Below are 144,179 nucleotides of genomic sequence, written 5' to 3' on the forward strand. Positions count from 1 at the left end.
ATACTGGAGTGGGTTACCATTTCCTTCTCCAGGGGATCTTCCCTACCCAGGGATCGAACCCACATCTCCTGCTTTACAGGCAGTCGCCTGCATTGCAGGCAGATTCTTTACTTCTGAGCCACCAGGGAAGCCTCTTCTTGGGGTTTAGTGTAGTGCAATTCACCAAGTTTTTTTCATTGCAACTATTGTTTTTGTTGATTGGAAAAATTTGGCCCTGGGTTTAAATCATAGCTCTGTAATATAATAACTGTGTGATGTTGGGCAATTGATTCCATATCTCCAAGCCTCCAGTTCCTCTCTGTAAACTGTGGATAGTATTTGAACCTACCTCATGAGATTATTTTGAATACTAAGTGAAGTATTTAAATATTTAAAGCATGATTTCTGCTACATAAAATAAATAAATGTTAGCTGATATAGTATTGTATTATTCTGTATAATACAAAGAGAGCCCTATTCAGAGATATTATTACTGACATATCATATATGAGAGGAAAGTGAAGATAAGTCAAAAAACGTGCCTCCCAGGCAGTTACATGGCCATTGAGTAGAACTTGGGTATGACGTCAGTATTAGACTCTATGATTGAGAACTGTACATGTGGAAGCAATCCATTGACTCAATAGGATGGTTGCTGTGATTGTTAGCCTCATATCACCTAGGATAATGTAAAACAAAACTTACATAGAAAGATTTTGAACATACTCAAAAATAGAAACATACAATGAACCTCTTTATACTACCATCCAGAGTGAACAATTGTCAAAGATTTCAATATGGCTTGCTTTGAAGTCTCTTCCTCTATGACAATGTATTTCTCCAAGGAAAAGATACTCACAATTTCTAAAATGATATGGGAGTTAAATATAACAAATTAAATACTAGTCATGTATTATTCAGCAGATATTTACTGGATTTCTTAGATGTACCAGGCATCATGCTAAGTGTTGGCATGAAATGGTAAAAAAGACAGACACCTCTCTGTCTAGAGAGATCTATTTGCATCATCACAACCAAATGTGTCTCAGAAAGCTGTAATTCTTTCATTTATGCAACTCATCAATTGTTCCATAGTTGCTGAGGGGAAACATGGAAAACAGTAAGAGCCCCTGACACCTAAACCTAAAACTGTATTATGAGAGCTGTTATTGCTAAACATTAATTCTGCCAGTTAACTAGTGCTGTCTTCCCTTTTGTGACTGCATTTTAAAAATCTCCAGTATTCATAACCTATTCTGCTTATATGTTAAAATCAAATCCAGTTAGACAGTTAAATCCAATCCAGTGATTCCAGATTTCCAAAAATCTATTCAGATTAACAGTCATATTGTTTGTTATCTTACTGAAACAAAATACATTTTGTTTTATTAGAGCACAGAAAATTGTAGTAACACTGCTACAATTAGAGAAGTGTCACATTCAATATATTTTATTTGTTTTTCTAATTATAGTTACTAAACTATCAGAGACCATTTCAAGCTAGAGATCCCTCCCACAGTTTCCCTGTTGTATTTGGAATTGCCATACTGTCTCCAGAGGAAAATTCTCTGACTTAATATTAGTGCCATATTGTCCATTGAGAAGTCAATGCTTTCTCTCTTCATCTTAGCTGTTCCTTGTGTTTCACAGAGTGGAAGCTTGAGAACTAGGTTTCTCAGATTTGTTGTCAAAGGAGTTCTAGATATGATTTTTCTAATGAGTGGGGAGAGGCAGTGGATGAAGCTTGAAAGGCGAAAAAGTAGACGCCACGTTATCATTCTGGCTACCATGGGACTCTGTGTGGGTTTGGGCAGGTGGCATATTTGCTGCAGCTTCCAGGTATTTTCTTTAGAATCAAAGCTTCATTGCTGAAGGGGATGGGGATGACTGCTGTAACTTTCTGGCAGTGTCTGGTACCCTCCTGCATTCTTGGAGTGGTACTGAGATTTAGTGGTAGCTCTTCCTTATCTATGTTTCTCAGCCCTTTCAATAGTTTGATAAATATTAATGTGCTGTATCAAATCCTTTTCTATTTAAGTCAAGTAGACAGAGAAGTTTCTGTTTCCTGACAGGGTCTGGTCAGAAATTATCTCTATCAGAGGAAATGGAAATTGAAAACTAAAATAGACCTACATTTTTTTAGAAGTATTTTTAGGACCGTGTTATATTCATGTTATGTTGCTCTTTCATTTAGGCAAGAAGTAGTGCACAATAAGCATTCCTGGAATCAATTTCAACTCACGAAACAAATATTTTTTGAATAAACTCAAATGTGGGAGAGAAAGGGCCCACAAAGCTATTAAGACTATCAAAAAAAGGACATATATTCATTTTGATTATTGTTGAAATAATAAAAGTTGATAAAAAGAGAAATACCATCAACTTACAAGTGAACTTCTTTTTATGTCTTTATATTTTATATTAAAAGTAGATTTGCTAATGTTGACATGTCTTCGTGGAATTTTTCAAAGATTTTTTTCCAAACTGTATACCAACTAAATAAATGAGAGAACGCCTAACTGCCACCCAGAATTGGAATATTATCAACTTAAAATAAGTTATTCATCTTGGTATACTGTTGTTTTATAAATTGAAAAAATTTGGTCTTGAGTATGATCAAATCTACAATATATGTTGTTTGCAGAGAAGTTTTATTAAAAGTATTCTTGCTCACCCTCCTGAATTAATAAAATATGGCTGACAGTCATCACAGTCTTACAGGGCACAGTTGTTATGAAAATATGGTTGCTAGGATACCATCATTATTTCATCGTCATGTTACACCAGTCTATCAATTAATAAAGAAACACTCAAGTTAATTCTCAGTCACATTTATACATATTCTTAGCATATGATTTGCCTTATCTCCATGTGGCATTTCTCCCTCTAGCATTCACCTTCTACTCCATAAAATATTAAACATGAGGTTATCACATCAGTGTACAAATTACAGCGATGATGCACGTCTTCTATTTAACCTTTCCCTTCACTTTGAAACATGGTGCAAGTTCTTATAGCAAATATATATGGGCAAGTAAATTATTTTTCTAACTTCTAAGCTTTATCAAGAAAATTGATGCTTGGGAAAAATACATGTATTGAATTGATATCTTTAGTCCTTTTTAGTTCTTTCTAAGGGAAAAAAAGCAGAGCAGGAAATCACTTGAAAGTTACTCCTGCATCTTTAGATATTCATAACTATTCCCAGGTTATTGCTTTGCATTTTAGGGTTAGATTCACAGACTATGTCTGAAGTGAGTCTCATAAATACATTTTTTATGACTATCACATTGAAGTCAGAATCACCACATGCTGACTTGAGTTGCCGCTTGACAGGGCATTATACAAATAAGAGTATCAAATGAAATGCTCTGATATGGTGAATTCATCTCTTTTATACCTGTTCATTTCAGTGCCTACTTAACTACAGTTCATGCTACCAAAATAAAATAAATTATTTTGATACTTATTTGTATTAAAAAGGCAAGAAAACTGTGTGTTCTGAAAATTGTCTAGCAAAAGAGAAAATACTGACTCTAATTATAGGTAATATAAAAACACCAAGGCTTCCTTGCTGGCTCAGCTGGTAAAGAATTGGCCTGCAATGCAGGAGACTTGGGTTCAATCCCTGGGTTGGGAAGAACCCCTGAAGAAGGAAATGACAATCCACTCCAGCATTCTTGCCCGTGGACAGAGAAGCCTGGTGGGCTACAGTCCATGGGGTCACAGGAGTCAGACATAACTTAGTAACTTAAGAAAAAAATATGGAAATAGTCTCAAGATTTCACTTGGTTTTTATATCTTCTTTAAAAGTTCCAGTAAATAAAAAGTTATTAATCTTGCTATACAAGGAAACTGAGTAATATATGGATTAAGTAATTTATAATGTATTATTTAGCAAATTCAACAGCCAAGGATAGAATTAAGATTTCCTAATGAAGGCTGAGCACCGAAGAATTGATGCTTTTGAACTGTGGTGTTGGAGAAGACGCTTGAGGGTCCCTTGGACTGCAAGGAGATCCACTAGTCCATCCTAAAGAAGATCAGTCCTGGGTGTTCATTGGAGGAACTGATGTTGAAGCTGAAACACCAATACCTTGGCTACCTGATGAGAAGAGCTGACTCATTTGAAAAGACCCTGATGCTGGGAAAGATTGAGGGCAGGAGGAGAAGGGGACGACAGAGGATGAGATGGTTGGATGGCATCACCGACTTGATGGACATGGGTTTGGGTGGACTCTGGGAGTTGGTGATGGACAGGGAGGCCTGGTGTGCTGTGGTTCATGGGGTCACAAAGAGTCGGACATGACTGAACTGAACTGAATGTTTACAATAATTTTATCACTGCTTCAAGTTTAATGTCTGCAATTGAATGGTCTTATTCATATTGTTTACCCAGGAGAGTTGCGCAAAAAAAAGGAGAAAAAAGAGGACACTGAATTCAAGGAGTGAATTGCTCAACTTTTAAAAATGTTTTTAAGCATTTCAACATATTTTTATATTTATACATTAAAAGTGATTTTATCAAAACCCAAACTGACCATGCAGATGTAATCTTTCAAAAACGTTTCCTGTGCCAAAGATTGTGCACAGCTGTTTCAATTCACTGAAGTATATGTGTGGTCCTCCTTTCAGGTCAAGAAAAAATATCTTTCTCTTTTTGAATTTCCATATGTGGTTTGGCAAATTATATAGTTAATGTAAGAATATATTCATGCAAAATGATATATATATTTTTTACTAATCTTGCTGTCCAGTGAAATGGGTAAAAACAATTTTCCAATAAAATTTACTGATGTATTTGATGCTTTATAAATGTCTTCCAAGAGTTATTTACATGTCTTTTGAGCATTATGCAACCATATTTTTTAAACTTTGAGAATCAGAAATTAAAGCAATTGTTAAGCATATACTAAAGTCAGAATTTTTGATGGAATGATTCAATTCAGAAATTTGTGGGTTTCATGTTGGTATCACTTTCCTTTTGAATCATAGATCACTCTTGATTTTTCCTTAGCAAAATATTATCAAACTTAGTTTCTCAAACAAAATGCCCTTTCGATTCATCTTCATCCACACTTTGTCAAGTTCAGTACATTTTCAAGAGTATCTTGCTGCTGGTGCTGCTAAGTTGCTTCAGTCATGTCCAACTCTGTGCGACCCCATAGACGGCAGCCCACCAGGCTCCACCATCCCTGGGATTCTCCAGGCAAGAACACTGGAGTGGGTTGCCATTTCTTTCTCCAATGCGTGAAAGTGAAAAGTGAAAGGGAAGTTGCTCAGTCGCGATCCCATGGACTGCAGCCCACCATGCTCCTCCATCCATGGGATTTTCCAGGCAAAAGTACTGGAGTGGGTTGCCATTGCCTTCTCCAAAAGAGTATCTTAGGGCATTATAAAAACATTTTCCCCTAAAAACCCAAACACAGCGCTGGGTGGTAACTATGCTTCTCTATAATTTTGGCAGGCTTAAGAAAATCTAAACACATTTTTATTTTCTTATAGGTTTCATTCTTTGTTTTAAATTTATCATGAAACTGAAAAATTATAGTGAGGAAAATTTAAAAATGACAAATTTATGTTTTCCTCTATACATTCCTTTGCATTTTTTAAATATAAAAAATTGAATTTAGGATCCAACAAATAATTGTTTTACAAGGTTATAACATGGACATAACTCTTCTCAATTTTTCACGTGGCTCCAAGTCTCATTCTCTCTAGGTGCTACAAGGCTAGCATTTTATGTTTGCTTTTTCTTTTTTTTTCCTTTCTTTTTTGTTTTAAATTTTATTTTATTTTTAAACTTTACATAATTGTATTAGTTTTGCCAAATATCAAAATGAATCCACCACAGGTATACATGTGTTCCCCATCCTGAACCTTCCTCCCTCCTCCCTCCCCATACCATCCCTCTGGGTCGTCCCAGTGCACTAGCCCCAAGCATCCAGTATCGTGCATCGAACCTGGATTGGCATCTCGTTTCATACGTATTTTACATGTTTCAATGCCATTCTCCCAAATCTTCCCACCCTCTCCCTCTCCCACAGAGTCCATAAGACTGTTCTATACATCACTGTCTCTTTTGCTGTCTCGTACACAGGGTTATTGTTATCATCTTTCTAAATTCCATATATATGCATTAGTATACTGTATTGGTGTTTTTCTTTCTGGCTTACTTCACTCTGTATAATAGGCTCCAGTTTCATCCACCTCATTAGAACTGATTCAAATGTATTCTTTTTAATGGCTGAGTAATACTCCATTGTGTATATGTACCACTGCTTTCTTATCCATTCATCTGCTGATGGACATCTAGGTTGCTTCCATGTCCTGGCTATTATAAACAGTGCTGCGATGAACATTGGGGTACACGTGTCTCTTTCCCTTCTGGTTTCCTCAGTGTGTATGCCCAGCGGTGGGATTGCTGGATCATAAGGCAGTTCTATTTCCAGTTTTTTAAGGAATCTCCACACTGTTCTCCATAGTGGCTGTACTAGTTTGCATTCCCACCAACAGTGTAAGAGGGTTCCCTTTTCTCCACACCCTCTCCAGCATTTATTATTTGTAGACTTTTGGATCGCAGCCATTCTGACTGGTGTGAAATGGTACCTCATAGTGGTTTTGATTTGCATGTCTCTGATAATGAGTGATGTTGAGCATCTTTTCATGTGTTTGTTAGCCCTCTGTATGTCTTCTTTGGAGAAATGTCTATTTAGTTCTTTGGCCCATTTTTTGATTGGGTCATTTATTTTTCTGGAGTTGAGCTGTAGGAGTTGCTTATATATTTTTGAGATTAGTTGTTTGTCAGTTGCTTCATTTGCTATTATGTTCTCCCATTCTGAAGGCTGTCTTTTCACCTTGCTAATAGTTTCCTTTGATGTGCAGAAGCTTACAGTTGACTTATAATCTTGTATTGGTTGTAGGCATACAACATAGGAATTTAATACATACATCGAAGTTATTATAATACTGTTGATTATATTCCCTGTGTTGAACATTATATCTCTGTAACTTATTTAATTTATATCCAGTAGTTTGTACCTCTTAATCCTCTTCACCTCTTTTACCCATCCCCCAACCCTCTATCCTCTGTCAACCACTAGTTTGTTTTATTTATGAATGTTTTCTATTTTGTTGTATTTGTTCACTTGTTTATTTTTTTAGATTCCACATGTTAGTGAAAAGAGCCAGTATTCACCCTCTCTGTCTGACGCATTTCACTTAGCATAATACCCGCCGGGTCCATCCGTGTTGTTGTAAACGGCGGAAATGTATTCTCTACTGGCTGATGTGCGTGCTTGTGCAGGTCACTTCCGTCAAGTCTGACTCCCTGAAGTCCTATGGACTGTAGCCCTCCAGGCTCTTCTGTCCATGGGATTCTCCAGGCAAGAATACTGAGTAGGTTGCCATTTCCTCCTCCAGGGCACCTTCCTGACCCAGGAACAGAACCCACGTCTCTTAAATCTCCTGTATTGGCAGGCGGGTTCTTTACCAGTAGCGCCACATGGGAAGCCCGATGGCTGGATGCCGAATGTGTGCGTGTGTGTGTGTGTGTGTGTGTGTGTGTGTATGTTAATTTATAAAGCAAACATAAAATGATAGCCTTGTAGCATCTATAGAGAATGACACTTGGAGCCACTTAAAATATGTATAGAGATAAATATATACATATCCTACATCTTTTTAAATTATTTATCTGTCCATAGACACAGATTGCTTATATATCTTGATTATTGTAAATCATGGCCTAAATAGGCTTGTTTCCAAAGAAAACATACAAATGGTAATTGTTCAGTCACTAAGTTGTGTCTGACTCTGAGACCCCATGAACTGCACCATGCCAGGCTTCCCTGTCCTTCACTATCTCAAGTAGTTTGCTCAAACTCATGTCCGTTGAGTCAGTGATGCCATCCAACCATCTCATCCCCTGTTGCTACCTTCTCCTCTTGTCCTCAGTCTTTCCCAGCATCGGGAAATTCCTTTCCAGTGAATCGGCTTTTCACATCAAGTAGTCAAAGTATTGGGGCTTCAGCTCAGATACAGATGGAACTCCAATAGAGATGGTCGTAGGCACACAGAAAGATGTTCAGCATCACTTATCTTCAGGGAAAGGCAAATCAAAACCACAGTAAGATATTACCTCACAACCATCAGAATGGCTATTATCAAAAGGACAAAAAACAGCAAGTTTTGGTGAGGATATGGAGAAAAGAGAACCCTCGTGTACTGTTGGTGGGAATGTAGATTTATCACTATGGAAAACGGTATGGAGAAGCCTCAAAAAATTAAAAATAAAACTGCAAAATGATTCAGCATTTCTACCCTTGTATATTTATCTGAAGAAAATTAAAACATTAGTTTATAAAGACATAAGCTGTGTCCTTTATGTTGAACAGTATATCCTTGAAAGTGAAAGAAAGTGTTAGTCGCTCAGTCGTGTCTTACTCTTTATGACCCCATGGACTGTAGCCTGCCAAGCTCCTCTGTCCATGGAATTCTCCAGGCAAGAATACTGAAGTGGATTGCCATTCCTTTCTCCAAGGGGGCTTTTCAACCCAGGGATTGAATATGGGTCTTTTGCATTGCAGACAGATTCTTTACTGTCTGACCCACCAGGGAATATTCTTACTAACTCAAACTATTAAATCTTCTTTTTCACCTATTTATTTTCCTAAACTCTTTTTTTGTCATAATTTTCAGCTCCTAGGGCAGAATTGATTCTCGTTCTGCTTATTTCATCTTGCCACACTCCTAGGCCAATAATTTCAAGTTGACATTACACGTGACATTTTTCCCGTTCAATTTTAACAAATATTTATTAGCAACCTACTATGTGTCATCTCCTGGAGGAGGGCATGGGAACCCACTGCAGTATTCTTGTCTGGAGAATCCCACAGACAGAAGAGCCTGGCAAGCCACAATCCATAGGGTCACAAAAAGTCAGCCATGACTGAAGAAATTTATCATGAATGCATGCATGTGACATAGACATTGATGGTAGGGGTACGCTGCTGTCCTACTCTAATTTAGGTACCATGGTTAAAATGATATGTTTGGCACTAAATCACCAATTCAGATTTAAGTTGATGGGATCAACATTGCTTTCACTTTAGGTAGTTGTGAAACAGAGAACAATCATTTAATCTCACTTTACTTTTCAATCACAAACGTCTCCCAAGTATTACCTCCAGTTTAACTCTCTGTGTCTCAGTGAATAAAGTCAAAGAAAAAAAAAAAAAAAAGAAATGCGGTAGACAATGGAAAGATGTCTTTATAATATGCTGAAAGTGTGTATGGTCTGTGGGAGAAGGGGATTATTGTCGCATGCAAGGATATAAAAATGTAAATGAGAAATAAGAGACTGGAGATCAAAAGGAGAGGTGAAAGAAATGTCAGGAAAATATTTGATTTATCTGTGTATTTTTATCTGATTTACAATTTTGATTTTCATAGTAGTAGTAAAATATTTTAGAGTTGTAATTCTAGAAATTATAAAATTCACATAGAGAGTCAGGGTGATAAGTAATTCTTATGGAGTCAGTGTGCTCAAAACCTTAAAGCAAGGATAAGGTACCTCTTTCTGTAGATTCATGACCGAAACATACATAGTACAACATGTAACAGCTTTGCCAGTGTTGTACTTATTTTAAAACATGGAATATAGAAGCCATATCTGAATATTCTGCTTGGAGATTCAGTATTCAAAGTCATGCTTGGTCTTCAAAGCTTCCCCCCGCCCACTCGTTGAATATTAATACTTGTGCTCTCATATGGCATTGTTTCCACATGGTCTCGAGATTCCCCTCACTTTTTTCTCAGTTTGTGTATCTACCAAGAGGTAGTATCAAAGTTTTAAATCTGTATTTCAGCATACTATTTCAAATAGATGACATTCTCATTCAGAGTCTGGGCTTAAAAGATGCTGAAAATCAACCAGACTTCAAGTAAAAAGAACCAAGACTTTATTTCTAATGCTATCTGGAGAAGCATAATCTTTTACAAGCAATAATTTACTCAGCACACAGGGAGTAAATAACCTTCCCCAAATATCTTTACTAAGCAACATGAGATTATAAGCGTAGCACAGCATCAGTTGCTCTTTTTTTCGGGAAGTAATACAATGAGTTCATTCGTCTAAAATCAGACTGTGGACCTGGCATGATACTCTCAATCCCACACTGAGGGATGGTAATTATTTTAGGAAATTTAGGGGACAGTTGTAAAAGTCAAGAACTAAAGCATGTAAATCTAAATTACTGACACTGTACAGCTCTCCATGTATTAATACAATTTTTGGTGTTTTAAAACCTCCCTGATTTACTTCTAGTGTTAGTCATTTGGTCGTGTCTGATTCTTTGCAACCCTGTGGACTAGCTGGTCAGGCTCCTCTGTCCATGGAAATTTACAGGTAGGAATAGTGGAGTGGGTTGCCATTCCCTTCTCTAGAGGATATTCCCAACCCAAGGATCAAACCTGGGTCTCCTGAATTGCAGGCAGAGTCTTTACTAGATGACCCACCAGGGAACCCTGATTCACTTCTAACATCATGTGAAATCTATGACAAAAGATATAGCTAGACGTATTCTGCTCCTTGAAAGTTCATGGTTTGTGGTTAAACAGATGGAAAAGTAAAGATACTTTAAAAACTGTACATTTTTATGCTAGAAATAAGTTTTATTATGCTAGAAAAATACTCTTTGGAAGGACTGATGCTGAAGTTGAAACCCCAGTATTTTAGTCATCTGATGTAAACAGTTGACTCATTGGAAAAGTCCCTGACCCAGGGAAAGATTGAGGCAGAAGGAGAAGAGGGCATCAGAGGATGAGATGGCTGGATGGCATCACTGATGCAATGCATGTGAACTTGGGCAAACTTGGGAGATGGCGAGGGACAGAGAGGCCTGGGGTACTGCAGTCCATAGGGTCGCAAAAGAGTTGGACGGGACTGGGCAGCTGAACAAAAATAACAACAATAGTAGAAAAAATGCTGATAGTACCAATTCCACAATTATTTCTTTGTTTATAATTTCACAGCAGAGACTAAAGCCCTTTAGAGTATTTCAAGACTTCTGCTGATGTCTTCTCATCAAGAAAGAAATCCTCTTAGAACTGCTTTTGCTGAATTCCTTAGGTTTTGGGTCATTGTGTTTTCATTGTCATTTGTTTCTAGGAATCTTTTGGTTTCCCTTCCTATTTCTCCAGTAACCTCTTCATTATTTAGTAATGCATTGTTTAATCTCTATTTAATTTATTATTTAATATCTATTTTTTATTTATTTAATCATTATTTAATCATCTATTTCTGTTTTATTGACTATGCCAAAGCCTTTGACTGTGTGGATCACAATCAACTGTGGAAAATTCTTCAAGAGATGGGAATACCAGACCACCTGATCTGCCTCTTGAGAAATTTGTATGCAGGTCAGGAAGCAACAGTTAGAACTGGACATGGAACAACAGACTGGTTCCAAATAGGAAAAGGAGTTCGTCAAGGCTATATATTGTCACCCTGCTTATTTAACTTATATGCAGAGTACATCAGGAGAAACACTGGGCTGGAAGAAGCACAAGCTGGAATCAAGATTGCCGGGAGAAATACCAATAACCTCAGATATGCAGATGACACCACCCTTATGGCAGAAAGTGAAGAGGAACTCAAAAGCCTCTTGATGAAAGTGAAAGTGGAGAGTGAAAAAGTTGGCTTAAAGCTCAACATTCAGAAAACGAAGATCATGGCATCCGGTCCCACCACTTCATGGGAAATAGATGGGGAAACAGTGGAAACAGTGTCAGACTTTATTTTGGAGGGCTCCAAAATCACTACAGATGGTGACTGCAGCCATGAAATTAAAAGACGCTTACTCCTTGGAAGGAAAGTTATGACCAACCTTAATAGCATATTCAAAAGCAGAGACATTACTTTGCGAACAAAGGTCCATCTAGTCAAGGCTATGGTTTTTCCAGTGGTCATGTATGGATGTGAGAGTTGGACTGTGAAGAAGGCTGAGTGCCGAAGAATTGATGCTTTTGAACTGTGGTGTTGGAGAAGACTCTTGAGAGTCCCTTGGACTGCAGGGAGATCCAACCAGTCCATTCTGAAGGAGATCAGCCCTGGGATTTCTTTGGAAGGAATGCTGCTAAAGCTGAAACTCCAGTACTTTGGCCACCTCATGCAAAGAGTTGACCCATTGGAAAAGACTCTGATGCTGGGAGGGATTGGGGGCAGGAGGAGAAGGGGACGACAGAGGATGAGATGGCTGGATGGCATCACTGACTCGATGGACGTGAGTCTGAGTGAACTCTGGGAGTTGGTGATGGACAGGGAGGCCTGGTGTGCTGCGATTCATGGGGTTGCAAAGAGTCGGACACGACGGAGTGACTGATCTGATCTGATCTGTTAATCTCCATAAGTTTGTGTTTTCTGAATTTTCCCCCTGTAGTTGATGTCTGTCTCATAGCATTGTGGTTAGAGAAGATACTTAGTATGATTTAAATGTTCTTAAATTTACTGAGGTTTGATTTGTGGCCCAAGGTGTGGACTATCCTGGAAAATGTTCCATGTGCACTTGAGAAGAAAGTGTATTCTTCTGCATTTGGATGGAAAGTCCTGAAGATATCAATTAGGCCCAGTTCATTTAATGTTTAATTTAAGGTTTGTGTTTCCTTATTGCTTCTTTGTTTTGATGATCTGTCCATGGGAATAAGTTAGGTGTTAAGGTCCCCTACTATTATTGCATGACTGTCATTCCCCTCATATGCCTGTTAGAGTTTGCCTTATGTTGGTGCTCCTATTTGAGTGCATAAATATTTACAATTGTTATATCTTCTTCTTGGATTGATCTCTTGATCATTATGTAGTATCCTTCTTTGTCTCTTATAATATTCTTTATTTTTAAAGTCTATTTTGTCTGAAATAAAGATTGCCACTCTGGCTTTCTTTTGGTTTCCATTTTCATGAAGTATCTTTTTCCATCCTTTTACTTTCTGTTTGTATGTGTCTCTAGGTCTGAAGTGGGTCTCTTGTAGGCAGCATATATATGAGTCTTATTTTTATATCCATTCAGTCAGTCTGTATCTTTTGGTTGGTGTATTTAATCCATTAACATTTAAGGTAATTATTGATACATGTGTTCCTATTGGCATTTTCTTGATGGTTTTGGTTTGTTTTTAGAGATCTTTCCTTTCTCTTGTGTTTATTGGCTATGTAAGTTCCTTAAGTATTTGCTGTAAGGCTGGTTTAGTGGTGCTAAATTCTCTCAACTTTTGCTTGTCTATAAAGCTTTTTATTTCTCCATCAATTTTGAATGATATCATTGCCAGATCTAGTAATCTTGGTTGTAGATTTTGCTCTTTCAGTACTTTAAAAATATCCTGCCATTCCCTTCTGGCCTGCAGAGTTTTTCCTGAAAGACCTGCTGTTAATCATATGGATTTTCCCTTGTGTGTTACTTGTTGATTTTCCCTTGTTGGTTTTAACATTCTTTCTTTGTGCTTAATCTCTGTTACCCTGATTAATGTGTCTCAAGGTGTTTCTCTTTGAGTTTACTCTTTAAGGGACTCTCTGTCAAATTTGGAAAACTCAGCAGTGGCCACAGGACTGAAAAAGGTCAGTTTTCATTCCAGTCCCAAAGAAAGGCAATGCCGAAGAATGTTCAAACTACCACACAATTGAACTCATCTCACATGCTGGTAAAGTAATGCTCAAAATTCTCCAAGCCAGGCTTCAGCAATATGTGAACCTTGAACTTCCTGATGTGCAAGCTGGTTTTAAAAAAGGCAGAGGAACCAGAGATCAAATTGCCAACATCTGCTGGATCATGGAAAAAGCAAGGGAGTTCCAGAAAAACATCTATTTCTGCTTTATTGACTATGCCAAAGCCTTTGACTGTGTGGATCACAATCAACTGTGGAAAATTCTTCAAGAGATGGGAATACCAGACCACCTGATCTGCCTCTTGAGAAATTTGTATGCAGGTCAGGAAGCAACAGTTAGAACTGGACATGGAACAACAGACTGGTTCCAAATAGGAAAAGGAGTTCGTCAAGGCTGTATATTGTCACCCTGCTTATTTAACTTATATGCAGAGTACATCATGAGAAACGCTGGACTGGAAGAAACACAAGCTGGAAGCAAGATTGCCCGGAGAAATATCAATAACCTCAGATATGCAGATGACACCACCCTTATGGCAGAAAGTGAAGAGGAACTCAAAAGCCTCTTGATGAAAGTGAAAGTGGAGAGTGAAAAAGTTGGCTTAAAGCTCAACATTCAGAAAGCGAAGATCATGGCATCTGGTCCCATCACTTCATGGGAAATAGATGGGGAAACAGTGGAAACAGTGTCAGACTTTATTTTGGAGGGCTCCAAAATCACTACAGATGGTGACTGCAGCCATGAAATTAAAAGACGCTTACTCCTTGGAAGGAAAGTTATGACCAACCTTAATAGCATATTCAAAAGCAGAGACATTACTTTGCCAACAAAGGTCCGTCTAGTCAAGGCTCTGGTTTTTCCTGTGGTCATGTATGGATGTGAGAGTTGGACTGTGAAGAAGGCTGAGTGCCGAAGAATTGATGCTTTTGAACTGTGGTGTTGGAGAAGACTCTTGAGAGTCCCTTGGACTGCAGGGAGATCCAACCAGTCCATTCTGAAGGAGATCAGCCCTGGGATTTCTTTGGAAGGAATGCTGCTAAAGCTGAAACTCCAGTACTTTGGCCACCTCATGCAAAGAGTTGACCCATTGGAAAAGACTCTGATGCTGGGAGGGATTGGGGGCAGGAGGAGAAGGGGACGACAGAGGATGAGATGGCTGGATGGCATCACTGACTCGATGGACGTGAGTCTGAGTGAACTCTGGGAGTTGGTGATGGACAGGGAGGCCTGGTGTGCTGCAATTCATGGGGTATCAAAGAGTCGGACACGACTGAGCGACTGAACTGAACTGTCCTTCTAGGTCTTGATTGACAAACAATCATACATCAAGGAACAGGAAAAGCATCGAATAGACACTTAACTCTACATCTAGAGCAGCTGGAAAAAGAACAAAAACCCCCCAAAATCAGCAGAAGGAAAGAAGTCATAGAGATTAGAGAAGAAATAAATGAAAAAGAAATTAAGGAAATGATAGCAAAGATTAATAAAATTTAAAGCTGATTCTTTGAGAAGATAAACAAAATTGACAGATTGCTAGCCAGACTCATCAAGAAAAAAAGGGAAAAATCAAATCAACAAAATTATAAACGATAAAGGAGAGGTTACAACAGACAACACAGAAATACAAAGGATAATAAGAGGATAGTATGAGCAACTATATGCTAATAAAGTGGACAACCTAAAGAAAATGGACAGATTCTTAGAAAAGTTCAACCTCCCAAGACTGAACCAAGAAGAAATAGAAATTAAGAACAAGCCAATTACAAACACAGAAATTGAAACTCTGATCAAAAACCTCCCCAAAATCAAAAGCCTAGGGCCAGATGGTGTCACAGGGAAATTCTATCAAACACTTAGAGCAAAGTTAATGCCTAGCTTTTTGAAACTCTTCCAAAAACTTGCAGAGGAACACTTCCAAACTCATTCTATGAGGCCACAATTACCCTGATACCAAAACCGGGCAAAGACGACACATACAAAATAAGAAAATTACAGGCTAATATCACTGATGAATACAGATGCAAAAATCCTCAACAAAATTCTAGCAAACAGAATTAAAAAACACATTTAAAAACTTATACACCGTGACCATGTTGGGTTTATTCCAGGGATGCGAGGATTCTTCAAAATATACAAATCAGTCAATGTGATACACCATATTAACACAATGAAAGATAAAAGCTATATGATCATCTCAATAGATGCAGAAAAACCCTTTGACAAAGTTCAGCACCTTATATGATAAAAACACATTAAAAAATGGGCATAGAAGGAACCTACCTCAACATATTAAAGGCCATACATGATGCGCCCATAGTAAACATTATGCTCAATGGTGAAAAATTAAAAGCATTCCTTCTAAGATCAGGAACAAAACAAGGGTGTCTACTCTCACCACTAGCATTCAACACAGTTTTGGAAGTCCTAGTTATGGCTATTAGAGAAGAAAAAGAAATAAAAGCAATCCAGATTAGAAAAGAAGAAGCAATATTCTCACTGTTTGCAGATGACATTATACTCTACATAGAAAACCCAAAAGAAACTATCTGAAAATTTCCCTTCTGGTTTCCTCAGTGTGTATGCCCAGCGGTGGGATTGCTGGATCATAAGGCAGTTCTATTTCCAGTTTTTTAAGGAATCTCCACACTGTTCTCCATAGTGGCTGTACTAGTTTGCATTCCCACCAACAGTGTAAGAGGGTTCCCTTTTCTCCACACCCTCTCCAGCGTTTATTATTTGTAGACTTTTGGATCGCAGCCATTCTGACTGGTGTGAAATGGTACCTCATAGTGGTCTTGATTTGCATTTCTCTGATAATGAGTGATGTTGAGCATCTTTTCATGTGTTTGTTAGCCATCTGTATGTCTTCTTTGGAGAAATGTCTATTTAGTTCTTTGGCCCATTTTTTGATTGGGTCATTTATTTTTCTGGAGTTGAGCTGCAGGAGTTGCTTGTATATTTTTGAGATTAGTTGTTTGTCAGTTGCTTCATTTGCTATTATTTTCTCCCATTCTAGAGCTAATCAGTGAAGTCAGCAAAGTCATGGGATACAAGGTCAATAGACAGAAATCACTTGCATTCTTATATAATAACAATAAAAATCAGAAAGAGAAAGTAAGGAATTAATCCCATTCGCTATTACAACAAAAAGAATAAACTAGGAACAAACCTACCTTGGGAGACAAAAGAACTGTATATGGAAAATTATAAGATACTGATGAAATAAATCAAAGATGATATAAACAGATGGAGAGATACCCCATGTTCCTGGGTAGGAAGAATCAATATTTTGAAATGACTATACTACCAAATGCAATCTACAGATTCAATGTGATCTCTCTCAAATCACAAATGGCATTTTTTTTTTTTACAGATCTAGAACAAAAAAGTCACAATTCATATGGAAACACAAAAGACCCTGAACAGACAAAGCAATGTTGAGAAAGAAGAACGGAGCTGGAGGAATCAATCTTCCTGACTTCAGACTGCACTACAAAGCTGCAGTCATCAAACATTATGGTACAGGCACAAAAACAGAAATAAAGACCACTGGAGGAAGATAGAGAGCCCAGAAATAAACCCACAAACTTATGGGTACCTTATTTTTTACAAAGGAGGGAAGAATATACAAAGAGGCAAAGATAGCCTCTTCAATAAGTGGTGCTGAGAAAACCAGACATTTACATACAAAAGAATGAAATTAGAACATACAAAAAGATAAATTCAAAATGGATTAAAGGCCTAAATGTAAGACCAGAAACTATAAGACTCTTAGAGTAAAACAGGCAGAGCACTTGATGACATAAATCAAAGTAGGATCTTCTGTGACTCACCTACCAGAGTAATGGAAATAAGAACAAAATAAACAAGTGGGACCTAATTAAACTTAAAAGCTTTTGCACAGCAAAGGAAGCTACAAACAAGATGAAAAGACAACCCTCAGAATGGGAGAAAATATAGCAAAGGAAACAACTGACAAAGATTTAATTTCCAAAATACACAAGCAGCTCATACAACTCAAAACCAGAAAAACAAACAACCCAATAAAAAAGCGGGAGTAAGACCTAAACAGACATTTCTCCAAATAAGACATATTTATGGCTAACGAACACATGCAAAGATCCTCAACATCACTCATTATTAGAGAAATGCAAATCAAAACTACAATGAGATACCACCTCACACTAGTCAGAATGGCCATCAACAAAAAGTCTGCAGACAATAAATGTTGGAGAGGGTGTGAAGAAAAGGGAACACTCTTGCATTGCTGGTAGGGATGTATATTGATATAGCCATTATGTAAGATGGTATGGAGATTCCTTAAAAAACTAGGAATAAAACCACCACATGACCCAGCAATCCCACTCCTAGGCATATACCCTGAGGAAACCAAAATTGAAAAAGACACATGTATACCAATGTTCATTGCAGCACTATTTACAATAGCTAGAACATGGAAGCAACCTAGATGTCCATCAACAGATGAAAGGATAAAGAAGCTGTGGTAGATATACACAATGGAATATTGCTCAGCCATACAGAGGAATGCATTTGAGTCAGTTCTAATGAGGTAGACAAACGTAGAGCCTATTATATAGAGTGAAGTAAGTTAGAAAGAGAAATACAAACATTGTATGTTGACGCATATATATGGAATCCAGAAAGATAATACTGATGAATTTTAGTATTAGTATTTATTTTAGTATTTTAGTATTAGTATTTATTTCAGTATTTAGGGCAGCAATGGAGAAACAGACATAAAGAACAGACCTATTTAGGGGGGCAGGGGAGGAGGGAGAGGGGGAGATGTATGGAGAGAGTAACACGGAAATTTACCTACCGCATGTAAAATAGATAGTCAATGGGAATTTGCTGTATGACTCAAGGAACTCAAATAGGGGCTCTGTGACAATCTAGAAGGGTGGGATGGGGAGGGAGATGGGAGGGAGGTTTGGGAGGGAAAGGACACGGGTGTACCTATGGCTGATTCTTGTTGATGTTTGACAGAAAACAACAAAATTCTGTAGAGCAATTATCCTTCAATTAAAAAAATTATAAAGTGGCAAAGAAAGAGAAAGAAATCCTCAATACTAAGTCTTTAAAACTTTCAAAAGTATTTTAGCCTTGAATTGAGCCTTCCATTGTTAAGATGAATAAAAAATATAGAAATTTTATTCATCTTTTATGTTTACTTATTTAGCAGTACAGTCAGAGCTAAGAAAACACCTTGGTTTACCTGACATTGCACATTTTTAAATTCTGTAACTTACACTAGACTCAACAGAATTTTTAAAGTGTAATTATTTTTTCCTTATCCTTTTCTGCCAACACTTGAAGTGAATTCAACTGCAATTCCATTAGTACTGCGGACCTGGTGATAGCATACAGAAGTATGAAATTCAAGAAAAGTAGAGGAATTGTATATATATATATATACATATATATATATATATATATGTATATATATATATATAAAATTTGCTGATCTGCAGGATTTGGCCATGTCAGAAGCCCATACCTATGAGAATAATTTCTGTTGCCTTAAAAAAAGTATTTCTCAAGTCATAAATAAGCATGGTTTAAAAAAAGTTCTATGTGTCAATCAACTCAGAAATAAATATAAATATTCACTTGTCAGTCTTCTGAAACCCTGAACTTTTGGACTTGGTATAGCTCAAGGTTTATTGTTTTGCAACATGTTTGTGAGAACATAATGGAAAGGAAATTATTCATCTGATTTGGGAGCCATGGCTGCCACATTTTGGTGTGGCATGTGGCCTTTTTATGTACACAGTGGTGCCCTGCCATGTACCAGCTTTTCAGCACTGGCATGTCACCTGGCCTGTGGCATCTCACATTCTCGTGTTCTCACACTTGTGTTATGGCCCAACCAACTTGTTTAAGCCAAAGCCAAAAGGCAGGTGGGGCACATGCTTGACAGAGACCGGAATGGCGGCCACATGCTCTCCAAGTGCTGTAAACACCAGTGTTTGTTTGGAAATTTCATCTCCTGGTTACAATAAACAAGAACTTGATGGAGCATCCCACAGAGAAGTGGCATGCTCTTTTCTACAAAAAGAAACTTTCAGGAAATAATACAAGCTATTAGTGAAGTACTGAACAATTTTTCTTTTTTTTTTTAAATTTTATTTAATTTTTAAACTTTACATAATTGTATTAGTTTTGCCAAATATCAAAATGAATCCACCACAGGTATACATGTGTTCCCATCCTGAACCTCCTCCTCCCTCCTCCTCCCATACCATCCCTCTGGGTCGTCCCAGTGCACTAGCCCCAAGCATCCAGTATCGTGCATCGAACCTGGACTGGCATCTCGTTTCATACATGATATTTTACATGTTTCAATGCCATTCTCCCAAATCTTCCCACCCTCTCCCTCTCCCACAGAGTCCATAAGACTGTTCTATACATCACTGTCTCTTTTGCTATCTCGTACACCGGGTTATTGTTACCATCTTTCTAAATTCCATATATATGCATTAGTATACTGTATTGGTGTTTTTCCTTCTGGCTTACTTCACTCTGTATAATAGGCTCCTGTTTTATCCACCTCATTAGAACTGATTCAAATGTATTCTTTTTAATGGCTGAGTAATACTCCATTGTGTATATGTACCACTGCTTTCTTATCCATTCATCTGCTGATGGACATCTAGTTTGCTTCCATGTCCTGGCTATTATAAACAGTGCTGCGATGAACATTGGGGTACACGTGTCTCTTTCCCTTCTGGTTTCCTCAGTGTGTATGCCCAGCGGTGGGATTGCTGGATCATAAGGCAGTTCTATTTCCAGTTTTTTAAGGAATCTCCACACTGTTCTCCATAGTGGCTGTACTAGTTTGCATTCCCACCAACAGTGTAAGAGGGTTCCCTTTTCTCCACACCCTCTCCAGCATTTATTATTTGTAGACTTTTGGATCGCAGCCATTCTGACTGGTGTGAAATGGTACCTCATAGTGGTCTTGATTTGCATTTCTCTGATAATGAGTGATGTTGAGCATCTTTTCATGTGTTTGTTAGCCCTCTGTGTGTCTTCTTTGGAGAAATGTCTATTTAGTTCTTTGGCCCATTTTTTGATTGGGTCATTTATTTTTCTGGAGTTGAGCTGTAGGAGTTGCTTGTATATTTTTGAGATTAGTTGTTTGTCAGTTGCTTCATTTGCTATTATTTTCTCCCATTCTGAAAACCACCTATTTACTGTAGAACTCTATTTAAATATAATGCAATACGAGGCAATCTAATAGCTTATGATATAACATGTAAAATGGCATGATATGAACAATCATTTATATTGATTAAGTTCAACGAGCAAGCCTTGGAAGGTAAATTAATATTAATTGCATATGAAAGAACACAGCTCTTAAGTTTTGTGGAATAACTTTTTAAGAGAAGATATATACATTTTTGTAGAAGAGATTAAAGTACAGCATACATAATGATTACCTTTTATCCGATCCTAACAACAATTATTATCTGTTCTAAATTTAGAGAAAATAGTTCTTTACTGTAAAAAAATAAAATCTAACCAAGTGCATAAAAATGAGAGAATGCCCAGTAGTATCAAAGGTTTCACCATTGTACAAAGACTCTAGTAACTATTGATGAACTTAGATATGATACAGAAGCTTGATTTCCACACTTAAAAGGTTGGAATAAAATTCTGGACTAATTAGCTCATAATTATGATTAAAATTCTGTTCCTCTAAATTGGATTATATACTCTTTAAATATTTTGGGGGGAGGAATTCTCTTCTCATCCCTGAATATTACAAAAATATATTTTCAGCTCATTTATATTGGTCCATTGATACTAATTGATCATGTGATAATTTTGTTTTCATGTAGGACACATTAAGAAAGCACACTTATATGTAGAATATGTTTAGATTTATTACACACACACACATACAGACTTTCATATACCAAGACTTTAATTTGGAAGTGAGTAGTCAGTTAGACTCTAAACCCCAGCTCTGCCTTATAGGTTACTTTTAACTAAGCATCAGGTTATACTGTGATGAATAGAAAAATTTTACAAAGATTTGTCCTTCCACAATTATGGTGTTAACCAAGTTCTAAATGAACTGCTGATGCCAGTTCAGAATTATCAGTTCTCAAAGTTGTAATATGCAGTACAATTGTCTTGAGGATACTTCAGGAGTTTTCATGTTCAATGTGGAAGATCCTCTCTGGTTTCTATTAATGAGGTTCCCATCCTTACTGCTGACAGCATAGATTAGATGACAGAGATAAATGAAACTTTGATTGAAGGCAGCAGAAAGAACAGGAATGATGTCATTCCCTTCTGTTTTCTTTGAAATCGACACACATTTCCTGTGAATTCCAATTATAATGTTAACAGGAGTTCCGAAGTAGGGGTGAGAAGTCCTTTAAAGCTTTTTTAAAGGTGAATAGTTAAGAATGGAAAGATTTTTCTCTTTTGATTTTTCCCCCTTAGATTTGCTGCTAGATCTTTTGTGTATCTACCTCTCAAACTTTTACTAACTTCCATGTATAAAATATTATATAAATAAAGTTTTGCACATTAGGCCTTTTTCTTAGATAGAAAAAAAGTCAGATAGCTATAATACCTGCCAAATCTCAGTAATTCCAATAACAGCCAGCAGGTATTAAAAGTGATAAAGAAAGAGCATATCTTGATGGGGAAAGCTTTACTTTATAAAGCTTCATGAAGGAGACACTTCAATGTCAGTGGAAATTCGACAGAGAGAGCATGTGGAGAATATTTTAGGCAAAGGGAACAGTTTGAGGGGAGATATAAATGCCCAATATGTGCTTGAGAGTCATCAAGAGCTGTTTGTCCCTTGAAAATAGCAGGAAAGCAGGGTGAAATAATATCACCTGGCCTGGTTGGCCCAGATCATGGACAGTCCAGAGACCAGGATGAGGAATGTACATAATAGGCAAAGGGGAAAACACTGAGGATCGTTTGGGATTGGAAAGTGAGGTTCTTGAAGATTTAGTTCATCTCTGTTCAATGGAGGATTTGATTTAAATGTGGAAAACAGTAACATAGTATTGTAACCTCAGTCAAGTCTAGAGGGGTAACAATCAGATCTCAGGTCAACTTGGGCTTTGCAAGAAAGTAGTTATGTAACTTGGGCCAGAAAATTAACCTTTTTTGGCCTTAGTTTCCTGATGTACATGGCCCTCAAGTTTCTTCCAAGAAACAAACATTCTACAATTCAAGGTAGTAATAAAGCCTGGACAAGTACAACAGAAGTAGGAATATAGAACAGAAAATGGGCATGATGTTTCACTGGGGCCTCCACTGATATCTGGGCTCCAGAATTCTTCAATGTGAAAGATTAGCAATCTCCCAGCATCGAGATATTTCTGCATCTGTCTCCCACCCACTAAATTTGAGAACATCTTCCAGTCATTATGACAATTTTCCAAATTTAGAGGATTAGGATCTCTGGGACACCCCCATTCACCAGTCCACACATAATAACCATTGTGAGTCTATTTTAAGTAATATTTGAACATATTTGGAGTAATATTTGAATATTTAGAGAACTCAGACTATTGGTGTCATGAAGGGTCATGGAGAATTTATGAAGAAAAAGTCGTGTTGGAAAAGATTACATTTCATACTGAACACACTGAATTTGTGGGGCCAATAGGATATTCAGATGCCCATTTGTACTTTAGCAGTATGGAGATAGGGAAAAAATAGCAATAGCAATTCAATAATTTGTCTATTCAGCTTTAACAGAAGGAGGATGTGGTTCTTATTCAGATATTTAAATATTTTATTAAATGAAAGGTAGTATTTTTGCTTTGCTAGGTAGTATCTGCCTACTTACTGTACTCAGATTTAAGTTTACTTCAGAACTATCTTTTGAACTTTCAAGGGAGTAAAAGAAAATGACCATCTCCTGGGAACCTACATGCGTCAGATGTTCACCAGGCATTTTGCATATATATTTTTCATTATCTAGGAGATGTTGAATACTTTACTCAAGAGGATACTAACAGTTAAGTAGTAGAAAAGTTTCAAATCCAGTTCTGTCCAGTTATAGAAGCTGAGTTCCTTTCACCACAGCAATGTGACAGCTGATTTGAATTTCAAAAACCCACGCTGACACGCAAATTGGTATTCACGTATTACTCCTCCAAGGCATTCTGAGGCACACTGCTTAAGGCAGAGTGACTGGTGGGAATCTCAGGCACCATGCTAGGTGGGGGAGTTGCAAACCATTTTGTATGTGAATCCATCAGGGAACACAACTCCAGTTTGATCAAGGATAGGATTATTTAAACTTGTTCATTTCATTTACAATACCTTCCCAATGATGGAAATAGGTCCTTTTTTGAATCTTGTAATAAAAATCTAAGATCAAAGTCCATTCCTCAGCATTATGGGGGACTGTTTTTCCTACACTTACTCTTAACACAGTATCCACCAGTGTGTCTGCTTGTTTCTCTAAGGATGGCTTTAATCTACACATTTTCTATTTGACTACACATATTGTTGGGCTTCCCTTGTGGCTCAGCTGGTAAAGAATCCATCTGCAATGCAGGAGACCTGGGTTTGATCCCTGGGTTGGGAAGATTCCCTGGAGACGGCAAAGGCTGCCCACTCCAGTATTCTGGCCTGGAGAATTTCACGGACTGTATAGTCCATGGCGTCGCAAAGAGTCAGACATGACGGAGTGACTTTCACTTTGACTTTCACTATGCATATTGTTAATGTGATTCCTGCATCTGCTTTGGAGATGCAAGGGCTCCATGAGTTTTGCAATTGTTGTCCATGGCCCTAGTTTCATCTATGTTTTGAAATCACCTCCACTTCCCTCAACTTACATTTCCATTGTATTTTTTTCTTTCTAGCTCTCCTTTAGCTATTATCATTTTCTTTTTTATTCATGGCATAATGTAGAACACAGAAAAAGTTGTGTTTCAAAACTCTTGGTTTTGATGTTGCCTCTCATTCTGTCCTGTCACCTGAAGCAGTGAATTAATTTGTTTTCTATCTGTAAAATTGGTAGTCATCATTTTTTTCCCTTCCAATTTAATAGGCCATAATCTTTGGATTGTAGTTCATTGGTGGATAAGAAGGGGTATTTGGTAAAAATAAATAAATGTGACTGACTTAAATCACCCCTATATATGCCCGTTGATGGTTAAAATTAAAATTTACTTTCAATGATTACATAATAATACTTTGAGTGCAATAACATAAAGAAGGAATTATATAATTCAATGCATTTATGAACATGTAGGGGTGACAAGATGACCAGATTGAGTTCAATTGGTTGTTAATTTCCCTTCTGTTATGTATTATGGTAAACTGAGAAAAGGTACATTTAAAACTGCTCCCACATTAAGCTCCAGGAAGAAAAATCTGTCTTGTGGTATTCTCCGGTGTCTTGTAGTAAATCATTCAAGGAATGCTTGTTTCTTAAATGATATGAAGTGGACTTTTAAAAACACGTGGTCCAGGTGAAATGAAAGAAGAAAAAGCTGCTTTTGTCACATGAATTAGTTCCACTGAAGACTTGAAGGTGGAAGAAAGAAAACCAAAATATAAGTTTTCTCACTTTGAGAAGTTACCATGAAACGTGTGCTGTGCTGGGTTCTAAGTCACTTCAGCTGTGTCCAACTTTGTGCAACAATATGGACTGCAACCCACCAGGCTCCTCTGTTGTTGGATTCTCCAGGCAAAAATACTGGAGTGGGTTGCCATTCCCTTCTCCAGGGATCTTCCCAATCCAGGGATCAAACCCGCATCTCTTAATCTGAATGGACAGGCGGGTTTTTTAACACCGGTGCCACCTAGGTGCAGTCAAGCCCTAGGAAATCCAGTGAGGTTATAAATGACCGTTTCCGAAAAGGTCCTTGTTCCTAAAAGCAAGTAGAATTCTAAATGAAAGCTGAAACAGAGCTAGTCCTATCCTTAGAGAAAAGTAGCCAAAAATGATTTTCAACTGAAAGAAGTTCAACATAGCTCCTTCTACCTGTTCTGGGCAATGCCCGATCGGGATAGATGTATTAGTTAAATCTGCATATACATGCATATACTTTATATATATGCACTTTTAATCATTTGGATTTTGACTTATTTTCTGCCAAAGAATGATTCATCTTTATGTTTTATTGCAAGAAACATTTGTAACTTCTCACTGTTAATGCAAAATTAATCTAACTGAAATATTTAATGAATTCAGGCGTATATTTTCAATCAATAATTTCTGACATTTTACACATGGTCATGAGATTCTGGAAAAATCAGTATTTTGTTTCAGATATGTATTTATGTAGGAAAGACAATGTAGCAAATGATTTAAAATGTGTAAGATCAGAAGTTAACTCTGAATGTCAAACTCCTAGGATTGTAATATAAGCACAGCAGCAAATAGTCAACACATATATATTTCATTATTTTCATTGATAAGTTATTTTCTATGTATCTTTGTCATGGATTTCCCTGGTGGCTCAGAGGTAAGGAAGTTGCCAGCAATGTAGGAGACCCAGTTTTAATCTCTCGGTCAGGACCATACCCTGCAGAAGGATGTGGCAACCCACTCCAGTATTCTTAGCTGGAAAACCCATGGATAGAGGAGCCTGAAAGGCTACAGTCCATGGGGTTGTAAAAAGACATGACTTAGTAACTAAACAACAATCTGTGCCATATATAATCTGAAATACTAGCTTCTGGCTGACATAAGGCATTCAATATTTTGAATTGCCTCACCCATTGAGACTTAAGTAAAATTTTTTTCTCAAAATCCTGCTCCTAATATCTGCTGAGATTCATAGTGTGGGGGTTGATCATACTGCATTTTACCTAGACACTGCTATACTGTATTTCTCCTAAATCTTTAATTGCTTTCATGTCTTACAGCTTTCAGCTACTCTGGTCTTTCTCCCCTGGGTAACCCAGTTATAAAACAAAATCCCTCTACTTGATTACTTTCATATACCACAGAAAGAATTGTGAATCTACATGCAAAGAAAGTCTGAAGCTTTCATCTAAGTGTTGCATGCATTTAGAGCATTTTCCTGGTGAGTATTAGACATCCCAACTGCCATTCTTATGATGGGACTTATCCCATCAGCCTGTTCTTTGGCATCCTTGACAACTCCACATTATGGAGCATCCCTGAATCCGTCCCCAAAGGCCAGCCTTTCTTCATTTCTGGGTCCCTTCTCCACTTTCTCTTGGCTAGCTTTGTAAATGGAAAATCACTTCTGCCATGAGATTTTGCCTCATTTTGTATAACTCTTACTGAATTCTATCAATGTTCTGAGGAATATCACTGCAGAAACAGTATAGACCCTTATGTTATTTTGAGAAACAAAATAAAATGATATTTTTCTAAAATAATTCTGATGCCATCTTTAAACTAATTGGTTTTTCTCCTCAGATTAGACGTGCATTATCCAAGGTTGCACATGCATATAAACAAAATATCTACACATATATATTTCATTTTTCATCACATTTGTATTCCACTCTTTAGCATTTTATCCCTTTATACTTGTTGTTCAGTCAATAAGTTGTCATGTCCAACTCTTCGTGACTCCAAAGACTGCAGCACCCAGATTTCCCTGTCCTTCACTATATCCTGGAGTTTGCTCAAATTCATGTCCATTGAATCAGTGATGCCATCCAAGCAACTCATTTCCTCTTGCTCCCTTTTCCTCCTGCCTTCAATCTTTCCCAGCATCAGAGTCTTTTCTAATAAATCAGTTCTTTGCATCAGGTGGCCAAAATATTGGAGTTTCAGCTTCAGCATCAGTCCTTCCAATGAATATTCAGGACTGATCTCCTTTAGAATGGACTGGTTGGATCTCTTTGCTGTCCAAGGGACTCTCAAGAGTCTTCTTCAACACCACGGTTCAAAACTATCAATTCTTCGGCACTCAGCCTGCTGTGTGGTCCAGCTCTCACATCCATACATGACTACTGGAAAAACCATAGTTTTTCCATATGGACTTTTGTTGGCAATGTCATGTGTCTGCCTTTTAATACACTGGCTATGTTTGTCATAGGTTTCCTTCCAAGGAGCAAGTGTCTTTTAACTTCACAGGTGCAGTCACTGTCTGCAGTGGTTTTGGAGCCCAAGAAAATAAAAATCTGTCACTGTTTGCATTTTTTCCCATCTACTTGCCATGGAGTGATGGGACCAGATGCCATGATCTTAGCTTTTTGAATGTTGAGTTTTAAGCCAGATTTTTCACTCTCCTCTTTCACCCTCATCAAGAGGCTCCTTAGTTCCTCTTTGCTTTCTGCCATCAGAGTGGTATTATCTGCATATCTGAGGTTATTATTTCTCACGGTAATCTTGATTCCAGCTTGTGAGTCTTCCAGCCTGGCATTTCCCATGATGTACTCTGCATTTAATTCCTGCTAAAAAATGTAAAAATGTTCAGATTTCTCTAAGCTTAATTTAAATTACTAACTTGGTGACGCTAACACTCACTACTACAACCAGCCTGTTTTCTCCTTGCATTTAAGGATTGATCACTTAGCTGCCACTTTTCCTCACCAGTCTGTCTTTCTAATCCTCTTGACTTGGCTTCTATTGCTACTGCTCTGCAGAAGGGATTTACCAGTTCTATTGTACAAAAATTGTTTTTGCTTTTTTGTCTGTAGGACAATTCTTTTCTTTTCGAACTGTGATTTCTCTAGCATTTGGCAGTGGTAGTTACCCCATCCTTGATTTCAAGTGCTCAATATTTCACCATCCCATGTTTTCTCCTCCCAATTCCTGTGCTTGTGTTCGCTAACATTCTCCTACTTCTATTCTTGCTCATAAATAACTCACCCATGTGTTTTGGTCCAAGCACCACCTCTAGGAAGGCAATTCCCAAGTCTGTAACCCCAGTCACAACAGCTCACCATCATTTCAACACCACATCTCAACTCACTACATTCTGCCACTCCATGTATCAAAACATGGAACTCCTTGTTCCCTCACACAAATCTATATTTTCTCACTCATTTCTTGTCACTATTCTTGTCTGATAAGTTTATTCACAATGTCCTTATTATATCTAATTGATCAAATCTATGGACTGTTCCTTTAATGACTTAACACACCACTTAAGTTTCCTTCCTCTCCGTTTCACCAAAGCTGGTCCCTAATCACTTTACACTTCAGTCTTTGTATCTTCTTCATTTGGAGCATCATTCCTCACACTAACCTGTATTCAAAAATTGCCGCTCAACTTTGATTTAATACATGCTTACCTGCAGCATCTTCTCACTCCTCTCTAAGCAGCATCCGCTTACCTGTATGTATCTTCTCAAGTGCAGTTTTCGTCACACTACTCTCTGGACCTGGTGTTACATTTCCATTGCCGTGTTGCTCTGTTGGCCTCCTGCAAACACTTCCGGGTCTTCTGTCAACAACTCCTCTTTCTCAGCAGGAAAACTATTCTTAATAGTTCTTGCACATGTCCACTGCCTACTGCCTCTCCATGAAGTAGCTCAGTCGTGTCCAACTCTTTGTGACCCCATGGACTGTAGCCCACCAGGCTCCTTCATCCGTGGGATTTTTTAGGCAAGAATACTGGAGTGGGTTGCCATTTTCTTCTCCTACTGCCTCTAGTCATGGTATTTCCCCCATGATGATCCTTCTTCCTTCCATGTTTCTCACTCACACTGACCACTTCACTGAAGACTTTTCTCAACATTTATTTATCCCAAGCACCCTATTCTGGAAAATTATATTTTAAGATGACCATCCTCTGTCTTTAGCATGTCAAATGATTACAACATATCAGATAGGATCTTTACAAAGAATAATCCTTCTAGATTCCAAACTTCAAGGGACAAGTAGTATGTCTTCTTCATACTTTCTAAACCTCATTATATCAACTACAGTGACGTGTACCCAACAGGTGTTAGACGATCGGTCCATTACAGAACTAGGCAAGAATATATTTCACATGGTGAGTCATTAAGAAAGACACAGCCTTTCTGCCTATAACTTCTGCCTTCCCTGCAACATACCCCCACTTTTTAAAGCTTAATTATTAATGTGAGATAAATTAACAGTCAAGGTAGAGGAAATATGAAAAACTTGCATTCATTTTGAAGCCCACCCAAGCTGAGCAACGGAGGGGTGACACTCTGCAGCAGCCGGCATCTCTTTAATTTCTCTCCGCTCCAGCTCCCATTATCTCTCCACTGCCACAGCTGCATAGTGCTATTGTCAGTGGTAAAGATGAGACATCTCTAATTAGAGGGCAGGGTAAATTGCTTTTATCTACTTTTAACATGCTTTTACATGGCACCTGGTACACAAGCCTTAGCTAGGCAGCCATAATTTGAAAAGCAAATGAGTGCTCAGAGAAATACGATATGTTTTTAAAAGAAAATTAAATATATAGAGCAGCAAAATCAACATGCTGGAGACTGCAGAATTTTAGAGCTGTCAGAGTCTTGTACCCTTCTGTATCATATTGAACTAAAATGAGCACTCAGGGCCCATATACATTGCTGACTCCAGTGGTCTTGTCTTCCTTCTTCTGTTCGGAACACATGGAGAAATCTAAAGTCTAGAAAAATTATTGGTGTAAGAATCAGACTGATGTTATTCCCTTAGTTGAGAAAAGGAGATTTTTAGGTGAAAGGAAAACACTAACAGTCTTTCTTGATTTATATACCTCTAATGAGCTTTATAATAAATAAAGCCATCATGTATGAATTTTTCTCTTTTTACAGTTTTATTTCTTTAGCGGTCCAGAATATTTTCAACAACCAAGAAAGTTACCAGTTTTTGAAAAATTAAAAAGAGAATTCAACCACAATTAGATCTATGGTGTATTGGACTACAATACCATTCAAAAGAAGTATCTGACATTTATTTTTCTCAGAATACAGATCCTATAGCTTGGAGAGTCTGAGTCATATGCGAACTCTACAAGCTCCTCTCCTTCTGATAATTATCTGCAAAAAATCACCCAGTGTTACTCTCCAGCAGTATCACAGGAGATCACATTCTCTCTGCTCTGTGCTATCATGATAGCCTTTTCTCATTCACTATTCTCCAAACTTTGACTACTTATTTCCTTGGAGATTATCTGATTACTGACTATAACTTTCAGGCTGTAAAAACTGGCAGCTCTAAATAGCAACTGGACTCCACTGTTTGTTTATTGCTACTTTGGAACAGAGAACCAACTGGAGGGCTTTGGTGCAGTGGGTAGAAAGGATTTTCAACTATAAGAAACTGGCACTGTAAACTCAGCGGTCCTGTCAGGGGAACTACCTGATTAGAGAGCTCTAGTTTCTTTAATTGGAGAAGGAAAAGGCAACCCACTCCAGTGTTCTTGCCTGGAGAATCCCAGGGATGGGGGAGCCTGGTGGGCTGCCGTCTACGGGGTCGCACAGAGTCGGACACGACTGAAGCGACTTAGCAGCAGCGGCAGTTTCTTTAGTTCCCGTATTCAGGCCTCTGTCATCACTCAGAGCTTGCAAATTTCTCTTGTTGTCAGTATACCATGAGGGTATAATTTAAGGGGCTAAAAGTAAGGAGCATATTTTAAAAGTATATCTAATTTAACTATTTGAGTCTTATGCAAGATTAGAACATGTGCTTCATGGCATTAAACACTACTTAGAATGTACTGATCCCTAGTTTGGCATTCGAAGTAGTCATTAGCATCGTTGCTTCGAGTTCTCTGCTTTCCATGCAAAGGAGAGGATTGCATTTTCTGGCCCTCATGTGCTTAGATGAGCCCATGTGACCAGGACCAAAGATTCATGAGCAGAAATTACATTTACATCTGGTGTGAGAGCTTCCAGAACTCCCTCCCTGCCTAGGCAACCAATGATGTCCAAGGTGGTGGATAATCCATCAGTTTGAAGGGAAAGCAATGTGAAGAATTCACAATTTCTGTGTTGACCATATAGCATGAGCAAGAAATAAAGCTTGCTGTTTTAAAACACTGAGATTTTGGTGCTATTTGTTATTGGAAATCTAGTCCACCCTAACTACTAAATTATCATTACTCACTTCACATTATTATCATGGTTCCATGTACTGTACTTGTTAACTTAGCTCCCTCAGCACACTTTGATCATAGTACTAACTACCTAAGCTATATTTACATTTTCTCTCTCCTCTATTAGTCTATAATTTTCCTGAGGACAGAGACATTTCACTCATGATTATCTTTTCAGCCCTTAATATATTACCTTTATATAGTAGACACTCAACACTGTTGAATTGAACTGAATTTATTTTACCTCATATCAATGTTTCAGCTCCGTGTTCAAATAGTGAATGAGCTAGAATGATGATTAATCATAAGCAGACTTTTTGGAATATGTACCTCTCCTAAAGTTAAAAAAAGCAAAAATGAAGTGAGTTTGATACAGTAGCATGCATATTAGATTTACAGGTTTGGGTATAACTTCTGATTCTAGGTGTGTAAAATTTGGTAATTCATTTTTTAAAATATTTATTGATTGTCCATTTAGACTATGCCAGACAATATTCTAGACTTTGAGAATACTGAATAATAAGTGTTCTGGTAGGACAAATGAATCACATATGGAGTTAGATTTTCATCCTCTGACAAATGAGACCTTTTGCAAAGAAACCTTTAAAATATTTTAAATCTTTAATATATTTATTATAAGCAAATCTTTAAAATATTTAAAAGAAATAACATATGTGTAAGGGTTCTATAAATTTCAAAGTATTTTACAATTAAACATATAAGACATTTTTGCTTTAAAAATTTTGAATCATATATTCATTTCATATGACTAATTGGGGTTCACAAATAAATAACTTTTTAGCAATCATTATAAAATTTTAGATCAGTCCTTTAGTTTGGAGGAGGATGTGTGTGTTAAAAAACAATAGCAACGAGAACAACCTTAGTTAGACTGAACAAAAGTCCTAATTTCTAAGTTAAAAAAAAAAAACAACAACTTTTCCTTGAAATATAATAAATCTAGTAGAGAAGGGAAAATACAATGATTGTGCCTGTCAGAGACACAAGTTATTGAAATACCTTGTTATAAGATGATTGATCCAAATGGGAATGATTCTTTCAAAGAAGAAACACTGAGTATAGAGAATCAATATATATTCAAAGATAAATCTATGCTGAATGAGCTAATGTATATAGCTAATGTATATAAACGCTGCCTCAAAACTATCTAAAGTTTCCCAGGCAGCAGATTTAATGAAGTATTCCCTAAACAGTGGTTTATTTCATAATATCTCATGGCAGGAATGAGGCCTCTTCATATGCTCCTAGAAAAATTTACACAATCACTTTGATATATCAAATATATCCATTTATTTATAATGATTTAAGATATGGCACCTTGGCTTCCATCCACTTATTCACTCAATTGTGTGATTGAGTGTTCTGTTCCAGATATTGCCCTTGTTGATTTTGTTCAGTCACTCAGTCATGTCTGAATCTTTGTGACCCGATGGACTGCAGCACACCAGGCATCCCTATCCAACATCTCCCCAAACTAGCCATCCAACCATTTCATTCTCTGTCATTCCCTCTCTTCCTGCCTTCTATATTTCCCACCATCAGGGTCTTTTCCAATGAATTGGCTCTTTGCATCATGTGGCCAAAGTATTGGAGTTTTAGTATGTCCTTCCAATAAATATTCAGGCTTGATTTTCTTGAGGATTGACTGGTTGGATCTCCTTGCAGTCCAAGGGACTCGCAAGAGTCTCTCCAACACCACAGTTCAGAAGCATCAATTTTTCAGTGCTCAGCCTTCTTTATGGTTCAACTCCCACTTCCATACATGACTACTGGAAAAACCATAGCTTTGATTATATGGACCTTTGTTGGCAAAAGAAAGCCTTTGCTTTCTAATACACTGTTTAACTTTCTAGAAGAGACCTCTGGTCTTTCCCATTATATTCTTTTTCTCTATTTCTTTGCATTGTTCACTTAGAAAGGCTTTCTTATCTCTCCTTGCTATTCTTTGGAACTCTATATTCAGATGGGTATATCTTTCCTTTCCTCCTTTGTCTTTTGCTTCTCTGCTTTTCTCAGCTATTTTTAAGGCCTTCTTAGACAACCATTTTGCCTTTTTTTTCTTAGATGTGCTTTTGATCACTGCCTCCTGTAAATGTTACGAACCTCCACCCATAGTTCTTCAGGTACTCTATCTATCAGACCTAATCCTTTTAATTTATTTGTCATTTCCACTATGTAATCATAAAGGATTTGATTTAGGTCATACCAGAACGGCCTAGTGGTTTCCCCTACTTTCTTCAATTTAAGTCTGAATTTGGCAAAAGGAGTTCATAATCTGAGCCACAGTCAGCTTCCAGTGTTTTTTTTTTTTTTTCTTGCTGACTGTAAAGAGCTTCTTCCTCTTTGGCTGCAAAGAATATAATCTGATTTTGGTACTGACTATCTGGTGATGTCCATGTGTAGACTCTTCTCTTGTGTTGTTGGAAAAGGGTGTTTGCTATGACCAGTGTGTTCTCTTGGCAAAACTCTGTTAGCCTTTTCCCTGCTGCCTTTTGTACTCCAAGGCCAAACTTCTCTGTTACTCCAGGTATCTCTTGACTTCCTACTTTTGCTTTTCAGTCCCTTATGGGTGTTTTTGGTGTTAGTTCTAGAAGGTATGTGGGTCTTCATAGAACCACCCAACTTCAGTTTCTTTGGCATTAATGGTTGGAGTATAGATTTGGATTATTGTAATACTGAATGGTTTGCCTTGGAAAGGAACAGAGATCATTCTGTTGTTTTTGAGATTGCACCCAAGTGCTGCATTTCGGGCTCTTTTGTTGACTATGAGGGTTACTCCAGTTCTTCTAAGGGATTCTTGCCCACAGTAGTAGATATAATGGCCATCTGAATTAAATTCACCCATTCTGGTCCATGTTAGTTCACTGATTCTTACAATGTTGATGTTCACTCTTGCCATCTCCTGTTTGACCACTTCCAATTTGCCTTGATTACATGGATCTAACATTCCCAGTTCCTATGCAATATTGTTCTTTATTAACATCAGACTTTACTTTCACCACCAGACATGTACACAATTGGGAGTCCTTTCTGCTTTGGCTTAGCCTCTTCATTCCTTCTGGAGCTATTTATCCACTCTCCTCCAGTAGCATCTTGGGCACCTACTGACCCGAGAAGTTCATCTTTCAGTGTCATATGTTTTGCCTTTTCATACTGTTCATGGGGTTCTCAAGGCAAGAATACTGAAGTGGTTTGCCACATTGGACTGTAGCCTGCCAAGCTCCTCTGTCCATGGAATTCTCCAGGCAAGAATACTGGATTGGGTAGCCATTCCCTTCTCCAGGGGATCTTTCTGACTCTGGGATCGAACCTAGGTGTCCTGCATTGCAGGCAGATTCTTTACCATCTCAGCTACCAGGAACCTCACTAGGATTGCTCTTGGCCTTGTAAATACAAAGATATGTTTCCCATAGTTTCTACCCTCAAAGAGCTCATGATGTTTTGCAAATATTTATTGCTTAGTACAAAGAAATACATTAGGTTGAACTTCATGAAACTCCAATCATGACAAAAAAAATTAAGATGAAGACTTTGCTCTTAAGAAGCCTAAAAATCTAGCTGGATGTAAATGAAACAACTAGATATATAGTGTGACTTCTCCATACTTCACAAATCTGATAAGGAGTAGTAAATTGACCTCTGATATATAGTGAGACCAATCTGTCAGAGCATATAAAATGGCTTCCAAAAACATGAGATATCTCCAATAACACATGAAGTTCACATGAAACTTTGGAAAACTTTATAGTACCTTATATTAACATTTAAACAATCTTCCTTTTCTCTGAGACAGAGATCCAGCAGTACAGATTAGCCTAAACTCCATAAATAGAATAAACCACTTAGGACTTGGTGGTGACAGTGTGAAGTGACTCTTTGGCAATGTGGAGCCTGGTTTGGGGCTGACAGGGAGCCAGACATCGGCTGCCTTGCAGTAATGGGACACCAGGACAAGTGTGGGGGAAGGGGAATTGCCTTCCATCTTATTCTCTCTCCATCCTTGTAGATGAAAGGGGTTTGATCATCCCCTAGTTCTCGGCATGAGTCCTGATTGGACTTAACGCTGCAGGTGGCCTCCCTTTGTCAAAGTTCTTGATTTAGGAACAGGCTTCTAAGTCTGGCCTGAATCAATCAGTCATAGTCTCCGGGTTATAGAGTTTGGCTCAGAGAAGGACATACAATCTGAGTAAATCTAATCAGATAAATGCAAAGGACTCCAGTGTTTTGAGAAAGAGAAGCTATCTATTTTTTACTTAGGTATGAATCAGAAAGCACACATCTCTGGAATCTATCAGAAACCACCTGTGATATGAGAGAAGTCATTTCTGGATAGTGGGCATCATGTGGAGGAGGGTAGAGGGTGGAGAATAACAAGGAAACAGAGTATTAGACAGCAATATTGTGAACTCTGTTTCTTTTCCGCCATCTTTAAATATCAATTAAGTCCTCTTAAGTCAGTAGCACTGTGAGAGGATCAGAGACAGACCTAATTGGATATGTGATGGAGGGGGATGTGTCCCTTCCCCAACAGCTGCTATCATCAGCAAAGAATAATTACCCTCATCAGGAAGGTCATTAGCTGTAGAGAGAGCTACCTGGGAAGGCAGCAGGCGGAAAGAAGCAGACTTCACCCAGCATACAAGTAGAAGAACCCTGGGGCACCCTCAGAAATAGCTGGGGAACACTTGGCAACAAAGCTAGTGGGGACTTGCCATCATATATCGGGCTACTCAAGATATTACTACAGAGAGAAGGTTGATTTCCAATGTACTGTCTCAGGTGTGCAATGATGTGTACTCTGTACTTCCTGTAACTCTGCCTTGCATCTTACTCAAAAGCTTAATGTAGCTAATTTCAAATTTCCTTATTATTTTAAGTTACTTAAGGATTTCCCCTCATATAAATCCTTCATCGGTAGATGTTAGAATTTATTTATGCTAATTTTACTTTATGATATTTTATAATATTTTCCTTAAGATAACCTTATAATACTTAGCAACTTTTAAAAATTTATTTATTTTAATTGGAGGATAATTATTTTACAATATTGTGGTGATTTTTGCCATACATCAACATGAATACATACTTAGCAACTCTTTACACAGCATTGTGGAGTTTAGAGCACAGGGATCATAGACTTGGGTCCACTGAGATCCTTGGGTACAGCCTTCCCCTAGAGCTGGATTCTGGTGCTAGGGCTGCCCTCTGCAAGCCCTCTCCTCTCAGTGACACCCACACTCTGTCCTTTTGGCCATGGTTCTCAGGCCCCAGACACTGTCTTTCAGCTTTGCCTTCTAAGCTATGCTTCTCTCCTTCTGCTCTCTGACTTTCTCTCCAAGTCCAGTGGGAATGGCATTTAGTTTTGCTTCTTTTCTGCTCTGTGCCATAGGAAAAATAAATTAGAAAAGGCTTTTTCCCAAATCTATGCTTTACCAGGCAAGGTAGACTTTCTGTCTTAGAAAGATAAAAATGTACCTCATTTGTTTTCGCTTATATTTGGCTTCTCTATGACCCTAAAGTCCAAGGTCTAGTTTGAGAGAATGTGTGTGTCCATTTGTATGTGTGTTTGGAATGGAGGCAAACAAAGGTGTTAGAGGGATTAATAAATATTTTTGGTAAAAATTATACCACTGTAATTTATATGTAGTGGTACAATATTTTAAAAATACACTTCAGTGCTTAAACGTGTATCGTGTGGTAAGTCGCTTCAGTCATGTCCAACTCTTTGCAACCCTATGGACTATAGTCCACCAGGCTTCTCTGTCCATGGGCTTTTCCAGGCAGGAATACTGGAGTGGGTTGCCATTTCCTTCTCCAGGGGATCTTCCCAACCCAAGGATAAAAGCTCATCACTTATGTCTCCAGCATTGACAGGCAGGTTCTTTACCATGAGTGCCACCTGAGAAGCCCTACTTTATAGAATATTTATCTCTAAACATGTGGCATAGAGATAAATATTCTAAACTGCAATGGAGAAGGAGGAATTCAGTGAGAGCCAGGGAATTAGGGGCATTTTCAAAAAGGACATCGGAATACTGTGAGATAAACATAAACCCAGATAGTAGGTAAGGGGATTCTGAGCCAGGAGAGCAAAAGAAGCATAGATACAGATGAGGGAATAAACGTGTGCCCTTGGAAAAGTGAGAAAGTTCACACAAGTCTCCTGTGATATTTGATGAAATGTGGGAGGAGGCGTATGTGTGGTTGAGATGGATTATGAAAGATCCTGAAAATGAGGCATTTTGCTCTGTATTTCATGAGGTGGAAAATAAGGATGCATTTGAAAGGGGTACCATATAATAGTAGCTCTTTTTTAAAGGATGAGTGCATATTGTTTGGGGCTTCCCTAGTGGCTTAGACAGTAAAGAATCAGCCTGCAATGCAGAAAACCCAGGTTCAATCCCTGGGTCAGGAAGATCCCCTGGAGAAGAGAATGGCTACCCACTCCAGTATTCCTGCCTGGAGAATTCCATGGACAGAGGACCTACACTCCGTAGGGCTACACTCCGTAGGGTCACAAAACAGTCAGACACAACTGAGTGACTAACACACTCACTCACACTCACATATCGTTTAGTGACCTGCCTGCCCTTCAGTGAGTACGTTTTTAAAGCAAAGAGTTAAAGAAATGGCAGGAGTCTGTGAGAAAGGCATCCAATCCTCTTTAACAGATATAACTCATTCCAGCTCCTGGTCAATAAGAACTAAAATGAACTTGATACCTGTGTGTTTTGTGGCAGTATCATATCATTACAATTAGACTCTAACTCTTCTTTAGATTGGTCATCCAATGCCAAAAGTTAGACATGGTTCCCAAAGGTTTTTCAGTGGACCAAGCAAATGCTTATAATAGGGGCAGTCTATGCATCCACGCCTGTACAGCCATAAGTAGCTGTCCCTCCAAAAGCCTGAGGTGTTCGGTATTCTTCAGTTCAGTTCAGTCACTCAGTCATGTCTGACTCTGAAACCCCGTGGACTGTGGCATGCCAGGCTTCCCTGTCCATCACCAATTCCCAGAACCTGCTTAAACTCATGTCCATCAAGTCAATGATGCCATCCAACCATCTCATTCTCTTCTGTTCCCTTCTCCTCCTGCCTTCAATCTTTTCCAGCATCAGGGTCTTTTCCAGTGAGTCACTTCTTCGCATCAGGTGGCCAAAGTATTGGAGCTTCAGCTTCAGCATCAGTCCTTCCAATAAATATTCAGGGTTGATTTCCTTTAGGATTGACTGGTTTGATCTCCTTTCAGTACAATGGACTCAGAGTCTTCTCCAACATCACAGTTCAAAAGCATCAGTTCTTCAGCGCTCAGCCTTCTGTGTGGTTCAGCTTCTCACATCCATACATGACCACTGGGAAAAACAGCCTATGGTTTTTTTCAGTTTGGTATTCTTAACAGGTGACTTTTATATACAAAAATTATTCACTAACTACTTCAGTTTTTTAAATTAATATTGAACTTATTAAAGATATGTGTTCTTAAACATAGTTTTCCCTTAGTCTATTCGGTTCAACTCAAATCTTAATCACTGTTAACATGGCTTTTAATAATTCACCTTAAACATTTTGAGCTGCCTTTATAAAGTCAAAAAATTTAATTTCATTGTTAAGTAGTTCACATTTTTTTTGATTAACAAAGAATACTTACCAGAGAAAACATTTGCAGAGCTAATATGTTTAATTTATGGATAAGATGAGTCTTAAGTTATATTAAGTGTTAAGTACTCTTTAATACATCAGATGCTCATAAATTTTAAATAAAAACATCAAGACAAATTCATTACTCAATCACATGGTTTAAATTGAAATATATTAGATAACTCACTAAATTCTCATAAATATTACAAGTTCTCAAGTTATCAAAATGTATATATCATTTTTCACATCAAAAATATTTATTTTATGAGTTTGATTTTGTTCATCTCCATTTAAGTTTTTTTTAATTTTTTTATTTTATTTTTAAACTTTACAATATTTTATTAGTTTTGCCAAATATTTTTCCCAAGTTTAAAAAATCCACTTAAGAAACCAATTAGGCCATTTCAAATAATTTGGAGTTTCTTTTCCAGTCAAGTTCTTCAAATTGCCTTCTCAAGTAGTCAGGTTCATTTCTCAGGGACATTATCCTCAAGATCAGAAAAGACAAGCTTCACATGAAGTGGTCTATGGTTTTGGACCAACAGTATAGTCACACCTCATTAAATTCTCCTTTTCATTTAAAGAAGTTGGCAACCCAACTTCCTCTGGCAACCCTAACTTTCTTCACACTGCAGTCAGATTCCCACCCCCAAACTTTGGTTCTTTTAAGATATTAAGTGGTCTCAGATTTGACTCAGCATTTTTCTTTTCCTATTCTGGCTCCATATATACTTTTTAAGATCATGTTAACATTCAAATGACAATACCAAGTGGTAAAATGTTGTCTAAACAAAGTGTTAGAGAAAAATCTGCCCTTATTTTGTATTCCTTTATATGTCAATAAATGTGTTATACATTATGCTGTGTTGAAATTCAATGTATCTTAAAAATATCATCATGAACAAAACACAGTTCCTGTCCTTAAGGAATGTTAAGTCAAGTTAGGAAAACAGACAAGCAAAAAAAAATTTGCAAAGCTCTGTGTAAGTGCTGACTCCAGAACTAATGGGAGAGGAGGCAAGGTTTTCTTGGAATAATCAAAGAATTCTTTCTTGAGGAAACACTTGATTGTTGCATTAACTCTTCAAATCACTTTATTAGAGTATGCTGAATCTTAGTTTTCAGAGGGCAATCCTGGGCTGGGATTGCATTAGCATCTTCTGAAAACTTGTTAAAACTTAAAAATACCAACCCATCACGTCAGACCTACTAAAACAGAAACTCTGTGTGAGACACTGTAATCTATATTAGTAAATCCCTTAAGTGATTCTGATGCTTGTTGAAGTTTAAGAATCACTGCAATAGAATAAAACTGAGCTAGGTAAGGATTATCTCAAAATTATATGCATTTGAAAAATATCAGCTGTAAATTTTGAAGAGTTTTATAGATTTCTGATTCCTTGATAAAGATAACTAATTCTGTTTTTGCATACTGACCTCCGCTATGAGCTAATGTTTGGGAAAAAAAATGGTACCACATCTCAACTGGTCAAATATTGCATTTAAATGTCTTTAAGTGATTCTGAGCCTGCATGCTCTACATGATTTGTTGCAGGACCATCAGTAAAAGTTGAAAAAGTAATGAACAAAGACCTTTGCTGCTGCTGATGCTGCTGCTGCTAAGTCACTTCAGTCGTGTCCGACTCTGTGTGACCCTGTAGACTGCAGCCCACCAGGCTCCGCTGTCCCTGGGATTCTCCAGGCAAGAACACTGGAGTGGGTTGCCATTTCCTTCTCCAATGCATGAAAGTGAAAAGTGAAAGTGAAGTAACTGAGTTGTGACCAACTCTCAGCAACCCCACAGACTGCAGCCTACCAGGCTCCTCAGTCCATGGGATTTTCCAGGCAAGAGTACTGGAGTGGGGTGTCATTGCCTTCTCCGAAAGACCTTTGAGTTATGCACATTATAGTGAGTTTATTTGCTAAGCAAAGAGTTAAAAGTAAATAACAACAAAAAAATCCTACAGTTTACTAGATGATTTTCTGTTGGAGAAAAATAAATACAGGTTAAATGAGTAGGTTTCTGACAGATTAGTAATTTTTTTAGTGCAAAATCACTCTAGGCTAATCCAATTTTAAATCACTAAAATGCACTACATGAATTAAAGCACTAAAGGAATTAAAAAGAAAGCAAAACACAAAATTCTGACCCTGAGCACATTCTAACATTTTTAACAAATTCCAAGCCCATAAGGATCTTTGATATAGAGTGTTCTCTGTCCCTTCCTCCATTCTCAAAATCAAGGAGAACAATAGCTCCAAGATGTAGCATGAGAGATCAGGTTAAATGAAAGAAATAACTTGCCTCCTCCCCTCAAATAGATCCAAGATTGTCACTTAAAGCCCCAAGGAATCCCCCTAAATAATGCCCCAGCCGTAAAGATAAGACAGAAATTTGGCAATCAACTATTCCTACTTAACTCTGTATTCACTAGGTGAGGAACTCCATCAAACGCTATTAGAATTAATCAACCAATTCAGTGAAATTGCAGGATACAAAATTAGCATATAAAAATCAGTTACATTTCTATACACTAACAATAAAGTATCAAAAAGATAAACAGAGAATATAATCCCAATACAAGAACATAAAATATAATAGGAATGCATTTACAAGGAGATAAAAGATCAATACATTGAAAACACATTAAGAAAAGAAATTGAAGAAGACACAAATAAATTGACACATATTCTGAACTCACAAATTAGAAGAATTAATATTCTTAGAAAATCCACACAACCCAAGACATCTATAGATTCAATATATGCCAGCAAAATTTCCATAATATTTCCCACAAAAATATAAAAAACAGTTTATAATTTGTATGGATCCACAAAAGACCCTGAGAGAAGAACCAAGTTGGAGACATCACAATTCCTGATTTCAAACTTTATTACAAAGCTTTAATTATCAAAATATTTTGTACTGGCATAAAAACAGACACACAAGATGAATGGAACAGAATCAGCAGCCCAGAAGTATACAATCAGCTAATATTTATCAAAGAGTCAAGAATATTCATTGGGTACTCACTGGATAGTTTCTATGAAAAACAATGTTGGAAAAACTGGACATCAATATGGTAGAGAATAAGGTCATTATACTAAGTGAAATAAGTCAGAAACAGAAAGAGAAATACTGTATATTTTCACCAATATACTGAAAATATAAAGACAAAAACCTAAGATCATGGCACCCGGTCCCAACACTTCATGGCAAATAGGTGGGGAAACAATGGAAACAGTGACAGCCTTAATTTGGGGCTCCAAAATCACTACAGACAGTGACTGCAACCATGAAATTAAAAGACGCTTGCTGTTTGGAAGAAAAGCTATGACAAACCTAGACAGCATATTAAAAAGCAGAGACATTACTTTGCTGACCAAGGTCTATTGGTATGATGAAAGCTATGGTTTTTCCAGTAGTCTTGTATGGATGTAAGAGTTGGACCATGAAAAAGGCTGAGTGTCAAAGAATTGATACTTTTGAACTGGTGCTAGAGAAGACTCTTGAGAGTCCCTTGGACTGCAAGGAAATCAAACAAGTCAATCATAAAAGAAATCAATCCTGAATATTCATTGGAAGGACTGATGCTGAAGTTGAAGCTTCAATATTTTGGCCACCTGATGCAAAGAGCTGACTTATTGGAAAAGACCTTGGTGCTGGGAAAGATTGAAGGCAGGAGGAGGATAAGGGGATGACAGAGGATGAGAAGGTTGGATGGCATCACCCACTCGATGGACATGAGTTTGAGCAAGCTCTGGGAGATGGTGAAGAACAGGGAAGGCTGGTGTGCTGCAGTCCATGGGGTCTCAAAGAGTTGGTCACGACTAAGCAACTGAACGACTGAACAACATAAAGACAGAACTCACAGAAACAGAGGAGAATGGTGATGGCCAGAGGTAGGGTAGGGAAATGGGAAGATGTTGGTTAAAGGGTTCGAACTTCCAGCTGTAAGATGATTAAATTTCTGGATCTAATGTAGAGCAAGGTAATTATCATTAACAATACCTTAGAACTTGATATTCATTTTGCAGTTTTTGCAAAGTGTGGGACCAACTTTGGGTTTTTTTCATCTAGGGCTATGTCAGAGGGATAAGAAAAGAATTGAGTAAAATTTTGTTTCAGTCTTGAAAGTACAATGTAAGTGGCTTTATAAATCTTGCTTATCAACCTTGCCTAGATTGCAGCTAAATAATTGTTTTCCAATCTAGTTGTGGCACATAGGCACATCCAAGGTTAAAAGAGGAGATTTTTTACCTATAAACAGGAAAATCACTTCTATATGGTGAACAGGAAATTTTCCACTTCGTGTGATCAGTCTTCAGAGAAATGTATTAGATAAACGTAACATATTAATATTTAACATAGAACATATAGTAGGTTATTGCATGTTCTAATCTACGCACAAAAGATTATGACACGAACTATAGGAACCAAAGAAATCAGTCTATAATAATAAACAGTATCACTATTTAAATTATAGCTAAGTCAAGGCAATGAATTAGCTCCCTGATGGACAGTAAACAATGAAACTTGCTGTTGCTCCTGTAGTGATAGTTTAATAAACACCATAAGGGCAGACGTCCAAACTAAAGAATTTTGTGTGAAAAAGTTATTGAATGACGTCTTATTTAAACCTGTTTGGGGCAAGATGGAAAATATGCCAGATTTCTTCACACGCGTCTCTCATATGGGATCATTTCCCATAGGAAACTGCCACTCCCAGAGTAAAACACTCCCTTGCCAGTTGGTCCCGTTTCTGGACTGTCAAGGCTACTTCACATCTTATCAGACCCTAAATAGTGGATCCCTGTAGCTTGCACAAATAAATTCCCCGTGCAGCCCGAGTTCCCCGCTCTTCACATCCATAAGCTGAAAATTAACAGCAATTTTTCATTATGACACTGGGACTCCAACGGTGTTCATAAGTGTTTCAGAAAAAATACAGCATGATATGATTTTCATATATATATACATATATATGTTTCAAGTACAGCATTTTTGAGACTCACTTATGTAAATACAATGATACTCTAATAGAGGGAAATTATCATTATATTTCATTTTAAATGTATTTTTAAAAAAAATCTCATGGAACAAATTTGAACTAGCACGTTGTTTTCTTGATTTACAGCATTTGAAGAGATACTGAATGAATAGCCCTCCCTAAAGCAATATTTCATGTATTTTCTGTAGATCTGTGAAATTTCTATAATGCAGCAAAATAAGCCTTGCCTCAGGTTGAACGCCTTCTGTTTATTACCAGAATACCACGCACCTGCTCAAGACACCTGCACACTTTAACTTAGCATTTTAAACCAAATTCAATCAAGGCTGCATTAGCACACTGACTCACCTTCTAGTACATTAAGGACTTAGGGTTCAATTCATGAATTGCTTAGCAAGATGGATGTCCCCTCTCCCCTGCCTCCTTGTTGCTTCTCCAGTCCCACCACCCCATGCAGGGGATTATCTATCACAGCAGAACAGCAGCTTTATCCTTACTGTCAAGTGGAATTAGGAGGTTATTTAACTCTTGGAAGCAAATCCATAAGACTCATGGTCTGTTGTTCATGAGACAACAGGAATTTTATTTGTGATTATAAATAGGCATACTTTCCAAAGGAAATGTCCATCAATCACGAGAACACGAACCTTGTGCATGAAAATTTTTCCTTTCATTTGTAACAGCAGCTGCCAAATCTGTTTCCTATAGGTAGCAGAAAAAACCGAAAGCCCTTTCTGCTTCTTCTATCTAGGGTTGAGTTTATTGTTGCTGTGTGCTTTCTCAAAATATGTGTATTTATTTTTCAAATAGTGTGACACATTAATTAAATATTTTATTTATTTGGATATATTCTCTCACTTCCCTTCCTACATCTGTGACCAGTCATTCTTGGTTCTATTAACTAGCTTCTGCTTTTCAGCCCACCTTTTGTATTTATTTATTGTTTTTTTTTTTTTTCTTAGCTTTTACTATGTTCCCAGTACACGTTGTACATGCTGGTAAACAGCATCAACAACATAGAAAATGCTCATTACCCTTGTATAACTTACAGTCTAGTGGTGGCGGGGTGTGGGGGAGGGGGCGGGGGTGCAGGGGTGCGCAGGGTACGGGGCAGTGGGGCTTCCCCAGTGGCTCAGTGGTAAAGAATCTGCCTGCCAATGCAGGAGACTCGGGTTCGATCCCCAGGTCAGGAAGATCCTCTGGAGAAAGAAAGGACAACCCACTCTAGTATTCTTGCCTGTGAAATCCCATGGACAGAGCAACCTAGGGGGCTAAACGATGAGGTCACAAAAAAGTCAGATATGACTTAGTGACTTAAAAACAACAAAAAACAAGTGATGGTGGAGGGGGGAGGTAGATAACAGATGAGTGAATAAACGAAAACAGAATGTAGTTTAATGTAATGGTAAGTGATATGAAATAAACAAGTGGGGCAATACAATAGGGGGACACTAGTTTCAGTGGATTTCCCAATTGTTCTTTTTAATCTGATTTAATCGATCTTTGTACTTCCCTGGTGGCTCAGATGGTAAAGCGTCTGCCTGCAATGTGGGAGACCCAGGTTTGATTTCTGGATCTGGAAGATCCCCTGGAGAAGGAAATGGCAATCCACTCCAGCGCTCTTGCCTGGAAAATCCCATGGAAGAAGGAGCCTGATAGGCTACAGTCCATGGGGTCGCAAAGAGTCAGACACAACTGAGCGACTTCACTTTCACTTTTCACTTTCATGCATTGGAGAAGGAAATGGCAACCCACTCCAGTGTTCTTGCCTGGAGACTCCCAGGGACGGGGGAGCCTGGTGGGCTGCCGTCTCTGGGGTCACACAGAGTTGGACACGACTGAAGCGGCTTAGCAGCAGCAGCAGCAGCAACAGTCAATCTTTATTTTATATACTAATTTTGAACCAGGTTCTGTTTGATAATAAAACTACACAGATGAGCAGATTTTACTAGTAACTTAGCAGAAAAAAAATGGTGTCAGTGAGGAAACGATGTAGGAAGTGCAGGCAAGAATCACAGGGCCTGAACTAAGATAGTGGCTCAGTGTAACATTTTTAGGTGAAAAATAACTTTTTGAGGTGAAAAACAATGAATGAATGCCTAAATTAAGGAAGGACAGATAACAAGAGTGATTTGGGAATGAAAATGGCTTACAGATGAGTAAACTTAATAATGGATTACTGTCCTAATGAACTCTTGAGCTGAAGTATTAGTGGGTGAACATCGCCCAATTCCCAGTCCATGTGTTCAATAGTAGCAGTTTTCAACTAGGAGTGACTGCACCCTTCAGGGAACTTTTGGCAATTTGTGGAGACAATTTTGGTTTTCTCAACCTAGAGGCATAGAGAGATGCTACAGGAATCCCATGGGTAGAGGTCAGGGATGCTGCTGAGCATTCTACAATGCATAGAATGTCACAGGCAACAAAAAATTATCCAGACCAAAATGTTAGTAGTGCCAAGACTGATAAACAGTGGTCCAGGAGAATAATCTTGACAGGTGTGGCTAAGCCTACTCAGTATAAAACCCAAGGAGCAGAAACCACTGCACCGAGGTTGCTGTCTAGGAGAAGAAGCCTTGCTCAAGATATAAAAGGGTTTTAGCTCTGCTTCCACAACCTCTGTTTGGGTTTGTCAAGTGACGAGGCTGTTCCTTCATCTCTGCTTTTCCTTTCTATGCCTTCCAAAAAAAAAAACCCACAGTTAAAGAAGGTATTTGTTGGACACAGTTTGGTTGACATTTACTTCTTTGCAAAATGCACACATATTGCTGTTGGTCATGATACAATGCAGGAATTTTCTAAACACTTTGAGAGAGAAAAGCAGGAAGGTGTTACATACTTGATAAACTCACACATCCAGCTTCCCGAACTTGTGTATGAAAGGTATGATGAAATTACCAGAGAGAGGATCAAGAACAGACCGGAATATGAGAGGTTAGTCTCAGCTGATGATGATAACAGCTCATGTTTATTGAGTGCCTACTAGTATGTCCTTTGACGAGTTTACATTCTTTGTCTCACGTAATCCTTAAACATCCACCTGTATGGGGAAGAAAGAATAATTACTGGCATTTCACAGACAGGGAAACCAAAGCACAGTTATGGGAGCGGGGAGGTCATTGACTTGGCAAAGTCCCATGACTAGTGGGTCTTGGAATCACTGGAACCAGTACTCACATCCATGACACTGACTTTGGAGCCAGGCTTGGACTCACTGCTTTGCTGCCTTTTGGATTACTCACTCTAATTACTGTAATCTCACCCTGTTTTCCACTTAGACAAAAAATGTCTGACCTTTCCTAGAAATGTGAGATGTAGACATGCAATGGCGCCACAGTGTTTTCCTGGTAGTATTTGTTGAAACTTCATATTCGGCAAGTAGAACTGAGATTGAGGGTGCGTCATCCTCCCCCAGATCGTGCACACTGCTCAAGAATGGGTTACCTGTTAATTAATACCTGTTAATTCCTTTAAAATTTTTGGAAAACTTTCTAAAAACTTCAACATTTAACAAACTCCTACTGTGTGCAAGACTCTATGTCAGGTGCAGTGAATTTTTTAAATTATTTTGAAATTGTGATTTCAACTGGTCTTAAATCGAGGTGACAGCTACTCTTTATTTAAATTGAATAGGAAAATACTTACCTGTGGGTAAGCTTGAAATAAAGAAAAACGGGAGCAGTTTCTTTAAAATTAAAAAATAGCATCAACCCATGAAAGTATTTTGTAGCTTCTTTGTTTTGTTGTGGTAAACCTTTTGAAAATGAGAATACATCTAGTGATGAAGAAAAATCCATATAGGAATTAAGTCTTGTTGGAACCTTACACAGCTTGCAGTAAGTAAATTCTGTATTGATTCTATCTGTATAAGTGAGTAGAGAGACAAAGTAAATAATGCATTTATAAATGAGGTCCCTGATGTATAAAACTCTTGGCAGCAGTAATCCTGAAAAACATTTAAAAATTTTTTGGTCAAATTAATAAGATTGTAATAGAATTTGGTCTTCTGTTTTTGTTTTTCAAATTGTGCTTCAATGGTTTGTTTCCAAAAAAGAAAGAAATTTGTAGCAGCCTTTAAATATGTATTGTTTGTCCCCCAGAAATACAAAAAACACTGAAGTATTTTGACAGAAGGCGGACAATTACAAAATCATTTTAAAAATTCACTGCACCTGACATAGAGTCTTGCACACAGTAGGAGTTTGTTAAATGTTGAAGTTTTTAGAAAGTTTTCCAAAAACTTTAAAGGAATTAACAGGTAAGGTCTAATTAAACATAAATAGAATAAGTCTGAGAACGATGAAGAAGAACCCAAGAAATGTATAAGTTCTTTGATTAATTTGCCTAAACATTAAACGGCAAACCTGAGAGGCCAGTGTCTCCAGAAGTAACTCGAACTCGTGTGTGCAGACTTGGAGGGTGCCCTTTGTAATGATATTTCAAATAACTCCTCGTAAAGCATATTCACTCACACTATTTACCACATACTTCTAGTGTTCTTAAGAAGACGGTGTTATATGCCCCCGTTTTACCGACTCGGAAAGATTCAATCACCCTCCTAATACCAAAATGGGGTCTGAACCTTGCTCCTCACACAGTTAAGCCAGAATATTTTTCTACCTTTCGGTTTTTAAGCCTAACCTCTGTCTTTCCGCTGCCTGGGGTCTGTTTCACCCTCTCTCAAGTGAGACAGCAGCCACTTTACCTTTGCTTGAGCATCTCCCTCTCACGTGTGGGAAGCAGCCCAGACTCATGAAAGCAAAGGGACTCGAATGACTGTTCGTAGTCCCCTTCCAATCCCTCTAAACAGTTCTATCAGCAATCCTAGCTTTAATGATCTCGGAAACCAGACTTTCAGATTCGCGATCGCATCTGTGGATAGCTATCTTTTTCCAGTTTCCGAGCGTGTGGGCTTTCTCTGATCCCTCGCACCTGAGTGGTAGATTGAGGTACCACTTGCTCTGACTCGCCCCGCTGCCGGGGCTTCCGTCTTTGGAGCTGGACCTAGAGAGACGGGCCTGTGTGTATACGTGTCTTCTGGGGCACCCATGAGATGTCCAATTGCCCAAAGCTTGTGTGGTTACTCTCCGGCATCTTCTGCAAGCAGGCTCGGCCAGCCACTCACACAGTCGATTGGAAAAGCCCTTGTGGGCTTAGGGCACTCGGTGGGTGGTGGTATAACGTGAATGTGAGTGCTTTTCCCTGCTTCCTGCCCAGGAACTCATCATATACCACCCCCTCCCTTGTACTGAAGGAGAGGGAGTCTGCTCCTTCACTGGAGAGGTTTTCAATCCTTTAATAACTTTTCCAGGACCAGTGAGTAGTACTTTTCTCTTTTTCTCTTTAGTGTTATTTTTTTTTTTTTTTTAGTTTACTCTACTTGAGAATAGGAAAAACAGACAAAATTGCCAACAAAATATATGTGCACAGTAAAAATTATGACAAGAATGCTCTCCAAGATAAACAAGCCATGGTTCCATTTCCTCTGAGAATTCAGCTCTTGCTGTCGTATGCTGGTAACTCAGGCTTACTTTTTTGAATGATTCATGAATCAATGGCTTAAACTGTAACTGATTTAAGAAACCAAATGGCAAATTTCCACTACAGAAATTCAGCATGAATGTTTAAAAATATAAATTAAATTCTGAACCAAAGTGTATAGAAACTGTTCCACAGAGAAACCTTTTTTTTTTTTTTAACCAAGTAGGTATTTAGATAATTTGTTTATTTTCAAGTCTGTACTTCTAAGAAAAAAAAAACAAAACTGAATTTTTCTAGTTGGGCAATCTGCATTATTAACTGCCAACTAAAAATAACACAGAATAAGAAGCTCACAGGGGACAAGTCAAGACAAAATGGAAACAAGAAAGATGACAATTCTCTTCAGTTTCTCTCTTTAAGAGTAATAGAATTTTGCAGTGAATAGTCACTATAGGTGGGGGCACAATACTTTTCCTCTCTTAAATCTGATGATTTTTAGTCAGCAAACACTCTTAAGCCTTTTGCAGGGCTTCCTTCGAATAAATGATTGGAATTGCTCTCCTTCACCTAACAATGGGGAAAGACTTAAGGAGGATCAAATGTTCCTTTTGCTTAAACTGTGCTCAGACTCCTCCATTGTTAAATCAAAAGAGTGAGTCCCTGGAACTTTACACTTAATTCCTGCTTCTGCAGGCCACTTTCTGAAATATGGCAGCTGAAACTCACACACTGGAATTTGCTCACTGTGAATTTAATTCATAGCTAGCTTTGCAGAGCTGGGCAAGGAGTTAGGAAATCCATGATTTGAAGGAATTTGTGATTTTTTAATTTGTGTGTTGTGGGCATAGTAGAACTTACTTTCTCTATCACTAGTATTAGAAGGCTTAAATAAACCTTAAAGGCCAATCATATATGAAAGATTTTCATTTTGGAATGGCTACGTTTCAAGGAAACAGATTTTAAAAATTCACTCGATCCCAAGGCTAAGTCCCAAATTTAGCTTTCCTCTCTCTAAGCCTGGGTTGTACCTGTGTCTACGTCTAGCTTGGTGTTGACAAGACAAATCCACAAACACTCCAGGGTCTTTGATTTATAGAAGCTAAACATCCAATCATATTATTTAAAGTCAAATATCAATTCAAACCATAAGGATCAGACAAAGTCTTCTCAAATAACCTGTCTCTAAATATTTAGCACTTTAAAAACATTTAATTTAGATTAACATTTTGAATTTTCAGAAAAATTTGATTAAAGTGATTCTTAAAATGCTCTATACATAGGATTAAATACAGCATAAAGTATTATATATTTTCTGAAAGTGTTTCAAAGACTTTTAAAGTATAGTTTAGGAAGACTAAAAGATAATTAGATTTATGCATTCTTTTTTCATTTTTGATGTGAAAGGAGTTTCAAAATTTTAAGGGCAAATCCCAGGAAAAGATCCCTGATTCACTACTAGGACAGAGAGGCCACATACTTGAACCTCAGGAGGTTAGGACCCATATTCAACCACGCTGTGAACTTTTATGACTTCTGACCTTTCCATGCATGCTAGTGCTTCTAATGGAATACTATGTCCACTGTACACAATCCCTCTCTCCAGAATCCATCTGGTCAAACGTTAAACCACAAACCAACTGTTATTTTCTGCACAAAGGTGACTCCAGGCTGCCTTAGGTTAGGACTGTTTGCTGGATTCTCATCTGAGCTACCAAGACAAATCTTAATAGAATGTGTCTTTTTGATCCTACCACTAGACTATGAACTTTTTAACGACAGTGAACCAGGTTGAACCTAAATTTGTATATCCATCATCCTGGTGGTTCAGATGGTAAAGAATCCACCTGCAATGCAAGAGACCTGGGTTTGATCCCTGGGTCAGGAAGATCCCCTGAAGAAGGAAATGATGACCCACTCCAGTATTGTTGCCTGAAGAATCCCCTGGCCAGAGGATCCTGGTGGGCTACAGTCCATGGGGTTACAAAGAATTGGATACAACTGAGCGACTAATACTTTCACTTTTTCAACCCAATGCAACTGCATGGCACCTAGTTGATTCTAAATAAATGCATGAATGAATGGGAACATTTCCAGGGTACTTTGTTTTGCTTGAAGGTGTATCCCAAGATCTTTTGTCTTGGAGTATTTGATCTTCATGTAGGAAGAATGAATCATCTCAAATATTTCTAAAATGAAATCCAATTTCAAAAATGTAAGATTTAAAGATGACCTAAGGCTAGGCATGACCAAAACATGTAGCATACCTGTTCACTACGTAGTGACCTAAAGATCGTTACCTATTGGTGGTGAGAATGAATGGGTAGAGCTTTCTGGAAAGCAACTTGGTAAAAAATGATTTTTTGGTTTCCCAGGTGGTGCTAGTGGTAAAGCACCTGCCTGCCAATGCAGTAGATGTAAGAGACATGGGTTCAATCCCTGGGTAAGGAAGATTCCCCAGAGGAGGGCATGGCAACTTGCTCCAGTATTCTTGCCAGAGAATCCCATGGACAGAGGAGCCTGGGAGGCTATAGTCCATAGAACTGCAAAGAGTCAGACACGACTGAAGTGACTTGACTTAGCACGCATGCGTGCATAGGTAGAAAGCTCTATGCATAAGGTGTTCAGTGTGGTGTTACTGTAATGTGCAAAGTTGCAGGCTCCTACACTCCCAATTCACCTAAAATAACTCTATTCTTATCTATTTTTTAATCTATTATTTACTTATTTATATATTTGTGTAAAATATATTGTTTAAAATATGGTTATTAAAATGAAACTAGTATGAAAACCACAGATTGGGCACAATTTTATTTTATTTTATTTATTTATTTTTTAATTTTATTTTATTTTTAAACTTTACATAATTGTATTAGTTTTGCCAAATATCAAAATGAATCCGCCACAGGTATACATGTGTTCCCCATCCACAATTTTTTTTAAGTTACAGGGGAAGACATTGAGGCTTTGAAAGGCTAAGTGATCCAGGGTTGAAGATTAATAGAAGTGGTTTAGGAAAATTTTTAGGCCTCTTAATTGTTTCCATTACATTTAGACCACAGTATTCTTTCCATTGCATTTAAAGACATGCTTCTCCATGAACTACCATACCAGCCTCCTATGTGAACCGTATATTACTTTGTGCTGGGAAAAAAAGACTATATCAATTTAAGCCTAGAGTCTTAAGTCAGGACCTGTTTTCTTGATTAACTCACCTCAACGCATTTAACATATGGAAAGTTTCCCTTCAAAGAGCAAACTCACTCTTGAGTACAACCCAACAATCTCAACAAATTTGAGAACTCCTCTTGTATAGGGAAATGTGATTTTGCAAATATTCAACAAATTAAAATGAAGGAAGAAAACTGAGGTTACTTATGTAAAATATCACTTCTATTTTCAAACAACAAAATACTATCATCATGAAATATCAACATACATGATATTTCTGATACGTAGGCTTTTTTTAAAAAATCACCTTTATTGAGGTATAATTTGCATACTATGAAATACATCCATTTTAATTGAACAATCTGGTGAAATTTGGTAAAAGTGTACACTTGTGTAACCACTCTCACAATGAAGATAGAGCCCATTTCCATTACCTCCAAAACTTCCACATGCCTCTTTTCAGTTAAATTCATCCTCATCCCAGATCTTAAGCAAACACTGACCTCCTTTTTGTTACCAAAGATTTTCTCTTTTTTTTTGTTTTTTGTCTTTTTAATACTTAGTTCTTATTGAGACTGTTTCCATGTTGTTCTAAAGGCACCAGTATAATAGTATGTTGCATAGACTATACCATCATCATGAAATCACAGTTAGGCAATAGCTGGCATTTGCCATTCAGGGATGAGCCACATAAGATGCCAAACATGTCTGAACATCAGTCAGCCCAGTTACAGAACTGTGGCCTCTGTCTCTAACGTGGGAATGAGTTGGCTCCAATAACAGAATCCTCATTTTTCCCTAAGCAGCATTTTACATGGTCTCCTATTAGAGAAGATTGCTTTTTATCTTTTAGTACAAAATGTATTTTAAAATGTGATCCTACTTTTAAAATAATCATAGATTCTGTCTGTATCATATCAAGAAAAGGAAATTTGTAATCAGATACGAAATGACTCTACCTCCCTCCCCACTTCTTATATTAAAATATTGTCAATTGGTTTTCAAGATTTTCTCCTCCTGCAACAACTTAAAAATAATTTGGATATCAATTTTTTTGCTTACTGTTGTGTTGTGATTCTTTCCTCTGTTGCCACAAGTATGAATATCAGGTAATGGGCACCATTCATTTTTGTGCTTAGTAGTTTTCCTGGGGTGCCAGTGACAGGAGAAATGTATGCATTAAAACAAGCGTGATGAAAAGCGGCTCTCTTTATAATTTCAGCCCAGCTGCTGTATTGATGGATACAATCTCTAGCACATGCTCCAGGTGGCTTCTAATGCCTGACTCCCTGCAGAAGCCTCTATTTGCACATCTTAAACCACTTATTGGATTTGAACAGGATTTTTCAGCCTGAGTGCAATAACAGTGTTCACTTGTGTAATATTTGTAAATCCTGGCTTTACATTTCACTCACCAAACCATCGTCAGAAGACATTCAGCGGTGCCTTTGTGGATCCCTGATTCTCTTCTTTGGATTAGATGGTGTCCATTTTGTGTGACTAAAAAGCGTATTGATACATATTTCCAATACTGTTGGCCCGCACGATGTAAAGCAGTTTAATTAATCAGTCTTCTCAAATGTTCTATTTCTTTGTCTCTCAAATTCATATAACACTCATTTAGAAGACCTTGTATTCAAATTTCACAAAGTTGAACCTTTTTTATTTCAAAATATGTATTTCAGAAGGCCCTGCTCAACTCATGAGCTGTTGTTTAAAACTCTACTTACTGCTGTATCAGTTGCTCTAAATTATTATGCTAAAGACTTTTGTTTAATGCTGACGACATTTTAGTATGACAGCCTGTAGCCTACACAATTCAAGGCTTTACAGTTATGGATGGGAACTAGAGATCACTGAAGCAAATGCCTCCTTCTCCTTTGAAACATGATACAGCACAGCAACATCCAGGCAGATATTTTGCTCTGTTCTTTTTATGTAAATAGTACAAATTTCAGGAGCTCCTAAATATAACTGATACCTCTGCTCACAAATCTAGATCATATAACATTTAAGAGACTTGGTAATAGATCAGTTCACCAATTAGCAAGAACAAGAAGTGCTTGTGATTTACAGGTAATGCCCCACATGTGACTATGTTGCTGAACCATAAAGAAATCTTATTTATTAACTATATGACACTAGAACTAATTGTATATTAACATATTTGTAGTTCTGAGCCTCTGGTTTTATTGTAATGATTCTTATATCTCAAAAGTTCAGCTTCCATCTGAAGAAGGTCTTTCACTAGCAAATACTATTGGTATTCAGAAACACTGCATGTCACTTGGGCTGAACTGTGGAATCTCTCGACCCTCTGTACAGGATACTCTCCTGCTGAGTGATGCCTGTGAGTTAGCATTCCAAAGAAGTTGACTTGAATTGGGAGCTGAATTCACTTATGTGTATGTGCAGTGTGGATTCTTACAAGATACTCCGAAAAGTGCTGGGGAGATAGAGAAACAAGAGTTGTGACCTAATGATTGCGTTTAGCTTTGCAGTGGGCTTCCATCAGTGTTCTTTATTGAACTCTGCAACACACAAAGGCTAAGCATGCCTGAGCTGCAATGGACTGGATGTAATAAACTAAGGAACCATTATGCATCTCGTGGGTCAATAATTCTTGTGCTAAGAGGGGTTTGAATTCTAAGAGGACCTATTCCTCTGCCAGTAGTACTGTCTTCCAGGTTCAAAGTCTACTTTCTACTTTCTGTAAGTCCACTATGAAAACATAGTCTCTTGTGCTAATTTTATATCTTCACAGTTATCAAAGTGTTCATTCAGTACATAAACCCAAGATAATTTCAAATATGTTTTAGGACCTTTGGGGCTTTGGTGGGGAAACCAACAAATAAGGCAGAAGGTAAAAATATCAAATAAAATGTGAAAAAGTAAGCATGGCACTTTTTAGTTACTCAAAGTCCTCACATTTTATATCACGAGCTAAGTGCACATGGATATACTTACACTATATAACTTACATGATCTTTATAGTAACAGTTTTAATGGATGTGTGGGACTTTAAAAAAATAAAATGAAATGAAAGCATAGCCTTCAAAGTTATTTGTGTGGGACTATAAAGTATGTCAAACTGCACAGCTAGGCATTTATGTCTGGCTCTCCATATTCTAAACTGAGTATTTGTGACTAGTTTTACTGCCGTATCCTGCTTTCTCCTCAGCTACTATTGGCCTGAATTTATCAATTATATTATAATTCCCAAGCCACACAATTTGGCAAAATGAAGTCACACATCAAGGGTGAGAATTCACAATGAACAAATTGAGCTATTAAGGACTTCACATTTGTTTCTTCTGAGTCTCATTTGCATCAAAGATAAACTTCAAATAAGAATTCTATTTTCTCGGGCTGATGGGTATGACCACGCTGAGAGGGACTAGCTTCAATCTAACCCATTTTTTTTTTCCCATTTCGAAAATTCAAAATATACTTCTCTTTTTAAACCAGAGCCATTAAACAGTGATGCTCTTACCTATCAGCTGTGCCATACCTCTCGGAGGATGAGCTGGCACTTCTATCACATCCCTTCCTCACATGGCAGTCACTTGAGAGAACCCTCCACATCCCACCGTTCATCCTCGGCATTTGTGTATTTTTAGTCACTCATAGATATTGCCTTACCCTACTTTCTCCACAGTCTCGTGCTGGTGACTGTTAAACTCATCAAACGTCCAACATCAGGTCCACACCTCTTTCCAAGGGGAGCACACTCATCACCTCATTAACATTCAGCAAAGCAGAGGAGAAGAATCGCTTCTCATTTAGAGTAGCCTAGACAAATGGCTGTGAAGTTTTCTCACGAAAGGCCAGTGGACAAAAATGGGAGGATAGGTCATGTAACTACTCCAGTGTCACAAGCCCAGATAACCACAACTTTCAGTTCAGTTCAGTCGCTCAGTCGTGTTCGACTCTTTGACACCCCATGGACTGCAGCAGGTCAGTCAGCATTACAGACAAAATAACACAAGGGGAGAGTCACCGCATGTTGAGATGTACTTTGGAGGAGCTATTTAACTGCTACTGTGACCAAACTGGTTGTTTGTAAAGATTCTTATAAAACACATTTACCACTGTGTGCCAATAACTTGAAAGTTGATTTAGTTATGGGTTTTTCATAATCAATTCACCCCCAAAACACACACACACATCAAGCAAAACCATGCAGAGGAAGAACTAAGTATTTACAAGAATACTAGATTCTAAGCATTCATCTGGGATTTCTACTCTATGTGAGACAATACTTTGCTTCACTTTAGCCTTGCAGCCTTTGTAAAACAACTTTCAATCCACAGAAATCTGTTTCTGTTCAGCATATAGAGACAGACCCATTCTCATGCAAGGTATGATAGAAAGTCAGAAAAACACAAACAGCAATCTGTCAGGAGAACGGCCCCCTAGGTTACCATCTTAGAATAAGCCTGCACTTTCCCATCATGCTGCCTGGAATTTCAGTTTTCATTCAATCAGTATACCTGTAATGTGAACCCTTCTTCAAAGTATGCTTTAGTTTTAAAACAAAAAAAACAAAAAAAAACACCTCGTTATGACCTGAAAGAGAAAATTAATTTTGGAGGAAATGGTGCACGTTTATATACTGAAAGCTGTGGAAACATGGTAGAATATAACAATTACAGCAAGCCATAGAGAAAGAGGTGCTTCCCTGATAGTTCAGTATGTAAGGAATCTGCCTGCAATGCAGGAGACGCAGGTCCAATTCCTGGAGTTGGGAAGATCCCCTGGAGAAGGAAATGGCAACCAACTCCAGTATTCTTTCCTGAAAAATCTCATGGCCAGAGGAGCCTGGCAGGCTACAGTTCAAAGGATCACAAAGAGTCAGATGTTTGTGTGTGCTAAGTCGCTTCAGTTGTATCTGACTCTTTGTAATCCCATGGACTGTAGCCGGTCAGGCTCCTCTGTCTGTGGAATTCTCCAGGCAAGAATACTGGAGTGCGTTGTCATGCCCTTCTCCAGAAGATCTTCCCAACCCAGGGATTAAACCCACATCTCTTAGGTCTCCTGCATTGACAGGCGGGTTCTTTGCTGGTAGTGCCGCAAAGAGTCAGACATAACCAAGCAACTAAACAGACACACTCAGAAAAGAGTGACAGACACAAATACAAGTCAATTAAAATAGAGTTAACAATTATAAAAAAAAAATTAAATATAGGTATATTTAGAACTTAGCAGCCTAGAAGAAGTCATAGCACAAATGCAATAAATGCTAAATTTTCAAAATAAAAAAGTTTGTAGGCACTGCATACGGGTTGGGAAAATAAACGCATTTGCAGAATTATCCAATTACAGATTGACCTCTCATAGCCCAATCTCCCTTGTGGTACTTCTATTTAATTCTGTGGATAAAATCCTAGTACGTGATCGGGTATAGTGGTCATTGACATTATCTTCTGGGTACAGTTTAGTTTCCTGGTCTCCTTTTGTTCGGGGCCAGATATCAAGTGCTGGCCAATGAGATGTGAGTGGAAAAGCTCAAAGGCTGCAGCATTTAGTTATCCATCCAGAAACCTCCACAGGACATTCCTTCTCCCTCAACTAGGAGGATTAGCAACATTCAGGATGGTGGCTGTTCCATCAGCCAAGGTGATTCAAATGGTCAAAGTAACCATGCTAATCCTTGATGGATATAGAGCATGAATGATATTGTTTGGAGCCTATGAACTTTGGTATTGTTATTGCAGCATTAGCTCATTTTTCCTGATAAATACAATAACTTCTGCTAAGAAAAATATTAAGAAATCCTATTCTATTTTGGGATTTAATTTTTACCCTTCTTAGATCTGTCTTCCTATAGCAACCCATCATTAAACTAATTTTACCTCTGGAGATTATAAAATGCAAAACTATTTTGCCTTTCAGAAGCTTGCCTACCATATTTGTTTAGCTGTCTATTAAGCAAACATTATTGATCATTTATTGCTAAGTCACTTCAGTCGTGTCCGACTCTGTTTGACCCCATAGATGGCAGCCCACCAGGCTCCCCCCTCCTTGGGATTCTCCAGGCAAGAACCCTGGAGTGGGTTGCCATTTCCTTCTCCAATGCATGAGAGTGAAAAGTGAAAGTGAAGTTGCTTAGTCATGTCTGACTCTTAGCGATCCCATGGACTGCAGCCTACCAGGCTCCTCTGTCCATAGGATTTTCCAGGCAAGAGTACTGGAGTGGGGTGCCATTGCCTTCTCCAATTGATCATTTATTAGTGCCTGACAATTAGATGAGCAGAACCAAGGATTCATAAAATACATTACCCCCTTTAGAGGAGCTGTTATTCTAGTAGACGTATTCCTAGTTCTATATGTGAAATCATGGAGACAGTGGGCACTATTGGCTACAGTAATTCAAAGATGTCTATTGTCTCACCCAGAGCCAGACATCCTGGAATGAGAAGTCAAGTGGGCCTTAGGAAGCATCACTAAAAACAAAGCTAGTAGAAGTGATAGAATTCCAGTTGAGCTATTTCAAATCCTAAAAGATGATGCTGTTAAAGTGCTGCACTCAATATGCCAGCAAATTTGGAAAACTCAGCAATGGCCACAGGACTGGAAAAGGTCACTTTTCATTTCAATCCCAAAGGCAATGCCAAAGAATGTGCAAATTATTGCACAGTTCAGTTCAGTTCAGTCGCTCAGTCGTGTCCGGCTCTTTACGACCCCATGAAGCACAGCACGCCAGGCCTCCCTATCCATCAACACATTTCACTCATTTCATATGCTAGCAAAGTAATGCTCAAAATTTTCCAAGCTAGACTTCATCACTACATGAAATGAGAACTTCCAGATGTTCAGGCTGGATTTAGAAAAGGCAGAGAAACCAGAGATCAAATTGCCAACATCTGTTGGATAACAGAAAGAGCAAGAAATTCCAAAGAAAACATCTACTTCTGCTTCATTGACTACTTTAATGCCTTTGACTGTGGATCACAACAAACTGTGGAAAATTCTTAAAGAGATGAGAATACCAGACTGCCTTACCTGCCTCCTGAGAAACCTGTATGCAGGTCTAGATATAACAGTTAGAACTGGACATGGAACAACAGACTGGTTCCAAATTTGGAAAGGAGTAAATCAAGGCTGTATGTTATCACCCTGCTTGTTTAACTTACATGCAGAGTACATCCTGAGAAATGCTGGGCTGGATGAAGCACAAGCTGGAATCAAGATTGAAGGGAGAAATATCAGTAACCTCAGATAAGTAGATGATACCACCCTTATGGCAGAAAGTGAAGAAGAACAAAAACCTCTTGATGAAAGTGAAAGAGGAGAGTGAAAAAGCTGGCTTAAAACTCAACATTCAAAAAACTAAGATCATCTAGTTCCATCACTTCATGGCAAATAAATGGGGAAACCATGGAAACAGTGACAGACTTTGTTTTTTGGGCTCCAAAAAACTGATGGTGACTGCAGCCATGAAATTAAAAGATTTTTGCTCCTTGGAAGAAGAGCTATGACAAACCTAGAGAGCGTATTTAAAAGCAGAGACATTACTTTGCCAACAAAGGTCTGTATAGTTAAAACTATGGTTTTTCAGTAGTCATGTATGGATGTGAGAGTTGGACCACAAAGAAGGCTGAGAGCCAAGGAATTGATGCTTTTAACTGTGGTGCTAAAGAAGACCCTTGAGAGTCCCTTGGACTGCAAGGAGATCCAACCAGTCCATCCTAAAGGAGATCAGTCCTGGGTGTTCATTGGAAGGACTGATGTTGGAGCTGAAGTGCCAATACCTCGGCCACCTGATGTGATGAACTGATGCATTAGAAAAGCCTGATGCTGGGACAGATTGAAGGCAGGAGGAGAAAGGGACAGCAGATGAGATGGTTGGATGGCATTACCAACTGAATGGACATGAGTTTGAGCAAGCTCTAGGAGATGATGAAGGACAGGGAAGCCTGGCGTGCTGCAGTCTATGGGGTCACAAAGAGTTGGACACAACTGAGCGACTGAACAACAACAACAAATTCAAAGAATCATGCTTGTTCTGGCTAGTGCTTTCAGATTGATACAAATGCCATGGCAAACACACTATTATATTATTATTATTATTGATAGCCTTCAAAATCCTGTAAATTAGGAGGTTGGAAAGCTAACTTTATGATTAAAAATGTGACTTATAGACCAAAAATTACAGTCAAACTGATTAAGAGATTTGTTCATATTCTCACATACAGTAACTTTTGAAGTCCAGGCTTACACCTAAGATCTAGCTCCAAAGAATATACCCTCCAGGATCCAATCTTATTTACTCATCAAGCTCTCTGAGTGTCTCCCCATAATGGAATGCCAGCCGGCAGAAGGTGGGACCCACAACACTTCTAAACGAGCATGTCCCATGGACAGCTGTGGAAAGGGCCAAGCTTACTTTGTCTCCCAGAAACTGTAAAGAATCTTAAATGTGCTATAGGGTACTCTTGCAACTTTAATTTTGTCTGTTTTCTTTTATTTTTGTTGTCTGCTCTTTACTAAATGCCCCTCTGTCATATCTTGATAACGGGACTTTTAAAACAAGGAACAAGTAGGTAAATATCCTAAATCGTTGAATGGTGAGAAGGTTTCAAGCCAAAAGAAAGGTTTTCATGAAGGTTATTACAGCCTTCATTCACCGGCATCATCGTTGACAAAAAGCTTGTGTTACCTTATGACTGCAGAGCATCTTCCCGGAACAGTACAGCTGGTGCAATGCGCATGCTAGGATGTTTTGTCTCACCTGACTCTTCCCTGCTTGCCACCCCTTCTCTCTCGGAACAGTTGGTGTGCTTCTTCACATAAAAATTAATGTTGCCATTTCAACTAACTCATTGGGCAAGCACTGGCTTGTAAGCCAAAGCAAATATGGAAGAAAAGAAAGAAAGCACAAACAAGAGTGGTGGAGAGGGCGTTTGGAGGTTTTTATAAAATTGGTACCACTATTATAGAATTTACTACAACTCTTTTTCAAACTGGCATCGAATTGATGCAAAGCAGTTCACAATAGCAAAATAATAAAGCAGGAATAAACAAAGGCCAATAAATCAGAGGCAAGAAATAAACTCCAAATTTAAATTGCAAGGACATATATAATACAACTTGGAGTTTTCTGTTAGAGGTATATGTTTTCATCAGATATTTTACCTATAATGTTACCAGTCTATTGATTGTTTCAATCCTTGTTCATTATGACCACCACACAGTATCAATTCTAAAACCTTCTTAAGTACAGACCTCAACTAAAATGCAGTTTAAGTTAAAACTGCTAACTCTCCTTACTATCATTTCCTTTGCCCTGAAAAGATTCATATCTGTCAATAGTTATGCCTCAGGAGCATGCTGTGGGCCTTCAGCTACACAAAGAAAACTCGGTGGGTGGTTTGCTTATATAATAACAGGAGACTAGGCTATAGCAGTGTGGGTCATTAAATAATAGATATGTAAAGTATAATTTTAACAGTTTATGTAAGATGATTTTAAAATACAAGGATAGTAAACAATCTAGAATTAAAAGATTATTTGCATTTGGACTCTGTGTAGTTCCTGCTGCATTTAACATTTAGCTGAATATCTAGTAACAATAGCTAATTATTAGGGCTGCAACTACAGGAAAATAATATTTAAAATCACCTTTGTGTATGTTAAATGGAGGGGAAGTGGATTACATAATTAGCAAGCTAAAACTATTTTAGTTTCAAAAATTAAAAATGAAGACCTCGTGAAGAAATTCTTGGTGATGTAGATAGAATGTAAATAAACTATTAGACTCCTCTGACCTGGGTTAATCCCAAACATTAACACATCACCCTAACCCAGTGTAGTGTTATCCTAGGTCATAGAAATAAGGTGTATTTTTCTCCAAAAAAAAAAAAAATAGATGAGAATGTGTATTTCTCCCCTGTCATATCCTGTTCTCTTAAGAAACCAAAGCAAAATATACAGAAGAACTAATGCAAGGCCAAAGTTTTTATCCCTGTGTATGTCAGTCTGTAACTACAACAGTAAAACTTTCAAAATCAAATGACCCTTTTACTTTTATTTGCCTTATATTCCAATCACAAAGAAAGTCTATAAAATAGTTGCACTCTGTAACTTGGATATTCAATTCAAGTTGTCAAAATAATGAAATAACAGCTGTAGCTTGAAAATAGATAGTCTGTGACCTTAATTAGAGTAGGTAAAAGAATTTCATATTGAAAGAAATGTGGATTACATATTCATGGATCACAGTCTTGTCATTGCAAAGGGGCTTGGGGAATTCAATAAAGCTATGAGCATGCCATGCAGGGCTACCCAAGATGGATAGGTCACACTGAAGAGTTCAGACAAAACGGGGCCCACTGGAGGAGGAAATGGCAACCCACTTCAGGATTCTTGCCATGAGAACCCCGTGGTGGTGGTGGTGGTTTAGTCACCAAGTCATGTCTGACTTTGTGACCCCATGGACTGTAACCTGCCAGGCTCCTCTGTCCATGGGATTCTCCAGGTAAGAACACTGGAGTGGGTTGTCATTTCCTTCTCCAGATGATCTTTCCAACCGAGGAATCGAACACACCTCTCCTGTGGCTCTTGCATTGCAGGCGAGTTTTTTACCACTGAGCCACTAGGGAAGCCCCTGAGAACTCCATGGACAGTATGAAAAAGCAGAAAGGTGTGACACCGGAAGATGAGCCCACCCGGTCAGAAAGTGTCCATCATGCTACTGGGAAAAGCAGTGGAGGGCAATTACTTACAGCTCCAGAAAGAATGAAGCGGCTGGGCTAAAGTGGAAGTGATGCTCAGCTGTGGATGTGTCTGATGGTGAAAGAAAACTCTGATACTTAAAGAACAATATTACATAGGAAACTGGAATGTTAGGTCCATGACTCACAGTGGTCAAGCAGGAGATGGCAAGACTGAACATTGACATCTTAGGAATCGGTGAACTAAAATAGATGGGAATAGGCGAATTTAATTCAAATGATCACTATTTTTACTACTATGGGCAAGAATCCCTTAGCAGAAATGGAGTGGCCCTCATAATCAGCAAAAGTCTGAAATGCAATACTTCAGTGAAATCTCAAAAAAAAAACCAAAAAACAAAAACAAAAATAGACTCATTTCAATTCATTTCTAAGGTAAACTATTCAACATCACAGTAATCCAAGTCTATATCCCCAACATTAATGCCAAAGAAGTTGAAGTTGACATGTTCTGTGAAGATCTACAACACCTTCTAGAATTAACACCAAAAAACGTGTCTTTTTCATCACAGGAGATGTTTCACAGAAATCAACACAATTCTGTAAAGCAATTATCCTTCAATTACAAATAAATAAATTTATTTAAAATAAACATACCCAAAGTAACAGGCAATTTTGTTCTTGGAGTAGAAAATGAAGCAGAGCAAAGTTAACAGGATTTTGATAAGAGACCATGCCAGTCATAACAAACACCCTTTTGCAACAACTTAAGAGATGACTCTATGCATGGACATCACCAGATTGTCAATACTGAAATCAGATTGATTGTGTTCTTTGCAGTCAAATATGGAGAAGCTCAATACAGTCAGTAAAAACAAAACCTAGAGATGATGATCATGAGCTCTTTATTGCAAAATTCAGGCTTCAATTGAAGAAAGTAGGGAAAACCGCTAGGCCATTCAGGTATGACCTAAAGCAAATCTCTTATGATTATATAGTGGAGGTGACAAATAGTTTCAAGGGATTAGATCTGGCAGATAGAGTGCCAGAAAACTATGGATGGAACTTCATAACTTTACTGGAGGCACTGATCATAATCATCCCAAAGAAATAGAAATGCAAGAAAGCCAAGTGGTTGGCTGAGGAGGCTTTACAATAGCTGAGGAAAGAAATGAAGTGAAAGGCAAAGGAGAAAGGGAAAGATACAGCCAACTGAATGTAGAGTTCCAGAGAATAGCAAGGACAGATGAGAAGAACAGTGTTCTAAGAAGAATTCTTAAAAGAACAGTGCAAAGAAATAGAGGAAAACAATAGAATGAGAAAGACTAGAGAGCTTTTCAAGCAAATTGGAGATATGAAGGGAACATTTCATGCAAAGATGAACACAATAAAGGACAGAAATGATAAGGACTTAACAGAAGCAGAAGAGATTAAGAAGAGGTGGCAAGAATACTCAGAAGAACTAAACAAAAAAAAGGTCTTAATGACCTGGATAACCATGATGGTGTGGTCACTCACCCAGAGCCAGACATTCTGGAGTGTGAGGTCATATGGGCCTTAGGAATCATTACTACTAACAAACGTAGTGGAGGAGACAGAATTCCAGCTGGGCTATTTAAAATACTAAAAGATAATGCTGTTAATTGCTGCATTCAACGTGGCAGCAAATTTGGAAAACTTAGAATTGGTCGAACTACCATACCGTTGTGTTTATTTCACATGCTACCAGGTTATGTTCAAAATCCTTCAAGCTAGTCTTCAGTAGTACGTGAACTGAGAACTTCCAGATTTTCAAGCTGGATTTAGAAAAGGCAGAGGAACCAGAGATCAAATTATCAACATCTGTTGGATCATAGAAAAAGCAAGAAAATTCCAGAAAATATCTACTCTGCTCCATTGACTATGCTCTGTCGATCGCAACAAACTGCAAAGTTCTTAAAGAGATGGAAATACCAGATAACCTTATCTGGCTCCTGAGAAACCTGTATGCAGGTCAAGAAGCAACAGTTAGAACGGACATGGAACAACAGACTGGTTCAAATTGGGTAAGAAGTATGACAAGGCTGTATACAGTCACCCTGCTTATTTAACTTATATGCAAAGTTCAGTTCAGTTGCTCAGTCATGTCTGAATCTTTGTGACCCCATGCATGCAGCACACCAGGCTTCCCTGTCCATCACCAACTCCCAGAGCTTATTCAAACTCATGTCCATTGAGTCAGTGATGCCATCCAACCATCTCATCCTCTATTTTCCCTTTGTCTTCCTGCCTTCAATCTTTCCCAGCATCAGGGTCATTTCCAATGAGTCAGTCTTCACATCAGGTGGCCCAAGTATTGGAATTTCAGCTTCAGCACCAGTTCTTCCAGTGAATATTCAGGACTGATGTCTTTTAGGATGAACTGGTTGGATCTCCTTGTAATCCAAGGGACTCTCAAGAGTCTTCTCCAACACGACTGTTCAAAAGCATCAGTTCTTCAGCGGTCAGCTTTCTTTATGATCCAACTCTCACATCCATACATGCTGCTGCTGCTACTAAGTCGCTTCAGTCGTATCCGACTCTGTGTGACCCCATAGACGGCTGCCCACCAGGCTCCCCCATCCCTGGGATTCTCCAGGCAAGAAGACTGGAGTGGGTTGCCATTTCCTTCTCCAATGCAGGAAAGTGAAAAGTGAAAGTGAAGTCGCTCAGTCGTGTCCGACTCTTAGTGACCCCATGGACTGCAGCCCATCAGGCTCCTCTGTCCATGGGATTTTCCAGGCAAGAGTACTGGAGTGGGGTGCCATTGCCTTCTCCCATCCATACATGACTACTGGGAAAACCATAGCTTTGACTAGACAGACCTTTGTCAACAAAGTAATGTCTCTTCTTTTTAATATGCTTCTCTAGGTTTGTCATAGCATATGCAGAGTACATCATGCAAAATGCCATGCTGAATAAATCACAAGCTCGGAATCAAGATTGCCAGGATAAATATCAATTGCTTCAGATATGCAGATGATACTACTCTTGATAAAGGTGAAAGAGGAGTGAAAAAACTGGCTTGAAACTCAACATTCAAAAAACTAAGGTCATGGCATCTTGTTCCATCACTTCATGGAAAATTAAGGGGAAAAAGTGGAGCAGTGACAGATTTGTTTTTCCTTGGGCTCCAAAATCACTGTGACAGTGACTGCAGCCTTGAAATTAAAAAGCAATTATTCATTTGAAGGCAAGCTATTAACAAACCTAGACAGCATATTAAAAAATAAAGACATCACTTCGCTGACCATGGCCTGTATACTCAAGGCTATGGTTTTTTCCAGTAGTCATGTAGAATGTGAAAGTTGGCCCATTAAAAAAAAAAAAAAGGAAGAAGGCTGAACACTGAAGATTTGATGCTGTCAAATTTTTGTGCCGGAGAAGACTCTTGAGAGTCCCTTGGGCTGCAAGGAGATCAAACTAGTCAGTTCTAAAGGAAATCAACCTTGAATATTCATTGGAAGGTCTGATGCTAAAGCTGAAGCTCTAATACTTTGGCCAGTTGATGGGAAGAGCTAACTCATTGGAAAAGACCTTGATGTTGGTAAAGATAGAAGGGAAAAGAGAAGGAGATGGCAGAAGATGAGATGGTTAAATAGCATTGCCAACTCAATGGACATGAATTTGAGAAAACTCTGGGAGTTACTGGAGGCCAGATGAGTCTGGTGTGCTGCAGTCCATGGCATCACAAAGAGTCAGACACAACTTAGTGACTGAACAACAACATTGAAAGAAATTATTAGTGAAATTTATCTGGACTTAATTTCTAGGCAGTGAAAAGCAGAATTCAAGACATTCTATTTTGCACAAATTGCCTTCTAATTAAGTGTTTTCCAAGATTTTAAAGTCAAAGATTAATGTATGCAATTAATTTTAAAAATCTTCATTACTCTATATCTTATTTTAAAGTTCTCTTTTAATATTTCTATAATTGTTAAGAGATAAATGAGCGGAAAATGCTCCATTTAATTTTAATATCTGAGCAACTGACTACACTATGATAAGTAAATTAACACAATTAGGAACGTGTCAATAGAATACAGTGTTGTGAGCAAATAAAACCCACGCAAATTAGTGTGCAGCACATATAACCAACAAAGAAAACCACAGCTACACTGCATGATACTTAGTCATAAAAAGTATGCAATTTATAATGTTTTCTCAAATTCAGATTATTTTACATATCAAAGAACACATTTGCACTTTTTCTTCTCAGATTTCCCCAGAGAGTTTTGTTTGTGTTTGCTTTCTTTGATTATTTATTGGCCTGGGATACAGTAGTTCTGACCTCTTGACTCAGCTCTGCCACAAATGTTCTTTCTGAGCCTCTTTTTTTTTTTTTTTTTTTTTTTTTTTTTTAATTGGGAGAAAATTGCTTTGCAATGTTTTGTTAATGTCTGCTGCACAACAACACAAACCAGCCAAAATTATACATATTTCACGTCCTGCTTGAGCTTCTTCCCCTTCTCCTATCCCTCCCCTCTAGGTCATCACAGAACACCAAGCTGGGCTCCCTGTCTTGTAGAGCACCTTCTCTTCTCACCAGCTACCTATTTTACACGTTAGTGTAAATATGTCAATTCTACTTTCTCCATTCGTCTCTTTCCTTCCCCCACTGTGTCCAGAAGTCCATTCTCTATATCTGCATCTCTGTTCCTTCCCTAGCTAGGACACGGAAGCCACGTAGATGTCAACAGATGAATGGATAAAGATGTGATACAAATACACGATGAGATATTACTCAGCCATAAAAAAGAATGAATTTGAGTCAGTTCTAGTGAAGTGGATGAACCTAGAACCCATTATACAGAGTGAAGTAATTCAGAAAGAGAAAAACAAACGTTTTATATTAATGCACATATATGGATTCTAGAAAAATGGTATCAATGATCCTCTCTTTTCTTATCTGTGAATTAAGTGGTTGAATTAGCTAATCCCTAAAGCCACCTCTTGCCTGGAGAAACCCATGGACAGAAGAGCCTGGCGGGCTATAGTACATGGGGTTGAAAAGAGTCAGACATGACTGAAGTGACTTAGCACACACAAAGCTACTTCTAGATCTATGACTTAAGACCACTTGAGTTAGATATAATCTCTTGATCTTTCCAAGCTTCCCTGGTGGCTCACACTATTAAGAATCTGCCCACAATGTGAGAGACCTGGGTTTGATTGCTGGGTTGTGAAGATCCCCTGGAGAAGGGAACGGCTACCCAGTCCAGTACTCTGGCCTGGAGAGTTTCATGAACAAAGGAGACTGGAGGGCTACTGTCAATGGGGTCACAAACAGACGGACACAACTGAGTGACTTTCACACACACACACACAGACACACACTTGATCTTTCCAGCTATAAAATGTTGCATTTGTAAGACCTCATGCTCCTTGTTCCTTACAGCAGTTATAGCACAACAACTTAGGTAGTCCACAATTTATCTTTTAGGAAAGCGTGGGTGTTCGGAGGGTAACTGGCCTCCAAGATGCTACCCAATGATGCACACCTCCACTGTCCATAACCTGTGTTTTGGTCCTCTCTCAAAACTAATCAGCACTGACTCGAAGAGATCAATAGAACAAAGCAGAGCGGACAGGGTGTGATTCTAAGGCTAGGTCAAAAAAGGCACTGCAGCACACACTTCGGCTTCTTGCACACATGCTTTGGAGGAAGCCAAACGCCATTTTGCAAAGCCACCCTAGCAACCCTATGCATATGCATCACACATTCACCCAAGAACCCCAGGAACATGGATCCTCAGGCCCAGTCAAGCCTGCAGGTAACAGCAGCCCTCTGACTGTACCCACATAACCCCAGGGAGGACTACCCTATCAAGTCCTCCCTGAATACCCGTCCTAAGAAATCTGCATGCAAAATAAAGAATTTTTTTATATCACTAAGTTTGGAACAATTTGTTACATAAGTATGGTGATTGGAATGCACAAAATCAGGAGACTGTTTCTTCAGATGGTGGCAGCAAAAGAGGAAATTATGATGAAGACAAATTATCCTCCAACATTATTGATTGTATGTTAGATTTTCTTAAGGCAATTCCTATAAGTAGGTAAATACAATACACGGTAAAAGACACACCTGTCACCTCAGATTCTAATATTACTGTATTTTGAGATCTGGGTTTGTACAGAGAAATCGAAATCAGTAAGACATCACTGTTCTGAAGGAGCTCAAGCTGAAATGGGAGAGGCAGGATTCTGTATGATTGTTCCCACATCTCCCTTCTCCGTTATGACTAGGAGCAAGTCCTATGCACTAAAGGAGCTGTGTCTCCTTGACATTTCCAGTCTTCTAAACAAGTGTTATTTTTTTCCTTTGGGATTTTCAAATTGCAAAATCAGGAGGAAAGAAGATGGATGAGAAGGATAAAGATCAAGTAAGGCTGGATGTGTGGGAGAATCTCCAGGGAGTTTGGAAGAGAAAGGAACTCTGGTAGGTGGGCGTGAGAAAACGGGAGAGAAGGAATTGGGAGGAGGGTGCTATGTACTGCAGCTGCCTTTAATGTTCCCAACAGATAGAAATGAAAAATGGACTTCTTTTTTTTTCGTCCAGATGTACTGTGCATTTTTAATGCCATTATTCCAGCGCTACATGCAGCATAAATTCTCATAAAAGTAAGGAAAGGTTCAATGTAGTTTAGGCAGAGTGTTTTGGAAAATGCTAGAAACAGAGCTACCAACTTTTGCAAAGTAGTTACCATGAATCACAAAGGGGAGATGACTACTGGGCCAAGAGTGAAGCAGCTACAAGGTGTGGACGTAGGAACTCCAATCGGAGGGGCATGGGTATGTGGGAGTGGAGAGAGACAAGCAAGGACTAATCCTGGAAGGGCTGGTGTACCTTGACTTTTCCTTCTGGCTGCCGCTGCTGCTAAGTCACTTTAGTCGTGTCCGACTCTGTGTGACCCCATAGATGGTAGCCCACCAGGCTCCCCCGTCTCTGGGATTCTCCAACAAGAAGACTGGAGTGGGTTGCCATTTCCTTCTCCAATGCAGGAAAGTGAAAAGTGAAAGTGAAGTTGCTCAGTCATGTCCGACTCTTAGCTGGTGGCTCTCAAACACTGGCCATGGAGTGACTTCATCAAAATCCCTGGGGCTAAACCTTGAGCCCATCAAAACTATACTGAACCAACAACCTCGGAGACAAGGAGCTCAGTTGGATGAGTCTTATAGGCAATGAAGCTTGGAACCTCCACTGAGGCATGCTATCCTGTTAGACTTTTGAGTCTGAAAGTAGCATTGTCAGAGCTCTCATTTGGAAAGTTGCAATGCAGATAATGGGATACAGGGGAAGAAGGGACAAGCTGGGAAGCAAAGGAGACTTCAGTAGTTCTGGTGGTAAGGGATGAAAACCTGAACGACAGCAGTGGTCCTGGGGGTAGACAAAGAAATGATATGGAGTCAATAGATGTTTGAGACTGAAAAAATGAGGAGCATGTAGTTTATAGTATATTAACTCTTCTGGGGTCCCTTTGCTCCTCCCTTAAATCTTTTATTTGTCAAGCCCTAACTAAACATTTTTTAAAGGGAAGAATGCTTTCATTTTATCATTATGGAAAAAGTCTTAAAAATCTTTACATGCATGGTTGAAGAGACACAGTAGAAATTATTTACAAACATACAAAGTTAATTAAAGTACGAACTAAAAAGTGTTGTAAGCTCATATTAGATTATTTCTTCTCTAAGTGAGAAGGGCCATTACAAAGGAGGAAGATTATGGGAATGATGAACATGAATTTCAATGACTTCATTATTTTGTCTATAAGAATAAAGAGAAGGTATATTTACTTAAAGGGATCTTGATCATCATATGACCTTGTGATAAATTTCATGTTTCTGAGCTTGTAACCTAAAGTCTCATTTAAATTAAAAGCTTATTTTCTGAATGTTAGGCATTGCTGGGCTAGAAGAATATCTGAGTATTTTGAGCACATTGGGAACAGAGATATTGCTTCATTCTGTTCTTTGCACTGGGAAATTGATCATCTACATATCTTTATGTATCTACCTATTGATTAAATATTCATAAGACACAAAGTACCCAATATTGCTCTAAATCTGTAATAAATATAGTACATTCATCAAAAAACTTTATTAGTATTTGTAGCTGCTTCATTTTATAGAGGAGGACACTGAGACACTGAAATGTTAAATGTGTCCCATATCACACAGCTGTCAAGAGGTAGAACCAGTTTGAACCCAGGAAATCTACCTCCAGAATCTGAGTTCTTAGCCACTTCCATAGCTCATGCTCCGTCAATAATACTGAATGAAAGAAAGCATGAATGGATGATTCACTGCCTGGTTCATTGTTGCTGTTTTTTAGTCGATAGGTTGTGTCCAACTCTTTTGCTGCCTCGCACACTGTACCCCCAGGCTCCTCCTTCCATGGGATTTCCCAGGCAAGGATCACTGGAGTGGGTTTCCATTCCCTTCTCCAGGGAATCTTCCCGACTCAGGCTTCGAACCCACGTCTCCTGCACTGCAGACAACTTCTTTCCATTGAGCTATCAGGGAAGGCTTACCTGGTGCATCAGTCCCATTAAACAAATATTTTGAGCTCCTACTTTGTGCCAAGAACCATATTCTATCTTAGGATGCAATATGATCATATCTTAAGCAAAGCAAAAATACACATTAATGATGATACTAGCTGGAGAGCAGGATTTGGCTGAGCTAAATCCATGAGACCATTTTTTTCAGTTTCAGGGTCCATGGAAATGCAATCTTGAGGAATTATCTTATATTTCATTAACTTGAGGGCAAATTACTGCGCTTTTTGGATAAATTTAAAAAAAATTTTTTAATTGAAGGAAAATTGCTTTACGGAATTGTGTTCATTTCTACCAAGCATCAGCATGAATCAGCCAAAGGTATACATGCGTCGCCTCCCACATAAGCCTCCCTCCCATCTTCCTCCCCATTCCACCCCTCTAGGTTGTCACAGAGCTCCGGTTTGAGTTCCCTGTGTCTGGATGTATTTTTAAAGCACCCATTTTGAATTTTTGGTCATAAATATTCAAAATTAGTACTGAAAAAAGATAAATATAAAATCCACAATCTGTTTTGCTGTAAGAAAAGTTGCTAGGCTCTTGCCTTCCAGTTAATCCATAGAGCTCTTCACTTACTTTTCAGAACCATTTTTACCAACTCTTGTGTGTATTAACAATAAATAGTAGATTTTAAATGTATTGAGAAGAGAGTACTCAGCAATATATTATAGATAGCCTAGAAGGCAATGTCATCATATGCATTGTAAATAAAATTATGCTTTGATACCCTCTCCTTGTGATTACAACTTTCAGTGCAATCTCCCATTGGGGATTTTTTTTTTTTAACCATTGCCTCGCTAAAACTGCTCAGTTGAAGGAGCAGAACATACTTCTTTTATTTCCTTGGAATATATTGAGTTACCTGTTTATCCAGAGAAATTTGAAACAGATTATCTTGCCACAATGAATATGAAGTAGCAATTTAGTACGTGGTCTATAACAAGAATTATTTATAACAACATTGCATAATGTATAAGTTTTGACTGTGGAAACAGTAAGATGTCTTTGGATAGCAAAGATGATGGAGCATTATTATAGAACACCTTAGAAGCTTGTGAAAGAAATGTCATTCTAACAGAGTCATAAGTTAGTTATCTGAATAGAAGGAAGTTCTAAGTGGCTCCAATGTTAGAGAGGCCCTGTTATGTGGGTGGTTTTATTCTTTCCCGTCTTCACTCTGTTATTGAAATGCTGAAAGGAAATTGGTATTTCTTTTACACTTTACATTAGTAAAGTTTGATTATTTTTTCCATCCATAAACTTAGATGAGCCTAAGGATTTTGATAACAACAAACGGGTCCATAAAGCTCCATCATTTCTAGTGTTGCTGCTTACATTTTTTTGAACTTTATTTTTCCCTTAGTGGTTTCATGATTTTGGGAAACAGGTTTTCTCTCTTTTTTTTTAACCTGGATTTACCACTGAGAAAAATATAGCTGTGGCTCATGCAATTCAGAATTGGTAGTTAATTAATATTTAATATAAATAATTAATAACATTTTAATAATGTAAAATTATTTTAATGTGTTTAATACTTTAACATTAATACTTAATAATACCTTTAATATTAAGAAGTCATTATGATATTTAATTAAAGGCTTCAAAACAGACAGCTGACTTCCAGAGTATACCTAGAACTAATGGAATTTGGATTGCCTTCCCAATCAGACGGCAAACCTTTCTCTTGCATATTCTGAGGATGGTACCGGTGTTACTGGCTGCTCACTGTCTCTGTCTGTTGACTGTCTACAGAGTTCAAAACAAGAGTAAACTATTGCATTTCCAGGCTATTGTTTCTGTTCATAACTAGAGGTATGCTGCTAGTTTTTCTTCGTTCTCACTCCAAGTTCTTTTGAGCAGAATTTGGAAGCACTCCCTACTTTTTTTTCCTTATCACTGTCTCTTCTCTGGGTATTTTTCTGAAAAGAAAAGACTATACTGCCACAAAACTTCTAAGTCGTTACAGTCTATGAAAAAGAAAAATACCAACCCAATTTCAATGGGAAAAAAAGTCAGTATGACCATGTTACAAGCCAGATTTGTGGGATGAAAAGTTGATGCCATTTTAGACACTTAATCCACCCTCTTAATGATGATTTCTTTCACCTCTAGAATGCTGATGCGGGGCTTGATACAGTATCATTAAAAGTTAATTCAAAATCAATAAATGGTGATACTCTAAGCCAGGCCTTATATACACTTTGAATCAAAAGGCTTGGTTACCAAGCTAACCACCTCCGAGTGCAGCTCCACGGCAGGCTTTCATTTCACACCCAGGGAGCAGACATGAAAATCCCAAATGGAGGAGCTATACAAACAGGTTTCAGTATGCACACTCTGCTACCCTGGGGCTGGGTGTGTTGCGTATTTGTATACACAGTGTATGAATGTGTGCAGAGCAAGTGGGGATTACAGCTGAAATACAGCACCACTAAACACGCGGCCATAGAAAAACTGTATGAGACAAACCAAAGGTGAGGAGCACCTTCTAGAGTGTGCTTCTGTGCGAAATGCCACCATGTTTTCATTACAAAGTGAAAATACTTAGAATAAATAGAAGCAAGCTCATTTTCCTCTCTGATTCCCCCTTACCGTATACAGGCTACAGATAATAGCCTTTTTCTGGTGTCACTATTTAGCAACTTTGGGCCAGGTTTCAGCAGTCCACCCCCTTCCATTATATGACGCTATAAATTGCAGCACAATTCAGCACATCCGTGTGTGACTTCCCCAAAGGTTTTCTAAAAATCATTAATATAAAACATTAATGTAGAGGGCCTGTAGGCCTTTTTTTTTTGTTAAGAGTTTAAATCTATTGACTTGTAACTGGCTTTTAAAATGACATTTTTCCTTGCTGCCTTCAATTCAGTCCAAATTTAAAAAAATAAAATAAAATAAAAAGATGCCAGATGTCATGAGGCCAATAAGCAGGTGGGCTGAAGCTTCTGTACCAATTCAAACTGGCACCGCATCAAACCTGGTGGGTATAACCTTTAATTCACTGCTTCCCTGGCACCAGATCCAGTGCCATCTGCTCAGCCTTGCTAAGCTGTGCTTGTTTCTGTGCAGGGACGGTGCCAACAATGCAAACTGTCTCCTACATGTGCAGGGAATCATCAGTGCAACTAGTTTTTCGAGACCCATATGGTGGCATCTGCGAATGCACACTGTCAGCATCGCTGCCTGTACCACCCTTCGAGTTTTAAGAATGGGAAGAGATAATGCCAGCTTGTAATTCACGATGGAGAGCCAGGAGGAAACTTTTTCCTTCCTTCTGAATGCTTTCATTGGGGGTCTTTTGAAGTGACCACACGGCATGGAAGAGGCTTGACTTTAGCTCAGGGGCTAAGAACTCTGGGAAGAAGCCTCCATGGATATCATACCCAGATTCATGGCCCTTGTGTATCTACTACATAAGCCTTCATCATCAGAACCCAGTGTCCTCTACCATTCATGCACCAATACTCCAGGAGTCTATCTTTGAAGAATTCTTTCTTGTTTTCATTAAGACTTGGAATACTAAGGAAGGTGGGCAGCGTATCTTGTTTATCCAGGGAATAAGTAAAGGTGGGGAAACAGATTTACATTAGCACTATCTGCATTCAGCATGCCTTGGAGTTGCTGAGCATCTTGGCCGATGGGACTTTATAAAGAAAGGCCCTTAACCTATTTATTTCATTTTATATTATTTGCTGAGCACTGATGAGATGATTTGAAGGAAATGCACACATTCGTTCTGCTCTGTGGAATGGTGGAGAAGACAGAAGTTGCACGTGTGCAGTGAATTACCTTAGAATACAGGGCTCCCAAGTGAAACAGTGAAATTGCTAGAATCATGCCTACTGATAATTCCCCACTGATAATGTCCCAGGACAATTGCTCTGAGCCTGGCTCCCACTGGACTTAAGCAGGAATCCCTGATTAGCACCGTGCTGCTAAATAAACAAATAAATGTGGATTTTTCAGTTTGCTTATTTACTAATCATTTCTCATACTGACTAAAATATCTATGTAAGAAGAAGATCTTGTTTAGCTTACTGTTCTAAACCTGGCTTCTAGCAAGGTATACAGCACATGCTGCTGCTGCTGGTGCTAAGGCGCTTCAGTCGTGTCCCACTCTGTGCGACCCCAGAGACGGCAGCCCACCAGGCTCCCCGTCCCTGGGATTCTCCAGGCAAGAACACTGGAGTGGGCTGCCATTTCCTTCTCCAGTGCATGAAAGTGAAAAGTGAAAGTGAAGTTGCTCAGTCGTGTCCGACTCTTAACGACCCCATGGACTGCAGCCTACCGGGCTCCTTCGTCCATGGGATTTTCTAGGCAAGAGTACTGGAGTGGGGTGCCATTGCCTTCTCCAAATACAGCACATAGCAGTCATTAAATAAGTAATTAATTTATAAATATATTTATAAACACTGAAAATTCTGCTTTTGGATAGTATGAGAAAAAAATTCATATGTGACAGAAATAAAAGACTATAAAATATAGAATCTATAACACAGAATATATAAGATATATAATATATAATAAAGAATATGTGATATATAACATATAAGAAAAGCTATGACCAACCTAGACAGCATATTAAAAAGCAGAGACATGACTTTGTCAACAAAGGTCCATCTAGTCAAAGCTATGGTTTTTCCAGTAGTCATGTATGGATGTGAGAGTTGGACTATAAAGAAAGCTTAGTGCAGAAGAATTGATGCTTTTGATCTGTGATGTTGGAGAAGACTCTTAAGAGTCCCTTGGACTGCAAGGAGATCCAACCAGTCCATCCTAAAGGAGATCAGTCCTGAATATTCATTGGAAGGACTGATGCTAAAGCTGAAACGCCAATACTATGGCCACTTGATGCAAAGAACTGACTCATTGGAAAAGACCCTGATGCTGGGAAAGATTGAAGGCAGGAGAAGAAGGGAACAGTGGAGGATGAGATAGTTGGATGGCGTCACCAACTCAATGGACACAAGTTCGAATAAACTCCGGGAGTTGGTGGACAGGGAAGCCTGGTTTGCTGCAGTCCATGGGGTTGCAAAGAGTCAGACACAACTGAGCGACTGAACTGAACTGATAAAAAGTGAAGTCGCTGAGTCGTGTCCGACTCTTTGTGGCCCCATGGACTGTAGCTTGCCAGGCTCCTCTGTCCATGGGGTTTTCCAGGCAAGAATACTGGAGTAGGTTGCCATTTCCTTCTCCAGAACTGATATAAGATATGCCAAATATTCACTTACACAACTGAATTAATGATTGTTAGCAAGTAACAATATACAGGTAGCACTATTTACTGAGCATTGACTTTATAATAACTGTGCTAAGCAGTTCACATTCTTTATCTTATTTTATAATTTTAGAAACCCTTTTAGTCACTAATTTGGTTCCCATTGTACAGATGAGAAAACTGGGTCTGGAAAATTTAGCTAGTAAGCACCAGAATCAAGAATCAAATCCAGCTCTATCCAACTCCATTCTAAGCACAATATTAAATGGCCTCTTCTCTATCAAAATATTTGGAAAATTCAGTAAATCAAATTTTAAAAGTATCAGACAAATAGGTTTATGTTTCTACCTTATGTTAGGTATTATTTCAAAAATTTCATGTCTATTAAACCATCATTATTATTATTGTGACATTAATAATTTGGAATAGGTATGTATGTAGATGTTTAGTTGTTTAAAAGACATTCATATCCTATAATATACAAAACATATGTGTCTCACTAAGAATCCTAAAATTCTCAAGTATAAAAATATAATTCTCTGTAAATACCCATCTCTGATGGTTACATTTCTGCATATATGGGAAGTCCTGATTGCTGTATTAGTGACCTCAGTACCATATGCATAATAAAGATCTTGAAATACAAGGCAAGATCTTTTAGGAAAAAGATCATGAAATTTCACTGCAATATTTATTATGCATATGTTTAAGAACATTAACTCAACTGATAAACAATTAAAACTAGGAAGAGAATACATGTCCTAAACATAAAATTATAAAATTACTAAAAAATTATTATTTATCTCTGATTTTAGGTGTCACTGTATACCATGAAATAGTTTAAGTAGCACAAGCAGAGCCTAAGAACATTTTCCCGTCAAAAGAAATATATCCCACAAAATCAGACTTACTATAAATTCATATCTATGTAGATAACTGCCTTTAACCTCCAAAGGATCTTTTTTGAAACTTTATGATGCTCTTCACTTTGATCAATTCAACTTATCATCTTTCCCCTTTACTCCTGCCTTTCTCCAGGCCACACACATACACTCTTTTTTTTAAAGCAACAACAACAGAAAAAAAGAATGGAGTAAAGAAGGAAGGAAGGAAGGAAGGAGGTAGGATGAAGAACAAGCAAACATATTTGACACCTCTCACAGGGAGTATTTCTAGCAGAAATTCAGCCAAGACCGTCTCAAATATGCATTTCTTTTCAGCAATTATTTTTACTAATGCTAGAGAGACATTAGAATAAGATGTAAAGGGTCAGAGGAGATGGAGATTTTAAAAGGGAAATGGATTATAAAAAAGCAAAAATGCATATGCTATGCAAACAGAAGGGCAATCATTGTATATGCAAGCTTAGGAATACACACTCAAATTAATGCTAGCAACCGTGAGTCCTTTAAGAATATGCCTAATCCCAGGCTGCAGTAATTTGTCTAGTTCACTGAATTGCTTCAAGGATCAAATACGATAATGGATATGACACTGTGTTGTTCAGTGTGGCATGAGACACAAACGTAAGGTGACTTTTCATAAGCGCTATTATCCTTCCATATTGCAGTCATGGCCCAAACACTTTTGTCAACAGGAAATGGGTGAGCAAGACGCTCATCAACAGCAAAGTCTCACTCCAAACGGCAGATGCCTGGAAAACGACCACTTTGCACATTTAGGTTCCACCTCATCTCACACCGAAGCTGCCAGGTCAACTGACTGGAGCTTCATAAACCTAAATCAGCACATTTTGATTCTAAGTGACCACTGTCCTCATTTGCATTCAGGTAGGTCTCGCATCTTGGAATCTGTTCAGAGTTTAAACCTCAGTGAAAAATCCCCTTGGCTGAGAGTCATTGGAGGAAGTTAAGCATCACCTCAGGGAAGCTTCCAGAGATGGCAGGACTGAAGACATGATCAAATCCTCTCTCACTCCAGCCCTGCCTCCCAGGATAGACCGTGCAGGCTTCGTGCTCAGGAGTATGGAAGAAACGAACAAGAGCTTGCTTTCCTCTTTCCTCCAGGAGTGGCTGCATTCTCTGTACCTTCTTTGAGCCTCCAGGGACTACTCTTTTCCATTCTTTTATCTCTTCATGAAACTTTAAGTTTCATGTTTAAGTGTGTTGTGACACCAGTTCTGCCCAGCAACAACACAGCATAAAAGCACTTGCTTATACATCAAAACATAGTAATGCAAACACAGTAGAAACCTTGTTTACAAAGATCTGTGGTCTAAGCCCTTCATTTTAATCACCCCCAAAACCCCTTTTGATAGATGGGAACACTAAGGCTTGGGGAGGTAAAGAGGTTTGCTTAGGTTATGCAAATATAAGTGTAAGAGACGGACTCCAAACCAGAGTGTATATGACATCCATATCTGAGTTCTTGAACCCAGGGCTAGAGCTATGCAGACAGGGGCATGGTGGTGTGCTGGCGGGGGGGCAAGAAGCCTTGAAGTTATCATGGCTCCCTTACTTAAAGACTGCTTTGTGCAAAAAAATATTTTATATTAAACCAGTCAGGATCTCTTATGTAGTAGAAAGCTATGAGGACATTCATTTTAAATTTTAAAAATGTAAGAATTCAAGTAATTGCAAGTGTGTTGTGACTTGTCATGGGAGTAGCCCAGTGAGGGACAGCACACTGTGAATACCACATGGGGCTCTGTTGTTTTTCAGCTGCTAAGTCATGTCTGACTCTTTGCGACCCATGAACTACAGCACACAAGGTTTCCCTGTCTTTCACTATCTCCCTGAGTTTGGTCAAACTCAAGTCCATTGAGTCAGTTATGCCATCCAACCATCTTATTCTCTGTTGTCCCCTTCTCCTCTTGTCTTCAATCTTTCCCAGCATCAGGGTCTTTTCCAATGAGTGGGCTCTTTGCAACAGGTGGCCAAAGTATTGGAGCTTCAGCTTCAGCATCAGTCCTTCCAATGAATATTCAGGGTTGACTTCCTTTAAGATTGACTGGTTTGATTTTCTTGCAGTCCAAGGACTCTCAAGAATCTTCTCCAGCAGCACAGTTTGAAAGCATCAGTTCTTCAGTGCTCTGCCTTCTTTATGGTCCAACACTCACATCCATATGTGACTACTGGAAAAGTCAAAGCTTTGACTATATGGACCTTTGTCAGCAAAGTAATGTCTCTGCTTTTTAATATGCTGTCTAGGTTTGTCACAACTTTTCTTCCAAGGAGCAAGAGTCTTTTAATTTTGTAGTTGCAATCACCATCGGCAGTGATTTTGGAGCCCACGAAAATAAAGTCTCTCACTATTTCCATTGTTTCCCCCAACTATTTGCCATGAAGTGATGGAACGAGATGCCAGGATCTTAGTTTTTTGAGTGTTGAGTTTTAAGCCAGCTTTTTCACTCTCGTCTTTCACTTTCATCAAGAGGCTCTTTAGTTCTTCTTCACTTTCTGCCATAAGGGTGATGTCATCTGCATATCTCAGGTTATTGATATTTCTCCCAGCAATCTTGATTCCAGCTTGTGCTTCTTCCAGCCCAGTGTTTCTCATGATGTACTCTGCACATAAGTTAAATAAGCAGGGTGACAATATACAGTCTTGACATACTCCTTTCCCAATTTTACATACCTCTAATAACTTCCTCTATAAACCAGTGGTTCCCAAATCTGCCCACATATTAATATTGTCAGGAATGCTTTTTTAAAGTACCCATGTATAGGCTATACCAACAAACATTTTGATTTAACTGATATGGAGTGTGCCCTAAAAGCTCCCTAGGGTTGACAGTGACTTCCCAAACAAAAAGCACATATAATACTGTCATTTAGGTAAACATGATTTAAAATGTTTCTTTTCATTCACTTAAATACACACTTACTGTACGCCATCCTGAGCAGGCCACTTTGCTGGGCACAATGATACTTTAACAAACATAGTAATTCAGGTCTGAAATATATTGCCTTCAAGCCTGAAAGACTGTAAATTAATTAAACCACTTCCTAACTTTCCACTGTCTCATTTCTGCCCTCAGGTAGATTACTATCAAGAGTAGTTTGAGGAAACTCTTTTGCTTAGCTGGTGGCAAATAAAATGATAGAGGAAAGAAAGTGATAGTTTCACCATAATGTTACCAAGAGGCAAAGTTCTTAGAGGACCAGTTCTAGACAAAAGTGAAGTAGAGACAGGCAAAAGAGTGAAAACATGACAGAAAGGAATATGGGTCACCTGCTGAGAACATACCTCACTGAATTTTGAATTTCTCCAGATCAGGTGTTGAAAGATTGCTAAGCCATGTTAAAATGAAAGATGCTGATTTTAAGCATATAAGACATTTCCACCAAACGAGTTATTGCAACAGCGACACCCGAGATTGAAGGAGACAGTGAGAGAAAGGGAGGGAGAGAGGGACAGAGAAAGACTGAGAGAGGAGAGAGACGGACAGAGGAAATAAAGACTCCAGCAAAGGAATTATCAGATCAAATCAGATCAGATCAGTCGCTCAGTCGTGTCTGACTCTTTGCGACCCCATGAATCACAGCACGCCAGGCCTCCATGTCCATCACCAACTCCCGGACTTCACTCAGACTCACGTCCATCGAGTCAGTGATGCCATCCAGCCATCTCATCCTCTGTCGTCCCCTTCTTCTCTTGCCCCCAATCCTTCCCAGTATCAGAGTCTTTTCCAATGAGTCAACTTTTCGCATGAGGTGGCCAAAGTACTGGAGTTTCAGCTTGAGCATCATTCCTTCCAAAGAAAACCCAGGACTGATCTCCTTCAGAATAGACTGGTTGGATCTCCTTGCAGTCCAAGGGACTCTCAAGAGTCTTCTCCAACACCACAGTTCAAAAGCATCACTTCTTCAGTGCTCAGCCTTCTTCACAGCCCAACTCTCACATCCATACATGACCACTAGAAAAACCATAGCCTTGACTAGACGAACCTTTGTTGGCAAAGTAATGTCTCTGCTTTTGAATATGCTATCTCGGTTGGTCATAACTTTCCTTCCAAGGAGTAAGCGTCTTTTAATTTCATGGCTGCAGTCACCATCTGCAGTGATTTTGGAGCCCCCAAAAATAAAGTCTGACACTGTTTCCACTGTTTCCCCATCTATTTCCCATGAAGTGATGGGACCAGATGCCATGATCTTCGTTTTCTGAATGTTGAGCTTTAAGCCAACTTTTTCACTCTCCACTTTCACTTTCATCAAGAGGCTTTTGAGTTCCTCTTCACTTTCTGCCATAAGGGTGGTGTCATTGCATATCTGAGGTTATTGATATTTCTCCTGGCAATCTAGATTCCAGCTTGTGTTTCTTCCAGTCCAGCATTTCTCATGATGTACTCTGCATATAAGTTAAATAAACAGGCAACAATATACAGCCTTGACATACTCCTTTTCCTATTTGGAACCAGTCTGTTGTTCCATGTCCAGTTCTAACTGTTGCTTCCTGACCTGCATACAAATTTCTCAAGAGGCAGATCAGGTGGTCTGGTATTCCCATCTCTTTCAGAATTTTCCATAGTTTATTGTGATCCACACAGTCAAAGGCTTTGGCATAGTCAATAAAGCAGAAATAGATGTTTTTCTGGAACTCTCTTGCTTTTTCCATGATCCAGCAGATGTTGGCAATTTGATCTCTGGTTCCTCTGCCTTTTCTAAAACCAGCTTGAACATCTGGAAGTTCATGGTTCACATATTGCTGAAGCCTGGCTTGGAGAATTTTGAGCATTACTTTACTAGCGTGTGAGATGAGTGCAATTGTGCGGTAGTTTGAGCATTCTTTGGCATTGCCTTTCTTTGGGATTGGAATGAAAACTGACCTTTTCCAGTCCTGTGGCCACTGCTGAGTTTTCCAAATTTGCTGGCATATTGAGTGCAGCACTTTCACAGCATCATCTTTCAGGATTTGGAATAGCTCAACTGGAATTCTATCACCTCCACTAGCTTTGTTCGTAGTGATGCTTTCTAAGGCCCACTTGACTTCACATTCCAGGATGTCTGGCTCTAGGTCAGTGATCACACCAAGACATTGTCATTTTAGGAAGTTGTGCTTTGAAGCAGTGCTCATAGAATATAATTTCATTCATAATTTTACTGATTTGAAAAATGTTTAATTCCAATACCCAGCATGATAAACAGACACTTTGTAGAATTTTAGCTCATGAATTCAGGACCCAGTCCACCTTCCAGGTGTCTGTTTGCAAATCTGGATTTGAAGCGACACCATTAAGTTGAATAACACATGTAACCCAGGTATTTAAATGCATCCTTGTTCCTCCTATCACACTGTAACTATTATACTATTTTGAGCACCTTTATGTGTGGAACAGTGTTCCAAGCATTCCATTGATTAAACCATTTCAGCATCACAATAGCCCTGTTACATGGTACTTCGGTACTTCGTAGAGCAGAGTTCCCTGCTCTAGATCTCCCTTCCCAGCTCTCCCTTCGAGAGAGAATGGGCTGCCAGGAGCCATAGTTACCATTATCAAAGAGTCTCCAGCTGCCTGTATTTGGGAGTCTCTCCCAGCCTTCACTCCAAGACCACTCTGTTTCTGGTCTGCTCCCAGCCAATGACCAAGCACAGTACGGTACTAACGCCGAGACACCTGTGTTCAATATGGTATTCTTTTAATGGACGGTGTTTACTTGGGGCTCCCTATCAGCCTGACCAAGACATTCTCAGAACTGCTCTGCAGTGTGAGACTCTTTCTGCAGGAGTCTTTCTCCCACTCTCCTTTCATGGATGTTATTCCTGCCCTGAGGTAGGGAGGTTCTCTATGACTATTCTTGTCCTCTTTCCCTTTTCTGCTTTATAGATGCTTCTCTCCAGTTCTTGCACATCTAAATCTGTCTTGCATCTGCTTCTCAGAGTTCTGGAACTGACACATTTTGGTTAACCATACGTAACGGGGAACTTCATTAAAAACATCCAAGATCACATGACCAGAATGTAATGAGACCTTTCAATCCAGGCAGAGTAACTTCAGAGTGTCTCTCTTATTGATTATCTCGTTCCCACTTTCCAAACTGAGAACTCCTTGGGAGGAAGGGGACTGAAATGTGGACCACGTTTCATCTCTAATGAAATGGAACTGTGATGGATTTGGGGGGCGCAGTAGTAAAAAAGATCATGGCATCGCTGGCAGGATATTCATCTCAGCAGCTGGGAGTGTAGGGCAGTGCTGTTCTCTCAGCTGAGCTGCACTTAGATTTCAGGCCCAAGGAGTCTGAAAGGAAAGATTTGTCATTGAGATTTAAGGTGCAGAAATAAATGTGTCCTGTCTCACGGACTGGAGAAAACTGTTACTTAACAATCACACATTATTCAATGTAATGAATGGCAGAACCAGAGGAATCTCTCTTGGTTCTTTCCTAAGTTCCTTGCAGGCCCTGGGGCATGTTATGGAGAACAATAATGTGAAGGACACCCAGACTCTGGTAGGAGGCGAACCTGAGTTCAAACATCTGCTCCTAATTATCAGGGTGACACTACAAATATTTAATCTTATGGCATTTCAACTTTTTCATCTGAACTCTAGAAATATATTTCTAAATGTTAAGGCAGTGCATGTGATAATGTAAATTTTTGTGACGCATGGCAGTAAGCTCTCCAAATTTTTATTTTCCCCAAATATCTTTTTAATTTATCTGTGTGGTTTAGTCTCCCCATGAACTGAAATGCCTTTCAAGTACTGGGAAGGCCGTAGCCAGCAAGGACAAGAGCTTGCTCCTAATTCTTACTATCTGAACCATGGTGGATTAGTCTATATTTGTTAGGTTTTCATATCAGCACTTTTGGCAGATGTAGTGACTCTGTGTTATTCAAGGAGTAAAATCAATTGCTCTTCACCCTGCCAAATGAGCACACAGTCAAGCCCACTTTTTCATATCTCCTGCTTTTTCTCTCTGTGGGACTTGTTTATGGATGGTAGAGATTCAGGATTTTTCCTTGCTTGCCTTCAAAAACAAGCAAGTAGTCATTCTGACCACTCCACATAGTCTTCACAGTCTATGAAATACCTTGGGTACAACAGAGGGGATGAGCAGATGGTCCTGAGACCATCATCTCATTTAAATTAGAGCTTCTCCCATTTTAAAGATTCTCTTTGAAGGAAAGATAAAGTGATTTCTGTTGTATCATTGCACAACAAATCATTTCACAATGTAGTGACTTATGCAAACAGTAAGAATTTTATCTTCCCTCATTTCCTCTGGGTCAGAAATTTGGAAAGGACTTGTTCAGCTTGTTCTTCCTAAAAGAGGGACTCATGCAGGTGTGGTCAGATGGTAGCTGGAGCTGGAGCAGCTGGGGGCTGGCAAAGCTTCTCTCTTCATTTAGTCCCAGAGATTCTCCATGTGGTCTTTCCACATGAACGCATTTGAACTTTCACAGCACAACAGCCTCAGGGCAGTTCCACTGATTACCTGGAGATTTGTGCACGAGCCCCAGGGTTCAGACTCCAGGGCCAAAGCCACATCACTTTTTATTACCAAGCAGCAGAGTTCATAGCCACTTCCACCACATTCTATTGGTTATAAGCAAGTTACAATCCCACTCAGAATCAAGAGGGGAATTAGGCTCTACAGTTTTCTAAGAAAATGGCAAGGTTCTAGAACAGTATGTGGCATTATTATGGCTTCTTGGGAAAATACAATCAGTCACAGGTAGGTAGAGATGAATATGTAGACAGAGATGCTTGAATCCACTGAACGCCGGTCTGTTGAATGTGTGTGTGTGCATATATATGTATACACATCAGTGTGCGCCTGCGTGCTTAGTCGCTCCAGTTGTGTCCGACTCTTTGTGACTCTATGGACTATAGCCTGCCAGGCTCCTCCTTCCTCCAGGGGATCTTGTCCAGGGATCGAGCCCCAGTCTCATGTTTCCTGCATTGACAGGAGGGTTCTTTACCACTAGCGCTACCTGGGAAGTCCACACACATATGTCAATAGTTACACTCACATGTAACACACACACACACGAAGGTTTCTCAAAGTATGGTCTGCGGACCCCTTCCAGTAATTGAATCATCTGTGCGCTGGCTGAAATTGCTTGACAGAAACACTATCCACCCTCAGAAACACTATCCACCCTCAGTGACGGTTTGCATTTCATTTTCCTCAAGTTGTAGTAGATTCTCGTCCTACTGCAGCTGTAAAAATGTGTCTGAATGTGATGCACTGAGAACTGTTCCTAAGTGACTCTGGAGTCTCTGACTGAGCTGCTTGACTATTAAAATCAAGCCTTCTCTTCCAGGGGAATCTAAATGAGACTTGTCCCCAACCTCGTCCACTCCAATGTAGAGGTAACACCCAAATTCAGCTTTCCGCAGGTTCTTTCTCCTTACACGAGGAGCTGTAATTTCCCAAAAGCTTCAAACATCTGAAGTCTTGGTCATTTTCTGTCGTTAGACAACTTCCATAAATAACCAGTGACCAGTAACTTCGACTTTCTGCCATTCATGTACTTTGTATGTCCCCGCCACACATACTGTCTACCTGAGAGATCATGAGGGACAAATATCCCTGTTTGGGAACACAAATTCACATTTCACATAGCCTCACACCTAGCAATCTTATCAGGCTGTCCTTTTCTCTGATTTTTGTGATGTTTCCTTTTGCAGAGTCCTTTAGAATGCTCATTTATTTTGGAAGTAGAAAATTATACACACTGAGGTTTATAAATTTTGACCTTGATCTTATATAAACTAAAATGATACACTTAAGGATCCTGGGTATAAAACTGAAAAATGTTGGATTTCTTATTTGTCAACTCATTTACCTTGACCACTTGTAGTCACATGACTAGATTTCCACATTTAATAAATGAATTGGCTACTCAGGGCAAAATGATTGGTCTTTATATTAGAATATTTTACTTGTAGGTACCTTATATTTAGCATGTTGACATTTCTGAAATCACAAACTGACTGTTTATAGAACAAAAGAAACTTTCAGCCATGCTTCTGTAGCCTGTAAACTTTTAAAATGTTTGAATTAATAGCCAGGATAATATAAAATTAAAGAGATAGCTTTAAAAATTGGTTATCTAGTTTTTCTTGAAAATCATCAGAGCTGGCACCACAAGGCACACATTGCTTTTTGCCAATAATCAGTGGATGGTAAGTATCTGTTCCCTTTGCACCTGGCTGGTAGTTAATCTGCTTTACTTATTTTGCATAACCTCCTTGGCCCCTGAGGATGTTAAATTGGAGACACTTAATAAATTTCATATCTCAGATATTCAGCTTATAAAATGATGAATAGTAATGAAGCTCGTATTTTAACTGACATATCTATTGAAATACAGAGGAGCAATGGAAAACATCAAAAGAGCTTCTCAGTGTACAAGCACCCAAGAGTAATAGTAGAGCTATTCGGTAGTAATTTATCTGTCAACCTCAATACATACCTTATTATATGGCGTAAATGTCATGCAATAGAACTCATGCACTTTATTCTTAGGTGAGTACCCTAAACCCTCATTCAGCACCCATTTGCTCTTATTTTAAGTCATGCAAGTAGAAAGCTTAGAAAGGGCAACAAAGATTTTACAAATAACCATAATCCCATCATACAGAATACTGTTTATAGTATACTATAAAGTCTCTTGCTCTTTTTAGGCAACTGAATGCAAATTTATAAAAATAATATTGGTATCATGCTGTATATGTAGTATATCTCTATATATACATTATATATCATCTTTTAACACACTTTTTTCAATTAATGCACTCCTAATTTTCCCTTGAAACTTTTTTTTTTTTTCTGTATTTTTAATATTAATAACCATGGTATTTCACTAAATAGGCTCACCATGATTTATTTAGCTAGCCTAACTTTTCAGTTATTATTATTATTAATATTATTTAATAAATACCCTTGAAATGAAACTTTCACTTTATATCCATGATTATTTTCTCAGTATACTGTATGAAAATAAAACTTAGTATAAAGCACTAGAAGAGGGCAATGCTGGCTCAAGTGATAAGCACATCTTTAAGACTTTGCCTGCTTATTTTGGAAAGACTACTATCTTAGTCTGGGCCACTTTAATAAACTAGATGACTTGTATAAACAGTTACAGTTCTGGAGGCTAGAAAGCCCAAGACTTTGGTATCAGTGGGTTTGGTATCTGCTGAGATTGCTTCCTGGTTCATAGACGGCCATCTTTGCACTGTATCCTCACATAACAGAAGGGGCAAGGGGCTCTCAATAGATGTCACTTCAGTTCAGTTCAGTTCAGTCACTCAGTCGTGTCCTACTCTTTGCGACCCCATGAATTGCAGCATGCCAGGCCTCCCTGTCCATCACCAACCCCCAGAGTTTATTAAAACTCACGTCCATCGAGTTAGTGATGCCATCCAGCCATCTCATCCTCTGTCATCCCCTTCTCCTCTTGCCCCCAATCCCTCCCAGCATCAGGGTCTTTTCCAATGAGTCAACTCTTCACATGAGGTGGCCAAAGTATTGGAGTTTCAGCTTTAGCATCAGTCCTTCCAATGAACACCCAGGACTGATCTCCCTTAGGATGGACTGGTTGGATCTCCTTGCAGTCCAAGGGACTCTCAAGAGTCTTCTCCAACACCACAATTTAAAAGCATCAATTCTTTGGTGTTAAGCTTTCTTCACAATCCAACTCTCTAATCCCATTCATGAGGACTCACCCTCATGACCCAATCATCTCAAGTGTCCTATTTCAAATACCATCACACTGGGGATTAGGTTTCATCATATGAATTTTGGATCCCAGATAATGCATAAAAGTTTACTAAGTAGTTAAGCTAATAAACACATTTTTCTTTTTTAAGTGGTAAGTTTCAATTGGGCTTCACAGGTAACTCAGTGGTAAAGAATTTTCCTGCCAAGCAGGAGATGCTGGTTCCGTCCCTGAGTCAGGAAGATCCCCTGGAGAAGGAAATGGCAACCCACTCCAGTACTTTTACCTGGAAAATCCCATAGACAGAGGAGCCTAGCAGTCTATAGTCTATGGGGTTGCAAAGCGACTAAACAACACAAAATTTTAATCAGATTAGTTGATATTCTAGTGATAGTATTATAAATAAGTATGACTGATCATCAGAGTTCTGACAAAAAGTGGTGCTCTAGGGAAGGAAATGACAAACCACTTCAGTATTCTTGCCTTGAGAACCCCATGAATAGTATGAAGAGGCAAAAAGATATGACACTAAAAGATGAACTCCCCAGGTCGGTAGGTGTCCAATATGATACTGGAAAATAGTGGAGAAATAACTCCAGAAAGAATGAAGAGACAGACCCGAAGCAAAACAATGCCCCATTGTTGATGTGACTGGTGATGGAAGGAAAGTCCAATGATGTAAAGAACAATATTGCATAGGAACCTGGAATGTTAGGTCCATGAATCAAGGCAAATTGGAAATGATCACACAGGATATGGCAAGAGTGAACATCGACATTTTAGGAATCAGTGAATTAAAATGAGTTGGAATGGGTGAATTTAACTCAGATGACCATTATAACTACTACTGTGGGCAAAAAATCCCTTAGAAGAAATGGCGTAACCCTCATAGTCAACAAAAGAGCCCAAAATGCAATTCTTGAGTGAAATCTCAAAAATGACAGAATGATCTCTGTTCATTTTCAAGGTAAACCATTCAATATCACAGTAATCCAAGTATATGCCCTGACCAATAATGCTGAAGAAGCTGAAGTTGAATGGTTTTATGAAGATCTACAAGACCTTCTAGAATTGACACCCCAAAAAAATGTCCATTTCATTATAGGAGACTGGAATGCAAAAGTAGGAAGTCAAAACATACCTGGAGTACCAGGTATGGAGTATGCAATGAAGCAAGGGAAAGGCTAATAGAATTTTGCCAAGAGAATGCACTGGTCATAGCAAACACCCTCTTCCAACAACACAAGAGAAGACTCTACATATGGATATCACCAGATGGTCAACAATGAAATCTAATTGATTATATTCTTTGCAGCCAAAGATGGAGAAGCTCTATACAGTCAGCAAAAACAAGGCCAGGAGCTGACTATGGCTCAGATCATGAACTCAATATTGCCAAAATCAGACTGAAATTGAAGAAAGTAGGGAAAACCACTAGACCATTCAGTTATGACCTAAATCAAATCCCTTATGATTATACAGTGGAAGTGCAAATAGATTCAAGGGATTATATCTGATAGAGTGCCTGAAGAACAATTAATGGACCTTCGTGACATGGTACAGGAGGCAATGATTAAGACCATTCCCAAGAAAAAGAAATGCAAAAAGGCACAGTGGTTGTCTGAGGAGGCATTACAAATAGCTGAGAAAAGAAGAGAAGTGAAAAGCAAAGGATAAAAGGAAAATATATCCATTTGAAAGAATAGCAAGGATAGATATGAAAGACTTCCTCAAGGATCAATGCAAAGAAATAGAATAAAACAACAGAATGGGAAAGACTAGAGATCTCTTCAAGAAAATCATAGATACCAAGGAAACATTTCATGTAAAGATGGGCACAATAAAGACAGAAATGGTAGGGACCTAACAGAAGTAGAAGATATTAAGAAGAAGCGGCAAGAATACATAGAAAAACTACACAAAAAAGATCTTCATGACCCAGATAACCATAATGGTGTGATCACCTACCTAGAGCCAGACATCTTGGAATGCAAAGTCAAGTGGGCCTTAGGAAGCATCACTATGAACAAAGCTAGTGGAGGTGATGGATTTCCAGTTGAGCTACTTCAAATCCTAAAAGGTGATGCTGTGAAAGTGGTACACTCAATATTCCAGCAAATTTTGAAAACTCAGCAGTGGCCACAAGACTGGAAAAGGTCAGTTTTCATTCCAATCCCAAAGAAAGGCAATGTCAAAGAATGTTCAAAGTAGCACACAATTGCACTCATCTCTCACACTAGCAAACTAATGCTCAAAATTCTCCAAACCAGGCTTCAACAGTACTTGAACCAGAACTTCCAGATTTTCAAGCTGGTTTTAGAAAAGGCAGAGGAACCAGAGATCAAATTTACAACATCTGTTGGATCATTGAAAAAGCAAGAGAGTTCCAGAAAAACATCTACTTCTGCTTTATTGACTATGCCAAAGCCTTTGACTGTGTGGGTCACAAGAAAATGTGGAAAATTCTGAAAGAGATGGGAATACCACACCACCTGTCCTGCCTCCTGAGAAATCTGTATACAGGTCAAAAAGCAACAGTTAGAACTGGACATGGAATAACAGACTGGTTCCAAATCGGGAAAGGAGTGTATTGTCACCCTGCTTATTTAACTTATATGCAGAGTACATCATGAGAAACACTGGGCTGAAGGAAGCACAAGCTGGAATCAAGATTGCTGGGAGAAATATCAATAACTTCAGACACACAGATGACACCACCCTCACAGCAGAAAGCAAAGAAGAATTAAAGAGACTCTTGATGAAAGTGTAAGAGGAGAGTGAAAAAGTTGGTTTGAAACTCAAGATTATAGATCAGTGGAACAAAATAGAAAGCCCAGAGATAAATCTATGCACCTATGGACACCTTATCTTTGACAAAGGAGGCAAGAATATATAGCAGAGAAAAAACAATCTCTTTAACAAGTGGTGCTGGGAAAACTGGTTAACCACCTGTAAAAGAATGAAACTAGAACACTTTCTAACACCATACAGAAAAATAAACTCAAAATGGATTAAAGATGTAAATGTAAGACCAGAAAGTATAAACCTCCTAGAGGAAAACATATTCAAAACACTGTCTGACATAAATCACAGCAGGATCCTCTATGTCCCACCTCTCAGACTAATGGAAATAAAAGCAAAAATAAACAAATGGGACCTAATTAAACTTAAAAGCTTTTGCACAATGAAGGAAACTATAAGCAAAGTGAAAAGACAGCCTTCAGAATGGGAGAAAATAATAGTGACTGAAGCAACTAACGAAGAATTAAGGTTTAAAATACATAGGCAGCTCATGCAGCTCAATACCAGAAAAGTAAATGACCCAATCAACAAATGGGCCAAAGTACTAAACAGACATTTACTCCAAAGACATACGGACGGCTAACAACATGTGGAAAGGTGGTCAACATCACTCGTTATCAGAGAATGAAAATCCAAAACACAATGAGGTACCATCTCACACCGGTCAGAATGGACACCATCAAAAAGTCTACAAACAATAAAAGCTGGCAAGGGCGCAGAGAAAAGGAAACCCTCCTACACTGTTGGTGGGAATGCAAACTAGTACAGCCACTATGGAGAACAGTGTGGAGATTCCTTAAAAAACTGGAAATAGAACCTCCATATGAACCAGCAATCCCACTGCTGGGCATACATACCGAGGAAACCAGAATTGAAAGAGACACATGTACCCCAATGTTCATTGCAGCACTGTTTATAATAGCCAGGACATGGAAGCAACCTAGATGTCCATTAACAAATGAGTGGATAAGAAAGCTGTGGTACATACACAATGGAGTATTACTCAGCTATTAAAAAGAATGCATTTGATTCAGTTCTAATGAGGTGGATGAAACTGGAGCCTATTATACAGAGTGAAGTAAGTCAGAAAGAAAAACACCAATACAGTATATTAACACATATATATGGAATTTAGAAAGATGGTAATGATGACCCTAGATGCAAGACAGCAAAAGAGACACAGATGTAAAGAACAGACGTTTGGACTTTGTGGGAGAAGGTGAGGGTGAGATGATTTGAGAGACTAGCATTGAAACATGTATATTACCATATGTGAAATAGATCACCAGTTCAAGTTCAAGGCATGAAACAGAGGACTCAAAGCTGGTGCACTGGGATGATCCTGAGGGATGGGATGGGGAGGGAGGTGGGAGGGGTTTCAGGATGGGGAACATATGTACACCCATGGCTGATTCATGTCAATGTATGGCAAAAACCACTACAATATTGTAAAGTAATTAGCTTCCAATTAAAATAAATAAAAAATTTTTTAAAATCTCAACATTCAGAAAACTAAGATCATGGCATCTGGTCCCATCATGGCAAATAGATAGAAAAACAATGGAAACAGTGAAAGACTTTAGTTGGGGGGGCTCCAAAATCACTGCAGATGGTGACTGAAGCCATGAAATTAAAAGACACCTGCTCCTTGGAAGAAAAGCTTTGATCAACCTAGACAGCATATTAAAAAGTAGAGACATGACTTTGCCAACAAAGGTCCATCTAGTCAAAGCTAGTGTTTTTCCAGTGGTCATGTATGGATGTGAGAGTTGGATTATAAAGAAAGCTGAGTGCTGAAGAATTGATGCTTTTAAGCTGTGGTGTTGGAGAAGACTCTTGAGAGTCCCTTGGACTGCAAGGAGATCCAACCAGTCCATCCTAAAGGAAATCAGTTCTGAATATTCATTCAAAGGACTGATGTTGAAGCTGAAACTCCAATACTTTGGCTACCTGATGCAAAGAACTGACTTCTTAGAAAAGATCCCAATGGTGAGAGAGATTGAAGGCGGGAAGAGAAGGGGATGACAGAGGATGAGGTGGTTGGATGACATCACCAACTCGATGGACATGAGTTTGAGCAAGCGCCTGGAGTTGGTGAAGGACAGGGAAGCCTGGCATGCTGCAGTCCATGGCATCACAAAGAGTCAGACATGACTGAGGGGCTGAACTGAACTGATCATTTTCTGAGAATCCATTTATGATATCAATTATCATTGCCACAACCATGCTACATTAAAAATGATCACATCAAATATCAAACAAGATTAAATATTTATTTTGGGTCTGTGGGTCAGAAATTTAGGTTGAGTTTGACTGGGAACTTCTAATATTAAATAAGTTCACTCATAACTAGTGGTGTGCAGTCCCAGCTGGGTGAATTGTAGTTACTTGGATTTCCCCAGCTGTCCCTCACACCCAGAAAACTGCCTGGTCACATAGTCATTTCTCATGGTGATGGCACAGAGAAGAATAGGCAGAGGTGCTTTGGTGCTTTTCTAGACTCTTCTTGGGTCACATCCCACTGGCCAAGCCAAGTCACATGGTCAAGTCCAAAGGCAGAGTGAGGAGACCCAACAGTTCCATGGCGATGGATGCAGCTCCAGAAAGATGTGCTAGATTTGGTCATTAATGCAGCCTCCTACTCTGTAGAAAATATTTATACATTTTTTTCTATTTTTAGAGTGTTGTTCTAGGTTTCAGAGCTGGTACTGTTGTTAACACACTGATTGGCAAGCACACTTGGGAAACTTATTAAACCTGGGAAAGATAACATGTCTGATACCTCTTTACAATTCCACTTGTAGAGACAAGCCAGAAAAATATTATATACAAATGGAAAAATAACATTATGGAAGAAGCATTTATTGGGATACAGCTGAACAGATCTGATATAGCTGGAGAAAATTTTTCTCTTGGCCTTGACTGACATGTATTCATTTCAGAACCAAAATTGAAAAGAGCATCTGGTATTTTATAACAAGTCTTTGTTACAGTTTATTTTTAAGCTTGCATTTTATCATCCAACACAAAGTTAATTTCATATAAAACTAATTCCATGAGAGCATCAGGATGGATAAATGCTCATTGAGTAACTGAATGCTAGGTTTAATCAATTGATATTTCAATTATGTGCTACAACAAATTAATAGCAGAAATCTTTCTGTCTTCTAAATGATCCCAACAGGAATAGATTATGTATGCATTTCTATTTCTCCCTACCAACAGACTAATTTTTGTTATGGACAAAAGCAGTGGGGGAAAAAAGTATATCATATATTCTCTTCACAAAAATCTATCTTATCTGAGAAGTCTCACTAATATGATGAGATTGAGGAGAATATTAGCTAAGGAAACTTAGCAGATGAAAATCAGCAAACTGTTAGTTGGTGGAAAGAAACACTATTCTCTTACAGTTGTCCATTGAGATAGTAAGACAATATTTAGAATTAGGAAAAACATGGTAATGTACTTTGTTTCATTATTAAAACTGAAGACATTACTTAAATCATGTTGAATGTTTTTTATGTGCCTGAGACAAAACTGATGTAGAATAGCATTGTTAAAAAAGAAACCATACATTTTTAAAGTGTCAAATTATTACTATTGCTATAAAAGGTTTGAAGTGCTGATATATAACATGAATGAAAATTGAAAATATTATGCTAAGTGAAAGAAGCCAGTCATAAAACATCACATGTAGCATCATTGCATTCATGAAATATGTTTAAAATAGGCAAACCTAAAGAGACAGAGAGATTAGGAGCTGCCTTGACCTAGGGGTAGGTCAGGGAGCAGCTACGAGGAATGATGGCAAATGGATATTGTATTTCTTTGGGATTTAGACCTATTCTAAAATTAGATTATGGTGCTATTTACACAAGTCTGAAAATAATAAAAAGTCATTGAACCATATACTCTAAGTTGGTGAATTTTGTGGAATGTATCTTAATAAAATTGTAAAAAAATTGTGAAGTTGAAAATCTGGCAGTGATGCTTAGGAAAGAGGCAAACATTATGAAGGATATTGGATGCAAAGAGAAAATCTATTCATCATTAAACAGTGTTAATCAATTGGAATTTTTAACTAAAATTACATGAATAATTTAAAATGAATTATAATAGCATTTAGATTTAAGTAAACTGAACAGAGTCATTTTTATTATTAGTGCAATGCAAATAAGATTCATGGAAAGATATGAGCTCCCTTTGAGTCTAAAGAAGGCAACGAGAAAATAGAAGATCATAGAGATATAATGAAGGGACAGCGGTAAAGCACCAGGAAGGAAATGAAGGAAATTGAAAAGAAGGAAAAAATGAAATAAAATTGGAAAAAGGTCTAGAAGGAAAATAATGAGTTCTACCTTAGGACTCAAGCTTATGTCCTTGTTGTAGTTAGATGGCCAGGTAAGACAACACTGCCTTCCAAGCTGAAGTATGGTAGTATGGCTTCTCAGTTTCTTTTATTGATATATCTTTTTTTCTGAAAGAATCATTCATGTTCATATTCACACAATATTTTTGAAACAAATATAAATTACATCTTCAATCGCCTAGTCATATTATGTATATATAGATCACAGAACCCACACAACCTAGCCCAGACTTCTTGAGAAAAGGTAGCTAATTTACATATATTCTCAAAGTTTAGATTTGTTTATTCATATTTAATTTTTTAAACTTTTATTCAACATTCTCATGTGTGGAAATTCTCTAAAACAAATGAGGTCCTTTAAGAATCAATGCAGATGCCTGATATATACCTGATTACAACATGTCATATCACAAGTATACATACTAATGTCTAAAAGCAAAAAGTGGCATTACAGACAGTCCACTCTTATGATCAGCTTCAGATAGCCTTAGAATGCCCATAAATTCTGGAATAAGAATCAATCTATATTATGTACTCCCCGTCACTTTTGTTGAATTTGCATGCTCATATCACACACAACTTCCATATCTGTCAAACAAAAAAGCTTAACCTTTGGGTTGACTTGGTAGTTTATAAACTACACACAAAGTTTTTATGTGACCAATAAAAGCTGAAGTGCATTCAGAGAAAGCAGACAGAGAAGTCCACCCAATTCAATCTGAATCAAAGAAACCAAACAACAGCTCAGAGTTTCTGTTACCCAAGGTGAAACTTTAAAATTGTAGTCACTCTTCAGTGTTTGCAGCTTCAGGATGCAGTTTAGGCAAGAAAATAAAAGAGACTGAGTATTTAAAGTACAATTAAACGAGCATTTAATAACAGTAACAAATCAACCCAAAAACGGTTTGTCATAATTTGAAACATCTTGAGTGTTCCATCAGCTGATGTTGATGGGGATAGTGGTTACATGACCCAAGAGCTTCATTTTGGGAAGTTTTCACGTGTAGAATGAACACAATCTTTTGGTCTCTGCACTGTTTTTTTTTGTTTGTTCCCTTTTTTTTTTTTCACTCTTGGGATTCACTGCTCCCAGATGTGACAAATATTTAGATAACAAATAACAAACATCAGGAAGAAACAAACTCAATATTGAAGTTATATAACCATACAACTTAATTCTTTCTTACTTTACAGATTGTAAGATTCCAGTTTGTTGCCATTAGACAGCATATCTTTATTGCCTCTAACCAAATTTGTTTATATTACTGAGGCCCTCTTGAATTACCCCATCTGAAATGCAAAACTACAGAAACATGTTAGGACTACACCATATAGGCTATGAAAAGCTTATAGCAATTTTTATTTGCATGGCTTTATTAATATATAGCATAGACCTAAACACTCAGAAAATTGTTTGGTTTTGGAGCATAGTATTACTGAATAGATATGAACCAAGAAATAGAAGAATATAGTTCATATGAAATCATAGAGGAAAAAATAAAATCAAATTTTAGATAGATGAGATATAAAGGGAACATTGGCAGTTATTGCAAAAATGATTAAAATGTCAAGATATTGATGTTTTTGAGATAAATGGAATTATTAATAACAAGCCTTTCAAGTAGCTTTGGTATAGAATTTTAGAAATGAAAATGGATTTTAGAAAACATAGAAAAGATAAACAAAATTGTTCTCACATTGGGAGATATATATCCACACAAAAGAAATTTGTAAACTGTATCTTATCTCAAATCATTTCTAGACAAGGTAGTATATAACAAAGAGCTAATTAAGACATATTTTGAAACAAGTAGTCTCCTACAGTGACGCTTTATGGATTAGATCAGTTTTAGAAGCAAAGGATAACTGTTAGATAATATATGTATATGCATACATATATTAGGAGGAAAAAGATTTACTGGAAGTACAATTATGGAATTTTTATCATTAAAATACACAAAAATAAAATTATATTAAATTTTATTTAATTATATTAAGAAATAAAATTATATTAAAATCCAATAACATTATCTATACTATATTATACCTTATAACTTACATGATATATTATAAAATAACAAACTTTTACATATATGTAATATATTATAATTTATAATATATAACTTTAACTTGGATAAAGTTTTATTATATTTTCATTTATAATTTCAATGTTTTAAAATGACAATATGACAAGAATCTAGGTTGTTTAAATTTAGAAGTAAATCTTGGATCTAAAACCAACTTTGAAAATTTCAGATGGAAAAGCAGCTACCAGCCCAGCTACCTAAGATATGTGCCAAGAAGCCAGGTGCTTTGTGGGAACCTCTTCCATAGCTTAGCATCTGGGTTTTCTAAGTTGTTACCAAGGGAGGAAAAGGAAAAATTCTACCAGTGTGTAGTGCTGAGGTTACTGGTCTCTTCAGAACAATAATAGGAACATGTTTTCTTTTCAACAATGAGACTTACAAAATGGGAATAGAAATCCAAAGGTAACAAAATATTATAAGCTCTAAAATGTCTTTTCTGCTTTATTTTTAATTTATGTTAAGACTGTATTAGCTTCAGAGTGTTTATCTATGTCCCCAGGAGAGGATTAGCCAGGAACATTCTTTGAGATAAACTAAAAGAACTATTTGGTGCTGGTACTGTTACATTTTTCCAGTGTGCAGGTGTTTGTAGTATTTGTACAGTTGCCTGATTGGTTTTCATCCAGGTAAATCCACAAAGAATAAGGTTTATCGTTTCAGGATAGAGAGGTGCAGAGGCTATTACAGGGTACAGTGAAAATCTGCCACTAGCCACGTTCATGCTGTTTTCTAAAGAATCTCTTATTCTGACTCTGAAAATATAAGCAAACCTTCACTTACTTATTAAACTTTCTTACTAAGCTTTGCTGAATCCCATTTCATCTTACTTTTTTACATCTTTCAGGATCAACTCTGCATCTGTAGCTTTTCATCAGTGTTGCAAAGTAAGAATGTACATTGTTACTGACAGTAATAAAATATACCAAGAAGCTTGTTACTTTTACATATGGCTTACAATGACACAGAAAAAGAATTCATTCGCTATATACACCAACACAATTTTATGGAGCATTTGGAATTTCCCAGACACTCTGCTGGATGCCGAGGATATTAAGAGTAATCAAAGCAGAAATGATTCCTGCCTTCACGAAGTTTACAGTTCACATAGGAGACAGAGAAGGACTGGGTAGCTGACTGGCCGTTTCAACCATAATAACCGTGTATTCGACGACAGGCTGAAGCTCTCTCACGCTTGAAACCCTTCCTTCACAGTGGAAGCCACGGAGTTTGAGATTGAGGAAAGATTTGTTGTAAAGGTTTCTACGAAATATATTGTGTTATTAGTCTCTCAGGCACAGAAGCGAGGCATGTTCAGTGTCCCGGCCCCTTACTTCAACCCTGCAGGCACAATAGACTGATGTCTAACTGCAACCTAGAAAGTCACATTGTAGAAACATGCTGGCCAGCTGGCTCTGTAACAGAACAAAGAGTTGATACTCTATTGGGACTGGCTTCCTTGCCCAGAATTTGTTCTGTAAAGGAAATATAAGACTTTTCTGTTCTTCAGATATGGGCCAGAGGAGAAAAGCTGGCCTGAAACTGTACTAAATTCCACCTTGGAGGGAAATTTAGGAGACTGACAGGACCCCAAAGATAAATTATATGTGACATAGACCAAAAAGAAAGAAAGAAAGGTGATAAAGGGTATGCAATCAGAAAGAGAAAAACGCATTTCCTGTGTCCCAAGAAGGAGAGAATCAGGGTTAAGACAAGGTGATACAAAAAAGTAGCTATCTTAGGCATATAATGTACGGGAGTGCCAAAAAAGCCAGTAATCTAAATAAATATTTAATGCAATATTTTAAAAATACCAGAATTAACGCAAAAGAATCCATGATAGAAAAAAAAAAAAAAAAAAAAAAGTCAAACATTTTTTAAAGTGTTTTAAAGGAAAGTGTCCAACCCTGTGCTTATATATTCCCTGACTCTTTGGCCTCAATCTAATCCTGGCCTTGCAGAAATATTCTCACGGAGGGCTTCTGAAGACTCAAAAAGATACTTATGAAAGAATCCACTTTAAACATCAGCCAGACCAGAAAGACCGATGCTCTCATACTCTAGTACCAGAAGCGAAGACTGGGCTGCTCCCTCGTTTCATCCATCTTCCTTTCCTAATACAACAGTCATCTCCCTTTACTGTTGGGGTCAGAAACCGCAGCTAGTAAGTGGAGATGAGTGAGTGCTATATGTAAGAAGTGCTAACGATACCATGTTGAGTCTGTTTTTTATGTCTTAGTGTAATCCTAGGTCCTTTTGATATTTGAGACAGTTATGGTTGCTCTCAAATTTTTCTTCCAGTGATGAGGAAATAACTAACAAGATGAGGAACCCAAAGGGACAGTGTGAGACAAAAAATGATTTCTATTTGTTTAGTGTAACAATTACATGCAAAAGTAAATATGTTTATAATCACAAATTGAGACACATGTTCTGTTGAAAACAAGCAAGGTACAAGGTTCAGTAAAAAAGCAGTGAGTACTACGTGACACAGGCTGGCCAGATAAAGCCTATCTGAGTATCTCTGAGGAGCTGAGAGAGTATAAGGCATCCCAAAGATCAGAAACACAATAAGAAACAGATATTGGGCTTCTACTCCAACAACTAGGGAGAGGATCCTGTCCTGCAGAAAGGAGAACACAGCACAGTGAATCAAAAAAAAAAAAAAAAGAGATGATAGAGAAGTATGTTGCAGATGAAGGAACAGGGTAAAACCCATAAGAGCAACAAATAAAGAGGAGGTAGACAATCTACCTGAAAAAAGATTTCAGAGTAATGATAGTAAAGATGATCCAAAAACCTTGGAAAAAGAATGGAGGCACAGACCAAGAAGACACAATAAATGTTTAACAAAGAGATAGAAGATTTAAAGAACAAACAAACAGAGATAGGCAATACAATAATGGAAATTAAGACTACACTAGAAGGAATCAATAGCAGAATAACTAAGGAGAAATACGAATATGTGAGTTGGAAGACAGTGTAGTGGAAATTACTGCCAAAGAATAGAAAAAACAAAAAAATGAAAATAAATGAGAACAATCTCAGAAAGCTCTATAACAACATTAATGGCACCAAGATTAGAATTATAAGGACCCCAGAAAAATAAGAGAAAGAGAAAGGGTCTGGGAAAACATTTGAAGAGATTATAGTAAAAAATTTCACTAACATGTGAAAAGAAATAGTCACCCAAGTGCAGAAAATGTGGAGTGTCCCATACAGGACAAACCCAAGAAGAAAAATGTCAAGATAAATAGTGAAGAAACTAACAAAAATTAAATAAAAATATTAAAAGCAACAAAGTAAAAATCAGAAATAACATACAAGGGAATCACCATAAGGTTAGCAGTTGACTTTTCAACAGAAACTCAGGAGGCCAGAAGTGAGCACATTGATGTATTTAAAGTGATGAAAGGAAATATATATATATATACAACCAAGAATAGTCTATACAGCAAGGCTCTCTTTTAGCTACAATGGAGACATTTTAAAGCTTTACAGACAAGCAAAAGATAACAGAATTCAGCACCACCAAAACAACTTTGAATAAAATGCTAAATGAACTTTTACAGGCAGGAAAAATAAATAAAAGAAGCCACAACTAGAAAATCACAAATCAAGCCAAAACAAGAAAATCACAAATGGAAAAGGTTAGTGGAAAAGGTGAACAAAATTTTAGGAATTTGTCCATAATTTTAGGAAATTATCCATACACAAATATGATATTAAAACCAGCAACCATGAGAAGAGAAGAATGGAAATTCAGGGAATGGGAACTGCACTTGAAATTAAGAGACCAGCAACTTAAAACAACCTTGCATATGTACAGACTGCTATATCAAAACCTGATGGGAAATGCAAACCAAAAAGCTACAGTAGATACATACAAAAAAGAGAGAGAAACTCAAAGAAAACACTAAAAACAATAATTAAACTACAAGAGAAGAGAACAAAAGAAGGGGATAAAAAAAGACCTAGAAAAAAACAAAACAATTAAGAAAATGGCAATAGGAACATATATATCAATAATTACCTTAAATATAAACAGTTTAAAAACTTCAATCAAAAGACATAGATTGGATACAAAAGCAAGACCCACAAGTAGGCTATCTACAATAGTCCCACTTCAGATCTAGAGACACATACAGACTGAAAGTTAGGAGATGGAAAAAGATATTCCATACAAATGAAAATCGAAAGAAAGATGGAGTATCAACACTTATATAAGACAAAAGTCTTTAAAATAAGGACTGTTACAAGAGACAAAGAAAGATACTACATAATAATCAAGGGATAAATCAAAGAATATATAAACAATTGTAAAGATATATGCGCCCAACATAGGAACACCTCAATGTATAAGGCAATCCTAGTAGCCATAAAAGGGGAGCTCAGCCGTAACATGACCATACTGGAGAACTTTAACACCACACTTACATCAATGGACAGATCATCCAAACAGAACATAAATAAGGCAACACAAGCCTTAAATGACACATTAGACCAGATAGATGCAATTGATATTCATAGGACATTTTAGCTGAAACCAGCAGAATACACTTCTCTAGTGCACATGGAACATTCTTCAGGATCGATCACATCAGAGACCACAAATCAAGCCTTGATAAATCTAAGATAATTGAAATCATATTAATCATCCTTTCTGATCACAGTGCTATGAGATTAGAAATTAATTATAGGAAAACATTGTAAAAACCACAATCAGGCTTTTGTGCTAAACTATATGTTACTAAATGATCAATGGATCCTTGAAGAAATCAAAGAGGAATCAAAAAATACCTAGAGGCAAATGACAATGGAAACACAATTATCCAAAACCTATGGGACACAGTAAAAGCTGTTCTAAGAGAGAAGTTTATTACAATACAGTCTTACCTCAAGAAATAAGTGGTAGTGGTTTAGTCACTAAGTGATGTCTGGCTCTTTCATGACCCCTTGGATTATAGCCCACTAGGCTTCTCTGTCCATGGAATTTTCCAGGCAAAAATACTGGAGTAGAGTGCCATTTCCTTCTCCAGGGGATTTTTCCAATCCCAGGGATCAAACCCAAGACTCTGAATTGGCAGGTAGATTCTTTACCACCAAGCCACCAGTGAAGCCCAGTTATAGATTTTAAGGGAACAAAAGAATGTCAAAACACACAGCTATGACCAGGCTAGGGCTATAACTGAACCATACAGAAATAAGTGAGTGAAGACTCCCACTTCTGTTTCAAAAGTGGGAAACACTTTTGAAAGATCAGCCTGAAGCACCTTCTTGAAGTGTTTCAGAATTCAGACTCCCTTCAGGGAGTCTTTAACCCTCCCATCAGGTTACAGGGAACCTAAGGGATGATAGCAGAGAAAGCAACAGCACCCCACTCTAGTACTCTTGCCTGGAAACTCCCATGGACAGAGGAGCCTGGCAGGCTGCAGTCCATGGGGTCGTGAAGAGTCAGACATGACTGAGTGACTTCACTTTCACTTTTTACTTTCATGCACTGGAGAAGGAAATGGCAACCTACTCCAGCATTCTTGCCTGGAGAATCCCAAGGATGGAGGAGCCTGGTAGACTGCTGTCTATGGGGTTGCACAGAGTTGGACACGATTGAAGTGACTTGGCAGCGGCAGCAGCAAGGGATGATAGTGTTGACCTTTTCTGACCCTCGGACTTCAATTAACCCAAGCCTGGGCTCTGGACCTCGGCCCCAGGCCTGTGCTGATCCTCATCTGTTCCAGCCTTTGCAGGAGGACACTTGAACCCTTAGCTTAAAACTTCCCATTTGCTGTTGAGTCATTGCTCCACAAAAGACCCCTGTGTTCTCCATCTTCCTGTGAGAAACACATCCTTCCTGCTCCAGAGCTCTGACCCGCTGTGTCTTTTGTCTCCACACCCACCATGGGGTGAGCCCAGTTTAGGGGTAACAGCATGCTTGGACATCAGTGGCTAGTGTCTTGTTGACTTGGGACAAAACAGGCATTGAGGGTTAATGTGAAATCCTACGTGTGAAGCTTGTCTGAGTGACTGCTAAGCAACAGATCAAACACTGCTGCCAACTTTACTTGAGGAAGGTGGTAGAGCCCAGGGAGGGCCCAGTCACGTGGCCGCGGGACCACACCACTGTCACTTTGCTTGAGTCCCTCTCTTTCTGCCTCTGCTCCTCCTCGATTCAACTACTCTGAAATCTGAGCGTTGCTGCCCCAAGGGGTGGCCTCTGCTGACTGCCAGCACCTCTGATGTCCTGCTTCAGTGCTGAGACACGACCTCCCTGCTCCCCAGAATCGGCAGTCACATCATCCCGACATTCAGGTTTCCTATTTTATAAACTGTCTCTTAGTCACATTCTTCACCAACTCTTCTGCAAACAAGAAAAATCTCAAATAAACAACCCAACCTACATCTAAACAACCAGAGAAGGAAAAACAAGCAAACCCAAAGCTGAATGATAGAAAAGAAGAATGAAAGAAATCATAAAGGTCAGAGGAGAAATAAATGAAATAGAGATGAAGGAAACAATGGCAAGTATCAATGAAACTAAACCAATGGTTCTTTGAGAAGATAAAAAAAAAAAAATTTTAATAAACCTTAACCAGAGTCATCAAGGAAAAAAGGCAGAGGACTCAAATCAATAAAATTGGAAATGAAAAAAGACACAACAGACACCACAGAAATACAAAGGATCATAAGAGACAACTCCAGCAACTATATGCCTATAAAATGGACAGCCTAGAAAGTAGACAAACTCTTAGAAAGACACAACCTTCCAAGACAGAACCAGGGAAAAACAGAAAATATAAAGAGACCAATCAGAAGCAATGAAATTGAAACTGCGATTTAAAAATTTCCAAAAAACAGACGTCTAAGACCAGATGGCTTCATGGGTGAATTCTACCAAAAATTTAGAGACGTGTTAACATCTATCCTTCTAAAAGTCTTCCAAAAAATTGCTCAGAAAGAAACACTCCTAAGCTCATTCTACAAGGCCACAATCACTCTGACACCAAAACCAGACAGAGCTATCACACAAAAAAAGAAAATTATAGGCCAGTATCACTGATGAACATAGATGTAAAAATCCTCAACAAAATACTAGCAAACTGAGTCCATCAACACATGAAGAGGATCATAAACCATGATCAAGTGTGATTTATCCCAGGATGCAAGGAATCTTCAATATACACAAATCAATCAATGTGATACATATACCGTGTTAATAAACTGAAGAATAAAACCATATGACCATCTCAATAGAGGCAGAAAAAGCTTTTCACAAAATTCAACACACATTTATGAGGAAAACTTTCCAGAGTGTGAGCATAAAGAGAACCTACCTCAACACAATCAAGGCCATGTATGACAAATCCATGGCAAACATCATTCTAAACAGTGAAAAACTGAAAGCATTTCTTCTAAGGTCAGGAATAAGACAAGAATATCCACTCGTTCCACTTTTATTCAACATAGTTTCAGAAGTCCTAGCCACAGTAATCAGAGAAGAAAAAGAAATAAAAAGAATTCAAGTTGTAAAAGAAGTAAAGCTGCCAATGTTGGCAATGATATGATACTCTATATAGAAAACCCCAACAATGTTACCAGGAAACCAACAGAGCAGCTCATCAATGTATTTGGTAAAATTGCAGGATACAAAATTAATACAAAGAAATCTCTTGCATTCCTATACACTAGCAATGAAATATCATAAAGAGAAAATTGTTTTAAAATTCCAATTTCCCATTGCATCAAAAAGAATAAAATACCTGGAATAAACCGCATAGGGAAGAAAAGACTTGTGCTAAGAAAACTATAAGATGCTGATGAATGAAGTAAAAAATGACACAAACAGATACCACGTTCTTGGATTGGATGAATCAATACTGTGAAGATGGCTATAGAACCAAAACATATTCTATGCAATCCCTATCAAATTACCAGTAGCATTTTTCACAGAATTAGAACAAAAGTCTTACAATTTATGTGGAAACACAAAAGACCCCCAAATAGCCACAGCAATCTTGAGAATGAAAAATGGACCTTGAGGAATCAACCTTTCTGACTTCATACTATACCACAAAGTTACAGTTATCAAAGCAATATGTAGAGATTAATGGAACAGGATGCTAAGTCCAGAGACTTTCTAAAATCATGTACCTATGGTCACTTAATCTATGACAAAGGAGGCAAGATTATGTAATAAGTAGTGCTGTGAAGAATGTGCAGTTGCATGTAGAAGAATAATATTAGAGCACATTCTAACACCATACATAAAAACAAACTCAAACCGGATCAAGACCTAAATGTAAGGCCTGGTACTATTAAACTTTCAGAGGAAAATATAGGCGGAACACTCTCTGACATAAATTGCCACAAGATCTCTTTTGACCCACCTCCTAGAGTGATGGAAATTAAAACAAAATAAACAAATGAGATCTAATTAAACTTAAAAGCTTTTGGACAGCAAAGGAAACCATAAACAAAACAAAAAGGCAATATTCACAATGGGAGAAAATACTTGCAAATGAAGCAACCAACAAGGGATTAATCTCCAAAATACACAAACAGCCCTTGCAGCTTAATATAAAAACAACAAACAACTGAATCAAAAAATGAGCAGAATATCTAAATATACATTTTTCTGAAGAAGACACACAAATGTCCATAAAGCACAGGAGAGGATGCTAAATATCACTAATTATTAGAGAAATGCAGAGTAAAGATACAATGAAATCTCCCTTCACGTTGGGCAGGATGGCCATCATCAAAAAAATCTACAAAAGGTAAGTCCTGGAGAGGGTGTGGAGTAAAGGGAACACTCCTACCCTGTTAGTGGGAGTGTGGATTGGTTCAGTCACTATGGAAAACAGTATGGAGGTTCCTTTAAAAACTGCAAATAAAGCTACCATATGATACAGCAATCCCACTCCTGGGTATATATCTGGAGAAAAGGATAATTTGAGCAGATACATACACCCCCATGTTCATTACAGCACTATTTCCAATGGTTAGAACATGGAGAAGCAATAAAAATGCCCATCAACATAGGAATAGATGAAGAAGATTTGGTACATATATACAAGGAAATATTACTCAGTAATCAAAAAGAACAAAATAATGCATTTTCAGCAACATGGGTAGACCTAGAGATTGTCATACTGAGCGAAGCAATTCCGACAGAAAAAGACAAATGTAGTGCAATATCATTTGCATGTGGAATCTTTTCAAAATGGTACAAATGAATTTATTTACAAAGCAGAAATAAAGTCACTGGTGTAGAAAACAAACTTACGGTTACCACGGGGGGAGATGGGGCAGGGGGAAGGATAAAGTGGGAGACGAGGACTGACATATACACATTTCAGTTCAGTTCAGTCGCTCAGTCGTGTCCGACTCTTTGCGACCCCATGAATCGCAGCAGGCCAGGCCTCCCTGTCCATCACCAACTCCCGGAGTTCACTCAGACTCACATCCATCCAGTCGGTGATGTCATCCAGCCATCTCATCCTCTGTCATCCCCTTCTTCTCCTGCCCCCAATCCCTCCCAGCATCAGAGTCTTTTCCAATGAGTCATCTCTTCGCATGAGGTGGCCAAAGTATTGGAGTTTCAGCTTTACCATCAGTCCTTCCAAAGAACACCCAAGGCTGATCTCTTTTAGAATGGACTGGTTGGATCTCCTTGCATATACACACTGCTGTATATAAAATAGAAAACTAATAAGGACTGAGAGAGTTAAAGCTTAGGCAGGTTGATAGGGAGTCTAAGCACCATAGAGGAGGAGGAGGCAAACATTTCTTTTTTAATTATTTTGCCTTAGTCACATAGGACATGTTTCTCTTAAACCCTGTGTTGCTATAACAACAATCTGGTTCACCTGAAAACTAGATTTCTTTAAGCCTGGAGCTAATGATTACACAGCAAAACAATATATCTTGCTCATGGAAATGCTTTTCTTTAGGCCCTATGTCAGTGATTATCATTGTAACAATATATCTTGCTTGGGAACCTATTCTTCTTCAAGACTTATACCCCTGATTATGCAACAAAACAATATATCTCGTCCAGGGACATGCTGCCAGAACCTATTCTCCCTGGCTAATCTTAGGCCAATGTTATCTCAGAATGTATGTTGTGTGAGAGAGTCTGGGTAAAACTTTCACAAACTTGAGGCATTCTTTTTAAGTATTTTCAGCAGCTAGCATAATAGTATTATTCTTGCCTGGAAAATCCCTTGGTCGGAGGAGCCTGGTGGGCTGTAGTCCATGAGGTCGCTAAGAGTTGGACATGACTGAGCGACTTCACTTTCACTTTTCACTTTCATGCATTGGAGAAGGAAATGGCAACCCACTCCAGTGTTCTTGCCTGGAGAATCCCAGGGACGGGGGAGCCTGGTGGGCTGCCGTCTCTGGGGTCGCACGGAGTCGGACACGACTGAGGCGACTTAGCAGCAGCAGCAGCATAAGAGTATATAATGCCCTACCCAAACAAGCAAGGAGGGTACTCTTTCTACCTGCTTTTGATGTCTGTGTCAGAAGCTTTCCCTATCCTTTCACTTTAATAAAAGCTTTGCTGCACAAAACTTTGAGTGACAGAGACCACGTCTGTGGTCCCAGAGTGAAATTTTCTCCTTCGGAGGAACTTGACACCAAGTACCATAACCTACTGAATAGCACAGGGAGGTCTACTCAGGGTAGGTAGACAAGGAGGTCATACTCTGTAATGACCTCTATGGGAAATAATCCAAAGTTTGGATTTGTGAATATGTATAACTTACACAGTTTGCTGTACACCTGAAGCTAACAAAAATTGCTAAATCAACTATACTCCAACAAAAACTTTAAGAAAAAGAAATTGAAAGAAATCTGGATACAAGACATGGATATTTTCCAGGCTTCCCATGCCTGACTATGCTCAAATTCACCTGAGCACCTTAGAAGAATATACGTATTCCTGGACTATCCTCAGAAAGGATTCTGCTATAGAGAAATGTGTCAGAACAGTGGTTCCCAATCTTTTTAGCATCAGGGACTAGTTTCAGGGAAGACAAATTTTCCACGGATTGAGGTGGGGATGGGGGGATGATTTAGGGATGATCTTCATAAGGGGTGAGCAATGTAGATCCCTTGCATGCCCAGTAGGCATACAGTAGGGTTTGTACTCCTATGAGAATCTAATGCCGCCACGGATTTAACAGGAGGCAGAGCTCAGGTAGTAACATGAGTGATGGGGAACAGCTATGGCTATAAATACAGATGAAGCTTTGCTTGCTTGCCGGCTCACCTCCTGCTGTGTGGTCTCGTTCCTAACAGGCCACAGACCACCACTGGTCTGTGGCTGGAGGGTTGGAGACCTCTCTGTTAAACTACATTATGAGAATGCCATAACATCATGTCAGCAAAATCCAGACTGGAAAAAAAAGATGAAGGGAAAGATAGCAGATTCAAAGAAAGTAAGAGACACTTACCACCGATGTAATGTTTAAACTTAGTTGATTCCCATTTCAAATAAATGCAAAGTGAAAATAAACAAAAACAAAGCACATTTGGAACATTTGGAAGACAGTTAAAATTTTGAACACTAATTGGATATATGACTTATTAGTATTTTTGTTCAGATGTAATGATAATAGTGTGTATTAAAAAAAACAGTTTGCATATTACAGAAAAAGGTATTGAAATGTTTTTGAATAAAATGACTGATATTTAGAATTTTCTTCAAATAGGGAAGAATGAGTAGAAACAGATGAAGCAAGACTGGTCATTAGTTTGTAATTAGTTGATGGTGAGAGTAAGTGGAAGTTCAGTTTGCTTTTTGGTCTGCTTCATTATATTTTTTTATATTTTCCATAATCAAACATTAATCTCCTAAGAAATACATGCTTTGAGCATGAGAATAACATGGTCTGCTCTTACCACTGATGTCCCAGATCCCAGACAGTGCAATTAAGGCAAGAAAAAGCAAAATAAGCTGTAAAGAATTACAAGAAAGAAGTAAACTGCTTCTATTCACAGACTATGGACTATCCTAAAGAATTCTCAAGTTACCTACTAAGAAGAGCTAATAAATAAATTTAATAATACATCAGAATAAAAAGTAACTTTTATACATAAATAGAAAAGATGCAAAAAAATAATTTATTGAAAAAATTTACGTATAATAGCATCAAAACCCATAAAACGCTGAGAAAGATGTAGAATTTTTCTCCTTGCTGAGAGAAATTAAAGGAGACCTAAATAATAAAGTCAGATTATGTTCAAGAATTGAAAGATTCAATGGAGTTAACACATCAGTTTTTCCTAAATTGTTCTATACATTCAATATGATCCCAATCAAAATACCAGTGGAAATTTTCTTTGGTAGATTATTAACCAAGTAATTATAAAATTTCCATTATAAATCAAATAATCATAACAATCTTGAGAATGAACAAACTCACAAAACACAATTCCTGATTTTTCCAGTTACTTTTACACTTATCGTAATCAAAATAATATGGTAATGACATGCTGCTGCTGCTGCTGCTAAGTCACTTCAGTCGTGTCCGACTCTGTGTGACCCCACAGATGGGCCCACCAGGCTCCCCCGTCCCTGGGATTCTTCAGGCAAGAATACTGGAGTGGGTTGCCATTTCCTTCTCCAATTCATGAAAGTGAAAAGTGAAAGTGAAGTCGATCAGTCATGTCCAACTCTTAGTGACCTCATGGACTGCAGCCTACGAGGCTCCTCCATCCAAGTTTAGACAAATAAATGGAATAGGCCCAAATATACATGGTCAATTAAATTTTGACAAAGGTGTAAGTTAAATTCAATGGGGAAAGGAGAGCTGTTTCAATAAGTGTTACTAAAATAACTGGATAGTCATATTGTTAGTTGCTCTGCTGCTGCTGCTAAGTTGCTTCAGTTGTGTCCTACTGTGTGTGACCCCATAGACGGCAGCCCACCAGGACCCACTGTACCTGGGATTCTCCAGGCAAGAACACTGGAGTGGGTTGCCATTTCCTCCTCCAATGCATGAAAGTGAAAAATGAAAGTGAAGTTGCTCAGTCATGTCCGACTCTTAGCGACCCCATGGACTGACTGCAGCCTACCAGGCTCCTCCGTCCATGGGATTTTCCAGGCAAGAGTACTGGAGTAGGGTGCCATTGCCTTCTCCATGTTAGTTGCTCAGTTGTGTCCAACTCTTTGTGACCCTATGGACTGTAACTAGCCAGGCTCCTCTCTCCATGGAATTCCCCAGGCAGGAACACTGGAGGGGATTGCCATTTCCTTCTCTATGGGATCTTCCCAACCCAGGGATGGAAAACAGGTCTGCTGCATTGCAGGCGATTTCCTTAATTGAGCCACTAGGGAAGTCATATTACACATACACAGAAATGAACCTCAGCCCTTATATGGCATCATAAACAAATACTACCTTGAAATGGACCAGAAACCTAAAAATAAGAGTGAAAAATTTTAAACTTCTAGAAGAAAGCGTGAGAATAATTTAATAATCTTGAATTTGCTAAAGATTTCTTAAGACACACAAAGTAATAACATAAAATAAAAATATATAAATTACACATTAGTAAAATTAAAATTTCAGCTACATCACCCTATGAGTAAAAAAAAGTAGCAAACCATATATAGACAAGGATAAAATATTTTCAAATCATATACATATTATATTGTATTTTTACTTACATTTTATATTTATCATGTTTACTCATATTTTAAATATAAGAATTCTTAAATCAATAAGAAAAATGCAAATGACCAATATAAAATGGCAAGAAGAATTGGTTTAGAGTTGAATATATATCAATGGTTAATGAACAAATGGAAAGGTGCTCAGTATAATCAGTTATGGTGGAAATTCCTCAACTGTAACTAAAATAAGTTTCTATTTCTCATTCACCAGAATGCCTAAAATAAAAAATACTGACAACACCCAATGCTAAGGAGGATGTGGCAGACCTGTAATTCCCATACATTCCTGTAAATAGAAGAGCAATACTAGAAAACAGTTTGATGGTTTCTTATTAAGTTAAATGCACACCAACTGTAAGATACAGCAGTTACACTTCTACTCGTTTACCCTAGGGAGGTTAAAAGCATACTTCTACATGAAGAATTCCACATGAATGTCTACAGTCAACAGTCATGATACATGGAGACTGAAAACAACACAAATGTCTGTCAACTGGTGAAAAGACAACAAGATATGTTCTATTCTGACAATGAATCATTGCTCAGGAATTACAAGGATAAACATCATATGTATAATACGTTCTCACACATATATAAACATGGTTTAACCTGTTGTATTTTTTGTATTGTCTGGATATCAACACAGCTCTCAAGTTTCATAAATAGTTTATCCACATTCTAGAAAAAAATGTTTAAAAAGATCCACCCCTGTGGCGGTCTCAATAGTGAGAACATAGACTTGGTATAATAAATTCTACATGTTCTGTTCTTAATGGTTAAGACAGTGGTTTGAACATGTTTCATTTATTTTAATGTGACATTAAAGTAAGGAAGAAAGTTATTAAAGCATAATTATAATTTATTAAATTGTCTATTTTTGTATACTGAGAAAGTTAATATAATAAATTACCTTTTGTAATAGATTAAAGCTACATTCATTTGTAACCTTTCTTTTTAAAGAATCTAAATTAGAGGAAAATATTTCCTTTTGTGAATAAACAAAGAAACTAGGCTTAATAGAAATTAAAATAAGAGGAAATCAAAGAAAAATGATTTACTAAAACTTGTTATTTATTTACAATGGGTTTAAGCCTTTATAGTATATAAATTATATATATCAATAAAGGGCCTTTCGACCTCTCTCCAGGACCTTTGGCACAACTATAAATTTGAACAAATCTTTCAATGCTTTTCTTTTTCTGATGAATTCTTTCTCTACAAATTAAATACTCATTGTAAGCTTTAATATTTTATATACTTATTATGTTTCTTCATTTCAGGAGTATGTGTATGCCTTCATTCATTCTAGCAATCCCCATGTGTGGAGTGTTACAGCTTTTGTTAACATGTAATTATGTGCCATTAAAATAATAACAGCTGTCACTCATTCAGTACCTCCTATACCTGATGCTGTGCTAAACAAATTGCCTACATTATCTCAATTAATCCTCACAACAGGCCTATGAAGGGGGGATAATAATTAATCCCCATTTTACAGATGAGAATTGAGTAGCTTAGAGAAATCAAGAAACATAATCAAAGTGGAACAGGGTTTGAATTAAACTCCTCACAACTTTGAAGCCTGTATTTTTAAATGCTAGAGTACACTGAAACTTACTTCTCTTGACTTGATATATGTTATTTGAAAATATCTAATATGCTAGAGAGTGTGAGACCAGATGTCCTACCTCACACAAAGAGAAATTTTCCAACCTTTCCTGCAGCTCTTCCCATACCCATAGAGCTGTATGGCTGAATGGCACTAAGCAATATAAATACTGAAATTACCTAGATGTAAACATTACCTGTCACTAGGCTTCAGCTACAAATCATTTCTAGTTGTATTTTACCTTAAACTTTGCTCATAAAGACTCCATTACCCAAAATGTCAGATTGATTATGCATTTAATTCTTCTCTCTATAAAAACTGAACTGAAAGAACAGTACATGTATTTAAAATGGAATTAACCTATAAGGACAATAAGAGGAGACACAACAGAAAAGGATGCTTTGAGGCAGGATAGGAAAAACCAATGACTTTTTAAAAATTACAGAATTTTGAGATGGTTAAAATAATATTTGAATAAAAATCAAAGAAATCTACAGCACATGGATCAAAAAGATAAAATATACGAAAAATATGAAAGAAAAGGTAATAATAATTTTCCAGCATCTTTCTAATAATACATTTAGAAGGAAGATCAGAAAAAATAAAGAGGAGAGAATTATCACATAGAAAATAGAAGAAATAATTTTAAAAGTAAAAGACATAAATGTTCAGGCTGAAAGTGTTCATTAAGTGCCCAAATTGAGCTTATGGACCCAAAAACAATCTTGAAGTTTCAAAATGCAAGGACTAAAAAGAAAAACTTCCAAGGAAAAGAAAGAACTCTCCTAGAGGAACATCAGATCCTCAACAGCAACGTGGATCATAGAAGACAATTGTTTTCATTCTATGGGGAAAAATTGTTGTTAACCTAAAATTCTATATGCAGCATTACTTAAGTATGAAGGTGAAATAAAGATAATTGTAAACACACAAAATGTACTCTACTAGGTAATCTGTTAGGATAATATAACTTGCTAAAATAAGACAGAATGCTAACACGTATGTGTGTGTATATATATCTGTATATACCTATATATGTATGTATAATATAAAATATACAGCATACGTATATCCAAATATACAGCCTCCAAAATATACTTAAACTACTCACTCTTGTAGGAAATTATTAGGACACATACAAAAGAAGTCATCCAGGAAAGATGAAGCCTTGAGACCTAAGACCCAGGAGCTGTCGGGGAGAGTCCTGAAAACAAGTCCCAGAACAAAGCAAACAGAGCAGACTGGAACACGAAAAACAACAAGTCTTCAGTCAGCCTGGCCGCTGCAGATTCTAACTACGAATGATGAAAGTTGGTTTGTGGCACCAGATCTCAGGGAGTATTTGTTCTCCACTGAGAGAAATTTCAAAACATGCAGCTTTCCTCTTCACTGTCCAGGTGCAGAGAGAAGGGCAGTTTAGCGTAGTTCATCTCAGCTTTGAAAGTGTTAACTCCGTGTGCTGAGCTCTCCTATGGCCCCCACACTCCAGGTGAGGCTCGACTCTTTCTTCTGCCCCTCCCCAGTATAGCCGCTAAGAAGCTGTGAAAACTGGATTTCATTTGGCAGCACCTTCAGGGTATGCGGCTACTTATCAAGTCAGGTTGCCATTTTAATTTCCCTTTTGGTTTGGCCTCTGAAAGGTCTTTGCTGCGCTGTGCTTAGTGGCTCAGTCATGTCCAACTCTTTGTGACCCCATGGACTGTAGCCCACCAGCCTCCTCTGTCCATGGGGATTCTCCAGGCAAGAATGCTGGAGTGGGTTTCCGTGGCCTCCTCCAGGAGAACTTCGCAACCCAGGGACTGAACCCACACCTCCCTCATTGCAGGTGAATTCTTTACCATCTAAGCCCCCCAGAGAAGCCCAAGAATATTGGAGTTGGTAGCCTGTCACTTCTCCAGGGCATCTTCCTGATCCAGTAATTGAACTGGGATCTCCTGAATTGCAGGCAGAATCATTACTACCTGAGCTGCTAGGGAAGTCCTAAAGTTCTTTGCCTTCTAACAAGACTGTGGATTCCCTTTCAGAAATGAATTCATTTTCAGTCACTAGTCTCCAATTTGCCATTCTTATGAATATAATATGTACTGATCTTTTTTATTTCATCCTTTCACCACCATTTGCTTATTTAACTGCATGTACATGTATTAATAATTGAAGATTTATTACTGATTATTTATTTATTACTTCATTTCATAAACCTAACTTGAAACAGCTTCTCATTCTTGCCAAAAGTCATTTCTGAAAGAGAAAATACAAACGTGACTAGAAAATCCCATGAACGGTGGAGCCTGGTGGGCTGCAGTCCATGGGGTCGCTAAGAGGCAGACACAACTGAGCAACTTCATTTTCACTTTTCACTTTCATGCATTGGAGAAGGAAATGGCAACCCACTCCCGTGTTCTTGCCTGGAGAATCCCAGGGACAGGGGACCCTGGTGGGCTGCCGTCTATGGAGTCACACAGAGCCGGACACGACTGAAGCGACTTAGCAGCAGCAGCAGCAGCAGATCAGTCCGTAATTCACATAATTCATATTTCCAGGTAAAGCAGATGAGACTCTTTTAAAATGTAACCCATTATACAGCAAAACTTGGTCTCATCTACAAGGAGATCCCCAGGGTGCTGAAAGCGTTCCCAGAGAATATGATCTGGGAGGGACACCGCCACCTACACTGAGCTGCCAAGCCCGAAAGGGTCATGGTCATGAATGTGGTCTGGGCACTCAAATGCTAAGGGCCCACCCTCTCAGGCTTCTGTAGCTTAGTTTGAGCTCTGCAAGTTTCATTCTGTAGCAAAGTTAAAGACACTTCTCGAGGCCAGAAAAAGCAAACAAACAAACAAAAAACTGAATCCTCAGCTGGAACTCATTAAACCTATCCCCATAACTAAGATACTGACATCATTTTTTCCCCCACTGGAAATCTGAAACTAGAAAAGAATGACCCTGCAAAAGTTAAAGTTGAGTGCTGAGATCGTGGGTTTATGAAGGGTAAGGATAGATATTCACGAATTCATTTTCCTCTATGTCTACAGAAGACATGAGCGTACTTTAGTGATAAGAGACTATTTGCTCACTGAAAGAAGTACTGCCTGCTGACTTACAAAGTATCTCTGAGACCCAGCTGTATTTACATCATTTTTTGTCGTTAAAATAGTTAGCCCTCAAATCAGACATAAAATCATCTCACCAGCAATGTGATCTCCCAAGCTATTTAAGCTAACTTGCTCCAGCTTTCTCATGTGTAAAATGAGGCTATTGTGAGTGTACTAGACTGTTTGTTTGTTTCCAGTTTTTTGCTGCCTTCCCAGCAAGAGGATTACACATTCTTGCTCACTGATGGGTGGCCAGTAGTGCACTCTTGCACTGACAGTCAAACTTGGTCTCCTGACTTGCTCTGACCAGTGGAATATGAGCAAGGTGAACAAATGACATAGCTGAGCAGAAGCTCTAAGAAATATTGTTTAATCATTGCTTCTAATCTCCCTGCCCTGGAAACTTGAATCCTCAAATAAATGGACATTTTGATCAAAGAACAGAGTAGAGCCTGTGCTGACCTCAGTTGACATGTAACATAAGCAAGAAAAAAAAAATCGATGTGATAAATCACTAAAAATTAGTAATTGTTTGGTACTACAGAAAAGTCTAGCAAGGGTGAAGCATACAGAAATTGGTAGTAGGAATGTACTATAAACAAACTCTGAACAATATGCTGTACCTTCAGGGCTATCGATTAAGAGGAAAGGAAATGGTTATTGGCTGGAAATGGTAATGGCTAGAAAAATAATGACTCTTGTATGCAGTTGTTGCTGCTGTTCAGTGCCTAAGTCGTGTCTGACTCTTTGCAACCCCATGGATTCCAGGACTTTAGGCTCCTCTGTCCTCAACTGCCTCCAGGAGCTTCCTCAAATTCATGGTCATTGAGTCAGTGATGTCATCCAACCACCTCATCCTCTGTCGTCCCCTTCTCCTCCTGCCTCAATCTTTCCCAGCATCAGGGTCTTCTCCTATGAGTCAGGTCTTTCCAACAGGCAGCCAAAGGACTGAAGCTTTGGCTTCAGCATCAGTCTTCCTAGTGAATATTCAGGGTTGATCTCCTTTAGGATTGACTGGTTTGATCTCCTTTCAGTCCAAAGGACTTCTCTAACATCACAATTTGAAGCATCAGTTCTTCAGCAGTCAGCCTTCTTTATGGTCCAAATCTAACGTGCATACATGACTGCTGGAAAAACTATAGGTTTGACTATATGGACCTTTGTCAGCAAAGTGATGTCTCTGCTTTTTAATACACTGTCTAGGTTTGTCATAGCCTTGCTTCCAAGAAGTGAGTGTCTTCTAATTTCATGGTTGCAATCAACAAACACAGTGATTTTGGAACCCAAGAAGAGAAAATCTGTCACTCTTTCCACTTTTTCCCCTTCTATTTGCCATGAAGTGATGGGACCAGAAACAGTGACAGACTTTATTTTCTTGGGCTCCAAAATCACTGCAGATGGTGACTGCAGCCATGAAATTAAAAGACAACTGCTCCTTGGAAGAAAAGTTATGACCAACCTAGGCAGCATATTAAAAAGCAGAGACATTACTTTGCTGACAAAGGTCCATCTAGTCAAGGCTATGGTTTTTCCAGTGGTCATGTATGGATGTGAGAGTTGGACTATAAAGAAAGCTGAGCACTGAAGAATTGATGCTTCTAAACTGTGGTGTTGGAGAAGACTCTTGAGAGTCCCTTGGACAGCAAGGAGATCCAACCAGTCCCTCCTAAAGGAGATCAGTCCTGAATATTCACTGGAGGGACTGATGCTGAAGGTGAAACTCCAATATTTTGGCCACCTGATGTGAAGAATTGACTCATTAGAAAAGACCCTGATGCTGGGAAAGATTGAAGGTGGGAGGAGAAGGGGATGACTGAGGATGAGATGGTTGGATGGTATCACTGACTCAATGGACATGAGTTACTCCGGGAGTTGGTGATGGACAGGGAGGCCTGGTGTGCTGCAGTTCATGGGGGTCACAAAAGGTCGGACATAACTGAGTGACTGAACTGAACTGATGGGACCGGATGCCATGGTCTTCATTTTTTGAATACTGAGTTTCAGTCCAGCTTCTTCACTCTTCTTTTTCACCCTCATCAAGAGGTTCTTTGAGTTCCTCTTCACTTTCTGCCATTAGAGTGATGTCATCTATATATCTGTTCTTGTTGATATTTCTTCCGGCAATCTTGATTTCAACTTGTGATTCATCAGCCTGATATTTTACATGATGTACTCTTTGTTGGGTCATAGAGCAAGCAAGGGAATTCCATAAAAATATCTACTTCTGTTTCACTGACTATGGTAAACCTTGAACTGTGTGGGTCACAACAAACTGAAAAATTCTTAAAGAGATGGGAGTACCAGACCACCTTACCTGTCTTCTGAGAAACCTGCATGCAGGTCAAGAAGCAAGAGTTAGAACTGGAAATGGAACAACTGATGGTCAAAACTTGGGGAAGGAGTAGGACAAGGCTGCACGTTGTCACCCTGGTTACTCAACTTCTATGACCAACTTCTGTGCTAAATAACCAGGGTGACAATTGACAGCCTTTTGCTACTCCTTTCCCAAATTTTGACCAGTTGGTTGTTGCATTTCCTGTTCTAACTCTTGATTCTTGATCTGTACACATGTTTCTCAGAAGACAGGTCAGGTGGTCTGGTACTCCCATCTCTAAGAATTTTCCACAGTTTGGTGTGATCCACACAGTCGAAGGCCTTACCATAGTCAATGAAACTGAAATCGATGTTTTTCTTAAATTCTCTTGCTTTCTCTATGATCCAAGTGAAAAGTGAAAGTGAAAGTGTTAGTCACTCAGTCGTGACCAACTCTTTGTGACCCCATGAACTGTATCCCTCCAGGCTTCTCCATCCATGGGATTTTCCAGGCAAGAATAGTGGAGTGGGTTGCCATTTCCTTCTCTAGGGGGTCTTCCTGACTCAAGGATCGAACCCAGGTCCTCTGCATTGTGGGCAGACTCTTTACCATCTGAGTCACCAGGGAAGTCCCTGTGACCCAAGGAATGTTAGCAATTTGATCTCTTGTTCCTCTTCCTTTTCTAAACTCAACTTGTATATCTGAAAGTTATGGTTCACATACAGTTGAAGCCTAGATTGAAGGATTTTGAGCATTATCTCACTAGCATGTGAAATGAGTGCAATAGTATGGTAGTTTGAACACTGGCATTGCCCTTCTTTGAGACAGGAATGAAAACTGACCTTTTCCAGTCCTGTGACCATGGTTAAACATTTAATATATTTGGCAAAAATATTGCCTCTATAATTTGAAAGACAGATAATATAACAAGAACTTTGCCTTTAGATAAAAACATGAAACATTAGAATGTTGATAGTGTCAATCAGATATTTTGAGATGCTTTGGACAATATAAGAATAGAAATGCTTAAGCTCAAAAAGTATTGCAAGTGCAAAGGCTCCAAAATATAATATCAGTTTTCAAAGTGGAGTTGAAGGAGAATACGGAAAGCTCAGAAATTCCAGAATTTGTGGCCTTGCAAATGGAAATACTTAGATAAAAGATAACACTGTATAACATTCTCAATGACAGAGTTTAAGACAATCCTTGGCAAGAAATAAAATATTGTCCTGGTTAACCAACCTTTGGTTGGAATTTCTGAATTTGCCAAGGTGAAACTCAGTAAATTAAAAAAAAAAAAAAAACTCAGAATAAAAGTCTAACTAAAGCTGTGACTTACTACAAAAACCCAATAAACTCAGATTGTGTGTGATTAACAGAAAAAATATTACTGATTGGAGAAATGCACCATTGTATGAAATGATGTGAGAAGAATACCAGAATGCAGAGAAGCAGACATTATGATGAAGGACAGAGGATGATTGTATTATTATTTTCAAATAGTTTCTGCCCTCTCACGCATCCTCATTTGCTGACATCTGATCACAGTGCCATGGGAAGAGCTTATTTCCCCACCCCACTGACTGTTAAACTCGGCCATGGTACCTGTTCTGTTCACTACTGAGGCCTCATGGAAGTTGTAGGAGCTCTTGCATGGTTTGGCTATTTCTCTTTATTTCTCTGCCTTGAATCCAAAACAGAATTGGGCCCCTAAATAAAAAGACATATCTAACATGTAATGGAGCAAGAAGTAAATCTTTAGTGTTGTAAGCTACTTGGATTTGAAGTTATTTGTTACCAGAGCAGAACTTGGCAAAAACTGGCTATTATGGAAATACTTTAATTAGGGGAATGTTTAGAATAGCTCTTGGCACACAGCATGTACTCAGTGAATATTTGCTATAATACTTCCTTAGAATCCCTGTAATGTTCCAATAAATTTCTCTTTTTGCTTTAGCTACTTTTGTTCTCTAAAAATCAACATTCCCTATATATGATCAAAATATTCTATTAAAAAATATAGCTAATTAGCTGGTAAAATTTTACAAGTTATTCTGTGATCCAGAAAATCATAAACAACTGACTCAGTATAATTACAAGCATATCATCATACTAGACAACACAATGTGTGAGCATTCAAATCAGAGCTATTGTTTCTATTGGATAATTTCCAATAAGCAGATAGTTGCCTGAAATGCAATTTCTTAGTTTCATAAGTGATAAAATAATATCCTCAAAAATTGTAGAGCCATATCTTTGATTTTTAATTCTTTTTAAATTTAAAAGAGATAGAATAAAACATAAATGAATAAAATTGCAATATGTGGGTAAAATGACAAAACGAAAGCTCAGTTTGAGGTCATAGAAACTCTATTAAATAAACTACCCACTTGACCATCATTTAAATACTAAAAGATGATTCTGTTAAAGTGCTACACTCAATATGTCAGCAAATTTGGAAAACCCGGCAATGGCCAGAGGACTGGAAAAGATCAGTTTTCACCCCAATTCTAAAGAAAGGCACTGCTGAAGAATGTTCAAACTTCCAGACAGTTGCACTCACTTCCCATGGTAGTAATGTATGCTCAAAACCCTTCAAGCTAGGCTTCAGCAGTACTTGAATTGAGAACTTCCAGATGTACAAGTTTTTTGGGATTTTGAAAAAGCAGAGGAACCAGAGATCAAGTTGCCAACATTTGTTGGATCATAGAGAAAGCAACGGAATTCCAGAAAAAAACATTTACTCCTATTTTATTGACTACGTGAAAGCTTTTGACTGTGTGAAAGTGTTAGCTACTCAGTCGTGTACAACTCTTTGAGACCCCATGGACTGTAGCCCCCCCACACTTCTCTCTCCATGGGATTCTCCAGGCAAGAACACTTTGACTGTGTGGATCACAGTGAACTGTGGAGGATTCTTAAAGAAATTGGAATACCAGACCATCTTAACTGCCTCCTGAGAAACCTATATGCACGTCAAGAAGCAACAGTTAGAATCTTACATGGAACAACTGACTGGTTCAAAATAGGGAAAGAAGTACGACAAGACTATACCCTGTAACCCTATCTATTTAACTTATATGCAGCATACGTCATGCAAAATGCTGAGCAGGTTGAGTTACAAGCTGGAATCAAGATTGCCAGAAGAAATATCAACAATCTCACATTATGCAGATAATATCATTCTAATGGCAGAACGTAAAGGAGAACAAAAGAGCTTCTTGATTAGGGTGAAGGAGGAGAGTGAAAAAGCTGGCTTAAAGGTCAACTTTCAGAAAAATGAAGATCATGGCATCTGGTCCCATCACTTCATGGCAGATAGAAGGGGGAAAAGTGGAAGCAGTGAGACATTTTCTCTTCTTGGGAGCCAAAATCACTGTGGGTGGTGATTGCAGCCATGAAAGTAGAAGACACTTGCTTCCTTGGAAAAAAGCTATGACAAACCTAGACAGCATATTAAAAAGCAGAGACAGCACTTTGCCAACAAATGTCCATATAGTCAAAGCTATGGTCTTTCCAGCAGTCATGTACCGATGTGAGAGTTGGACCATAGAGAAGGCTGAGAACTGAATAACTGATGCTTTTGATTTGTGGTACTGGAGAAGACTCTTGAGAGTCCCTTGGACAGAGAGGAGATCAAACCAATCAGTCATAAAGCAAATGAACCCTTAATACTCACTGGAAGGACTGACACTGAAGCTCTAAAACTTCGCCCACCTGAGCCAACTCATTGGAAAACACCCTGATGCTGGAAACAACTGAAGGTAAAAGGAGGCTATGGTGGCAGAGGATGAGATGGTTGGATGGCATCACCAACTCAATGGACATGAACTTGGGCAAACTCTGGGAGATAGTGAGGGACAGGGAGGTTTGGCAAGCTGCAGTCCATGGGGTCTCAAAGAGTCAGACATACTTAGAGACTAAACATCAGCAACAATAGAAATTGACCATCATTATAAATAAATATGATTCCATTATATTTATAAAGATCATTAAAATTTTCTAATAAAAACAACACTGTAAATAAAATGTTAAAATCTCCCAATTTAAAATTGAGATGTATGTAAGTTGGATTCTTCTTACACATTGTAATTTATCAAGTCACATATATATCAAAACTATATTATGTTGACTAAAATTTACCTTTGGTAATTTCCCAAAATATAAAATCTTATGTATGAATAAATTCTCATTCCTTAAGAAAGGATAGAAAATTAAATATTCTGTTTTATGTGACAAGCCAATTAATTGACTCAAGTATTACATACAAAATTATCATCTGACAAATAGATGAAATATAATTCTTAACTCCAATAATGGGTATATTTTACTTTTGTTCTTTTTAAAGTCTTTGCTTCTTTTCTTGACATAGGATATCATCAATATTAACTACTATTGTATGGTTATGTACACTAGAATATATAGAAGATTGGTATGAATCTGTGGTACAAATGCTGACCATATATGACAGATATTTCTCATTTTTTTTGAGCTTGTCCTATTTATTTATTTATTTTAAATGAAACAAAGATGAATACTTTAATGATAAAATCTACAATTCACAAAGAAGATAGACATCATAAGCCATCAGTCACATTAACAACAAAGAAACAAAGATATATAAAGCAAAAATCATAAAAAAATACAAGGGAAAAGACAAAATATATAATCATAGTGAGACATATTAACATTTCTCTGAGAATATTTTATCAAGTGTAGAAAAGATAAGAATAGGAACATCTTGAATGGAATGATGTAATTAATAATTTAAATATAATATATTTATATTTAATTTATATTAGCCATATCCTACATTGTCACCCTGCTTATTTAACCTATATGCAGAGTGCATCATGAAAAACACTGGGCTGGAAGAAGCACAAGCTGGAATCAAGATTGCCAGGAAAAATATCAATAACCTCAGATATGCAGATGACACCACCCTTATGGCAGAAAGTGAAGAGGAACTAAAAAGCCTCTTGATGAAAGTGAAAGTGGAGAGTGAAAAAGTTGGCTTAAAGCTCAACATTCAGAAAACGAAGATCATGGCATCTGGTCCCATCACTTCATGGGATATAGATGGGAAACAGTGGAAACAGTGTCAGACTTTATTTTTCTGGGCTCCAAAATCACTGCAGATGGTGACGGCAGCCATGAAATTAAAAGACGCTTACTCCTTGGAAGGAAAGTTATGACCAACCGAGATAGCATATTCAAAAGCAGAGACATTACTTTGCCAACAAAGGTCCGTCTAGTCAAAGCTATGGTTTTTCCAGAGGTCATGTATGGATGTGAGAGTTGGACTGTGAAGAAGGCTGAGTGCCGAAGAATTGATGCTTTTGAACTGTGGTGTTGGAGAAGACTTTTGAGAGTCCCTTGGACTGCAAGGAGATCCAACCAGTCCATTCTGAAGGACATCAGCCCTGGGATTTCTTTGGAAGGAATGATGTTAAAGCTGAAACTACCGTACTTTGGCCACTTCATGCGAAGAGTTGACTCATTGGAAAAGACTCTGATGCTGGGAGGGATTGGGGGCAGGAGGAGAAGGGGACGACAGAGGATGAGATGGCTGGATGGCATCACTGACTCGATGGACGTGAGTCTGAGTGAACTCCGGGAGTTGGTGATGGACAGGGAGGCCTGGCGTGCTGTGATTCATGGGATCGCAAAGAGTCGGATAGGACTGAGCGACTGAACTGAACTGAACACTGCAGCTGCTGCTAAGTCACTTCAGTTGTGTCTGACTCTGTGCACCCCCGTCCCTGGGATTCTCCAGGCAAGAACACTGGACTGGGTTGCCATTTCCTTCTCCAATACAGGAAAGTGAAAAGTGAAAGTGAAGTCGCTCAGTCGTGTTCAACTTTTAGCAAACCCATGGACTGCAGCCTACCAGGCTCCTCCATCCATGGAATTTTCCAGGCAAGAGTACTGGAGTGGGGTGCCATTGCCTTCTCTGACATCCTACACAAACATACTTAAAATTTTATATCCCATACCTTGTTATTAGATGTCTGCAGGACATTCAGAAAAATTGGCAAAAAGATAAATGCTACTAAACTTCAAAAAATAGAATTCTTTTTTTGCATGTGATTCAGCTATACATGTACACAGGTTATTTTTTTTAATTATTTTCCATTATAGGTTATTACAAGATATTGATTATATCCCTGTGCTATACAGTAAACCCCTGTGGCATGTAGTGTATCTATTTTTTAAAATTACAAATCTAGCATTCAATTCATACTAAGTCCAACTAGTAGAATCAAAATGTCATAAATCTTATTGTTAGACAAAAATTCATGTTTTCAAAAATATATATAGTATGCATATTATATCTTTGTATACAAAAGCTTTTCTACTATGCTTGAGAAAGAACATTCAAAAAAAAAAAAAAAAGAAGAGAAGGAGAAATTGGAAAACATAAACTAAATGAAACCGGAGCCCTGAATATGAAATAGAAAAAGTGAAACAAGCTAGATAAAAGTACACGATCCTCATATAGTCCAGATTTTTTTAAACATTGCTGCTGATTAGAAGCATAACTAGAGCTCTGGCAAAAAAAAAAAAAACTCAGTCACCTGGGCATTTACATTTTTCAAAAAATTCCAAGATAATTCTGATATGCATATGGATTTGCATCCATAAAAAGTGATTACAGGTTTGTCTATTAAATGGTAGTGTTGGTGACATAGAATTCTATAATTTTTCTGTTGTCCAATCATGATTTCATGGTATTAAGTGAGCACTAGTTACATAACCACAATCATAAAAGAGGTTTATCAGTTTTCACAATCAGTAGCCACAAAGTTTTGGAATCCTCACAGGCACTGCCATCACACTGTATCACAATGCCTGCCCTTCCTTAGACTGTGGGATTTAAGAGAGTAAGTGCTGTGTCTATACTGTTTCCCATTCTGTCTCCACAGCTTGACACAGTAGCTGGTACATAGGAGCTGTTCTGATAGGCACAAGGTAGGACAGCGGTTAGAGGCTAAGATGCCAAAGAAAAGTGCCTGGATTAAAGTCCTAGTTCTATGTAACTTTGCACAAACTACTGAACATCTTGGTATCAAGATTGTGTATAACTGTGTTTATGGAATTATTGAGAGAATTAAATGAGCTAATCTTTATGAAGTGTACAAAATTAGTGTCTGACATGTAAGAAGTGCTGAACAAATTTTAGCTACTATTTCTGGCTGAAAATTACTTGTATAGTGTTTTTGCTGTCCCTGTTAAGCAACAAATTCATCACAAACAACTTCAATGCAGAGCATTGGAATCGTGTGGCCTGGGAAGACAGTGTGCTCTCAGTTTAGTTCAGTCACTCAGTCGTGTCCGACTCTTTGCAACCCCATGAACTGCCGCATGCCAGGCCTCCCTGTCCATCACCAACTCCCAGAGTTTACTCACGTCCATTGAGCTGGTGATGCCATCCAACCATCTCATCCTCTGCCGTCCCCTTCTCCTCCTGCCCTCAATCTTTCCCAGCATCAAGGTCTTTTCAATGAGTCAGCTCTTTGCATCAGGTGGCCAAAGTACTGGAGTTTCAGCTTCAACATCAGTTCTTCCAATGAACACCCAGGACTGATCTCTTTTGGGATGGACTGGTTGGATCTCCTTGCAGTCCAAGGGACTCTCAAGAGTCTTCTCCAACACCACAGTTCAAAAGCATCAATTCTTTGGTGCTCAGCTTTCTTTTTAGTCCAACTCTCACATCCATACATGACTACTGGTAGCTAGAAGTTATTGCTGACGACATCAGCCACCTTATAAGGCACATAGAGTAGGGGAATCAGTTTTACAGCCTCTTGAGTGCTTTACCTGCTTAGACCCTTCTATATTTTGCAAGGAAAGACCTGATTGGTCAGAGTCTATGTATGACTAAACCACATTCACTCTGTAGGGCTCTCAATCATTTCATAAAACTAGATGAGGAGACATGCTCTGAATTTTCAGCATCCACCCTCTGAAATTGTCTTCCTCCAACTGAATAGACAGAATGAAAAAAGATCTCACTCAGACTTTGAATATAAACCATGCATTCCAAGTAGCTGAGAACCAGAATTCTTTTTTTTGAGAATAAGGTACATGCATAACAGTTCAGGTTCTCTGATTCCTGTTCTGCACCTTTTTCTGCATCACACAGAATGACTTGGGAAATCAATATGACATAAGTCTAGCATTCCCATGACTTTGACTGAAATGCTGTCATAAAGTAGAAAAATAATTGTATTCTGAATACACAACAATGTCCACCAGGGGAGCCAGACTCAGACTTGCAGATGACCTGGGGTTGGGTGTTATTTTATACATAAAGAATGCAAAAGTGATGGTAAGCAATTATCATCCAATTTAAATAAATAAATAAAAAGAACACAAAAGTAAGTAGGATGACCCTGCTCTTAGAGGGTGAGCAATCTCATAAGGTAGATGGTTATGTGCACTACACTATAGAGAGTGTTTTTATAGACACTTGCATAGACAGAGAGCTAAGAGGGAATGGTCAGCTCTCCTTGATGAAGTCATAAAAAGCTTTAGAGGAAGAAGCAGGAGTGGTTTAGATCTAAAAAAAATGGGTCAAATGTTAGAGAAACCATGGGCAAATCACAGAAAGATTAAACAGCAAGATGGGTTTTGGGAAATAGAAGTAATCTATTTTTCTTTGGGAAAGAGGGCCATGAAGGATCTGGCTATTGGTGAACCTGGAAAAGCAGGCAATGGTTACAGGGGTCATGGAAGGCTGCATCTGTTTGGACTTTATCCTATCAGGGATGGGGAAGCCAGAAGGGAGTTTGAAGTAGCTCTGCTAAATTATAGTCTTTTAGAGGGGATGTGGTCTGAGAAAGAATATACACTCTTCCCAGCCTGAATTTTTTTTCCAGAGGATGACTTGAACACTGAAAGTATAAGGATGAAGTTTCCTTAGAGGAAAGATAAAGATATTAATTCATGTTGCCTTAACCATGAGCAATAACTTAAAGACACAGTACTCTAAACACAATTCTAGTTTAATTGCCCCCTAAAAATGAAACAAAACTAACTAGCAAAACAGAGACAATTTCAAACCATTAAAATTAGAAATGAGCTCATGTTTAAGCTCAATTTTATAGTCTTTTTATGTGGGTTTCAGAAAATCTAGTTGATTCAATAAAATAAAATATCCCAGACACCTGGTATAATTAAAGCAAGTGAACCAAGTGGTAAAAATATCTTTGATGGAGGCCACGTTTGATGTTCAGCCAGAAAGACTACAGATTCTGTGATTCTAGAGTCTGAAAGAAATATATCAGTTGGATTGTGGATAGAGCAGAAATATAATGATTGCTTCTTGTGGGCCAGAAAGTCACCACCTGTAAAGGGCTAAGAATACAAGCAGGTTTTTCCCTGGCTCCTTAGGTAGTTCAAACCTATGTCAGTCAGTCAGTTCAGTCACTCAGTCGTTTCCGACTCTTTGCGACCCCATGGACCACAGCATACCAGGCCTCCCTGTCCATCACCAACTCCCGGCATGCACTCAAACCCAGTCCATTGAGTCAGTGATGCCATCCAACCATCTCATCCTCTGTTGCCCCCTTCTCCTACCTTCAATCTTTCCCAGCATCAGGGTCTTTTCAGTGAGTCAGCTCTTAGCACCAAGTGGCCAAAGTACTGGAGTTTCAGCTTCAGCATCAGTCCTTCCAATGAATATTCAGGACTAATCTCCTCTAGGATGGACTGGTTGGATCTCCTTGCAGTCCAAGGGACTCTCAAGAGTCTTCTCCAACACCACAGTTCAAAAGCACCAATTCTTCAGTGCTCAGCTTTCTGTATAGTCCAACTCTCACATCCATACACAACTTGTTGGCAAAGTAATGTCTCTGCTTTTTAATATGCTGTCTAGGTTGGTCATAACTTTTCTTCAAACCTATGTACTCTCCTACATTATCCAGAGGAAAACTAGTTTTTAAACATGTGTTGAAAATAATCGAATCCAGTATTAAATTTAACAGGGAAACTATGGAAGCCCGTAAACTCTTTCCCATTGCCTTCTCATTCACGAGTGTAAATTGATCTCTCATATAAATCGTCTTTTACTTGTTGGTCAGGTTGCCCGCAGTTTTCCACACTAGTCCCTTGTCAGTGATTCTTGATGGCAAACTCTTCATTCTCTGTCACTTGAAATGTCAACTTTTATTTATGAACCACAGGGGTGTTAACTCAAGTAATGGACACGGCAGACAAGAATGTTTGGAAAAAAAAAATTCTAAAAGATTATAAATTTCATTAAGTTCAATTATTTTTTCTCCCCAAAGCAGGAGGATGGGTGACAAGAACTACAGGGCAGCAGGTTCCGTAAGGTGTTTATAGCTTACAACTTTCACACGCTGTGATTTTACCACAAGTGCGCAGTTTCCATAGCAACTACCATATCATCTGATCCTACAGCTATTTTTAAGTTGCAGATAAATATTTTAAGGAAATGTGTCAGGATCGCAAGGTAAATTTATTCCCTCAATCTACTCTGTTCCCAGTGATACCAGCAAGAGTCCATTTTTGACAGAAAATGTGCTAAAGTAAGTATATCTATGTGAATGCTATGTATTGATTTTCAGGTTAATATTAAAGTCCAACCCATTTTAAGTAAGCACTTTTATTTTTTCATATTTATATAGTAACTTAATTGACATATAATTACCGAATAGTAAACAACATATACTTAAAGTATAAACTTTGGTAAATTTGATACATGAATACACTGTGAAACCATCACATCAAGGTAGTGAACATTTTACAATTGCTTGTTCTCTTCCCTTCTCCAGTCATCCCCCTCCATTGCCAGGCTACTGCTGATCTGCTTTCTGTTATTAATTAGTTTACATTTTCTAGAAACTTCAGTAAATGAAATCGTACAATACGTACTATTTGTTCTTCAGCTTCTGTTGCTCAGCATAGTTATTTTGAAATTTGTCCATGTTTTAGTTTGTATCAATTGTTCACTTGCTCTTGTTGCTGAGTAGTGCTCCACTGCTTGTATAGTCTCTTTATTCGTTCACTTGTTGATGGACATTCGTGCTGCATCCAGTTTGGAACTATTACAGACGACAAAGTGACTGTGAACGTTCATGTCCAGCCTTTATATGAACACATGTTTTCATTTGACTTGGGTCGTTACATAGGAATACATGACTGGATGTACGCTAATTTTTGAGAAACTGTCTATTTTTCTTCTAAAGAATTTGTTCTATTTTATATTCCCACTAGCAACGTATGAGAATCCCAGTTACTATCCTTGCCAGCACTTGGTATGTCCACTCTTTTTCATTTTAGTGATTCTAATAGGTAATGTACTGGCCTATCATTTTTGTCTTAGTTTGCACTTCCCTACCTGGGTGGCTTAGATGGTAAAGAGTCTGCCTGCCATGCAGGAGACCCAGGTTCCATCCCTGGGTCAGGAAGATCCCCTGGAGAAGGAAACAGCAACCCACTCCAGTATTCTTGCCTGGAAAATCCCATAGACAGAGGAGCCTGACAGGCTACAGTTCATGGGGTTGCAAAGAGTTGGACACGACTGAGTGACTTCAGTTTTTTTTTCTAGTGACTAATAATGTTGAACACTATTTTATGTGTTTATTTGCCATAAACATATCATCTTTGGTAAATTATATGTTCAAATATTTTGCCCATTTTTTAAAAACTGGGCTATTTTCTAACTATTGAATTTTGAGAGCTCTTTATATATTTTAGATATCAGCCTTTTGTCAAATATGTGGTTTGTAAATATTTTGTACCAATCTGTTAGTTGTCCTTTAATTGTTTTAATAGTTTCCTTCAAAAAGCAGACATTATAAAATTATGATTTTCAAATTTTCAAGGGAAGCTGAATCTTCCCAGATTATATGAAAACTGAATCCATTCAAACCACAGAGAATGTCTGTGGTTATCACAAAGATCCAAGCTTTTAAACTGTTATACTCAGCCATTAATGTTCATCATAAAGTGGTAAAATTCTATAGATTTACCTACTTGTAGTAGATAAGTGAAGAAATAATAAAAGCAAAACAAGTCGTATCACAAATACTTGGGAATATGACACAATTTGTATACCTATTCTACCCTTTATGAACATTTTTTTCTAGGTTTTTGGCTATTAATGTTTAAAGTGATGAATATTTTTGTTTGTGGTTCCTGGTACACGTGGACACATATTCTTCCTTTTATGGCACATATTTAGGAGTACAACTCCTGAGTCATGTGGTATATGTAACTTCAGTACACTAGATTATACCTGAAGTCTGCATCACAATCTATACCCCAACCCCATTCCCGGGTGGCATTAGTGGTAAAGGATCCACCTGCCAATGCAGGAGATGCAAGAGACCCGGTCGATCCCAGGTTGGGAAGATACCCTGGAGAAGAGCATGGCAACCCACTCCAGTATTCTTGCCTGGAGAATCCCATGGATAGAGGAACTTGGTGGGCTGCAGTTCATAGGGTCACAAAGAGTCGGACACAACTGAAGCGACTTAGCACAGCAATAGTGAAAGAGGATCACATTTGGTTCACATCTATATCTACATTTAGGGTTTTCCCACTTTCAGAAATTGTTGAAGAAGTTGGATAATATGATAAAGATTATGCTTATTTTTTATTTCATACATTTTCTTATTACATCTCTTCTGTTACTACCTTTTGGGAGCTCTAAATTTAAAGATGAAGACAAAATGGTCCCTACACATCCTAGAGGGATCACAGACTAAAGAATACAGAATTAGTGTAAAATATAAAAGATAAGACTTAATTTTGTGCTAAAATAGAAAGTCAAAATGGGATCAGTGCATTTGTAGTATACTTTATAACAATAAATAAGGTGATTATCACGGATTTCAGTTGGCTAGTTGGCTGATAACAACTCTTTAGTTAGGCCCAAGATTTATAGTTTATGATCAGATAAAACAGGTGTGTGTGTTTGTGCACATACAAGTATAAGGAAAGAGAAATCTTTTAAGGACAGATAGGAAAGCCAATGTCCAATTCATCATTTGTTTCCTTTCAAAGATCAGCTCTAGAACTTCCGACGAGGATAAGGAAACTTTTAGTAAACGTCCAGTTAATAAAAATGGTAAGCTTTGTGGGCCATAAGGTTTCTTTCTCAACTACTTGGTTCTGCCTTTGTAGTGTAAAAGCAGCCACAGGCAATATGTAAAAAAATGAATGTGACCGTGTTTCAACCAAACTTTATTTACAAGGACAGGCTGTAGATCTGATTTTGTCCAAAAGCTATAGTTTGTAGACCAGTGAACTAAGGCATGAAACTTTTTCAGAGTCAAATAATCTATAGAAAATCTATTAGTGTAAGTTAGTATCAATTATTTTATGGTGGTGGAGGTGGTGGTGGCGGTTTAGTTGCTCAGTCATGTCTGTCTCTTTGCGATCCCACGGACTGCAGCACAGCAGGATTCCTGGTCCTTCACTATCTCTTGGAGTTTGCTCAGACTCATGTCCATTGAGTCAGTGAGCCCATCCAACCGTCTCATCCTCTGTTGCCCTCTTCTTCTCCTTCCTCAGTCCTTCCCAGCATCAGGATCTTTTCCAATGGACCTTGATGAGTTGGCTCTTTGCATTAGGTGGCCAAAGAATCGGAGCTTCAGCTTCAGAAACAGTCCTTCCAATAAATATTCAGGCTTTCTTTCTTTTAGGATTGACTGGTTTGATCTCTCCAGCACCACAGTTCAAAAGCATCAATTTTTTGGTGCTCAGCCTTCTTTATGGTCCAACTGTCACATCCACACATGGAAAAGCCATAGCTTTGACTACACGGACCTTTGTCAGCAAAGTGATGTTTCTGCTTTTTAATATGCTATCTAGATTTCTCATAGCTTTTCTTCAAAGGAGCAAGTGTCTTTTAATTTCATGGCTGTGGTCACCATCTGCAGTGATTTTGGAACCCAAGAAAATAAAGTCTGTCACCGTTTCCATTGTTTCCCCTCTACATGGCATGAAGTGATGTGACTGGATGCCATGATCTTAGTTTTTTGAAGGTTGAGTTTTAAGCTAGTTTTTTTCTCTCTCCTCTTTCACCTTCATAAACAGGCTCTTTAGTTCCTCTTCATTTTCTGCCATTAGGGTGGTGTTATCTGCATACCTGAGGTTATTGATATTTCTCCTGGCAATCTTGATTCCAGCTAGAGCTTCATCCAGCCTGGAATTTCACTTGGTGTACTCTCCATAGAAGTTAAATAAGTAGGGTGAAAATATACAGCCCTGACATAGTTCTTTCCCTTTTTTTTTTTTTTTTTGCCTTTCCCAACTTTGAAACAGTCTGTTTTTCGATGGCTGCTTCTACCTGTTGCTTCTTGACCTGCATATGGTTTCTCAGGAGGCAGGTAAGGTAGTCTGGTATTTTCATTTTTTAAAGAATTTTCCAGTTTGTTATGATCCAGATAGTCAAAGGCTTTAGTGTAGTCAATGAAGCAGAAGTAGATATTTTTTTTGGAATTCTCTTACTTTTTCTCTGATCCAAAGAATGTTGGCAATTTGATCTCTGGTTCCTCTGCCTTTTCTAAACCCAGCTGGTATATCTGGAAGTTCTCAGTTCATGTATTATTGATTCCTAGCCAGAAGGATTTTGAGCATTACCTTGCTAGCATGTGAAACGAATGCAATTGTGCAGTAGTTTGAACATTCATTGGCATTGCTCTTCTTTGGTATTGGAATGAAATTTACTTTCTCCAGGCCTTTGGCCACTGCTGAGTTTTCCAAATTTGTTGGCATATTGAGTGCAGCACTTTAACAGCATCATCTTTTAGGATTTGAAATAGCTCAGTTGGAATTCCATCACCTCTACTAGCTTTGTTCATAGTAATGCTTTCTAAGGCCTATTTGACTTCTCACTTCAGAATTTTCTCCTATCTTCAAAAAACTAAGATCATGGCATCCAGTCCTATCAAAGACTAATTTTAGATACCAAATACAGTACGATACTGAATATGCAGTCTGAGAAAAAGAGGCATAAATGATGTAATTTCCTTAGGATAAGCGTGCTGTTTATTGGTTTGAATACTTACTAGCTGTGTGCTGGTCATAGTCCCAGTGAATAATTAGGAAAAGAGAAAAAGATTTCATAATATTTAAGAGCTTGTTGTTCAGTGGCCCAATTTGTCCGAATCTTCGAGACTCCATGGACTGCAGCACAACAGGCCTTTCTGTCCCTTGTTATCTACTGAAGTTTGTCCAAGTTCATGTGGACTGCATTGGTGATCCCAGCCATCTCATCTTCTGACACCCTCTTCTCCTTCTGCCCTCAATCTTTCCCAGCCTCAGGGACTTTTCCAAGTCAGCTGTTCATGTCAATGACCAAAATACTGGAGTTTCAGCTTCAGCATCAGTCATTCCGAGTATTTAGGGTTGATTTCCCTTCAAATTGACTGCTTTGATCTCCTTGCTGTCCAAGGGAGTCTCAGGAGTTATCTGCAGCACCATAGTTCAAAGGCATTAATTCTTCAGTGTCCTGCCTTCTATACAGTCCAACTCTCACAACTGTCCGTGACCACTAGGAAGACCATAGCCTTGACTCTATGGACTTTTGTGGGCAGGGTAATGTCTCTGCTTTTCAACGCACTGTCAAGGTTTGTCATTTAAGAGCTACAACTAATTAAAAACACATTATGTGTCTGGCAAGAATTAGTCATAACACCTCTATCAGGGTAAATATAATTATCACCCTATTTTATAGATTAAAGAAAACAAAGACACAGAGAAGTAAAGTAGCTTCCACAAAAGCACACAGCTAGTAAGTATTCAAACCAAGGAGGTCTTCTTTGAGTCCTTGTCTTTAAACAACATGCTTATCCTAAGGAAACTACACCATTTATGCCTCTTTTTCTCAGACTGCACATTCAGTATCATACTGTATGTGGTATCTAAAATTAGTCTTTGAGTTATTTACCTTTTCAGCGACCAAAAGTAATAGAGATTTGATGCTACAAAGGAATACAAAAGATAACTTCTTGCTATGTTTGCACAGAAGAGAAGATATGTTAGTTGCTCTGTCATGTCCTACTCTTTGCAACCCCATGGACTGTAGCACTCCAGGCTCCTCTGTCTGTGAGATTTTCCAGGCAAGAGTACTGGAGTGGGTTGCCATTTCCTTCTTCAGGGGATCTTCCCAACCCAGGGATCAAACCTGGGTGTCGTGCATTGCAGGCAGATGCTTTACCATCTGAGCCATCAGGGAAGTCCCTTATGTTTGCCTGCTGCTGCTGCTGCTAAGTCACTTCAGTCGTGTCCAACCCTGTGCGACCCATAGACGGCAGCCCACCAGGCTCCCCCATCCCTGGGATTCTCCAGGCAAGAACACTGGAGTGGATTGCCATCTCCTTTTCCAATGCATAAAAGTGAAAAGTGAAAGTGAAGTCGCTCAGTCGTGTCCGACTCTTAGCGACCCCATGGACTGCAGCCCACCAGGCTCCTCTGTCCATGGGATTTTCCAGGCAAGAGTACTAGAGTGGGGTGCCATTGCCTTCTCCTTATGTTTGCCTAGTTATAACTAAATATGATATGTTACCAAAGAAAAGACATTTTCCTTTTGTCTAGGACAACTTTGATGTGGACTGAATATTCTTGTACTCTCCAAATTTACAGGTAGAAATCCCAGCCCCCAGCGTCATGGTATTAGGACACAAATCTTTGAGAGGTGATTAAGTGATGAGGATGGAGCCCTCATGAACAGGATTAGTGCCGTTATAAAAGAGAGCTTCCTTACCCCTTCTGCCATGTGAGGACACAGGAGAAGATGGCTATCTATGAACCAGGAAGTGAGTTCTTCCCAGGCACTGAATTTGTTAGCATTTTGTACTTGAACTTCCTAGCCTCCAAAATGGGAAGAAATAAATTTTTGTTGTTTAAGCCACCCAATCTGTGGTAATTTGTTATAGCAGCCTGAACAGACTAAGACAAACTTACTTGTAGATTTTTCCAAACTCTTTCAAACTTTCTTCTCACTCTCCTGGAAAACTGATCAATTTCTTTTCAGTGCCTCCTGAGCACCTTTTTTCCTACTGCTCTTAGAGCACTGATCACATTGGGCACACTAGGTAGTAATAACTTGCTTTTATATTTGTCATTCTCTCTGGGTTGTGGGCTCCTCGGGGCCAGGGAGCATAAAGGAGATTTACCTTTATGTCTCCAGCATCTTCACAGGGTCTACTGCGGAAGGAACACAAATATCTGATGAATGCTTAAATGAACTCATGAATCAGTATTTCCTCCAATCAACACATCAAGGATTGTTAACCTCCAAAGAAGAGATAAGACCACATCCAGCAATTCTAAAAACATTTTTGAAAGATGCTTTCTTAATGGAACACATCTGTTTCACTAGTTGCTTATTCACTAGTGTATAAGCCCCGTTGAAGAGCATCACTCTCCAATAAACAGCAGGCTCTGCAAATTGGAAGAAGTCAGCCTAAAGTACCCTATCTATCCCTAAGCTGCAGATGCCGTTGCTTTGTCTTTTCAGAGACGCTTCCACAGGGACACAGCTAAGCCCATATACTTCCTCTCAGATTTGAATAATATTGCTAAAGAATCCGTTATAAGAAATTGTTGAGAACACTTAAGGGAATTGCTAGATAATTTCATAGTAGTTTTGCGTAAACATCCTATGTGCTAGGCTGCGTAAGACCACTGGCTTCTCACTGTGTGCTGTTTCCCTTCCAGATAAAATGTCGAAAGAAATTTGATGTTCAAAGCTTCCATTTTGCTGGATTAAATTGTAATAAGTTTAAAATTTTAAAAGTGATATTTCAACTCAACACATGGGATAGGCTTTTCAAAACACTAGAGGGGAAACTTGCAAAGTAATTATTTATTCTTTTGCTTTGTCTTTCATGACATGAAATCCTTTGCTGAATTATTCTACTTAGAAGGTTTAGGGTTGCTTTTTTTGTGACGGCGTATATATTTTTATTTGTTTTTGTGACAATGGTGGATTATCGCTTTTCAAAGGGTGGTGGTGCAAGAGGCAAGCTGTGAAATCTGGAGAGGCTGCCAGTGATTAGGCAGCTGGGCAGCCTGGAAATCGCCTCCATCACACTGCTGTTTCTTTGCCAGTTCTCTCTGCTCTCTTCTAGGGATGCAGTGGGGGGTGGGTGGGGAGGGGGAAGCTTTGTTTTTTTCTGTACATAATTCTCATAGGCGGAATGAATAAACCTTTTTTTTTTCACTTGCCAGAGCCTTCTGATACAGCATCAACTTCGACATTTATAATTCATGGTCCTTGCTTTGATTTACAATCAGTTGTCAAAAGCGTACTTAATGAATGATCAGGGCTACACTATTTAATGTGTTAAGGGGGTTCTATTCCCAAATCCACGGGCTTCCCATGTGTACATATGCTGTCCACATGGATTAATAGAGTGTCCATTTTTTAAACCAAAACGGTTCTCAAGTATGCATCACTCTGATAACTGAGATGGTATGTGTCCAATGCTGGTAATAAATGAGCGTCAGTCTACGGGCACAGAACAGGTTTTGCTCCTCTCCCTTTGTCTCCCCCCTTCTCTGTGTCTCTCTGCTTCTCTCTCTCAGTCTATGACAGACTCCTCTTTTCTTCTAATACACCATCCCATGTGGTTGTGAGAAATGAATACAAATGTGAATGTGTGTGTTTTGAATTCTCTTATTTGGGTACGTGAGGGAATTTATGTGCTGTGTGTGATAGTGCTTAGGAGCTGGTCCATAACTATTTATCCAACTGAATTGTGGGTATTTGGAATTTTTTTTTAACTTTCTAAGCCTGACTGTAGTGTGTTCAACAGTGGCTTCCCTAAAATATATCAGTTTCCTAATCACAAGAACCTGTGAATTACCTATACAGCGAGAGTGAATATTACCTTATATGGCAAAATATGTGATTAAGATCAGAAAAGACTTATTCTGGATTATCCCATATACCCTATATGCAATCATCTGTGTCTTTAGAGTGAGGCAGAGGGGGTACTGAGACACTCACAAAGGAGAAGGAGGCAATATGACCACAGAGGCAGAGGCTGGAATGATACAGCCACAAACCAACTAAACTGCCAGGCAACCGTCGGAAATAAGAAAAGGCAAGGAGCCCATTCGCCTTCAGAGTCTCTGGGGATGCTGCAGTCCTGCCAATACCTTGATTTCAGCCTTATGGCCTCCAGGACTATGACAGAGTACGTTGCTGTTTTGTTAAGCCACCCATATTGTGGTAATTTGTTACAGCAGCTACAGGAAAGTAGGTATTCTGTACAGAGAGAAACAGCAAACCAAATGTGATCCAGGCAAGCACCAATATTTGAGGTAGCTAAAAATGAGGAGGAAGAAATGGTGGCAGTAATTCAGGTGGCAGAAAGAGGAAAAAAAAAAAAACTAGTGTCAGTGGTCATGAGTATTAATTGTGATTGTTACTGTTCAATCGCCAAGTCATGTCCGACTGTTCACAACCCCATGGACCGCAGCACACCAGGCTTCGCTGTCCCTCACCATCTCCCGAAGTTTGCCCAAGTTCATGTCCCTTAATTGTGATTTGCTAATTACAAATATTAATAGAAGAGAATAATAATTGGAAACTCAGTTTGCAAGCTTTTTAACTACCACCAATCTATCAAGCAGGCTTTATTTTTTTCCATTTTACACATGAAAAATCTGAAATAATAGAGATTATGTAGATTGTCTGCGATCAAACAGATAATAAGTGGCAAACACAAGATTCAAACTCAAATATTTCTGACTCCTAGTTGAGGATTTTCCCATCTGCATCATTAAGTTTTCCTCTGCTTTACCACCCGTAGTCCAGGACTGTGGAAAAGGGTGGTAGGATCCAGGCCCAATGAGCAGCATGTTGATAGGAACTGGACAGTGCCAAGGCTTTGCTTAGTTCTGGACAAACTTCCAGAGCAATCGAGGAGGGAGGGCAGTGCAGTAGAAGAGATGAGTGTGGGGCTGGGGAAGGCACTTTCAGCTTGAAGCTTGACCACTGGTTGCCTGTGTGTTTTCTGACTCACTTCCTCATCTTTACAATATGACTAATGATATCTCTCCAACAAATCAAATCATAAGAGGACATATGTAAATAAAATGATTGCTTCAAAATCTAGCAGGAAAAATATTTCTCATTACTTGGTAGGGTTTGAAGAAAATTGGACTATATGGTAACAGGTATTGCTATCAGCTAGTATAAATTACATGCTACATTTTTGAAGTAGATATTGGGTTAAATTTAAACTATAGGAAAAAAAAAAAGAGTGGCTTGTGTATTAGTTCTTTTGAGCTAGTAGAGTGGTTTGTGTAATAGTTCTTTTGAGCTGCAATAGAAAAAATACCACAGAAAAGGTGGCTTATAAATAATGAAAACTTATTTCTCATTGCTCTGAAGGCTGCAAGTCCAAGTTCATAATGGTGGCAGATTCAGTGCCCGATGAGAGCTTGCTAGTTCATGGCTGTCTTTTTTGCCACGTCTTCACCTGGCAGAAGGGGAAGGGAGTTTTCTTAGGTCCCATTTATAGAAGCACTAATTCCACTTATGAGGGCTTTCTCCTCATGACATAGTCACCTCTCAAACATCCCACCTCCTAATCACCTTAGAGGTTAGGTTTCAACATATGGATTTTGTGGAAGCACAAATGTTCAGACCATAGCAGTTTGGTTTGTTAAAGCAGTCACTTGATTAGAAATCCAGTTCTCTAGAGTCCTTAGGTTTCTTATCTACACAATGAACTACAATAGATTTCAGAAACACTTGGCTTCATCCAAAGAAAGATATGTTATTTATTAGAAATACAGATAACTATCCTAAAGGGCTGGCCTGTACCCTGACATTTAATATATATTAAGCTACATTTGATATAATTCTAACTGGCTTTCTTTGTCAAACTTTTGGGATGCAAATTTTGAATCAGCATCTTAGGATATATCAGTCTTTCAGGCAGAGCTTCTCACTTACAAGAATATATTAGTAGTATTCTATATTAGTAGTATTCACATTTCAAGGCAATTATTTGGTATTTTTTAAAAACATGAAATATAAAGCATTTTCTTGAGTTTACTTCAACTGAAAATTAATACAGAGTTGATGTGAAATATAGGTTCTTTGAGATTGAAGAAGGAAATTTGGTTTTGTTTTCAAAAAACAGAGTAAATGGAAACAATGATGGAACATTTATATATGTACTTACATATAAATGGATTAAAATGGATTATAAATTAATGGATCTTTCAAATAGAATTATTTAACAGATTATTCAAAAAATTTTTTAAGTTCATAAAATTTTTCATTTGGCTTAACTTCACTGCATTCCCATAAGTTTTAAAGATCTTAATTTTTTTTTTTTAAATAAAGGACACTTTTTGGAAATTTATGAGCTGTGGTGCTTCGGAAGCAAAGATGATATCATTGACCCATGACCAGTAAGACGTGTTCTTTGAATGACTTTTGTTTTAGCCTTGAGACTGTTTTCTGATAAGTGTGAAATCTCTCCAAATTTCTGGACAACCGGCTGCACTTGTTTACGAATGGACTTTGGTTACCAAGGCTGTTAGAAGCCTAGAGCTAGAGTGAAGCATACTTTCACTCACTCATGTGAGATCAAATCAATGACCCTAACCTCATTAGCACATTTTTCAACCAATGGATAAAGTTACAGTATTCCTTCCTCTAAGAGGGGAGGTGCTCAATCCCAAAGAAAGGCAATGCCAAAGAATGCTCAAATTACCACAAAATTGCACTCATTTCACATGCTAGCAAGATAATGCTCAAAATCATTCAGGATAGCCTTCAATAGTACGTGAACTGAGAACTTTCAGATGTACAATCTGGATTTAGAAAAGGCAGAGGGACCAGAGATCAAATTGTCAACATTCGCTGCTGCTGCTGCTAAGTCGCTTCAGTCGTGTCCAACTCTGTGGGACCCCATAGATGGCAGCCCATCAGGCTCCCCCGTCCCTGGGATTCTCCAGGCAAGAACACTGGAGTGGGTTGCCATTTCCTTCTCCAATGCAGGAAAGTCAAAAATGAAAGTGAAGTCACTCAGTTGTGCCCAACTCATAGCGACCCTGTTGACTGCAGCCCCCGAGGCTCCTCTGTCCATGGAATTTTCCAGAAAAGAAAGAGTACTGGAGTGGGTTGCCATTGCCTTCTCCGCAACATTCGCTGGATCATAGAAAAAGCAAGTAAATCCCAGAAAAGCATCTACTTCTGCTTCATTGAGTATGCTAAAACCTTTGATTGTCTGGATCACAACAAACTGGAAAATTCTTAAAGAGATGGGAAACACCAGACCACCTGACATGCTTCCTGAGAAATCTGTTGCAGATCAAGAAGCAAAAGTTAGAACCAGACATGGAACAATGAATTGGTTTCAACTTGGGAAAGGAGTATGTCAAGGCTGTATATTGTCACCCTACTTATTTAACTCATATGCAGAGTACATCATGCAAAATACTGGGCTAGATGAAGCATAAGCAGAAATCAAGATTGCTAGAAGAAATATCAATAATCTCAGATATGCAGGGAGAAGGCAATGGCAACCCCACTCCAGTACTCTTGCCTGGCAAATCCCATGGATGGAGGAAGCTAGTAGGCTGCAGTCCATGGGGTTGCTAGGAGTCAGACATCACTGAGTGACTTCACTTTCACTTTTCACTTTCATGCATTGGAGGAGGAAATGGCAACCCACTCCAGTGTTCTTGCCTGGAGAATCCCAGGGACGGGAAGCCTGGTGGGCTGCTGTCTCCAGGGTCGCACAGAGTCAGACAGGACTGAAGTGACTTAGCAGCAGCAGCAGATATGCAGATGACACCACCCTAATGACAGAAAGTGACTGTGGACATTGACTGCAGCCGTGAAATTAAAAGACACTTGCTCCTTGAAAGAAAAGATATGACAAACATAAACAGCATATTAAATTGCAGAGACATCACTTTGCCAACAAAGGTACATTTAGTCAAAACTATGTTTTGTTCTAGTAGACATGTATAGATGTGAGAGCTGGACAATAAGGCTGAGCACCAAAGAACTGATGCTTTCAAACGATAGTGCTGGAGAAGACTGTTGAGAGTCCCTTGGACAGCAAGGAGATCAAACCAGTCAATCGTAAAAGAAGTCAACCCTGAATATTCACTGGAAGGACTGATGCTGAAGCTGAAGCACCAGTACTTTGGCCACCTGATGCAAAGAAGTGACTCACTGCAAAAGATCCTGATGCTGGGAAAGACTGAAGACAGGAGGAGAAGGGGACAACAGAGGACAAGACGATTGGATGGCATCACTGACCCAGTGGACATGAGTTTGAGCAAGCTCCAGGAGATAGTGAAAGACAGGGAAGCCTGGCATGCAGCAGTCCACGCTGCAGTCCAAGTCCTGGGGTCGCAAAGAGTCAGATACGACTGAGCAACCGAACAAGAGGAGAGGTCAGAGCCTGATTCCATTCAGAATCCTTTCTAAAGAACAAAATGAGAACAAATGATGATCCAGTCCACATAATCTGACTTCTAGATCTATACTTTAGTCACTGGATTTCCAGGTGAGTGAAGAACGATGAAAGCCTTGTTTGGGTTTATCATGGAGATCAGATTTTTAAGAGCATGAATGGCTTGGGCTTTCTTGGGAAGAGGTAAAGTATTACGCAGCTGAAAGATAAAGTGTAATAAAGGGACTAGAATTGTTTATTTTTATATCAGAAGATATAGCTGTGATTTTCCTAAGTGATTACAGGCTCTACCTCTTAAGTGTATAAAGGGTAAAAATGATATCCCAGGTAGATTTTAAAATAATCCACAAAAAAGGCACACCTTGCATCAAATGAGTTCCATCCAAAGGAACATCATAGACGTGACTGAATTGATGACTTAGCATTGAGACCAGCATTGAGAAGCTGAAAATATCATTTGTCCTGAAACTATGAGATTCTCAAATGTAAAAACAGCTTTGCCCAATTTATTATCTATTCCTTTTTCTTTGTACTGAAGCGAATCGTGTTTTTTAAAATGCTAATTGGCGGTTCTGCGAAGATTCCACAGTACCCCCACACAAATTGTGTCACCTGCAGAATTCTCAGTCAGACTCCACTTCCAACCGGTACAGTCAGGAAGTCTGACAGGAAAATGTGTGCTCAAACTTCTCAACAAAGAGGAAATTACTTTACAGTCTGCTGTAAACATGTAAGAATGGCTGAGAGTCGTTTCATTTCACTCATTAGGGATGGTCTAACTTAGCTAATCCATACTGTGTTTATATAGATCCTTTTCCTTATTTTTGGATAAGTGCTATATTTATGGCCCATGTGTTGAATATTTGAAATAGTTTAAATTGATATATGCAGCACTCTGGCTTGTTTATAGTGGAGTTGATTAAATTGCCCCACTCGACATTTTACATGGCTCTTTCTCACATAAGTTATTCTAATCAATGTGAAAGTTTGGAATTATGTGTTTGACAGCTGGTTGTTGGCTCTAAGCAGTTGATCAAAACAGTAATTTCAAATTGGGTAAGGGTGTATGGACTCCTTCACAAGACTGAGAAACCAATGTACTGCAAACCCTTGGAATGGACAGGAAAGAAAAGGCTACAGCCATTGTATACTTCGTTTTGTTTCTCACAGTTCCAACTGTGACCTACAGAAAGTTAATTTCTTCATGCCTCAGATTTCTCATCTGTCAAATGGGGTTAATATCATTTGCATGAAACATATGGAAAATGTCAAGTTTTAAAATAAAAAGTCAAACATCAGCTATTTACTATTTTTTCTAATAATAAAACCCATATCATAGGACTATAAGAAGGATGAAATAAATTGATGTAGATAAACCACCCAACACAGTGACTGAAACATATTAATTACCTGCACATAAATGCTAATATAAAAATATAATTATCAAGGCTTGGTTCTTGTGAAGGGAGATGTATAGTATGGTAATTAGCATTCTAATGCTGCTTCTATGTCATCTCATTTTTTACCTGATGGGACCAGGTGAGAAATTACTAAGCAGTAACCCTAGTAGAGACAGAACTACCTGTCCTATAAGTCTGGAGTGGGCGCCTGATTCGAGGGAAAACAGTTCAGAAACAAAGTCAAGCATAAGCATGCAGTGAGTGTGGGTGCCAGGGGATGAGTCTGGGAGCTCATTATTTTGTTCCAGAATCTGGCCACTAAGTCAAA

Source organism: Bos mutus, chromosome 14 (genome assembly GCF_027580195.1).
Source record: "Bos mutus isolate GX-2022 chromosome 14, NWIPB_WYAK_1.1, whole genome shotgun sequence".
Lineage (NCBI taxonomy): Eukaryota > Metazoa > Chordata > Mammalia > Artiodactyla > Bovidae > Bos > Bos mutus.